At 39.5% G+C, this 138,489-nt stretch overlaps 6 protein-coding genes, 1 long non-coding RNA gene and 11 other non-coding genes across 19 annotated transcripts in view; 15 read left to right on the top strand and 3 right to left on the bottom strand.

The window, feature by feature from the left end:
• Nucleotides 1-3,566, bottom strand: part of LOC106926299 (uncharacterized) — a 6,589-nt gene extending 3,023 nt beyond the window's left edge. Inside the window, exon 1 of the long non-coding RNA XR_015765198.1 lies at nt 3,536-3,566. This is a non-coding gene — a long non-coding RNA (uncharacterized LOC106926299). The remainder of the gene's footprint in view (nt 1-3,535) is intronic.
• Nucleotides 3,567-4,633: 1,067 nt separating this feature from the next.
• On the bottom strand, nt 4,634-13,130 carry igsf5a (immunoglobulin superfamily, member 5a). Its single transcript, XM_088012304.1, has 6 exons — nt 12,213-13,130; nt 10,303-10,617; nt 8,908-9,198; nt 6,743-6,862; nt 6,561-6,585; nt 4,634-6,468 (listed from the first exon to the last, which is right to left on the bottom strand). The coding sequence occupies exons 1-6, from the start codon at nt 12,271-12,273 to the stop codon at nt 6,312-6,314; spliced, it is 969 nt and encodes a 322-aa protein (XP_087868430.1). The 5' UTR covers nt 12,274-13,130; the 3' UTR covers nt 4,634-6,311.
• A 6,120-nt stretch (nt 13,131-19,250) lies between these two features.
• Nucleotides 19,251-23,251, top strand: hmgn1b (high mobility group nucleosome binding domain 1b). Its single transcript, XM_015001127.2, has 6 exons — nt 19,251-19,465; nt 21,628-21,651; nt 21,826-21,855; nt 21,945-21,986; nt 22,072-22,179; nt 22,259-23,251. The coding sequence occupies exons 1-6, from the start codon at nt 19,448-19,450 to the stop codon at nt 22,304-22,306; spliced, it is 270 nt and encodes an 89-aa protein (XP_014856613.1). The 5' UTR covers nt 19,251-19,447; the 3' UTR covers nt 22,307-23,251.
• A 780-nt stretch (nt 23,252-24,031) lies between these two features.
• LOC106926292 (glucose-6-phosphate exchanger SLC37A4-like) lies at nt 24,032-33,837 on the bottom strand. Its single transcript, XM_015001116.2, has 9 exons — nt 33,433-33,837; nt 32,168-32,400; nt 27,981-28,227; nt 27,213-27,365; nt 27,047-27,132; nt 26,856-26,969; nt 26,712-26,777; nt 26,435-26,573; nt 24,032-26,349 (listed from the first exon to the last, which is right to left on the bottom strand). The coding sequence occupies exons 1-9, from the start codon at nt 33,578-33,580 to the stop codon at nt 26,183-26,185; spliced, it is 1,353 nt and encodes a 450-aa protein (XP_014856602.1). The 5' UTR covers nt 33,581-33,837; the 3' UTR covers nt 24,032-26,182.
• Nucleotides 33,838-35,821: 1,984 nt separating this feature from the next.
• On the top strand, nt 35,822-37,292 carry LOC106926295 (uncharacterized). The gene is made up of 4 exons (XM_015001126.2): nt 35,822-36,375; nt 36,471-36,877; nt 36,973-37,046; nt 37,128-37,292. Exons 1-4 carry the CDS (start codon nt 36,287-36,289, stop codon nt 37,227-37,229), a joined length of 672 nt encoding a protein of 223 aa, XP_014856612.2. The 5' UTR covers nt 35,822-36,286; the 3' UTR covers nt 37,230-37,292.
• An 11,497-nt stretch (nt 37,293-48,789) lies between these two features.
• On the top strand, nt 48,790-67,474 carry b3gat1b (beta-1,3-glucuronyltransferase 1 (glucuronosyltransferase P) b). Of its 2 annotated transcripts, XM_015001117.2 has the most exons (7): nt 48,790-49,103; nt 55,883-56,056; nt 57,116-57,257; nt 62,884-63,386; nt 63,528-63,824; nt 64,446-64,551; nt 66,354-67,474. In XM_015001117.2, the coding sequence occupies exons 3-6, from the start codon at nt 57,146-57,148 to the stop codon at nt 64,530-64,532; spliced, it is 999 nt and encodes a 332-aa protein (XP_014856603.1). In that variant the 5' UTR covers nt 48,790-49,103; nt 55,883-56,056; nt 57,116-57,145; the 3' UTR covers nt 64,533-64,551; nt 66,354-67,474. The 2 variants fall into 2 exon arrangements, with proteins under 2 accessions (XP_014856603.1, XP_014856604.1); XM_015001118.2 differs by lacking the exons at nt 48,790-49,103; nt 55,883-56,056 and having other exon boundaries at nt 56,538-57,257.
• trnar-ucg (transfer RNA arginine (anticodon UCG)) lies at nt 58,118-58,190 on the top strand. Its single transcript has one exon. It is a non-coding gene; the product is annotated as a tRNA-Arg (tRNA).
• trnar-ucg (transfer RNA arginine (anticodon UCG)) lies at nt 59,269-59,341 on the top strand. Its single transcript has one exon. It is a non-coding gene; the product is annotated as a tRNA-Arg (tRNA).
• On the top strand, nt 59,444-59,516 carry trnar-ucg (transfer RNA arginine (anticodon UCG)). Its single transcript has one exon. It is a non-coding gene; the product is annotated as a tRNA-Arg (tRNA).
• Nucleotides 59,634-59,706, top strand: trnar-ucg (transfer RNA arginine (anticodon UCG)). The gene has a single exon. It is a non-coding gene; the product is annotated as a tRNA-Arg (tRNA).
• trnar-ucg (transfer RNA arginine (anticodon UCG)) lies at nt 60,549-60,621 on the top strand. The gene has a single exon. It is a non-coding gene; the product is annotated as a tRNA-Arg (tRNA).
• On the top strand, nt 60,724-60,796 carry trnar-ucg (transfer RNA arginine (anticodon UCG)). The gene has a single exon. It is a non-coding gene; the product is annotated as a tRNA-Arg (tRNA).
• Nucleotides 60,899-60,971, top strand: trnar-ucg (transfer RNA arginine (anticodon UCG)). The gene has a single exon. It is a non-coding gene; the product is annotated as a tRNA-Arg (tRNA).
• Nucleotides 61,078-61,150, top strand: trnar-ucg (transfer RNA arginine (anticodon UCG)). Its single transcript has one exon. It is a non-coding gene; the product is annotated as a tRNA-Arg (tRNA).
• Nucleotides 61,253-61,325, top strand: trnar-ucg (transfer RNA arginine (anticodon UCG)). Its single transcript has one exon. It is a non-coding gene; the product is annotated as a tRNA-Arg (tRNA).
• Nucleotides 61,607-61,679, top strand: trnar-ucg (transfer RNA arginine (anticodon UCG)). The gene has a single exon. It is a non-coding gene; the product is annotated as a tRNA-Arg (tRNA).
• Nucleotides 61,786-61,858, top strand: trnar-ucg (transfer RNA arginine (anticodon UCG)). Its single transcript has one exon. It is a non-coding gene; the product is annotated as a tRNA-Arg (tRNA).
• A 5,339-nt stretch (nt 67,475-72,813) lies between the features above and the next one.
• Nucleotides 72,814-82,050, top strand: LOC106926291 (beta-galactosidase-1-like protein 2). Its single transcript, XM_088012303.1, has 19 exons — nt 72,814-72,974; nt 73,666-73,863; nt 73,947-74,015; nt 74,416-74,511; nt 75,162-75,270; nt 75,354-75,446; nt 75,976-76,057; nt 76,125-76,189; nt 76,278-76,362; nt 77,323-77,460; nt 77,631-77,711; nt 78,466-78,578; nt 78,661-78,807; nt 80,248-80,319; nt 80,414-80,492; nt 80,597-80,684; nt 80,766-80,877; nt 81,051-81,167; nt 81,848-82,050. The coding sequence occupies exons 1-19, from the start codon at nt 72,883-72,885 to the stop codon at nt 81,932-81,934; spliced, it is 1,923 nt and encodes a 640-aa protein (XP_087868429.1). The 5' UTR covers nt 72,814-72,882; the 3' UTR covers nt 81,935-82,050.
• The last annotated feature ends 56,439 nt before the right edge of the window (nt 82,051-138,489 follow it).

The following is a 138,489-nucleotide window of genomic DNA, read 5'->3' as shown; positions in this document are numbered from 1 at the left end:
CGTCACCATGGAATTACGTTCAATCCCCCCCAGAAAAATCCCAATGTAACATTTTGATGGCTTTGGTATGAATTTATCCATATGGTTCTTTGCGAGAGCTCAAAATTCAATCCCGTTTTGGCAGTATGTACGGCATGATACGTTCCATCTTAATCTGTTTTGATGATGTACACTGAGCGACAGTTGTCTGTCTGTCCAAAGCCCTGCAGAATCCAAGATTACCTAAAGAACAGGTTTCAGCAGCAGCAAAGCCTGCTGACGGTTTGGATGGATTACGGATCGAACTAGATTAATCTATTTATCTTTTAAAGGAGGTCGGGGGTCACTCAGTAAATCACTATGAACTGTTCACAAAGCTGCATTCCAAATGTAAACAAAAGCAATATTTTCGATTTCCTGGTTTTTCACGTTCAGTCACATTTTAATCTCTTTAAGATGTTTTGACTTAGATTGAGGCAATATAAAGAAATCAATGCGTGGACAGTGTTTGCTACTAACCGCGCAGTTTTGTTTTCTACTTTGCTCAGCATCTTTTAACACTCTAATATCATTAAACAAGAAAAAAAAGGAGGTCGTTCCTCTTTGGATGATGGAGCTAACGGCTTTGCCAAGTGGTCACCATGGCCCCCCCACCTCATCCAACTCTTAGTGTAATTAAAGTAAAGGCTTTGCTAACACAGCAGGACATCTCAAGAACCACTCCACTCCAGAACTGGATGTTTTCATTAAAAATGTTCGCAGGAATCTTTTCTCTCATTGCATTCTTTGACCAATTTTAAAGGTCTGAAAGAGAATTTGGTCACTTAATTGTCCAGATGAGCTCTATGTTAAAAAATAAAATAAAAAAACACCTTAATGATGTCACGCGTGTTGGTGGATCGTCTAATAGCAGCTAGCACTTAACTCCAATTAACCTGCGGTGGAATTACTGCGGCATTGCCAGAAAATTACATCTCCGTTTCTGGTTGAAAACTTTTTGCCTGGTGAACGTTCTCATGTGCGGAAATTTGATAGCAAATTATGCCAGCCGCACTAATGAGGAAAGTAAATAATACATCAGTTTTATTGCAGCCTCAGTGTTAATTTGGCAGTGTGTGAAATCTCGACAGCCGCTGAGATTTACAGCGTCGCACACGACCAAATTAAAAAGATGGAGGAGGGGGAAAAGATGGATGGTAGACATTAAGTGTCTAACAAGCCATGCAAGGAGTTTCTGGTGCAATGTAGAAGTTTTTGTGATCTGGCCGTTATTCGACATGGAGTTGAAGCAAAGGGTTGTTTTGTATTTACAGCATAATAGACATGGCAGCACAACAGCAGCAATACGAGCACACTGAACTTACTTCACCTCTCATTACATTTCCAGCCCTTTTTTGCAGCAGTGTTGGACAACTTTGTGATTTTAGTTTAACAACATTGTAAAAAAAAAAAAAATAAGCATGAATTAATTCTATAAAATCTGTAAGAGTAGGTGTTTTAAGCAGCAGACTGGTAAGTGTTTTTGTATAAAACTACACTATTCCACCAGTTTGGATGACAATAGGGTGTTGACGTTTGGTGTGGTAGTTCATGACATGGTTATTGTTTTTGAGTATCATCAGAGTATTCCAGGTACAGTGAACAGGAACGGTCTGAACACACAGCTCTGTGGAGCTCCAGCATCGACGGTGTGAACTGGGGAGGCTGAGCTGTCAGTTTCCTGTTTGCCAAAGGAAATCGTGTGACTCAAATCAGTCAGGTGGGAATGATGAAGCGATGCAGCTTCTGGTTCATTGGGATAAATTAAAGGCCGAACTGCACTACCTTGTTTTTAATATTGGGCTTTTGCTGCTTTTGGAGTGACCAGGTTTTCTTTTTTTTTCTCTTGGATGTTTCATTTTAAGGCTTTTGTGTTTTTATTTAAGTTGTTGCTCGATTTGAAGGTTCATTCATGGAACCTTGGAGGTCAAAAATGTCTATGATATTGCTGCTGGTATTTCACAGCTGCTAGCAGGAGAGGAAGAACATTTTCAATGCAGCTGCCAAAAATGTTGGAAAATTAATTTATGTTGAAAAGTCTATGTTTGTAAAAACCCAGCATGGTTTCTGACTCTACCCTACATGTGGGCTGTTATTTAAAAAAAAAAAAAACAAGAAGATGTGCATTTCTGGTTGAAATGACAGAACACAGCGCCCCCTACAGGCAACAAACTAAGCTATTTTAAAAAAATGTTTAACTTCTAAGTAGGAATACTTAACCAGAAAAGAAACAAACTGAAGACTTGATCCTATTGTTTTTCTTTACGTTTAACATACATTTCTCTTTGACTTGCACACAGAAGACTAATTATTTAAAATTGAACCACTCAGCTACATTTGGCATCCAAAACCAGGTGGTTCAACTTTCATACACTGAGTCTGAGATGACTCGGAAGCGGCTTCTCACACTATTTCAGACCAGAGGAAACGACGGCAGCCATGTTGAATTTCTGTTTCATTGCGTCTCTGCTTTCACGGAGACGAAAACTAGCCTGGCCAGGTCACGTTTCCACCATTTGTGAGAGTCCCAATGACCATAACGTTCTTTAAAATCCAAACTGACTCGCCGTTAAAGACGTAGATTAGGAAACTCATCCATTCTCCCATCATGCATCATACTGCTGTCCACGATTTGACCATTCAAAGTTTCCTGACTTTTATTTGAACGTCACTCTGTAAGAATTGCACAGAAGAGTAAAGAATAAAACCTCCATTGGATGTTGTGTCACATTGTATAGAAAGCTAAACACCAGACTACAAGCTGCTCCAAGGAGCAGCTGGGACGTTGGAGGAAAAAGATAAAATATGTATCCTCATGCTCTCAGTCAGCGGTGATCCTCAGGGTGAGCAATTCGTGATAAGGTCTTATTGGAGGCTGTGCTCACAAATGCACACTGACAGAATGAGTGTTTTTTTTTTTCTTTGTTTCTTCCTCCGGCTTCGCAGTTACTCTGAATAATTCAGTAACTGAACAGTGTGTGTAAGGAGTCTCCTCTCACTCCGCTCTATCTCAGACCCTCCCAAGTCAACGTGCAAAGTTTGATTTTTGGACCCCGATAAATGATGCATGAGCGCGGAGGTCGGAGCCGTCTCCGCTTCATCACAGCGGATCCGGCTTGAAATGTCACGCAGAAACACGTTCAGAACTTTATCACAATGTTCTGGGAAGGAGTTGTTTGACGTCGATTTGTCCTTCCGATCTGCAGCCACTCGCATGATAATCTTGTGAGCAAATTTTATTCTGATTATAAAACCAGAAGCACATTGAGTATATGGCTGGATTTTAACTTCTGCTTTCCAACAGCATAAATTTGACATCATTTTAAAGGAAAAGTTCAGTCGGCTCACTGTGTAAACTTACAACCACGCAAATGAGATTTATCACTTATAAAGTACAAAATGTCAACACCTGAGAGTGTAGTAGTTCAGCTGACTGCACAAAAGTCAAAGAAAAGCTCATATTCATGAATCTAATTTATAAAATGAGAAGCTTTGCAGCTCAGTGAAAGGCTCTTACCTCACTCATGGCTGAGCTGCGTCTCTCAGTGAGGATTCCAGCTGTGTGCGATGCTGTAGATTCCCTCTGTGCTTCCATCTGTGTGCAGTGGATGCTTTTATAGTCTGCAGAGCCCCCTGCAGCCCACGATCCAATGAGCAGAGCTCCTCTGTCTGAGGAGCAGCCGTCTGTCCAATCAATCTGCTGCATGTTTGGCTTGTTTTGCAGATTCTGACGTGGCGACAGTGGAAGCTGACAGATAAAAGTAAAAAAAAAAAAACTTCTGGTAGCCAAGAACCTGTGGTGAGATAAAAGGAAAAGATATCAGGAGCCCCTCACTTTAATGTTTTTGCTTTGCATTAGAAATGGAAAAATAAAGACTGACATGTATATTTAACATTAATCTGTTTTTAAAATGTATAATTTTATCAGATTCGTATAAAATGTGCTTATGCAAACGTTGTTTTTGAACCATTAAGACATTCATACATTTGGATCTACAAGAAATTCAATGGTTACTTACAGGGAAATGGCTGTAGGAGGCAGTGCATCACCAATTATCTTCCTGTATGAAACACACACTGAGAACAGAACATGTAGTTTGTTTGTTTGTTTTTTTCTATCAGAGTGATTATCTAAGAGAACATAAAAGGGAATAACTTCACTTCAACAATCCTGAACGATTCCTTCTTGTTATGCTACTAACATAATTATCAAAGTGGACAAAGATTCGAGTTTCTTTTAACAAGTCCAAATTTCAATACTGCGATTTTTTTTTTTTTTTTACAACTCATGCAACCACATATCTACAGACTGTCATCTCACCAAAACCAACCAGGCATTTAAAGTTACACAAAGAATGGTCACAGAATACAAAACACAAACTAAACAGGACCTTTTTGTATAAAAACCAATTTGTCTCATTTAAGCGAGTCAGCCTGGGAGAAGACAAAACTGGTACTGATATCATTTCCAGTTTTGAGACATAAAGACAGCAGGCGATCAGATTTACGTTGCGTTTCTCAGACTGGTAGGGTTTTTACTGAAGGATGCTAAACCTCCAGCACCCGCACTGTAAACAACTGCTCCGTCTTCAAATAACTTCAGGAGTCATGAAAGTTTACATTTAAAAAAAGTAAAAATTTTATATTATTTAAAATTTCTTTACAACTTTCAACAAAGTGTTATAGTGCACTTATCAAAGGCCTCTTTCAAGATATTCAAGGACACAAAACATAAATATAAAAACTAAGGCATAAAATTGGCAATTACAGAAAAATAAAATGTCAACAATACAAAGTCAAACAATGCAGGTAATTTTCATTGTTACCGTTTTTCCAAGCAACACATAAGATATGGCGCTATGTCCGTATAGAGTAGAAAATGTGTTTCCTTGTTAACAAGACATTTAAATTGTTAAACTGCAACAAATATCTAACAGAATATTCTTATTTAAGGAGATTTCTGCAACAATTTTCTAAATGAAAGTGAGATTTGTTAATATTTTTTGCTGGCATGTAAAAACATAAAACACTGAGGATGAAACCATTTTATAAGGAAACAGTTGCAGACACTGATAACAGAAGAAACCAGAAAACATTCTGTGTTGACAACAAAAATAACATATCCATGAAAATATAGTCAGTCGGAAATTTTCCCACAGTTAGAGAGACAACTGGTGTTCTTTAGGAAATTGTTTGGATTTTTCACACACACATGCACACACACACACACACACACACACACACGTTTGTGTTGCTATCTTTGTGGGGACTTTCCATTGACTTCCATTCATTTCTACAGCCTAAACCTTACCTTTACCTAACCCTAACCATCACATACCTAACCCTAACCCTAACCAAAACTCAATTCATACCTTAGCCCTAACTCTGACCCCTGACCCAAAAACAGGGTTTCCCCTTGTGGGGACCAGGTTCCGGTCCCCACAAGGAGCAATTGGTCCCCACAACGTAGTATATGTCAGGAAAATCGTCCCCACAAGGTATTACAAACAAACGCGCACACACACACACACACGCATGCACACGCACACACACACACACACAGACACAGACACTTTTTGTTTCAGCTGATGTTAGCACAACTACACAACTCAAACCGAAAATGTTTTTATCTTTGGGTTACAGTGGTATATTAAACGTCTACACGTTCATAAGAGACTGTTAGGTTTTGTTGCCGTTTCTTCAGCTAAAAGTAGCTAAAACGGTCTAAGCCAGTGTTTCTCCACCCTGGTCCTCAGCGCCCCCCTGCTCTGCATGTTTTAGATGTGCCTCTATTCCAGAACAGATGATTCAAATGATTGCATGACTATCAAGTACTGCAGACGCCTGTTAATACAATTCAGGTGTATGGTAGAAGGGAAACACCTAAAACATGCAGGACAGGGGGGGCGGTGAGGACCAGGGTTGAGAAACACTGGTCTAAGCAGCTGGAAGTCTTCCACCACTCTGAGGATTTCTTCAGCATTGTGTGTTTTTATAGCCTTTTATAGCACAATCAACTATGTATGTTGCCTGCAGTTGTCATAAAAATGCAGCATGTTTCAAATATGACTTAAAGGAAATTTGACTTCGTAATTGAATGCCTTGAAATTGGTCCTCTGTCTCCTTAAAAACTTCTGCTCATTCTGACACTCCGCTTTCAGGAAGTCATCACAAATTTGCTCCTTTATTAACATTTTAACAATTTTTTTTTTTTATCAGCGTTGCAGATGATCTCTCCAGACTTTGGACAAAGCCTGCCAAATGTCTGTAGAGCTCTCCGTCTCTGTGTGTCGTCACACGAAGGTCATATGTCTGTGTTTTGGGAAGCCGGACTCGGTCCAGTCGTCTGTGTCGTTCCTCTGGTTCTCCGGCTCGTAGTATTCGTTTGCCTGTCCCCTCACCTGTTCGGCTGTGCTGATGACACTTAGCCGACTGTGTGTTCTCACTCTCCTGTCAAGACAAAAACGTCTGACCATGAATCTCTGCAGCCCTGGGACGCTTTCACTCCCGAAACTGTACAGCAAACACACGTGGTCATTTACCTCATTTCATCTTGGTAATTTTGTTCTAGAAAGGAGCATAAAACAAACACGTTACTGGATTTGTTAAAGACAGAAGAGAACATTTTTTTACGTTTATTTTCTGAGAATGTGTTTTGGGATTACACTGATGTGCCATGCAGAGTGATAGGATAGGAGTTGGGCTAAGAAGGAATGTCTCTTACTTTTTTCTTTCCTGTGTTTGTAGCAGATGACGATTCCAAGGATGAGAAAAACCAACAAACCACAACTTCCAAACGACACGACTACGGCTATCAGCACTGTCCAGTCTGGAGGTTTGGGAACTGTTGCAGGAGGGGGAAAATATCAAAAGGTTAATGTCCCACAAAAGGTTTTGTTTTTCAACAACAAAAGCAGTACAGCTCTGTTCTTACATCTAGTTAAATTCTCTAATGTAATTTGACTCCAGCTGGTTAAAAAGTTCTTCTTTTTTTTTACGTTAAAGTTATTCCTGTGTTATCCCTTTATAACATTTAGTTTATTCTGAATGTATGGTTGGTTGAACATGTAACAAGAAGCCATCTACTGTTTACATTTTTCAAAGACACCCAGGCTCAAATGAAGCCAGATTTTTTTTCATGAAGTAAATTTTTTTCGAAACCTCAGTTGAAATTAAATGTGTGACAGGAATCACGTGAACTCATCAGATGACACGGGGACAGAATATTAAACCAGCACCGGGGACGGCAGTCGTCCGCTCTTTGCCCTCTGCGTTTGCTCATCAGCTGCACAACAAACACGACACATCCAAATCAAGACCGGAGGAGGAAGCCGGGGTTCTTCCCATCAAATCTGTGCTTCTCTTTTGAAATCATAATACTTTCTTAATGTGGATAAAAGTTACCCCAAAATCTGTGCCAAGAACTTTTTATTTTTTTACATTCTGTGGCTGAAGAACGACTCCAGCCTTCCTCTCTCGTGTCTGTGTCATCATCTCGTGATCAAGCTATTTCTGTGTCTGGCTCACCTGAAACCTGACTCTGGAAATGTAATTGCCACAGATTATATGTTGAGTGGATCCATTATTGAGTTACAGCTGGTGCTGTTGTGTTTGTGTTCAGCCCAGCTGGGTTTTACACAGCTCACTCACAGGCTTCCTTACAGTCGCTATCTAATTTACAGACGTTTTGAATGTGGAGAAAGATACGCACTATAAATGTTTCTCTTCAAAACCTCATAGCTTGATTAATAAAACTAAAACCCATGGAAACCTGTTAGTATCATTCCTACTGAGAAATTATATGTGCTAGCAACTTTTTAGTACTTCTATATTACTTCGTGGTTCCAGCTATTGTTCTCGTTTAGTACCTTTAGAAGCTCTCCCCTCTTGCTCGTGTTTGCGTGTGTGTCTGTGTGTGTGTGTGTGTGTGTGTGTATATCTTACTCTACACACAGTAAAAATAATTGAAAGATGTTTTTTGTAAATCTGCTTCCATCTAGGGTAAACAGGCTTTTGTGCTTGGTCTGTTGTTTGTTATTGACATGTCTCCAAACCCTGTAAAGCGTCTGGATTTTATACTGCGGTATTATGTTATAAATATGCCAATAAACTTTAAGCGTTAGCCACTTCTTAGAATTATTTGCTGTTTTTTTTTTCACTGAAAGGGACATTTGAAAGGACAAAGCCAAACCAACTCCTGGGATTAATAAAAAGAAATAATTGTCTAATTTAATTCTAAAGCTTTTTTTCTTGCTTTCACAGAAAGTTTACTGCAGCACTGATGTCGTTTTAATATGAATCCTCTTCTGCCCTCTGAGCAAAGAGCTTCTTCTCAATAGCTGCGTTTCCATTACAAATGTGAGCAAAACTTTGTCACTATTCCACTGATGTCCAAAAAAAAATCCAACTTGATGTGTTGTGAGGGAATGCAATTGTTCACGCAAATGAGGATTATGCCACATCATGATCCTCAAACTACTTCCTGTCTTCTTCTTCTTTGTGGTTTGCGCCAGTGGAGACAGCCGGTTGTTGATCATGTGACTCATGATACGAAAAAAGTGTTTCCTATTGCAGTTTTGTGAAATAAACCAATTTCGATACAGCCAAAAAACCCATCTCATCCACGTACCAAAACCTTTTTATCAGAAAACGAGATTTTTTTTTCTTTAAACCGCTGTGTTTCCAATAAGCAAATCTATTTTCAAATTGTGAAATTGCTCAATTATATGGTCAATGGAAACACGGGTATTGCCTACAGGAGATATATATCAAATTTTAGACGAGCTGCAGCTCACAGACTTAAGACACCCACAGCAAAAAACAATGAAGTCCCATTCAGTTCAAAACTAATTCCCAGCTGATGGCTGCCAGCAGTTGTTCAGAACCTACCAATCTCGATGTAGACGGAGCTGGACCGTGGAGCGGTGAGCGCTGAGAGAGAAGCCAAACACTCCACTCTCGCGTTCCTGCTGGCCGTGAGCCGGACAGTGCTGGTGGAGTTGAAGGAATCCCCACCAGGTGTGCTGGTGGTGTTGTAGAGGCTGCTGTTCACAGCCTGACCGTTTTGGGTCCAGCTGACGGTCGGAGCCGGGAACCAAGCAGTCGTTACGCACTCCAACTCCACCTCCCCGCCCTGCGCCACCGTCACGTTCCCGCCCGGGATGCTGACTGTTCCACTCTCTGATAAAAAGAAAGCAAATACGGTTTTAGATTGAAGAACTCAAGCACATTTGCTAGGAATTGAATACTGGATTTATTTGATGCATTTATTTTAGCGTAAGGTAAAAAAAAACAAAAAAAAAAACGGGATGTGAGCTGAGGCAATTTGCTTCAGTCCAGCTTTAAACGGTAAACTTTTGGGTGCTTGGTGTCAAATAAGGTTTACAATTTGCCAATCATACAATGAAATGTTTGCAGATTTCTTTAACAAATGAATTATTCTACACATACCACAGATGAGTCAGCAACTGACACATATCTTACTGATCCCTTCCAAATTGTTTTTGGAAAATATCTTCCAACTGTTCAATTAATTTATAGATCAATTCTTTTTTTACAAAGCTTTTTCTAAAAGAAATGTATTCATCCTCACATTTATCTGTTCACTTAGATCAAATGTGTCAAACTCAAGGCTTGGGAGCCAAATCCAGATGTTAAAAGAACCTTCAAAGAATAGTCGTGTGCTTAAATAGTTTTTGATCAAACAAATCAAAGTAGTTTTTATATGGCAATGTGAAAAGGAGTTTAACTTTATTTAATTATAAGAGTGCACAGTATTTTAAGTTCAACAGGGTTTTGTTTGTTTTTTTAGGATATTCGTGGTCTTGATGTTGCCCAAAATGAAAATGAGTTTGACACCCCAGACTTAGATTATTGCACATAAGTTATAATAACTTATAGCTTGATATCTAAACTTCCTTGTGCTTCTTAAAAACATTCATGGCAAGGCAAGGCTGTCGCATGTTCAGGATTATTGGATGGTTTCTTTAAAAAAAATTAAAAAAAAAAAATTAATAATAATAATAATAATAATAATAATAATAATAATAGTCCTAAATAAACCAGCACTATCACTCTACTAGTTTGTCTTTTGTGTTTTACTCTGGATTTAACTATTTTTGGTACTTTTGATGAGTTTGCGTAAGAAGCGCCTCAGACATGGAACATTGCTCATTACTGACCTCTAGAGTATACCACAGGAACTACAAGGCGTCTGCAGCTTCATTTGTCATTTCTAAATTCAAGACTGTAAAAACATAGAGAAAAATAATGTAGCGACCTCACCTTGTACATAAAGCTGGGCTGTCACTGGTTGATGACCTTGTACATTACACACAACTTCCCCAGCATCAGCGCGGGAGACATTATGGATGGTAAACTCCAAACAATTTCTGTTGGTGTTGACGCAGAATCTAGCAGAAAATCTGTCCAACGAGGGGATTATGCTATTTGTTGAGTTGACAATTGTGAGGACTTGAATGCCTCCGACACCCCAGTTTGTGACCTCCCAGTCTCCCTGAATGGTGGCGATAAACTGGACGTCAGAATCTCGCAGCACCGTTGAGTTCAGAGGCTCCAGTTGGACCTTCTGCGACGCCACTGGGTTCAAGACAAAGAAATCATACAACAACCTGGATGCTGAATTTTATCTTAATGTAAATGCAGCTGCTGATGTAAATTCCACATTTGTCAGCTGGATAGTAAATATCATTTTTCAGCAAAATGTATTCTGTTACATTTAGCTCTAGTCAATGAAAAAAAACCACTTATTTTTTTATTTTAATAAATTCATGCTGCAATATTGTTACTTTCCTAAAGTAATGGCCTAGGAGATTTTTTGGCAAAAGTGATTTTTGCAAAAAAAATAAAAATAAAATAAAAATAAAAATAAAATCAATAAATCACCACCTCTATGTTGCCAAGAGATGATTTTGGCAACAACAACAACAACAAAAAATTAAATAAAAATTGGGCAAAAGATGATTTAGGCCACTATTTTAAGAAGGTGACAATACACCAGATTGCCTAGAAGGTAAATTTTTCCTGACTTAAAAGCAGCTACACTTTTGTGAAAGTGTCTAGAGAGTAGCAGAAGTAACAATTTTTGTACTAATTTGTCTAGAAATTATTGACATGTTGAATTTATTTAGGTTATAGTGTATGCTTAAGAGGAATGTTACTGACATTTGTGTGGCGACGATAGTTAAATTATTTTATGTTTTGAGTCATTACTGTAAATGTTAGGTCAGAGAAAGGAAACAGGAAACAGACGGCAGCAAACCAAGGAATGCTGCTTTGTTTACACTGTGCTTGAAGAAAGTTGGTGTTTGCTATGTGAATTTAGCAAATAAAGTTGCTTTGTTAGCATTTGAATGGACTGAAAGTCAAACACAAAGTAATTCTGGAAACCATGTGTCCAGCATTGATGTCAAGTTGAGAAATATTTTCCTATTTATAGGAGAATTTTATTGCAGTTCATTAAAAATAACTTGTAAAAGTAATAGTTGACTGGAAATTATGTATTGAGGGATCAAGTTCCCCCCACCCACCCATTTGCTGGGAATAAAAAAATATTTTCAGAATTTCAGCCATTACTTTTGCTGAAATATTTTGATGGGTATTTTTCTTTAAGAAACAGCTAGGTGTTTTCACCAGTCCTCTCAATTAAGATGGACAAAAAAAAAAGAAATTTCAAATGTCAACAAAACATTTCAAACATATTAAAAAAAGTGATACAAAAGCTAAAACTGGTTCCAGGATTAGATATCGCATTGTTAGCTTTAGGCTTTGTTAGACTTAAGAGTTTAGATCCAAAATAAATTTTATTCCAAAGCAAACGGTGGAAAACAGAATTTTGGTGCACAAGTCTGTTAAAGTAACACACAATCAAGGGTTTTTCTGTAAAATGTTAAAGACAAAAATAGACTCATGTTTTACAGTACAGTGTTTCTCTGCATAATGGGGAACAACAATATTTTAATTTGACTACAGAGGAGTTTTTAGGGTCACATATCCATTTTCTGCATTGACTGTCAGAAAATATCAGCACATCATATTCTGGCAACAAGGTTATATCCCTCATTCTGTCTCTATCTGTTCTGTCTTGGTTTTTTAATATAAAGTCAAGATCTCTAAAAGACAAATTCAACCACACAATTTATACATTTGTAAATACATATGAATAAAACACTAACCTCTGCATTGTAGTAAACAAATGGACATGAGGCCAAAGCTTATTTTCCAGGAAGCAGTCATTGTAGTGTTGTCACTCTAGAGAATAAACGCAATAAAATCAGTGTAATGACCGAAACATAGATAAATCTGAACCATATACTGTAATATAAAATAATGAAATACAATGTAACACCAAAAATCATTTGATAAAATCATGCATTAATAGAAATGATGTCAAACTACAGGTGACACACATCAAGTTGTCCCCTGCACTTGGTTGGGAAAACAACTCATAGGAAAAGATGCACACGGGAAAAAGATTAAATAAAATCCATACAGAGAGGATTTCATAATTTTCCTTTTCCAAAGGATTGATCTCACGTTTCATTTCAAATGAAAACAACACAAAGTCTGTAACATCCAGCTGCCGTCTTACAACACCGTACCATCAAAATATTCTTACGTCCTAAACTGAAGTCAGTTTAACTGCAACATTTCTGTTTATTTTATCTATGTATTAATCATTTTTAAGTCTCAGAGTGAAAAAAAAAAAAAAACGTACCAAAAGTTATATTTTTCCACAACTCAAATGTGATCGACTGACTTACTGCGTGACGGTTCCTGCCGTGGACGGCGCTGCTGATCAGACCTGCATTTCCTGGACTAACAGGTGGGACTCAAACTGACACAGGAAACAAAGTCCAACTTTGGTTTCTGAAAGCCAGCCCTTATCTCTCCACACACGTCACTCAGTCATAAAGCCTCCGATGTTTCACCTGAAGACACACCTGACGGGTGAAGTTGAGGTGTGACAAAAGACAAGAAATTAAGTGTTACATCTGAGGTTAAGCTCAGGTTTGACATTATTATTAAGCTGCTTACCAACATGAGGATCCCGGTTTCGCCTTATTTTTCTTTTTAGCAAATGGATGTGGAATATGTAGAATAATCTTGCTAACATGGAATAAAAAGACAATTAAAAAGCAGAGACCAGGATGGTTTCTCATCTAAAAGGGCTTGAAAACAGCTTCCCTATTTACCCTCACAGTGTGGATCAGTCTGAAACTTTTATTGCCCTGACGGCTACAAATACGCAGGGTTCAGTTCAGAAATCTAGATAACACATCCAATAATAATACTCCTTTATTCATTAAATTACTTCAAAATATATATTTTAGAAGAGATTATTGCAATTAAATACAGCAACATGTGAAGACTTCTTCAAATCCTAGGTTGAAAAGAGATTATGTTCTTTGTCCAAATGCCAAAAGTTCACTCATACATCAGATTTGTCATTTATTTATGTATTTTTATTTATGTATTTGTGAATGGGGGCATAGGCGAGAGGGTAAAATAGCATTATCAAAGAATAGAGAGGAGACAGAAAGTTGATTTCCAAAACTGCCAGAATGAGCTCCTTCCGCGATGCATAACCTCTGAACACTGATAAAACTAACCACTAGAGGTCAGTGTAGGATAACTGAAGCGTCACAAAGGACCTTAAATTTGAAAGGGCTTCCATTTTGAGCTGTTCTGGCTTGACACATTTTATATGTTGACATAAAACATTCATTGTCATTATTATCCATACACATACTGAAACGTTAATTTATGATGCATTGAAAACAGAGATGTAGCAACCTTTCTTATAATAATAATGTCTAATGAACAGGCTGAGATGTTCAAAACTAAATATTAATGTATTTCTCTGCATTTTATGTGCCGAAAAGCTAAAGAAACTTTTCACAAATAACTGTTTTACAGTACAGTGTGTGCCAGATTTACTGCGACACAACCTATTTAAAGTATAAATAAATCACTTGGATATTTGCGGTCATCATTTTTCCCCAGCTTTGTTGAGGAACCTCTACTTTTCTAGTTGTGATCCTACATTTCAGGGGACTTGCATGTTTTCTTATGCAAATTCGAGCTAAAATATTTGAAGTTATGAGTACAAAGGTGACGCATACACAACGTCTAATAAATCTCTCTGGTTTTCCTGCTGGCGACTTGGGAACACAGTTAGGTTGGGGGAGATGTCATTCCATCTCCATATGGAACAATGAAAATTAGACATTTGCATGGAATCAAAAATGTATTATCAACATGGTAACCGTATCTTGTTTAAAGCCAAAACTAATTTCTTACCAGGACACATTCAAACGCTTTTCTTAAACAAAGGGAAGACTTTATAATTTAAGAATGAATTTAAAAAATTTAAATACGTGGGGTGAAGCTGTGGACTGGCTAAGCATGGAAAACATAAAACAGTTTAAATAATCATTTAAGAAGTTATCACTCTATATAAATATGAGAAACAATCACAGATATTACTGCTATTATCAATGTTATTGTTACCATTTAATGAATTATTACAGCATTATGGCATATTGATTTAGAAAGAATCTTACATGTTAAAAACGACTGATGCTTGCTCACACTGGAATTCAAATGAATGCATTGTAGCAGTTATAGAAATATAGAAAATACTAATTATTATTAATATAACCAAATTAACATGAATAGTAATTTAGTGGATGTTGCTATAAATGAGTGTAAAAATAAATTCTACCCACTCCTTTTGAACCTGTAAATCCATTTTGCTTGCTTTTGTTGTAAGTTTATTTTGTGTGTGTGTGTGTGTGTGTGTGTGCCTGTGTGTATTTTTGTTTATCCTCTTATTAGACTATGTCCAATAAAGTCAAACTCAAATATACCAACAGATTTTTTTCTAGCTAGAGAAAATGATTTTTGTAAAAATGAACTGAAACTAGAGTTAGTGACTAGTGAAAGTCATCCCTAGGCCTGCTCAATGTTCAGCTTCCAGGATCCCTGGGCGCCATTTTATGAGTGTTGCTGTATGGCACATAGTGGAATGTCTCCAGACACAGCTTGTATTGTATAGGCAGAAGCTGTCAGACACCCATGAGAAACAGGAAGAAGATAATGGGGGCGGGGGGAGGGTCAGGGCTCAGATCCCGCCGCACAAGGCCAGCAGTGGAAGCAATATGGAGGCCCCCTCTCCGTCACCAGAGCCTCTGTCAGGGATCATCAGTCATAATGCATGCCACGCGCTCTCGGGGTGCTTCACTTAACCATGCCCTTTGTCTCACTGTACCAAGCACAACTGCAGAATAGCTCCGTTTAATTGCCCCCCCGCCCCCCCCCCTTTCTCCCAGAGAAGACGACGTAACTTTAACAGCGGATACGTCGCCAACAATAAAACTACGCAAAGTCTGGAGCGCGCATCAATCGCTATTGTTGGATTTGCTTTTGTTATGTCAGCTGCCGCCTCATTAATGGTTAAAGCCGACTAAGGTTTATTGTTACTGAGCTTGTTAGGCCTTGTTGCCTTCAAGGGGCGAGCCTCCGCCCTCTCTCACATGTAAATGACTGTTAAGGGAAGGTCAGATGCACACCTCTGCTCACGCCTTTTAAAAGCTGAAAGAACAAATTCTCACCTTTGTAAAATAATGGTCCGAGTCTTTTTTTTTTTTTTTAATCCAATTCATCTTTAGGCAAAAAATAAAAAAGGTGGCGATTTTTCTTTCCCTAAAAAATTGACGTAGGCCGTTATTTTACAAAGGTGACGAAATGTAACCAATTTGTTGTCCTGCGAAGGGTTAGATTTTCTAAGGTCCTTGTTTTATTTTTAATTTTACAGTAACCGAACTCATTTTGTCAGCTTTTTGAGGGTAAATATTTAACTCATCTTCTGTTTTTTTTTTTTTTAGTTTTGTTTTGTTTGGTTTTTTTTAAATCAAAAAATGTAAAGGCAGTCGCACGAACGTACCGTTCAGATTCTAAGTGCGGGCAACAATATCCTTCCTCTCTCATGGACGGGTACATTATAGCTTCACCTGCTGCTCCATATGGGACAGCTGCCATTCGCTGCATGGGAGAAATCCACTTAGTAACCGGGGAGAGACTAAGCTTTTCCTTACATCCATTCACTCATCTCCTGTCTGCACAACTCAAATGGCTTTATAGGTGGAAGCAAACAGAAATGCCTGTTGTTTTTTGGGTTTTTTTGCACAGAATGCAGCGCAGTCACCATGTTCCCTCTCATTAACACAAAACTTAAACCACTAGAGGAAGATATATGAACAAATTGCCCTCTGTCAAAGAGGCTTTAGATGAGGTCACCTTTACCTTCATCCCGTCACCTCCCTTGGGGATTATGCCAACGCCTGCGTTCTGGTTATTGCACAGGCCTGGGAACTCCACTTATTGTTTCTTCTAATCCAACAGACCTATCATACGAGTTTGAAATGAAAGCTAGTGTCGTTAGGTTAGCTTTTACCCTGGCTTATTAATTATTTTTTCAGGTCAGATTGGAAAGCGTTCAAATTAATAATCTACACACTGAAGGTCTGCAGACTTCTGCAAGAGGGAGGAGGAGAGGTAAGTGAGATCTCTGGGCAGGAGCCGTTATGGAAAGAGTCCATAGTGAACACAATCGCATTGTAACCTGTTACACAATCATTGCCGTTTTTTCCTCCCTCTGGTGTCTATGCAGAGGAATTCCCACAGACAGATGTAACTCAATCCAATAGGCTATTAATAGGACGATTTTACAAGTTTCTTCACAGTTCATCTACAATATGGGTGTTTTTGTTGAACTTTCATGACACATTAGTGCTTTATTTTTCTTCTTTTTTTTATCTATCAGATAAGCATTGACCGATAGCATGATGTGAAATTACACAAAAGTTCACAACTGAATTTAGAATCCAGAAACTTTATTTTTTCTCTTTGACTTTGCTTACAAAATTATTTTTTGTTGTGGCAACAAAAGCGCAAATTGTGTTAACTTCTTCTTTGTCGTTGCTATCATGCTAGGAGATGAACTTGAGTTAAGTCTTTTGAAACCCTTTGAAAGGTTTCATTCCAGTGTTGCCCTCTGTTTACAGTAGCTTTGTCCATCTTCCCCACAGGATGATGCTGCCACCACCATTGTTCATCATGCGGCTCGTTCAGTGTGGGTTTTACAAACTTCTTCCAATTTTGTAACAGTACATCAATAAACTTCTGTATTTTGTTAGATTTAATCTGATAGAGCAAAAAGCAGTATGTGATGCTTGAGTTTTTAAATATTATGCAAACTATTTACAGCTCTCTCCCAAGACTCTCCAACTCAGCTCAGCTCAGCCAGCAGCAATTAGCAAACAGCGTATCTGCTGAACTCAGTAAGCGAGGTACTTCTGAGTTCAACGCTGGTAAAAACTTTACACGTGTTAATAGAGTCGCACTGTTGTGATGACTTCCTGAAGGCGGCAATTCAGAAAGAGCAGGAGTTTTTAAAGAGACAGAGGCTCATTTTTAAGGTGTTAAATTAGAATATATATATATATTTTTTTTTTTTTTTTTTTTTTTTTTTGACAGATTTGTAGAGAGCACAATTAATCAGAACAAATTCTCTCACCTGAGCTGTGGACATCTGCTACTCTTCCAGAGTTACCATAGATCTCTTGGCTGCTTCCCTGATAAATGTTCTCCTCGCTGGGCCTCTCTGCTGCAGCCATGCCTTGACTGGTTCTGCCACACTCTTAAATTTGGACGCCTGCACAGGGGCCTGGATTTATATTGAGATTAAGTCAAACACAGGTGGAATCTATTCATTAATAATTATGTGACTATTGAAGACAGTTTTGTACTGATTTTAGTGGAAACAAGATAATAATGTGAACAACAAACTTCCACAAAACTGCAAAAATGATGAAACGCTGAGTTCCTTTGAATCACTGCTAAAAACCCACCTGTTTGGAGTTGCTTTTTAACCATAAAATGGAACATTCACCAACATATTTGATGTGTATTGATAATTTTGACAATGGCACGCCACAAAATGTAATGTTTGTTAATGGTGTCACATTTGGCAACTGTATGATGTATTTTTTTATGTTTTTATTATGTAAAGCACTATGATCTGCCTTGCTGCTAAAATGTGTTGTACAAATAATCTTGAAATAAACTTCTGTTGATAATTTCTCTCAAGCTAAGAGAGCTTCTGCAAAGTCGGAAGGAACCGATTGTAAAAGAAAAAAAAAAATCAGCCATAATGTGCACACAACAGGTTGGTATGAGAAGTATGAGGAGGTTCAAATAGTCAAAAGTATCTAAACTGGACCGGTTTGCTTTTTCCTGACTACAAAATGCTCCTCAAAACTTTTTTATGCAATGAAAGACGCTTTATTCACCATTTATACCTTCAGGTGCATAAATGTGCAATGATCTTTCCGGATGAGCCAAAATATATCTTTATGCAAACATTAATTCTGGGTGCTTCTGTGTTTTTAAACATTAGGAGTGCATAACATAATTAATCCACCAGCTACACATTTTGAAAACGTAATATAAAATGCATTGCATTTGATTTTTTTCTAGGCCATGGGAATGTAAAAGTCAACAATCAGGATGCTGTTGTTTCACTCGTAGAAAGTGAGAGAATGTCATGGAACGTGTTAAAAGCATAACGTACTTGTTTCCAATGAAGTCATGTTTGGACACTGTACACACCCTTGCAGTAAGCGACTCCAAGAACACATGACAAGCAGGTTGCACAAGAACACGCACACACACACGCACACACACACACACACACACACACACTAGGAACTGTACCAACATGCATCGTGTCGCCATTTTCCCAAGCTAAACTGCTTTGCCCAAGATTCTCGACCAAGGGAGTACACACCCCTCTCTGAGTTTTCTAAACAGACACATGCCAATAAATGTGTTCAAAGTCCGCTACTGCATGAGGAAGAACGGCTTTGTTGTCACAGATATTCCTGGAATATGTCTCTAGACGTGTTACAAGGGGAAGCGAATATTTTTTCGACGCGGCTGAATGGAGCTTTAATAATTTTGCCTTGTTATGGCAGACGGCTGCACAGAGACACATAGCATGTCTGTTGACTGGCATGTGACGTATCCACACAGGTAAGAGCACAGATTTAAAATCGTGCAGTTCCCCACCTTGTCGTCCAATCAGCACGCGGAAGGGGCGGGGTTTGACGCCGTCAATCACGCAGGAAGCGAAAGGGTTTGAATAGGGAGGGAGGGGAAGAATCCAATCCGGTTTGAGCTAGTTTTTCCTTCCAATGGAACAGTAAAGTCTCGCTGCGCTGTATTAGACTGTATTGGCACAGCTTTATCCAGAATATACCACTGTATTTTCTGTTTAATTTACTTTAATTCGGCTATTTTTCCCCTTTTTTTTAGTTAAAAAAAAAACTCCCCACACAAACCAACAATGCCTAAAAGGAGCAAAGTGAGTAGACTGATATCTTTCATCCATTTAGTAATAAGGTTTTATTATAACACACTGTTGCAATTGTGAATTCAGCTGGTTTCGTGTTAGGTTCAGAGCTGTTAAAATACTGTTGCAAATGCGTGTTTGGTGCACGGAGCGAACGCGCTTGTAAAGCTGTAGTTTCGTTTGTGTGTAGTGGTTGCTTCTGTTGCATGGCTTGTTGTTCCTACGTGCAGTGATTATCTTCATGCGAAGTGATTCCCACTCCGCCTGCCTATCTTTCTCTCGATTTACAACATAATGTGCTTATGCCACAACAGAATGTACCGATTCAGAGCTGTAGTAGCGCAGCTTTAAGCCTTCTTGTTGTGTCAGAAAGAGCTGGGTCGGGCTACTGTATTGCTGGACAGCGTTTCTGCAGAGAAAGTTGGCGGCATATTGATTGTTTTCTCTGGGGGTCGACACGCTAGAAGCCAAAGTTTAATGGAGGGAAAACGACAGAATGATTAAAAGTGGAAATATTGCATGTATCTGATTGGATTAGCGTGATAACCGTTGGGGGTTATTTTGAGCGAACTTTTTTATACAACTAAAAGCTTTAATTCGACTTTAATTCGAAAATAAAAACATTGTTGGTTTGCCCGTTTGAATGTTATCGTGTGGCTGCCCTCATTTCTCTGCGAAAACTAACGTGTAGTCGGCATTCGTCGTGTTAACGGAGTGCTTCCCTGTGTTCAGGACGGCTCAGGCCACTCGGAGGTTATGCAATGGCGAGCCTCCGTCATCGTAGCGCTGCTCCTGTTGCTGGGGGTTCTAGCATATTCTGCTAGCAGCAGACCGACAGAGTCACTGAGCATCTCTGACTCTTTTCAAACTCCTGGCGGGAACACTCTCGCCGCCGCTCAGTTCAGCCACAGTCCCATTTATTACCAGAGAAAAGATGGAGGCGGAGTCCTCCCTCTCCCTCCTTGCCGGTCTTGTGAGAAGGCAAGCAGGAGCTGGAGGAGCGCCACCGTGCGACGAAAAAAGTCAACTTCAAACTCTTCCACACTTCAATGTTTCTCCCTTCGCACTTTTCATGGGCTACCTTTATGCTGCGTTTGATTGGCGTCGGAATATGAAAATGACGTCATGTCCAAAGCGAGCGCGTGCTAGCCGCTTGCCGGAAAACCAGTGAAGTTTGTGCTTTGTAATGGTGATACTCGTTAGCAGTATGAAAAAAACATCGATTTCTTTTTGTTGTTCGAGTTTAGACACCAAGGAGAGCTGTTCTCAGCAATACATATCGAGCAGCATTATGCGCAGTAAATGCTGATGGTTTATGCCAAAAGCTTTCACTACTTTTTTTTTTTTTTTTTTTTTTACATCCGCGGGAGTCATACTGGAACTAAACTCGTTGCTGAACCTTTAACTTCAATAAGCCATACTGTATTTTCTACTTGAAACTCGAAAATCCGACTACATAGAACGCACCATTATTTCTACTGAAGTAGTTTCTCAAAGAGCTTTTTAGATTTACAAATCAGTCCAATATGCACTAATCACACTTTTACAAGCTGATGTCGATTTTGGTTTACCTGCTGCAATTTTGTCGTGTTTGATTTGATTCAGTGATGAAATACAACACATTTTGGACATTAAATTTTGGCCACCATCACCTATCAGTGATAGTAATCTGATAGGTTTACTATCCGTTTTAAATCCATCTGAAAATGAAGGGGTCACAAGATTATCCCCATTTGCACACCATCCTGCCTTTATCTAATTGTCAACTCAAAGCAAAGTGCATAAAAGCTAATTGTGCTTGTTAATGAGTTTACACACCTGCAGGAAGGGATTAGATTTTTTTAATCATCAATTTGGGATGATCACAAAGCGATTGAAGGGTTATTATATTCAAAAATACTTTATTAATCCCAAAGGAAAACAAGATCTTAATTTAAGTGATTCACACCCAGCAGTCCTCTTTAGATTATTCTATTTTTTTTTTTTTATCTGCATGCCTTGGTGATCATTTTAAAGCACATTTGTTAGAAGAGTGTCATACAGGGCTGAAAGGAGATGTCCTCATCTTTAATAAAGAATTAATGTGAATATTCTAAATATTCACATCTTCTACACAGCCACTGAAAATAAATGTGACTAAAAGTTTTTATTCTTTTCTCTCTCTTCCTTCACAGGCAGCATCAGGAGGCGAGTCAGCGGTAAGAATAAATCCTGACGGCACAATTTGATGTAGGACATAAAATGTTGGGGGGGAGAAAATTACTGAAACAGTTTGTCCACCCACCCAGTAGGGGTCAGTAGCAGCCCAGTTTGTCGTGTCATTTGTCCTGCAAGAATCTTAAAAGTAATCAAACTGTGTGTTCTGTCCACAGCCCAAGAGGAGATCTCTTAGGTTGAAAGATGTAAGTTCAGAAAAATCCATCATCTCTCTCTTAAAATGTTTATGGCTGACAGTGCTTCAGTTAATTGTTTTTTACATTTCTTTTCACAGAAACCCGCACCTGCAAAGGCAGAGGCCAAACCCAAGCCAAAGGTAGATTTGAATTTTTTCCTTTTACTTATATGGGCAGGTGCCATTATTTCAGAATGGCTGATTTGCTTGATACTTTCTTTTGTAGAAGGGACCTGCTAAGGCCAAGAAAGCCAACGAGGTGGAAAAGGCCAAGCCTGAGGAAAAAGCACCAGAGGCCCCAGCTGAAAACGGTGAAGCCAAAGCTGAGGAAGAGGTGAGGGTTTTAACTTTATCGACAAAACCCATCTCCTCTCGTCTGGGACGTTTCTAATCTGCATATTCTGTGTTTCCAGGCTCCCGCTACGAACGCAGCCGATCAAAAAGATGAGGCAGCTGAATAACATCACTCCGGCTCTGTCTTACACCAGTGCTCCCTGTACCTCTTTTCTTGTACAATTCAGGGGAATATTTTTATCAACTATTTTCTAAATACAGGTTTTTTAGTAGTTTGATTGTAGAGAACACTTTTTTTTAAAACAAAACAAAGAACACCAATTTGGACACAGGGAAAAGAAGAAAGAAAAAAAAACTCATCAAGCCCAACAATTTTGCATCAGCGTAAATTTGCGGTCGTCGTTACTGTCGGAGGATTTTATTTCAGTTTTAAATGTGAAGGAGGGGAGGGTGCGGGGTGGGTCCGCGCGTCAAACATGGAAGCTTGACGATTGGCGGGGGTCGGGGGGGCAACAACTGGAAGAGCTTACCTGTGTGGAGTACATTCCATGAGCTTTATAAGGGACGGCTTGTAGTGTGTGCTGGGGTGGGGGTGGATGTCACCGTACAACTCATCGTTTTCTTGTTTATATTGAAAAACAGTGTTTTAGAATGTTTGTAAGTTTTTTTCCTATTTGGTTATTCTTGTATTCATGCAGTTTTCTTAACCAATCTAATCAATAAATCCTAATATTCCTAGTTCTGCAGCTCTCCCATTTGAAACTGTGCATCGCATGTGTTGTGTCCGTCGTGTGATAGCATCGCAATAAATTTGTATAGCTGCTGTGAAAAGACTTCTCGATCCGCAGTGTGTAACGGTACGGTGTAAGGACAGCGAAAAAGGAACTTGTTCTTAGCCATGCTAACGTAGGATTTACACTGACAAAACTACCGAGGCTGGCTTCTCTAAAGCCAACAGACAAACTGTACTTTCACACCAACAGTAGCCATATTTCTGTGGTTTTAGGTGTCTGTATCAAAATCCACATGTGCAGTTTTGTTTTTTTTATTATTTGTCTAGAGTTGTACTTGTGTGATAATTGTTAAACCAATAAAACTCAGTTGGTAGCTGTTATGCTGTTTCATTCCACACAGTTGATGCAAAAACTGCAGCAGTGAAAAAGACTGACGATATAAACCTCATCTCCTTTAAAAAACGAATTTTGAATTCAGCCGTAGCATTTAAGAGTTACTTATCAAAGAGAAAACATTTTAGTTCTCTGGTGAAATATGTGGAGCCCAAATTCTACACTTTTATTTTTGTGTGTTTTCTTTGTAACTAGGAACTTTTGATATAATTTCTTATTGTTTGGATGCATTTACTAAAGAACATTATCACTTATATCCGTAAGAAAACCATAGGTTGATGGTGAAATTGTCACATTGACTATAATTAAGGGTTGGAGTGGTGCTTTTGCAAGTTGTGCACCAAGAAAATCACGTGAGGTCCATTTCAGGACCATGGACAGCTCCACAGTAGCTTGCAGCTTAAATAACTGCTTCTCTTTTTGATGAATTGTTGCTTTCCGTGGTACCACTAACTACATAAGGATTCAGCCTGAGTAAACAAATGATGTTTATCCTTTTCCATCTTCCACTTTAATATTCTGAGCGTATATAAATCTAAATCTGCATTTCCACACTCCATCTGTTCTCTATACTCACTTATCCTTGCAAGTTCACAGGAAGGCTAGCATCTTATTTTCTCATACTTAATGAAACCTGGAAGACACACATTGATTTTTCCAGATTATGTACAAAACCCTGAAAATAAAAGACAACAGTTTTATGTTTATGAGGAAAAATGAAAAACAAATCTTTAAAAATACAGATGAATAAAAGAAGACTTGACATTTTGACTTAAAAAAATATGTATTTATCTCAAGTTTATTGTACAATCACAGAAAGGCTGTAAGAGTCTATGTAAAACTTAAATTTTGAGATGAGTAGACCACCACACAGAGTGACACCTGTTCAGTAATAAAAAAACTGAAATGATGAAGTTTTCTGGGGTCAATTTAGTTTTTCTGAGCCAACATGCTTTGTTTCACAAAATAGGGATATTTAAGTATCATCCAACAAGAAAAACTAAATTAAATCAAACGTTTTCTATGTATCTGTTGAATATTGAAGTTGGTGTTGATGAAGTGAATGATGAGACAGACTGTTGAAAACACATTATGTAGTATAAACAGTTCCAATCACAAGGTCAGAAATAAACCAACCATGGACATGAATGCTCTGTTCAGTTTGGGCTTTTAAGTACTTATTTAAAGTTTTTCCCTAAGGTAGATGATTATACAACTTAATTTATTTATTTTTTATTTTGCGCTTTGTCGATGCATTGACATTTATTACAGATTTTCTCTCTGAAAATTAAACAGCATTGATGTTTAGCAAGGTTCTCTTTAAACATGCTTTTGGTAGCGGTCAACACAGTTCTGGTTGTGATTGCGTTTTTGACGCAGGATTTGGTGCAGCTCACTAAAATTGGTTGGCTTCATGACAAAACCCAGCCTTTATATATAATTCATACACTTTTCTCTTGAGGTAGGGGCTTTGGGAAAGCCGTTCAAGAACGTCACATTTTGCTTTGCTTTAATTATTCGAGCCCTAATTATTCCAAAAAAAGCTTTGATGAATCATTGTTCATGTTTCACATACCTGGTTCAAGGGGTTCAAAGTTCCCTCCGAAGGGGCCGGTGCCAGTTTCAGACACTTTGTTAGGCCAACATCCCCAAGAGACCCACTAATGACCTACTTTATTCACTCAGCAGTTTTGAAGGAGAGACATAAATATCTCTTTGTAAATGTTGTACGACACGAACCTCCCCAAACACTAGAGTTTTACATTCCTGGTAGAGCTGTGGGAAGAACTTGGAGGTTAAATAATTTTTATCCACTTTAGGGCTAACAGAAATTAACAATTATCTTAGTAATCAATTATTCTGATGAGTAATCAAATTTTAAAAAAGGCACCTTCTGTAGATTTTTCATTTAACCACTTAAGCCTTTGTTATACAACACTAGAAACACATTAAAAGATCCAAATAAATAATTCAGTTCCTTTTTTAAATAAGAAAATAAACATCTTATTGGCTAAAAAGGAATAACAGAATTTCTTTACTAAATCTAAACCTGGTGAAGCTAAATCTAAAAGCTGAAGAGTTTTGGCTAAGACATTTTTATATAATTATAAATAGTACAGTTTTGGCTTAATTACTGCTTTAATTATTTAGTTATTTGACCGATTACTTAGTCAACGATTATTTCAATAATCGATTGATCGTGACTAATGTGATGAATCCATTTATTGTTTCAGGCCTAATCCACTTATTGCATTGCATCCCTACTGCTGACAGTAAAACAGACACACAGAATGACACTACCACCACCGTGCTTCACAGGTGGCTCAGTGTTCTTTAGGTTTGGGAAGCTACAAATTTCAGTCAAGCGAGAACGGGTCGGTTTTGGACCAGGCACCCTGGTCTTCCTGGTGTTCGTAAATCTCATTGCAGTTGAATATTATTCATTAATTTCACCAAATAAATCAGTGAAAGCCCCATATTAATATGACATTCATCTCCACAATGGATCTAAACATTCGACTGAAACTTTCAATGGTGCATAGCCACATTCTTTAGGTAATTAATGCCGTGAACAGCACAAATGATTCATCTTGAGAAAGAAAACAACACATCAGTACAGACAATCAAGCTAGAGTGGCTTCCTTTAGAAAGCATCATACGTCCGGAGATCTGTCCAGAAGCTTGTGAACAAAAGTGATCGACTCCATGCTGGTGCTAGTGAAGATTAAATCTGTCTAAGTGACCATTTCATTACAAATATAAAGTGATTAAATTGCAGCCCCCTTGAGTATCTACAGATTTATAATGGAAAGATCTTCAGATTAATTTGTGTTTGGCATTAGTTTGTACAATAAAGCTCCTATTAAATCACTGTGCTGTACTGTGTGAATAGTTCGACCCCTAAAAAAATATGCACTAGTCCAGTTTCTCTGCGATTCGTCCCATTTTGGTGCGCATATTGCGCACAAGGAAGAACGCAATGGTGGTGATGCCCATTATGACTTCAGCTACCCAGAAGGCCGTGTCCCAGCTGTGCTGCTTGGCGACAGTGCTGAAGGGAAGCCCTGCCATGAAAGCCCCCACTGCGGCAAATACAAAGACACTCCAGTTACATGAAAGAGTTTCGTTACTATACGTCACTTCTGGTCACGTGACCCAGCAGCTTACCGTTTGCCATCAGTGCAACGACGGCGTGAGACGTTCCACAGAAATTGGAAGGAGCACTTTCGCTTGCTATCACTCCGTACAAGGCGATTGGTCCATACGAAGAAAACCCAAACATGGCACCCAGGAAGAGAATCCAAATCTGTCAGTGAAACCAACATGAAGAACTCATCAGTCCACTGATGTGCCAAGTAAGCCTGATGCAATTAATCACAAATTAAAATGAGAATTGCATAGTAAAGTTAATCATAAACACAAGGTAAAACATTTCATAATGTACCTCTTTCTCTGAGACTCCAAGCAGAACAGACACCGGATGGATGGCCTGGACCCACAAAGGAGCTTCCTGAACAAAAGGATTGTTTCAAGCTGACTTGTGTTGATTCTACATATTTTAAATTATGTCGTCACGCGTTCGACTTACCTTTGGTACTTCAGGTGTGATGGTCACTCTGAACAGATACATGGACACATACATGCCAGCCATCATGAGAATGAGCAGGCCATGACGGGGGTTGCCATGAGTGCTCAAGCCTTTCTGAGGAAACACAACGGGAAGACATTTCAACAAGAGTAGCACTGAAACCGCAAGCCCCGTTGCTTAGTGGTACTTACGCGGGCAACGGCTCTGTCCGAGATGAAACCTGCCGAGAGGCTGCCGACGAACCCCCCGACCTCCAGCGCACTCATGTAGGTGCTGCCTGTTGGCGACAGAGCCTCGGTCAGCACCAGTTAGCTTAAACCAACAATCAAAGATGAGGAGAGAAATGGGAATGCGCACCCATGAGAGCCGTTTGGCCTTTCTCCTGCATGAGGAACAGCTGCCCCCAGTCAGTGGCTGCCGTCTTCACCCCAAAAACAACCAGGTAGCCCAGAGAGAGGACCCACAGGAAGGGAGAGAGGAGAAATTCGCTGAGGGTGCTCTCGATGTTGCCTGCAGAGCATATAACCAAGAGGTAAGCTCACGGTAAAACATCTTAGTTACGCCTTCTGGACGTCTCCATCTATAATCTGTGGAACTGTATTATAAGAGTAACACAAGCTGTGTTTCCATTAACCAGAGAAATGCACAACTGAAATTACGAAAATACATTCACTTAATGGAAACGAGGCAATTTCAAAAAACACGTTTTTCAATAAAACGTTTTTGCGCCAGGATGAGGTGGTTTTTCAACCTTATCGAAATAGATGTATATCATAAAACTGCAATGGAAACAATTTTTTCGCATTACACGGCTACAGTCGAATGCTACTTCTGGCAAAAACCATGAGGAAGATGACAGGAAGTAGCAGGAGGATCATGGTTTGTTTTTTTCTTTTGGACAATAAGCAGCGTTGCTCAGGGGATGAGCACTGGAGCCAGTGGTGGATTATAAATATACCTCATTTAACTCTTTACATCCGTCGCTGCCATGATTTTTAATGACTCAACAAATGGAACAGCTTATTTGTGTGTGATGTTAATTTCTTATGTAAGGGAAACACCAGAATATCGACAAAAGATTTGAGCGCATTTGTAAAGGAAAAACAGCTTACGTGTTTTGCTTACCTCCTTTCACACCCTTCTTAGCTGCAGCTTCGATGCTGGGAAGGCCCACGTCCTTCGGCTCGTTCTTTACGAATACCAGACAAACCAATGAGAAGGCAGCACAGAACACGCCAGACATGGCCAGAATCGTCCTCCAGTCGTAATACTGCAGGAGCACCGTGACCATGAGCGGACCCAGACTCCCAGCCAGGTTCATGCTGCAGGACAGCACAGACCACCATGTTCCAAACTGGGATGGCTCATACCACTGGCGGGGAGGAGACGCAGAGAGATGTTAAAATTTCTTCAGATCTGACCTAGAATATTTATTTTTGAAGCAAACGTTGAAGTTAGGCGAAAAAATACTGAAGTTTAATACATTATATCAGAAGTGGAGGAGGTTTGTCTGCAGAAATGCAGCGCTCCCGGTCATAAAACAAACAAAAAAAAAATAAAAAGAATGAAACCCTGGCTGGTTTTAGTGCCATCAGTCATGCTTGTGTATGTGCTGCTAGTTAATGGAGGAGAAATGACTCAGTACAACAAGAAAACTATTTATCTAGCGTCAGAGGAGACCATGCTAGCTAGCTTAAGTAATTAGGGCAGCTGTAGGGTGTGAGCAGCATGTACACAAGGGTGATTGGCAGCACTAAGACCTTCCTCCTGGCTCTGATTGGTTGTTTATGGCTGAGCGGTATATTTCTGCAGATGACAGTAGAAACACGGGAGAAGGCAGAGGAGCTCGATTTTTTTCACAGATCATCTGCTTCTTACTACATGAGACATGTCATGGTGTAGCGACATGATGTACCCATTTGTGTATTTCACAAATAGGTAAAAAACATATTTTTCTAAAAACGTTATGTACTGCACCTTTAAAGGGACAGAATTATGTATGTATTTTTGGAGCTTTGCATAAGAAATTCCCTATAAAGGAGACAGTAAACATGAGGAAGCAGGTGCTCTGTCTGCTTATTTGAGACCAAAATATTATTTTTAAGCTGCATACATAATAGTTTCTATGGAGGAAAACTAACTAAACATCACCCTGAAACCACCAGCTTCACAGTGAGACCTGGTGACAGCAGCACCAGGCTTTACTGTGGGATGTTTTCTTCAGTGGGGACAGGACAACTGGCCAGAAATTTGTGGCGCTGAATACAGGACAATCCTGGAAGAAAATCTGTTAGAATCAGTAAAGATTAAAGACAGGGGTGGAGGTTCACCATTCAGCAGGTGAACAACCAGAGCCAGAGCTAAAATAGCTTAGATCAAACCCTATTCATGTATTAGAATGGCCTAGTTAAAGTCCAGATTCTAATCCAACTGAGAATATGTGTAAAATTGCTGTTCAAAGATGTTCTTTATTCTAACTGACTCAGCATGAGCTGCTTCTGAATGAAGAATTGGCAAAATATTTCAACCTCTAAAGCCGCTGTAAATATAGTGAAACGTGTCCCCATGAAGTATTGTCAAACATAATCTGCTGCTTAGATTAGATTTCCAACATAACCTGCCAAAAGTGTAAACCATGGAAAAGAACTGAACCTTTTTCCTGGTACTGAAAACACAGGATTGAGCCTGAAATTACCTCACTAAGTCACTAATCTCATTCCATACAACTGACCTTTGAAATGCGGGTTCAGGTGCCAGTTCCTGCAGGCTGCTACAGTGAAGCCATGTCCTTATGAATATGGACATTATCCTGGCACCGACTTGCTAAGAAAATCAGAGCAGCTGTTGCTAAAAGATGCTACCTGGCTAAAATCATCCTTCCTTGAACAGATTGGCTGTTTAAAAGTTGTTTTCTTTCATTTTGTTGCTCTAAGAGAAAAAGCAGGATGAAATAAGAGCCACATGCCCCCAGGCAGTAACTCAGTTAAAAGGCAGCTACGAAAGCCCCTTGCACAGCACACCCAGTAAAGCAGTAACCTGAGAAACTGCTGGGAATACGCCTAAGGTAGCCACAGACTTAGTTAACACCATGTTGATCCATAGCTTCGACTTCAGTTTAGCTGTCCTGCACAGTTAGAACTGCTAAATATATTTGCACACAAAACTGGGGGAAGAAGTCTTTTAGCAAATTTGCTCGTCTTTTCTGTAGATCTACTTAGAGTTATCTATAAATACACACTGTCCTGTAATCTGACCCCCCCACCACCACCACCATACGCTGAACACATGCCAACAAATTGGGTTTGTTTTTTTTGCTGCTTCAGTCATTCGAATCCACGAGTCATTTCTAACAATATGATCCATTTGTTTTCTTCAACAGACAAACACCTGGAAATGTCTAATTAATATTCAGACCTACCGAGAGTTAAAAATATGCATGGAAGAAATCCGACAGCTATTTATAGATGAGACCTTAGCAGATTATTAGGTAATCCTTTAATTTCTCAAACTGCTGCCGGCTTTCCTGCTTTCGTCCTGGACAATCAACACTTCATACAGGAGGCTAAGATCAGCTCACACCAAACACAGCTGCCCCGCTCCTAAATGTCAGCACTGCTTCGTGCCTACAGGCCGCAGCCTCTCCAAATATAATCCACAATTAACATGTGGGTGTATGTACAGCTGAGACTTCAAACGTATTTTTCTCAGCAGGTGGCGTCTCCGGACAGACAACAGGCGTCATGAACAGCCTGCGAGCTCCAAAATATTGGACTTGTCAAGTTTCAAATTCAAATTCAAAAATACGTAATTGAGCCCAGAGGGAAATTAAATGTTGCTGTAACTCATAGTAGTTCAAAATCCTTCAAAGAGTGGTTGTAGATGATGATGGCTGCGGACAGGGAAGATCTCCTGTAGCGATCTGTTCTTCGGCGTCCCTTAAGAAGCCTCTGACTGAAGACACTCTGTTTTTCTAATTCAGTCTCATGAAGTAGACGGTGAGGGTTTTCAACAATTCTCTTCATTTCTTTGTTTACATTAATGTTCAATGTGAAGATGAATAGATTTTTTTTTTTTACAAAAAAGCTCCAAAAGAAACAGAAAGGAGACACCAGCAGTTTGAAGCTACTCAACCCGACAGGAAACTGGGAGCAGCTGATTAGTTCAATTACATTCAGGAAGACTTATAAATCCCAGAGGGAAATTAAACAAACCACCAATTAGGATCTCAAAACCTCACCGTTACAGGAAAACCACTGTCTGCCGTGATTGGTGGTACTAACTAACCTTAACATTCATGACAGTCTTTGCTGATGGGGGGAAACTATATCGTAGTCAAGAGCAAGGAGGGGAGAGAAAGTTGTGAGCAGCATTTACACGGCCATGATTGACGGTGCCAAGACCCTCCTCCTGGCTTTTATTGGTTGTTTCTTGTTAGAAGCACTGGGAGAAGGAAGAGGAGAACTAATTTTTTCACAGATTGTCTGTCTCATACCATACTGTCATAGTGACAGTTTCAACATGTATGTAAAAATATATTTTTATCAAAGTTACATACTGCAGCTTTAAGCTCATTTTCTATTGAGATGCTACACTTAAACATGATGTTTGTGTTCAAATTGGAGACACTTGATACAGAGGAGGTAACCAAGGGTGCTACGACTTATTTGGGTAGGAATAATATTTCCCCATAGGGCCAGGTTGTTTTTTGATAGTTATTTTCCTTAATGAATTAAATCATCATTTAAAGCTGAATTTTGTATTTAATCTGCTTGTGTTTATCATTAAATTAGCTTAATGATCTGAAACATTTAAACATGATTTTAAAATGAGAGAAAAAAATTTGGCACTTTATATCTCTAACCTTTACACATTTATTTTATGTGACGTATCTAAATACTTGCTGTTGATGGTTGAGATAATGGTGGAATTTCAGTGCATTATATATACAGAAGAAAAGAATGGCGACACTGATCCAGGCTGATCAAGAAAAAAAAAGGTCAAATTCCAGTCTCAAGTTGACAGATTACTGCATTTCTATTTCTACCCACTGGTGTTCATTGCAGAAAAATTTGAAGAGATCCTTACAAATCAAAACATGTTCATACGAGTCAATGTTGTGCCAACAAAGCTACTCCCAAATCAGACCAAATCCTCTTGCTTCTTAAGCTGATTAATAGTTTTTTCCTCTGTCAGCGTACTTTTAGCATTTCCTTCATTTACATTGTCTAAATGTGAGGCAATAACGCCAACACAAGTCCAGCTAACGGCTCTCAGACCAGTGATTTATGATCCAACAGGCAGGATAATATTACCTTCCGAAGCACCTTCCCACATGGGGGCCACCCACAGCCCTGTCCCAGGCCGTTGATGAACCAGAGCAGGGAGAACATGGACACAGTTGAAGACCAAGAGAAGGCCACGTTGATGCCTCCGACCAAGAAGAGGCCGATGGAGAAAAGCCAGCGGGCGCTGATCTGGTCCGACAGCACGCCGCTGATGAACTTACTGATGGCGTAGGCCATGGTTTGACTGCTGGTGATCAGACCTGCAGAGGAAAAATGGAATGGTCCCCGATGAAGCAACAAACTGGTTCTTCAAGGAACATATTTAATTAGCTATGTTGACTTCTTAACAGTTGAGGATGAACAAATCTCTAGATTATTTCTAACAATTGAGACGTTTAGACCACCATCACCACTTTAGTCGTTCACTGGTTAACAAGAATTTAACTGAATGTCATGAAACTTTATGCAACCTTCATTCATAATTGTAGGAAAACCTGAAAGTGCAAAATTATAAGTGAGAATTACAATTAATTGTAATTAATCCATTCTGACTATTCAGTCATTCTTGCTGATCTTTATGATCATGGAGTGTTAAATTTAATGAGTATCTCTTGTACAAATAAAAATATAATTAAAAAGACAGCTACATTGTCTAGCCTACTCAACATTGATCTAAACAGTCCTTTGTTAGACTATTTGGATGATCAGATCAGAGAGCAACTTACTAAAAATTAAAGAAGTGCCAATTCAATAATTATTTATTTATCCCAAAGGAAAATTAAATGTCGTCCTAACTCATGTCATCCAAGTATCTTCAAATAGTTGTTGTGCATGGTGATGCTGTGGGCAAGAAGGATCTTCAGTAGCAGTCAGTCTTGCAACAAATCTGAAGAGGCCTCTGTCTAAAGACTGTGAAACATTAAAATATTTTCAATAAAAAAATGAAAAAATAAGATTTTTCCTATTTATTTTGTGCACATAAAATAACACTTCCTACTATTTTTTCCCATAAACACATAAAGTAACAACGACTTCTTATTGTTTAGCAAAGCTCAGAGACTGCATAGTCAGACATATGCTTAGATGCATAAATGGGTATAATTTCTTTATTTTCTGTATAAGGCACTTTTTTTTAACTTTTGTATGTTAAGTTACTTAAAAAAAATAAAAGAACAATCAGAATCGGAAATTAAGAAAGTCTCATCAGTCCAATGTAAAGTGTAGCAGGAAACTGTAGCAATAGCCACATAAAAGTAGTAATAGTTGCCAGCTTAAAAGTAATCGGTCCTTACCCAAGTCGTCTTTGTCCAGTTCTATCTCCTCCATCACAGACGGCATAACAAAAGAGAATGTCTTCCTGTTAAAGAAATACAGTGAGTAGCCAGTGAACATGCACAGGAAGATGACCACACGGTAGTAACCGTAGCCTGTGGCCGCCATGATTACAGTCAACTGATCAAAATGTAACGTATTAGCAGCCTTTTTCTCGCCCTGTATTTGGGTCCTCTGGCCTTTAAATCATAGCCAGCAAAAGACAAAGTAGCAAGCTGTAGCATCCGCCAGGCGGTTGAGGTGGAGGGTTTTCCATAAGCAGAACTCCTTGCAGCCTTGAACCTCTGTTCGTCTGAGAGTGTTGCTTGTGTGCGAGAAGGAAGGACAGAGGAGGGAAACCTCACACCAGCCTGGAAATGAGAACATACCAAACATGACTGAAGCGAGAAGCAGCCACACTGAGCCGTGGTTCAGTGCACCAGACAGAAGTATATCCACAGCTGTGATTAAATTAAGAATATTTAAACATGTTTGCTAAAACATGAAATGTTGAGAGTAATAAAACATGTAGAGTGTAAATTATTATGAAAGAAAATTATCCATGTTTATTGTTATGGTATGATAAAACAGTCCCTTTTTATGTGTACATATGAAAAGATTTGTTTTTAATGTGTCTGTGTGAAGATATTAAGAAAGGTGTATAAATTAGTTTGTTTCCAAATGTATTGGACTGAGTGGAGCAAAAAGTTAGAACCGGGCTTTTAAAATTTTGAGTTGTGAAATTGAACCTTGGTGAAGTAGTCGTTTTGTATTTGTGAAAGACTGAAATTATCTACAATTACAAAACTCCTATAGGAATTTTTTCTGCAACTCCAACTTCTCGGCTACACGGCTACACGTCTGCACCAAAAACACCTTCCCGGTTTCTGAATAAAAAAGAAGCTGAAGCTGACAATTGGGAAGGTCAGGTAAAATATCGGAACTGTTCCTTTAAGTTACAGAGGTTATCACAGTAAGCCTGGAGATATCACAGCGTATTAATGGACATTAACTTTAAAACTTGTCTTCAAAGGACCAGCGTTAGTAAAAGAAACGCTTAAACCTTCAAGAGCCTCAAAAGGCGAAAATGTGGAATTTCCAACCGGTGAATATTTAGTGGGCTACTGCGCTCGTGAGGGAAACAACTACATCGGTTTGTTTTAGCAGCTCTCTGTATCTCTAGGCCTCAATATTTAGCACACAAAACCCGACCCAGCTCGGTAGATATGGACGCCCGCTTGTTATCAGAGAGCAGCTGCCCTCTGTAAGATGCCGACAGACACACCGCTCTGGCCTTACCTTCATTCACGTCTCTGGTTCGTCCCATACACGTTACAAGGACGAAGCGCGCTCACAAATCAGCAGCTCAGCTAGTGCGTCCACGAGCGTAGGCACGTAGCAAACACACCAATGCACGAGCACGAATGCCCCATTGCTGAGATACGTCAGCGCGTCCGCCATATTGAATGTGGCTTTGGAGTTTTCTTTTTTTTATATCTTATGTGCTTCGTTATACTCATGTTTATTATTTTTATTTTAGCTCTTACTGTAGTAAACAATGACCTCCTCACATTAATTTACTGTAGTTAAACAATACATCCTTACAGAATATAGCAAAAAATAGTCGTATTATTTAGGTTCAATATAAAACTAAAGTCCCTGAGTGCTATTCGGACAAAAACGGTATATTGACAAAGAAACACTTTTTTTTTTTTATCAAGTTGCTTCTTTCCAAATGTGAGTGGAGAGATGTATTTCTATTATCTTAATGTGAGCTCGCACACACGTGGGAAACCGTAGAAACACTAGTCCTCTCACTTAAAACATAAAAACATAAAATGCTAACTGTACTGCGTTATGTGAGTAACGAAACTTTTATTAATTATTCAGGATTTGCAACATCTTCATTACTCCAGCGCCATCATGTGGCGGATTTCACCACATCAAAATAATAATAATAATAATAATAATAATAATAATAATAATAATAATAATAATAATAATAATAATAATAATAATAATAATAAACGATCCCTTCACTCTGCCTCCTCAAAAATACTTTCTGTCGCGTTTGTGTACATGTGACTGTCGAATCTTGCGTAAAATCTGACTTCGACGTGACTCGTCTGAGAACTTAACGCAACAGGTTTCTCTGTTCAGTCGACGTTCCAGACAGAAGGAATAACGTCTTTGGAGAAGTTGGACAAGATTAGATTTAGCAATCTGCCCTTGTTAAAACCGTTGAATACTTTTAGAGTAGTGATTATTACCATTTTTATTTTCACAAGAAGAGATTTTCTCTGCAGCTTCTTACTAGATTGAAACAAAGTAAGTATAATGTGAGCTATGTGGACTTCTTGCAGGGTGTAATTCAGGTTTAGAACACGATGTGTGCAGAAAAAGCTGTATATTTAAAATATGAAATGGAGAAAAAACGTTAGTAAAAGTTAGTACAAAAAGGCTTTTCTGTTATCACAGTAAATGTTTCATTCAACTAAATGCTTTTAGGTTTTTTTGTACGATGATGAATAATATAAACATTGTAAGAAATTGCAGATTTGTTTTAATTTAAAACAGAATATACATGCTTTAACCTAATGAATATGAAAGTGATATTTTTGGCTTTTATTTATTTTTAACTGTTTCTTTTTTTTTGTAAATTTATATTAAAAGGTGTGCTAAGTTTCTGTACAAGTTTTCTGATCAGTTTTTGTTTTACAGTTTCTTGGTGAAACTCCTTTTGACTAACTTGTGGCCTATTGTATAGAATAGAAACGTGCTGTGCGTCAGCAAATCACTCACCGTCTCTTTGTGTCTCCCTTTCCATTTACAGTCATGTTGAGAAGAAGCGCTCGACTACAATCTTCGGGTTACTACAACTCGGAGGGAGTGCCGACCGTCTCCTACAAGGAGCATTCTTATAGGTAAGCTGGACGAGCAATATGTCCACCTTTATGCATATTTTTAACTCAATAATCCCAATGTAACTATTTTCACTTGTTTTATTTGACCCATGCAGAGTCTTCAGGAAGAAAAGGAGTTCTAGATGTTCCAACTTCGGCACATACTCTATACCAGACCACATCCCTTGCATGAACATGGGCTGGGACATGGAGAACGACTCCGACGCAGAAACCATCCCATACATAGACATAGACAGGGACTCAGATGCAGAAACCATCCCATACGTAGACATGGACATGGACTCAGATGCAGAAACCATCCCATACGTAGAATCGGCCACAGAGTCATACGCAGAACCCGTCCCACGCACAGGCTTCACCATGAACACTGAAGCAGGGATGATAAGAGAAGAAAATGCCCACTTGGAAAACAGAAGGAGGACCGCCGCTCGTAGACGGTCCCCCAGAAATAAGCGCAGGGAGAACATTTTCTTGTTTGTCGTCACATGCCTCCTAATTTTTGGTACTTCCTCATTAAACAAAAATTGTAGATTCTGTGTTTTGAAGTAAACGTCATTGACCTGGCTGTCTTCTGCTTTGTCTCTGCTCATTCATCAGCTCTGGCTTACCCGATTTATGCTATGGAGTTCACACCTGAAGAGTCTCCTGCTTCCTCTATTGCAGCAGACATGGTATGTTGTCAACATTACATCTTTTTATTCTCACTATACAAACATAAGTCAAATCATGTCTAAGTCTCCTCTCATTCACAGGCCTCCAGTGGATACTGCAAAGGGATAATAATGGATCCATTTGAATTGATAAAGGCTCTGATAGGCTTAACCACAGCAGATGACTACTGTGTCCCTCCATAAAATCACTGAACTCACACCTCAGTTTTCTCTGGAGTTTATGATTTCTCACTAACTGTGTTTCTGTGCTTTTGGCCCAACCAAAACCAGATCCACTGGTTTTGGTTGGGCCTTAAGAGTTATGGAGGTAAGTATGGAGGTAAGTACATCTACACGAGTTCAATCAAGCTGAAAACATTCATTCAAACTTGTTGTGTGGAATATGTAGTTTAACAAAAAATACCAGCAGAATCATTAGATTTTCACTGTAAAATTAATTTTGGAGGGCATAAAAGCGTAAATCTTTACAATCTTAAATATTCATTAATAGTTCAATTGGAATAAGTTAGCATCTTAATTTTAGTAAATAAATTTTTAGTGTTAATTTGAGAAAGAAAGGCCTGCACAGTGGAACAGCAAGAAGGTCTTTCTGCATGGAGTTTCCATGTTCCCACTGTGCATGCGTGGGTTCTCTCCAGGTGCTCTGGCTTCCTCCCACGGTGCAAAAACATGACTGGTAGTTCAATTGGAATAAGTTAGCTTCTTTATTTTAGTAAATACATTTTTAGTGTTAATTTGAGAAAGAAAGGGCTGCACAGTGGAACAGCAAGAAGGTCTTTCTGCACGGAGTTTCCATGTTCCCACTGTGCATGCGTGGGTTCTCTCCAGGTGCTCTGGCTTCCTCCCACAGTGCAAAAACATGACTGGTAGTTCAATTGGAATAAGTTAGCTTCTTTATTTTAGTAAATACATTTTTAGTGTTAATTTGAGAAAGAAAGGGCTGCACAGTGGAACAGCAAGAAGGTCTTTCTGCACGGAGTTTCCATGTTCCCACTGTGCATGCGTGGGTTCTCTCCAGGTGCTCTGGCTTCCTCCCACGGTGCAAAAACATGACTGGTAGTTCAACTGCTAACTCTAAATTGTCCTCAGTTGTGAGTGGCTGTGAACGTACACAGTTCACAATCACACAAACTAATGCTTTATTTGTATATGACTAGATTCATATAAAACTAATCAAATAAATGGATGTAAACTGTTACAACAGTTTTATTGATTCAAATAACAGTTCATAAGTGTAAATCTGTCTTGACTGGTGGTATTTTCAGTTTCGTGGAGCTCCACGACACAAGTGGGGAAGTTTTCAGTCAGATTCAGATCCTCTGTAGGGGTAAAAGGGTGTTTAGAGTATTAGCTTAGCTTTGTGACTAGCAGCAAACCAATGGACTGCAGGATGCTTCGTCATCCTCAAGGTAACTGAATGGGTTTTCTCCAGGTGCTCTGGTTTCCCCACCCCAAAAAAATCAAATGATATTTTAAAACAATAGGTTTCGCAAACCTATTGTTTTAAAGGAACAGGAAAGGAAAGACATACATTTAATACAGGTTTGCTAAATTATACCTGTAATTTCAGGACTAATAGCTAAGGTGCTAAGCTAGACTAAATTTCCCACTTAATGCTAATTAAAACAAAACATTAGCATTACATATGTATTTGTTTGTCGCAGGTACAATGTCTCCTCTCTTTGTTTTCTTCTCTCATCATGTGTGTTCAACAACACTACACCGCCATTAACTCTATGTGTTCTCTTCTTAGCTCCAGAAGCCCCGGCTTGGACCTCCACTCCCCAGCCGGTCGAGGCAGATGGCCGCCCATCCTGAGCCTGGTTCTGCTCGAGGTTTCTTCCTGTTAAAAGGGAGTTTTTCCTCCCCACTGTCGCCCAGCGCTTGCTCACGATGGGGGATTGCGCCACAAAATGACTGCAATCAGCTGGTTTCTTTAGATAAATAAATTGAATCACTTCGAACTGCGTTGTCTGAGTTTTATTTTTCTTAGTTGGGTTACAAGTCTTGAAATTGACTTGATCTCAAAACACAAATTTAAAGACTATTGTCGAGTTAGTAAAATCACAAAAGGCTCGGGACTTGACTTGGACTTTCACACTGGCTGTTTTGGTTTTAAGGTTGGTTTTTTTTCATCAAAACAATGACTTGGCCACACCTATGTTAATAGCAAATAAAAAAAAATCAAGAGTTGCTTGATTTAATCAGATTGTTTAAGCTTTTGGTGATACATTTTGTAACAAGCTTGGTGAACATTTTATAAGACTGGAACAATCAATAGTATCAAACAAATATAATTTATGAAAAGATAGACTAATTTAATCAGGAATCTATGTGTACACTTGTAAAACCTACTATATGCATCTCGGGATTTCTTTTAACAGTTATGTGTTGCAGTCTTCCAGCCAACAGATGGCGCTGAAGGATTATGTTTATTAAAATGGAGATTTCAGATTACAGTTACATATCGTCCAGATTTGTATTCTGGTTGTTTCTTCTTTTTATTTTAGATTAGCTTGGGAGTTTAGGGCATTTCCACAATGCTCTGGTAAATAAATAAATACACAAATAAATAAATAAATGCTTCAGTTACTTTTACTTTAGATGGGTTGTTTTGGTACAAATAATTGTGCCAGAGAGGTCTATTATGTTTTGTGAATATCTTCAATGCTCCAAATATTAATTGATATGAACTGATGGAAATCAAACTGCAGAACATTAATTTATGTATTTTCTAGCTCATGGTTTTCTATACTTTGCATTATTATGTTTTTTTTCTTTGTAAAGTATTGTGAAGTGTGAATCGAGACAACAAAGGAAGGCCCTCCCATAATATATTTTTTATTTTATTTTAAAGATTTGATGGGATTCTAGCTGATAACTATGTACATCTCTCGTGTGAAATTAAATATGCTTCACTGTATTAACGTGAATTCTGGTACAGAAGTAAACAGTTATAAACCTGAAATTATCTTCGATTCTTTGCTCTATTGGCTGAATATTTAGATTTTGTTTTCATTTCACATCATTGTTTTTCATCAGAAAGACTAAAGCTCCAAACTCCTCATCAGGATAAGAGAGGAGGGAAGTAATCCATCAGCTGCTATTATGCACATCCAAATGAGCTTCAGAATGGGTACAAAAAAAATAATCACCTCATCTTGTTCACTCGACTCTTTCCACAAGCAATCCCAGTTTCACAGCAGGAGGCGGCTTGGCTGCTGGTCGAGGATAAGCTCCACATTTCAGTTCATGCATCCGACTCAGTCACTGCTGCTTGACGTTGAGCATGGCCATTGCAAATCTCCGTCCTTCTGTTTTACTTCTCTTTGGGATTTTGGCAGAGGGTTGCTTCCAGTCACAACCCCAACCCTGTGCTCTGAAGTATCAGTGAACAATACAATCTGGATTTCAGGCGAAAAACAAATGATTAAAATGTCAATTTAAAGAAATAAAAGTGCAAATACGCACGAATAATTCATAAGTTCTACATTACAACCAGCAGAACTGTTGTTCTCGAAAGCATTTCCTCGACTTTCTGACATAAAGCTACAGGGCAGGGACTTAAAAATGGAGAGAGTGCAGCTCAGAGCTGCAAAGACGCATAATGAAGGAAAGGATGAAATGTAATAAAAATGTAAATGTTTCTCAGCTGCTTACAGGAAGACATTCTGCATTTGCAGAATGTCCCATGGGATTGTGCTGACTTTGTATTGCTCAGTACCCGCAGCAGGACTTGTCTTGGTGTTAGACACTAATGTGTTGAGAGCAAGATAGAGAAAATAACTGGCTGGAAACCAGCTGTATTCATATGACTGAAGGCACACAAGTCCAAGAATAAATTTATTTTGAAAAATAAAAATAAAAATCTAAGAGATAATAAACAGGAATAAATTTTTAAAAATCAGTGTGTCTCTGTAACCTGCAGGTGGAAAAAAAAACTCCTCTGCATGCAGGTACACTACATTTTCTTGTCATACCTGCACAATAAAATTCAAAATAATCTCTTATGCAAACGTCAGCAACCAAAATCTCCTCTGTGGTGAAGCATTTAAGCTGCAGCCATCCCCCAGTACGATTATACGATGCACCGAAGGGGCCCGTCAAGAACCAAATCATTGTGCACACACAGAAATGAAATTGTCACATAATTACCGTGTGGAGTCGGAGCAAGTGCCCGTAGCACTGATCAAACCAGGCGGCTGGTTTAAATGTCAGGGAACAGCCTGACCTGTCACGCTGAGCTGCGTGGATTTGCACAGAAAAGAAACCATCAGGGAGTTTGCTGTGTCGACAGGAACATGTGAGGATGAACGTCACATGAACTCCAGCCCTCATCTAACCGTCAAATTAAATTGGAAGCACTTTGAGGAGCATCAAACTTACTCAAGTCCTGGATGTTTGAGTCCAAAGTCATGAGACAAACAATCATGCCAGCTATAAATGCAATAGAAAGTCAGTTTTTGAGCTTTGGCTCAAATCCATTGCATCTTTTTTAGAGTGTGGAAGAAAACCAAGCTAGCTTAAAGCTGATATTTGAAATTTGAACATGTACATTTGACTGGGAAAATACAAGGGTTTTTTATGGTTATTGTCATTTCATACACAATATATCAGCCAAGACAGATCTTCTGGTTTAATCCAATATGAATTCCTTGTAAAACAGGATATGTCATATTTTCACTGCATCCTGATTGGACAGCTCTTATAGACTTAATCCATGGCATGATTTAAACACATCTTAGAGCTGTACAATGTAACAAAACACAGTCGCCATAGCAATATCATAGTCATAGTCATAGTCGATATTTATAGGATTTTCTTTTAACAACTGAAGTTAACATAATTACTTGCTTGTGCTATTAAATTGCACTACGTGCCTGGAGAACACATAATACCCTCTAATGCTCATGTTGGACGGTAACTGCAGAGGGGATCATAACGGTAGAATCATGTAAATTGTTGAGTCAAATGATGCAACTGAAGAGAAAATAACAGTGCATGCTGTGAGGCTCGGCTCCATCAGCAGTTTCCAGGAAGCCGCCAGCAATAGAGCGGCGGCATGATGATGATGATGATGCAAAGCAATGGACGACAAACATGTTTCCAGCAGAACGCCGCATGCAGCAGGAGGAAAAATGTCAGGTTGATTTCTGGACCTGCTCTCGTCTTCAATAGCTGAGTCACTCAGGGGGAGCAGCAGGTGGCCGTGACAAAAATAACTTGTTTCTCAACAGCTCATTTAAAAGCAGACGTTCCCTCATATTGGCAGAAATCCTCCGAGACATCTCTTTCAGGAATTACAATATCCAACATGCACTTCTTTTCCAATTGAATTTGGTCTATCTTCAGTTCATAGTCAGTAAATATTAATGTAACCTAAGTGGAACATGCTGACCGGCCCTATCTGGTGCGTGCGAAGGATGGTAGCTGCCTGTGCTGTCGTAACATAATGACTGCTCCTCCGTTTTGTTCTTTTTTATCAGCTACCATAGCGTGGTTATGAACTGCTGGCGGCCACAGCAACGCAACGTGTTCTTTTGTGTCCACCAGAGCAGATACTCTAATTACATCTCCCAGAGTTATGGCTCTAAATGAGCAATCCAAGGGTGTGTGAGGTAACAATTCCAACAGAGACGAAAAAATAAATATATCTATAGCATGTTTTAAAAAACTCACCACATCAACAACATATTATGGTGACCTTTCTAGTCTTAATGAACTTAATGGGAGGTTGTTGGGGTTTTTTTTGTGATGGACCAACATAAATTGATATATAATTGTAAATTGAAATGAAGATGAGACGTGTTTTCCGATATTAAATGCTGTAAAACAATCCAGAAAGTGTAGTGTTCAGATGCATTCAGTTCCACTTCTGCCTCCTGTATGACACAATGGCCTTTAGATGTCAGCAATTATTAAACAGAGTTCAACCGAGTATAATAATGTCAGTGTAAGTCCAGCTGTTTCTTTGATAGGGACTGGTCAAGCTTAATGGATACAACTTAATACCAAACAATCCTGGATGAAAACCTATCAGAGGCCACAGAAGACTTTGGACTGGAGTTAAAGGTTTAACTTCGACATGCAGACTCTCCATTTAAGCTGACTGATCTTAAGCAATTTGGCCCAGGAGAATGGGTATTGATGTTGTTCTCTGCTAGACATGCTGTTGTAATTGTGCTTTTCAGACTTTAATCTGTAGAAAATGTTGAACACTGTCTGACTTTATCCCTTTGCCTCGCTATTTGCTCTTCTGGTGTTAGTCTGTCACAACACAATCTGAGTAAAACCACTTGGCGTTGGTGACTGATAGGTTTAAGGGACATGAAAACTTGTGCTGTAGGTATTCATTCACCGCTTCACCGCAGCAGCACAACTACTGCTTTTGGGATCAAACCATTTCCTTTTGCTTCTTTGTTGTGAGCAAACATGTCGCACTATGCAGCAGTCAGAGAGGAAGGGCTGAAAGACTGTGGGAGAGCTCCGGAGGAATAACTAAGGAGTGACTCTCAGGTAATTACTACCGTTATATATCCAGTCTTCTCCCAAGAGAAAAGTCTTCTTCCTTCAGTTGGCATTATTAAGAACTTGGCTGATTGTCTACATTGAACAAACAGCCACAGATGAGTGACAAAGGAAAAAGGAAGATGTTTACGCCTGCATCCGTACTCCACAGAGTAAACGGTGAACATAACTATTTCGACTTTTACCACAAAACCCATTAACTAGAAAAGTTCTAGAAAAAGAAGGAGATTCAACATATAAGTCTAAATACTTGCTAGAGAATGTAAGTCTGTGTGATTTACTTTGGGCCTCTCTTCAATGGTAGCCAAAGTATATGTTTAGTTACATAACTGCTTCTTCTGATAGCTTCACCTTTTATTACTGAACATGATTCATTTTTCTTCTCTTCTTCTGACTCTAATGTTGCTGCATGTAGACCAAATCACAAGCAAACTGTACCTTTCCATCTGGCTGCTTAACGTTGAGCTGCTGAAGAGCTAGTTGTGGGGTTAGCAAGTGGTCTAAGTTATTAAATGGAATCACAAATGTACTGCAGAAATATTTCAATAGTATAAATAAGCTATTAGTGGAGCTTTGGTGAGCGATATGTGTTAGAAGTCCCAAAACGTCTGCCCTTTCTTAGTGTACTCACCTGTTTAGTAAGCACAGAGTGAAAATATGAGCTTATGAAAGCTGTTTTTGTGGGCATCTGTTGATGAGGAGGACATACTCTGTGTTTAGTGAGATTTGTGTTTATGAGCCCAGAGCTGATGCCACAGGTAGTGACAGTAAGCTTAGAAGCCCATGATAAAGGCTCCTTATCCGAAGCCTGTCATTTAGCAAAGTCCACAAGAACAGACTCCATCCAGCGTTGGCATGTAAATGATAGACACCGAAGTGCCTAAAGATCATCAAGATGGACATCTGAGCAGCAGCTAACTTTGCTAATAGAAATCGTAGTTTGGGTTTTATTCATTGAAACCTCAAATTTGAAAAGCCGTCAAAGAAAATCAATTTCACATCAACTTGCTCGAGTGAAAGAAGTATCAGCATTGAATCCAATCATGCAGAAAATCTGTGGGAATCTGCAGCTATCATCATCGGAAAGAGCTGCAGCTTCTTAAAGAGACAGAGACCAATTTCAAGGCGTCAAATTGGAAAAAAAATATTTTAAGTCATGTTTGATATGTACAGTTTATTTTAGAACAAATGAAGGTAACATATGATTGTGCTATAAAATGTAACTATGTGCCTGCAAAATGAACAGAGACCCATCCAGAAATAAAAATAAATAAAAACATCTAATATCAGCTGTTTATTTCATTGATAAGCAGGTAAAAATAAAATCAAATATTTGCAGCCAACAAGTGCTTTCAACCTTGTGAATTTTTTTTCTTTGAAGTGATGTTTTTTTTTTCTTTTTATGACCAAACACTTATTTTCATACAGACCAAATGATATAACTCCAAAAAACTAATTTTGTTTTAGTAGGTTTGCAACCTATACCCCACTAAAACCCGCTTCTGATTGCATAACAACTACTCTACTCACTGAGCCACAGTCTCTTCCAAGTGAAAAAAACACACACACAAAAAAAAACAAAAAGAGCAAGCTGTCTCTGAACAGAAGGAAGCGAAGCGCAAGCAACAGAGAAATCCAGTGACCTAAAATACCGAGTAAAGGAATGACCGAAAACAATAACCAGAACACAGAGCTCAGACAAACTGTGAACTTAACATCTGCACCTTGAACCTGAACCTGCTGTCATTCTGCTGTTCACTTTGCAGCACAAAGAGCAGAGAATTGTCCCTGGAATATTAATTAAGCTTGGGAAGGGATTTGTTTGGCAGTTTGGGAAAGCCTCTCTTCCCGACGCTTTGAGCCGGCCGAATTAACACACTTTGTGAGTTGCCCATTGAGACGCACACGGACAAAATGCCCGGCCATTCAGCTTCGGCTTAGGCGTTTTTTTGTTTCTGTCCGACTTCCCTTTCCTCGCTCTTTCTTCCTCTGCCTTTTACCATCATAGCTTCAGCTTGTGCAAGCTGTTGGCTGGTAACAGAGGTAGCAACAAGGATAATAGGTGGGCAGTAGTTTTCTTCATGCCTTATTTTTACCGAACTAGAAATAACTCGATGCGTGCCGAGCACCCAGTTACCTCATAAGCCCAGTTTTGAACCTGTCTGTATTTAGTTTTTCTCTCCTTCACATGTCGACGGCTTCATCACTTTCGTTGTTCACTGCTAAATTTCATGCTCTTAGATTTCAGACAGACTTTCTGCTGTTAAAAGGGATCACAGTGCGGGGCTGTGCCCTAAATACTGCCTTCACCCGTCTGGGGAGCAGCTTAGACGGGATGTGGAGGTTGTCAAAGTGCTCACAGGATCCCCAGGCGCTTTGGCCTACTTTGCACCTCACAGAGCGACCCAAACAGAAAACGCATCAGAGACATCAAGAATTACTTGCATATAAAAAGAGAGCAAGACGACAATGTTTTTGCCATTAGTCGCTTCCGCAAGCAGAAACTTTAAACCACTGCTGGAAGTCAGACTTTCTTGTGTTTGTTCGTAGTAGACTGTTTGTTCATTATGAAAAAAGCCGTCATATATGAGAACAACATTCCATAATGTACATTGTGTTGATAAAAAAAAACACACGTTTGTGTCAGAAAGCACAGATTTAAACTTAAAGACAGCGTCACTTTATGCAGTCTGAAAGAATTTCCTCCGTAGTTTCAGTTGTTATATTGCAAAATAAATATGAAAATGCAAACAAAGCAAACTATTTTTGCTTATTGTATAGACAAAACCGAGAAAAAGAGAGGTGATGACATGTTTACGTATTTGCACGCCACTGTACGACGGAAAAAAGATACATTTTCTTCTTCACTTTTTTCATGAAAACAGAGACTCTGTTGTTCTACAAGAATCCTAATTTCCAGCTTGAACATGAGTTAATTAGAACCTGTGAGAAAAACAAAACTTTGACATAAACTATGACGGATAATTAATCCTAAACTAATATATTTTTCACACATAATGAAATGAATGCTCATCTTAAGGACAATGTTAGCAGGATGGGACAAAAGTTTCCCAAAGCTAGTTGAGTCTGGGAGGCCCAACATGTCAGACATCATAAATATGTGTACACTGGGGTTAAGTTGGTAAACAATTTTATAAGACAATATAAGAAGAGTTTTAAAACACCTTATGTCCACTCTTGGATTGTAGTTTTTCCAAGTATACAAAATTTTTATTGTAATCCTGTTCATATTTTATATCAATGTTTCTTTTCAGTGGGAGGGTTGCCATTTTCTCAGCTGAACATCTTCCATGTATCCTGGCTAAGTGTTAGCTGAAGCTGATGCCTGTGTCAGTCTGACTGGTTAAGGATGGGTAACTCCCTGGCGTAACTTCAAAACAACGTGGAGAAAAATTTCAAAAGAGAAATTATTGTGCAACAGAAGTTGAGCGTTTCAACAAAAGGTTGGTTCAGTGTCTTATCCGAGGACAGGGCCCCACTGTAATCCCACAGTCGAAAGACACAAAATGTCCTGGATACACAGACAGAGACAGTGCTTTGAAAGCCAATGGCTGACGTAAAAGAGGCATGTTCTGAAGGCTGACGACATGTTACAAGCTGGCTGATGAGATCCCATCATCGTAGAGAATAAACGGTCTAAAGGAACATTTTCATTTGTAATACCACGGGGGAAAAAAAAACACTTGACCTAATTATGCCGTGCTGTTCATGGACAGGGCCGCGTCCATGAACTGCTGTTGTTTGTTGCCTTGCAGTGAAAAGGTCGTGGGCTTGAACCCCAGCGATGTTTCTGAATGGACTCCTCACTGGGCATGCTTGTTTCCCCCTGTGACTGATTAAGTCAAGCAATACAATCGGACCTAATCTACTTTTAAACAAGCCACTTTTGAAATGCTGCACTCTTTAAAAAGTAATTATCAGAAAATGTCAACACAGTTTTGTTTTTTGTTTTTTTTTTCTAAGCATGTTTTCAAAGGGCCAACATCTCTCATGACCTCAGTAGGGATAAGCGTGTTGGATAAAGGATGGATGTTTTTGATGGTGAAAGCAAAAGCAAACGAACAGGCAGAGCCGAGTTGGCTGAGACCAAAATGGGAGTTTCCTGAGGAAGCAAAATATAAGTTTGGGTTTGGCTCCATTAGGTTGGTTTGTTTTTATTTTCATTTATTTGGCTACAAAGACCAAGTGTCCCCAATTTATGGGTTTCAAATAGGCATTACATGTGATTTCTGGGTTTCACTTGAGCTTTAGATGTAAATAATAAAGATAAAGTATTGTCATGAGAAGTTTTTGAGCTGCACTTGAGTTTTGCCTGGGAATCACATGTAATCTGGGGGTTCCACATGATCACCTGGTAGTTGGGATTACATGTAAACTGTGGGTTTTACATAGGTTACATTCTCAAAATTCCCATGGGTATCAATTGATTATATTGTAACGTGGATCAAATTCATTTTTTAAATTTCATCACGTGTGATCCCTTGGATCACATAATTAAAATGTGATTTTTGCACATGTGAAACGCATGTGCATTTTGGCGGTGAGAAAACAGTCTAAATGTCAATCTATGACATTTAGACTTTTATCGCTTCCTTTTAAGAAGCAAAAGTTCAGATCATGACAAGTTACAGCCGTGTAAGACACATGCTAATGTTAATCAGCAGCTTTCACTGTGAAAAACACATTTTTAAATTGTTTGCAAGCGCTTAGACGTCACACGATGCAGAGCCAAAATCTATTATCCTGTAAAGGTTAAGTCAAGTCGGTGGATCGTCTTCAGAGGCTTAGCATTTCCTCTAAATGTCACACTTCTCTAAAAGACGAAATGAGGCAGTTAATGACTAAGAAACAGTGATCTTTCACTGTACAAATCTAAATGTGTCCCCGGTGTTTTCGGTGTTTATCACTGGTACTTTATTCAACATGCACCTACTTTTCAAAACAGAGGCTTCTGTCTATGCTCCGGTGTTCCTCTGATTGTTAGTATGTCTCCTCCTCACTCTGTCAGTTTGAAAACACACATGTACGTCTTCATGTAGTGTGTGTGTCTCTCTCTCTCTCTGTTACACAAGCACTTTCGCTGGATTCACACAGACTGGCATTCATAACAGCAGCAAGCCAAAAGGAAGCAGATGATTGGCTTTGAGGGGAGCTGCTGGCAACAATTAACAAGAGGGGAAGAAGAGAGTGAAGAGGAGCGATGGGAGGAGGGTAAAACGGAGGGAGGGAGAGAGTGACTGTGATGCCAAACGAGCTGTCCTCTCTAACGTCTCAGTCTGAGAGCGCCGGAGCACAGAGCACTGCGTTCCCACCACCTTTTCAGTCATCCGTTCATTCAGGGATGCAGCGTCTGTGGTGAGCGGCACCAACTGCAGCTATACGTGTGTGAAGTGACCCCTAATAAGATCCTCCGTGTGGCAGAGACAGCAGAAGTAGTAGAAGAAGAAGAAGAAGAAGAACAAGGGAGGGGGGGATGTGATTGCTCAGCTGTTTCAGTCTGCAATTAAGGTCGGTAACCGTTATTTTGTCTTTAACTCTTAAAGGGCAGGTGTGCTTTCCACCTGTTTTCATGTGTTTTGTTTAATATCAGAAAGAGTTTGATTAAAATGGAAAAACCTTTGAACTTATAAAATCACGACAAGAGCAGAGGAGACGAAGATTAAAATATGTACGAAGTAGAGATCTTGCTTTCTTTCCTATTAAGTAAAATGGCTGTGATGAGGCTCTGTCTCAATGCAGATCTTCATATTGACTCTGCTTAGTGGATGGGAAATCTCAGTATTTTAATTTTACTTTGACTTTCTTTTATTTATTTATTTAAATTTTTTTTTGCTGCCAGTTTATCAAGTGAAAACTCTTCGTATCTCAAACTACCGACACAAATTAGGGTTCAGCTGAAGTGGGGCATCGTTTAAAGTCTTAAAGAGATCAGCCTGGCAAACAAACCCTTACAGTGGTGAACGCAGAACCAATGAAGTCTAAGCAAATCGTTACACTTTAAAAAAAAAACTCTGAAAAATGTATAGTGAAAACTTGTATATTACCAACTGTTATAGACCATAAAAACATTATACTACTATAGAAAATACATTGAATTACCCATAACTCAAAACACAATAATTTCACGCGATTTTTACAGTTATGAAATTTATAAAACAGAAATTTAATGTAAAAAATCTTCCATAGAAAACCACTTTAATATTGCTAGCAATTAGTTACCCTAAAATGAACTGTGTTAATTGACTGAAGTTACAGATTTTTCTGATGTTTACATTTAAATCTGTGGCGTAAAATCGTAAACCAGACTGCAAAAATCATTTTGACAGAGACAAGAATATTGGTATGATATGATGGTCTAATATAATTTTCCTACATGTTCCATAGAAGTAGACAAGAAGAAAGAAACAGTTCGTATAGAACTGTTCAGTATTGAGCAAAAAATATGCTGGATTCACTAATCACAAACACTATATCTCCCAACGTTTGAAATTTCTTGGCTTTTGGAAAAACACAAACAGGAAATGTTCACAGATTCGTACTTTAATGATAATTTAAAAAAAACTATAGGTTTATTTATCCATTCTTTAAAATGTGTTCATCAAATCCCATTAAGTTGTTCCCAGTTTCCACAAACTTTAATGAATTGTATTGAGATTATGTGGCAGAAAAATAGAAATGTTTTACAAAATCTTTTTTACAAAAAAAAGAAAATATACTCATCCCCCTTTAGTTTGATATCCATAAAAAGACCTTGCTCTGCCAGTTGAAGTCAGAAGTCAAACTAAAAAGTAACAAGTTGAACATCAATGTATGAAAATTCACAGCCAGTCTAGCTTGAGCTATTCTGCATTGATGTCCAACTTGTTAGTCTCTAGATGTGTACAATTGGTGGAAGACTTGGAGCTGCTGTGGCAGCGAAATAGGTAAAAACTAAACCACATCATTCTTTTTAACCAATAAATAATAAAAAGTCACCATTTTAACCTGAGATCTAGGAGAAAGCTCTGTACTCAGCTACAGCTTTGTTTCATGGGTCTTTGGGTATCTCTTCCATTTTTCTCTCTGCATTAGTTTGTGTCTAATCTATATGAGAAGCTTCAGCTGAATTAACATTAGCTCAGATGAGTAAGTCATGACCCTTTGAACTACTAATGGTGGTTTTTCTGTGTTTCATATCTGTGTGCCCTGCTGCCTGTTTGATGTACAGTATGAAAAGTGCCTTTAAATCAGATTGCTTGTGGGAGATTTGGAACCCTGTAAAGCTGGTTGAGGTTCTGACGCTGGAAGCAGAGGGGGAACGCTTCATAAGCAGCTCAATAGACAGAGCGGATCCCAGCCAAAGCAACATCATAAGAGGCAGGATGCTGACTCTTCCTACAGTGCTCTACAATGTTTTCTTCTCATGTTTATGAGGAGAAAGAAATGTATACTAGGGGGGCACCGATTTATCGGCCAGCCGATTTATCGGTGCCGATTTCCTTAATTTTGGGAGACTGGTGATCGGCCAATTTTTACACGTGAATCAGATCTTACCCACTGATGTTATCAACCTCGGCAAAGGTCTAAAAATCAACCACTGTGCTTTTCTTTTAACCTGTGAGAGAGGTTTGACTGACAAACCGGCCGATCAGGTCATGTCTGCACATTTAGAGTTAACACTAGTCACCCCATTGTTGCCAATTCAGCAACTTTCTTGATATATTGAGCAACATTTCAGACAAAAAAAATGGTATCGGCCAAAATCAGAATCAGCAAGTTAGATCGGCGGTCAGCCAGAAAACAGCAATCGGTGCAGCCCTAATGTATAGCAAGGCACCTCCAGTACCATAAGAATTTATCCCCACATAATACTATGAATTTAATGTCAAAATCAAAACATCAGACCCCAGCTAGAAGACATTTGAGAATAGACTCATCTGTGTGTCAGGGCATCTCAAAACTTTGGGAATGCCAATGAACCACAGTGAGAATCATTATCCACAAATGGAGAGAACATGGAACGAGTCACAAAAGAACACAAGACAACATCTAAAGTGCTGCAATCAACACTTACCTCAGTTAATGTCAGTGATTCAGCAACAAAGAAAAAGACTGGGGAACATGGCCTTCACGGGCGAATTTCAAGGCAAAAGCTAAAACTAAACTAGTTTAAGTTAATAATTCAATAGACTAACCACTCTAAGAAGTCCTGATGTTTTTCACACTGATATAAAAACAATGATAGTCATTTTTCATGACAATGCTGTCTGACGTTTATGCCAATTGTACAAAAATTTCAGATGAACTTTGACAGCAATGTTCAGTTTGTGCTTCTGGCACACACTTTCAAAAGAACAAATTGTGTAAGCAGTCCTCAAATGTAAGTCATTTTTCTCAAACCAAGAGCGACCACGTTTGTCACTTTATGTGCAGTATAGTCATTATGAGTTTCCTGAGCTCTCCACAGCTTATGTTTTAACAATCTCTAGACTGCTTGAAAATACCTTGTGGATTTTTACTGCAACTGCAGCATCTGGTTAAAATAATTACCTCCTATGGCATATTGGTGTAAAAACTCTAATTAGTTCTTTATCTGACTTCGGATCAGAAGATTGAGGGTTCAAGTCCCTTTGTGGTTGCTACCACGAAGGGACTTGCCAAATTCAATAATGTCAGTGAAGTAGGAGATACCTTTGTCTAATTTGTAAACTAAGAAGATGTGATCCTTCATTAACACATGATGTCTGACTTTATTCATGCAAGAATAGACACCTCAGGAAGCAGATTTTCAGGTGTGAAAGACTTTCATATTATGAAACATGAGGGATTTCGACTGTCACTTTGGGTTAAACTGTTTTAATAAATGAAATCATCGTCGGTGTATTTACTCAGGCTTTTTTTTTGTCTGATATTGAAATTTGCTTGAGTGTATGATCTGAAACACTCAAAAAGAGGTAGAAATTAGCACCCACCTAAAAGTAAAAGTATGAAGTGGCGTGTAAATCGGAACAACGCACCCGCTACAGTGGCGAGTTGACAATTTGAACAGAAAAAAAAGCTGCATTCAGTTTTAACTTCTGTCTGGAAGCAACAAAAAAATATATTTAAATATAATTTTATCGACCGCGACAGCCCATTGGTTGCTTTTATTGACGGACATTGGGCTTACCCAATGAAATCCCTCAATTCTCCTTGGCCCGCCCCTCCCCTCTGAGGTTATAAATAGCGCCATTTCAGCGGATACGAGGCGGGACGGGTTAGAAAAACTACAACAAATGCTAAAAAGCGCATAAGCCCATTCAGAAAAATGTGTCAAACTAACCGATATGTCAATTATTACACAAACTTTACCTGCTGGAGAAGACTCAGTATCGGAGAAGGAGGGAGAATTCAGGGGACTCATTTTTGTCGGAGGAGGATGATGAGAGAGAGACCAGGGAGGAAGTTTTCAGGTTAGCTGAAAATGTTCACGAAGAAAGAGCGTTTCATGCAGACAGGGAGGAGGGCAGATGTCTGTGTGTGTGTGTGTGTGTGTGTGTGTGTGTGTGCGTGTGTGTGTGTGTGTGTGTGTGTGTGTGTGTGTGAGAGAGAGAGAGTCCAGGAGGGGGAAGCCACACTAAGCTAGCAGGCACTCAGAAAAACACAGAAATAATGTGAATAATTATGAATTTCAATAGAAAACGTCATAAGTAAGGGAAAACAAACAGAACAGTCAGAAAACAGCTATTGATACCGTTTAAAAATATTTTATAAATGACAAGATACATCTTTAATAAATGCTATCAGGGGGAGCTGTAGCCAAAATATTTGAATGTTCAATATAGGAAATGATTGCAAGAGTGCTGCAGTTGTGTAGTTAAAGTTTGCTGTTAGTAATTACTTAAAGTGAACATATAGCACTACATCTCTGTTAAGGTGTCCATGCTTTATGTTAAATTAATCTGTATGCATACATATGTATGGTAAACTTACTGTTAGTAAATCGGTTTTCATAGAGCAAAGAATAAATCATATATTTTACATAATTTTCTTGTACTGGTGGGGTTTGTAGTCAAAAGAAAAAAATCAGTGGCTGGTGAAATGTCTGAGTGGCTAGCCTATGTTCTGTGGCTATGTGGTTTACTCACTACGGCGGGAGGAAGGGGCCATTTCTGTGTTCTCAAAAGCTCTCCCATTGCCAGTTCTCATGGCAGTAAAGCTCTGTGCACAGATTTATATTTACTGTAGCACCCAATATATAGGGAAGTAACAGTATTTTCCAGCAGCTTCACAGAAACTAATATAATTTTTCAACACGTATCTACTGAGAGCCAATGTACAGCTGTGGTCACATTTATGGGGAGCCCTGAATTATGAATTGAGACTTTAAATGTTTTCTGAAACAAATTCAAATAAACAACCATTAAGAAGAACATCTTATGTTTAAAAAAACCCTAAATCCTAGCTCTTTCTCCAGCAATCCACTACTTTATAAGTTTATTATTATTATTTAGAGTCCACAAGAGCTATTTTTGCCTGGATGCTGACAATGTGAGGAGACTCAGCAGGGGTTCTCTCAGAACTGCTGTTTTCTGACGTCAGCTTGGGATATAAGAGCCTTCGGACCAAAGGGAACAGAAATAGAAATGCCAGCAGATTTATTCTCTTGCTTAACTAAAATGAGCCTTTCTAAAGGAGCTTGTACTACTTGGAACTTATTGCTCTACTTTTAAAGTTTCACATTCATCCCCAGAGTCCAACAAGACCAGTAAACAAGTCATAATGTATGCAAGTTGAGTGAGATTTTATAATCAGGGATGGGAAACTCGCAGTAGTGTTAAATAATGAAATCTGCTCTCGCTCTGTGGTTCTGATTTAGTCAATGTTATGCATACACATGCCTCTTGACACGCACTCCGATGGTGCCGTGATGTGGCTCTGATTGTCTGAAGATGGAGGATGAAAATGCTGCACAGTTCTTTCAATCGGTTAAATTGCTCAAGTTGCATCAACATTAACCGTTAAGTTCAAAACATTTAATTTTAAATGTTTATAATAGCATTGACAAAGTCACATGGACTCATTTAGCAAGTCTGAACAAATATTTGGCTTGTTAGCTCAAAATAAAATTCAAACTTTTTAACTAATTTCTAACTTAAGTCAGCTCTGTAATGTTTTTTTTTACTGTATGATTTTTTTTCTTAGAACTCTAAAATTTCCATTCCTTTTTTATAAATTATGTTTGAGTCTGCATGAGAAAGCTTTATGGACATTGTTTTATTCAAGTCAGGAAAATGTCCAATTATGCATGGATGGATGGATGGATGGATGGATGGATGGATGGATGGATGATGGATGGATGGATGGATGGATGGATGGATGGATGGATGGATGGATGGATGGATGGATGGATGCCTTTGAGGCACAATAAAACACCACTTGAAATCATGAGATGCTAGTCCTTATATTGACTTGTTTTTTTCTCACTAAGTTAATTACAGTTATATCTATGTGTAAAATCTACTTTTTTTTTAGCTCTACATTGTGTAATGTTATTCCCTCGGTAGCTATAGAAACATGATGTAAATGTTTTATAAGTAATGCGCACTTTCTAAACTGTCCTCCTATGACTTCTTTTTCTCCTGTCAGGCAGTCTGATGGTTTGACAGTTCAACTTGAAGGTTTGATGCAGCAGGGTTGTTTTTTTTGTTTGTTTGTTTTTTTACACATTACCAAATGTTTAGTGGGATTCTCAGCAGCGGAATAAGATCCTTAATACTTTTACCTCTCATTGTAAACATCCACAATATGTGGAGCAGCAGAACTTCATATTTACAGGACCTTGCATTTTAGCCAAAACGGTCATATGATGATTATGTATGGATTAGACTGTGTGCAGACGATAGCTCTCCAGGTTAAACTGGATAATCAGTTGAATTTAATTTCATCACTGCCCTGGTTTTAAATACATACACATAAAAATTGACAACATCTGCACAAGCCTTAGAACACTGTTTTTAATTAATTAAAACCGATCAGTGTGGAATCCTTTGGGTGAGCTATGAACCCGGGTAAGCCCAGTCAGTCAATGCTGAGCGATCAGATAAAATTCTTTCTTTACTTTCAAACCCATTTTTATCCTGAAAGAAAAAAAACAAAACATTTGTGTTGCTGTAACATTTTTTATGTGATTTATTCTATTGTTCCGATTTCTGTGGCCATGTCTGCCCCTTCCACCTAACCCCATGCCAGCTTTGACAATGCCTGCCTTTGTTTCTGCAGTGAGAAGCAGCATTCTTTCATTGGGATGACCTCCTCTGTTTCTACAGTGGCCGGCACCGAGGACGCGACCCTGGACCCGATGGCTGAATAGCCCCCACTGGAAGTCTCCAAAGAGGAATTGAGAGATTGCTCTGTTTATGTGTTTACTACTGTATGGCACAACACTGTAGTCGAAAATGTCCTCGCACCCTGAAGGGATTAGCCTCAGTGGATCCTCGTTCGTAAGTATCCGTCTTTTATGTCTACCTGTTTTAATTGTGATATTCATTGATATCGGTATGTGTTGCGTATCTCAAGTTAGCAAAGCACATAAAAATTGGAGCATTGTAAGGCTCAAAATATTTTCAATATTGTCACTCAACTAACTGGTATCTGGAACTTTGCGTTATTTCTTTGTCAAGTTAATTGTTGCTTTGACATCAACTTCTAGGTTAGTCTCTGGATTTCTGTTCAGTTACAGTTTATGAAAAACAGGTTTTGGGATTTATCTGACTGTCATCTAGGTGTGCTGTTAAACAACAAAAGGATGTTCTTTCCCATTGTCTCCGTTCCAATCAGCCTGCTTTCACTTGAGATAAAACAGAAAGCTCGGAGCTCCGTCTGACCTAGATTTCTGCTTTGCTTCTTCAAAAAAATCGCTCCTTCCCTGTAGTTTATTCCTTGTAGCTAAAAGATGTTGGTGGCCTTCAGAATTTGATTCACAATGTTGCCCTTTAAAGTGACCCCATCACACTCCTAGAACTATGAAGGAAGTACTTCACATTACAGCATATTCATCTGGATTCATAAAGAATGAATAATGTTAAGTCATATCATCAATGTAATGTAACAGGTAATTATTGGGAGTAACGAAATGAAAGGTAATCCACACATTTACAGTCTATGATTGTAACTGCAAAAAAAACCAGACCAAAACATCAGGTTATAGTACAGACTGTTTAAAGGTTTTAAATCTTTATTGTTGTGTCCCCAGAAGATAATTGTCTTGGTGTCTTCATTTAGTATGAATCCAGATTAGTAGGTCCCAGAGGTTGAAGGTAATGGCTTCCCTGAGAGAACAAAAGAACAAAGTGGACTTTAACCTTCTCCAGTTAAAATTATAGTTTAGTTGCCTGTGACTTTTTAAGAACTCCTGCCAAAAATCTAGAAATTTCTGATGAGTTTCTAACAGTATCTCTTCAGAAAGAAAACAAGCCAAATTTGGCTTAGTAAATAAACAGAGAACAACAGTAAAATAAGTAAAAAAATACATATATGTATATACTTCTTATTCCTTGCAGACCATGAGATGAATCAGGGTGACCCTGGAGATGCCGAAGAGACGAGACATTGTTGCCATTGTACTGATTGTGTTGCCTTGGATGCTGCTCATCAGTGTTTGGCACCAAAGCAACATCACATCTGTCCTAACTGCCCAAAAAGGTAAAAAAAAAAAAAAACAACAACAACAAAAAAACAAAATGGGTTGGGAAGAAATGTTTGCATTTTCTAATCTTTCAGGATGCTGACTCATCTGTGTCAGATATAATATCAGATGAAAAGTAAAACATATTGGGTAATTTTGAAAATATGATATATAAAGATACAAACAGTAAGAATTTTGAGGCCAATTTAAAAAATTTGGTTTTCTACAACTCCAACATTCCTCCATCCATTAATTCATTATCCTACAACACGCTTATCCCTTGTGGGATAGCGAATGGTGCTGGTCCCCATCTCCAGCAGTCAAAGGAAAAGAGGTGGAATATAACCGGGAAAAGTTGCCAGTCCATTGCAGGACAAACATAGACAGAGAGGACACAGGACCTGTAACAGTGCAACTAATTCAGCCACTCTGCAGTCACAACCCTGATCGGCTGATACCAGCTTTTGCAGATTCTAATTTATCTTTGATAAAAAGAATTGAAACACATACTTTTTTTTTTTACAGAATTCACATCAGGAGTGGTGGACAGATATTTATATTAGCACCAGAGATTATGTCAAAACCCTATGTGTGTGAGAGGAGTTAGTGGAAAAAGTTTCACTGTAATAAGATCTTCTTATTACAGAAGATCTTTGAAGATAGAGGGTTTACTGCAATAAGTAATTCTTATTGCAATAAGTAATTCTTATTGCAGTAAAAGGTTTAGTTTGCTGTAAATAAAACAGTAATTTGTTTTTAGGATTGGATTGTGAAGTTAGTAAGCTTAAGCTTAAGTAACTGTTACACTGTGGTTGAAATGTTTGGATTACTGCTCAGAATTTGAACATTCCAATCACCACATTTGTTTAGAAAACAGGACCATGTGGCCTAATGGACAAGGCGTCTGACTTCGGATCAGAAGATTGAAGGTTCAAGTCCCTTCATGGTTACTTTCAAAAGACTAACACCACTATCGGATGGGACATGTCCACGTACTTCCGTGCCTGTTTCAATGTTGTTAGGAGTTGTCATTGTAATAACTCAGAAAAACAGACTCAACATATTTCATGTGAGCTTTCATTAATACACTCTCTCTTCCAGTGTTCATGAAAGATTAGCCAACTCATGTACCTCTTCTCTCACTTGTATCTCAAAAATATCCACACTTCTATGCTTAAGCTGCTGTCAGTACCTCTCCAAGGATCCCTGACTTTGCTGCAGTGTCTTAAATGTTTGGAATACTGCTCAGTACTTGAACATTCCACATGGTCCTGTTCAGAAAACAGGACCATGTGACCTAATGGACAAGGCATCTGACTTCAGATCAGAAGATTGAGGGTGCAAGTCCCTTCATGGTTGCTTTTAATAGACCAATGATTCCTGACTTTGTCACAGTGTGTCTTAAATATTTGGATTACTGGTCAGCACTTGAACATTCCAATCACCACATTTGTTTAGAAAACAGCACCATATGGCCTAATGTACAAGGCGTCTGCCTTCGGATCAGAAATTGAGTTTTTGAGTCCCTTCATGGTTGCTTTTAATAGAACAAGGATTCTTGACTTTGTCACAATGCATCTTAAATGTTTGCAATGTTTAAGTTAATGGCAGTACCTCAAAGGATTCTTGAGTTGGTCACCGTATGGCTTAAATGTTTGTAAAACTTCTCAGGACTTGGTCGTTCCAATCACTACAACCATGTGGCCTAGTGGACAAGGTGTCTGAGTTTGGATCAAAAGACTGATGGTTACACTCACTTCATGGTTGCTTTTAAAAAAACTAACCAAGAAAAAGAAGCTCAGCACATTTCATGTGAGCTTAGATCAATACCCTCTCTCTTCCAGTGTTGATGAAAAACTAGTGAACTTGGAAATCCCTTTTCTGACTTGTATCTCAAAAATATCCACACCTCAATGCTTAAACTTGTGTCAGTACCTCTCCAAGTATCACTGATTTTGCCGCATTGTCTTGTTTGGAATACTGCTCAGGACTTGAACATTCCAATCACCACATTTGTTTGGAAAACAGGACCATGTGGCCTAATGGACAAGGCGTCTGACTTCGGATCAGAAGATTGAGGGTTCAAGTCCCTTCGTGGTTGCTTTTAAGAGATCATGGATTCCTGACTTTGTCGCATTCTATCTCGTTTGCAATACTGCTCAGAATTTGAACATTCCAATCACCACATTTGTTTAGAAATCAAGACCATGTGGCCTAATGGACAAGGCGTCTGACTTCGGATCAGAAGATTGAGGGTTCAAGTCCCTTCATGGTTGCTTTTAATAGACCAATGATTCCTGACTTTGTCACAGTGACAAAGTCAGGAATCATTAATGTTTGGATTACTGCTCAGCAATTGAACATTCCAATCAACACATTTGTTTGGAAAACAGGACCATGTGGCCTAATGGACAAGGCGTCTGACTTCGGATCAGAAGATTGAGGGTTCAAGTCCCTTCATGGTTGCTTTTAATAGACCAATGATTCCTGACTTTGTCACAGTGACAAAGTCAGGAATCATTAATGTTTGGATTACTGCTCAGCAATTGAACATTCCAATCAACACATTTGTTTGGAAAACAGGACCATGTGGCCTAATGGACAAGGCGTCTGAGTTTGGCTCAGAAGATTGAGGGTGAGTCTCACTTCATGGTTGCTTTTAAAATATTAACCCTAGTATTTGTTGCGGTATATATATCATCTATATCATGTTTGGATTACTGCTCAGCAATTGAACATTCCAATCACCACATTTTCTTGGAAAACAGGACCATGTGGCCTAATGGACAAGGCGTCTGACTTCAGATCAGAAGATTGAGGGTTCGAGTCCCTTCGTGGTTGCTTTTAGGAGATCAAGGATTCCTGACTTTGTTGCATTCTATCTCAAATGTTTGCAATACTGCTCAGAATTTATTTGAACATTCCAATCACCACATTTGTTTAGAAATCAGGACCATCAGGACCATCAGGACAAGGCGTCTGACTTCGGATCAGAAGATTGAGGGTTCAAGTCCCTTCGTGGTTGCTTTTAAGAGATCAAGTATTCCTGACTTTGTCGCATTCTCTCAAATGTTTGCAATACTGCTCAGAATTTGAACATTCCAATCACCACATTTGTGTAGAAAACAGGACCATGTGGCCTAATGGACAAGGTGTCTGACTTCGGATCAGAAGATTGAGGGTTCAAGTCCTTTCATGGTTGCTTTTAAGAGATCAAGGATTCCTGACTTTGTTGTATTCTATCTCAAATGTTTGCAATACTGCTCAGAATTTGAACATTCCAATCACCACATTTGTTTAGAAATCAGGACCATGTGGCCTAATGGACAAGGCATCTGACTTCGGATCAGAAGACTGAGGGTTCGAGTCCCTTCGTGGTTGCTTTTAAGAGATCAAGGATTCCTGACTTTGTCGCATTCTATCTTGTTTGCAATACTGCTCAGAATTTGAACATTCCAATCATCACATTTGTTTAGAAATCAGGACCATGTGGCCTAATGGACAAGGCGTCTGACTTCGGATCAGAAGATTGAGGGTTCGAGTCCCTTCGTGGTTGCTTTTAAGAGATCAAGGATTCCTGACTTTGTCGCATTCTATCTTGTTTGCAATACTGCTCAGAATTTGAACATTCCAATCATCACATTTGTTTAGAAATCAGGACCATGTGGCCTAATGGACAAGGCGTCTGACTTCGGATCAGAAGATTGAGGGTTCGAGTCCCTTCGTGGTTGCTTTTAAGAGATCAAGGATTCCTGACTTTGTTGCATTCTATCTCAAATGTTTGCAATACTGCTCAGAATTTGAACATTCCAATCACCACATTTGTTTAGAAATCAGGATCATGTGGCCTAATGGACAAGGCGTCTGACTTCGGATCAGAAGATTGAGGGTTCGAGTCCCTTCGTGGTTGCTTTTAAGAGATCAAGGATTCCTGACTTTGTCGCATTCTATCTTGTTTGCAATACTGCTCAGAATTTGAACATTCCAATCATCACATTTGTTTAGAAATCAGGACCATGTGGCCTAATGGACAAGGCGTCTGACTTCGGATCAGAAGATTGAGGGTTCGAGTCCCTTCGTGGTTGCTTTTAAGAGATCAAGGATTCCTGACTTTGTTGCATTCTATCTCAAATGTTTGCAATACTGCTCAGAATTTGAACATTCCAATCACCACATTTGTTTAGAAATCAGGACCATGTGGCCTAATGGACAAGGCGTCTGACTTCAGATCAGAAGACTGAGGGTTCGAGTCCCTTCGTGGTTGCTTTTAAGAGATCAAGGATTCCTGACTTTGTCGCATTCTATTTTGTTTGCAATACTGCTCAGAATTTGAACATTCCAATCACCACATTTGTTTAGAAATCAGGACCATGTGGCCTAATGGACAAGGCGTCTGACTTCGGATCAGAAGACTGAGGGTTCGAGTCCCTTTGTGGTTGCTTTTAAGAGATCAAGGATTCCTGACTTTGTTGCATTCTATCTCAAATGTTTGCAATACTGCTCAGAATTTGAACATTCCAATCACCACATTTGTTTAGAAATCAGGACCATGTGGCCTAATGGACAAGGCGTCTGACTTCGGATCAGAAGACTGAGGGTTCGAGTCCCTTCGTGGTTGCTTTTAAGAGATCAAGGATTCCTGACTTTGTCGCATTCTATCTCATGTTTGCAATACTGCTCAGAATTTGAACATTCCAATCACCACATTTGTTTAGAAATCAGGACCATGTGGCCTAATGGACAAGGCATCTGACTTCAGATCAGAAGATTGAGGGTTCAAGTCCCTTCAAGGTTGCTTTTAATAGACCAATGATTCCTGACTTTGTCACAGTGTAATCCTGTTCATATTTCAGTGCTGTTTGGCAAGTAGGAGTTTCTGTTGCATTAACCAAGTTATAAACACTAAATAAATTACATGTAAATCTTACTCATGTTTACTATAAATATTCTCATTGTTGAGTAAATAATTCTGGTGCAACTGTATTGCAATGGCAATAACCAAGAAAAAGAAACTCAACAAATTTCATGTGAGCTTTCATCAATACCCTGTCTCTTCCAGTGTTCATGAAAGACTAGCCAACTCGCAAATCTCTTTTCTGACTTATATCGAATAAATATCCACACCTCCATGCTTAAGTTGGTGCCAGTACCTCTCCATGTATCCCTGACTTTGCCACAGTCTCTTAAATATTTGGAATACAAGGAATTTAAAATGTAAGGAATCTTAAAAATATCCACACCTCCATATTTAAGCTACTGGCAGTACCTCAAAGGATTCTTGAGTTGGTCACAGTATGGCTTAAATGTTTATAAAACTGCTCAGGACTTGGCCATTCCAATCACCACAACCATGTGGCCTAATGGACAAGGTGTCTGAGTTTGGATCAGAAAACTGAGGGTTAGACTCACTTCATGGTTGCTTTTAAAATACTAACCCCAGTAATGGATGGGGTATCTATATGTAATTCTGTCCATATTTCAGTGCTGTTCAGCAAGTAGGACTTTCTGTTGCATTAACCAAGTTATGAACACTAAATAAATTACATGTAAATCTTACTCATGTTTACTGTAAGTATTCTCATTGTTGAGTAAATAAACTCTGGTGTCAGAAATTACAGTTTATTTTATTTTTTTCCTCTGTAGCTGACACAATTGGTGGCCGCTCAGACTCTCGGGCCTTAAAGGAATCCTCCTCACTGCAGAGCCGTGACATTGTGCATGTGGTGCGCACTGAGTACATTTACAGCCGGCCTCCGCCTTGGTCCCAAAGTCTTCCTACTCTCCACATCATCACTCCCACTTACAGCCGCCCGGTGCAGAAAGCTGAACTGACCCGCCTGGCCAACACTCTTCTCCATGTGTCTAATTTGCACTGGATTGTCGTGGAAGACTCCCAGAGGAGGACCACTCTGGTTAGCCATTTCCTTCAGGAAAAGGGTCTTAACTACACCCACCTCAACATTTTGACACCATTGACTTATAAATCTAGAGGAGACGGGAGGAACCCCAGAGTACCGCGGGGCACCTTGCAGAGGAACCTGGCCCTGCGGTGGCTACGAGAGACCTTCCCCTTAAACTACACCCAGCCTGGAGTTGTTTACTTTGCAGACGATGACAACACATACAGTCTACAGCTGTTTGAAGAGGTGAGGGGATATGTTTTAAAAGTAAAAGTCTTCTCTTTTTGCTCCCTTGTCATCCATTAACATCTTCGTCCTTGAAGCGAAACAGGAGCATTTCTGTCAACTCCAATGAGTAATTTGTATGTCTGTGCTTTCATCTAACAGATGAGGTCGACTAAAAAGGTATCTGTGTGGCCTGTGGCATTTGTGGGTGGCCTACGATACGAGTCACCCAAAATAAATGCCCTAGGCAAGGTGTATGGCTGGAAAACAGTATTTGACCCACACAGGCCTTTCGCTATAGACATGGCTGGGTTTGCAGTAAACTTGGGCCTCATTCTGTCCAAACCTCAGGCTTATTTCAAGCTTCGAGGAGTGAAGGGAGGATATCAGGAGAGCAGCTTACTGAAGGAACTGGTCACTCTGAGTGAGTTGGAGCCTAAAGCCTCAAACTGCACTGAGGTAAGAGAAGTTCTCTCAATAACCTTAATATATTTCTACAACTTGAACTTTTACAAATTTGGCAACATTGCAACTACAAACTACAGTGTAGTTTACTGGGACTTCTTTTGACTGACAAAGCTGCTCTTCACACATATTCATTATCTTACCTCACTGAATATGAGCTGTTTTTCAAAGAACATTTTCAGTGTCGAGATGTGCAAAGGTGGATACTCCCCAAGAAACTGCAGGTTCTTCAAAGTGATGACAACAGTGAGAAGAAGGAAAGGACAGGATGGGGGAGAGCAGGAATACAAATGTACCCTACTCTTCAGATTTTTATTTGCATACAAGACAAAGATTGAGAATCCTCCGTAATGTAGTTCTACATCAGTGTAATGCATTACTTTGTGATTGTCCATCACAAAATATCAATAAAATATGGTAAAGTTTCAAAATGTGAAACTGGGTGATTCAGAAGTCAGATTTGACTGAATCATTAACCCGATGCCACTTCTGGATATTTAATGCACTTCCTCTAAACCAGTGGTCTCAAACTGCAGTCCTCAAGGGCCTGTGTTCTTAGTATTTCATCATTTCGACTGACTTTCTGCTCATCCATGCCTGTCTTCTTACCCACAGGTATTAGTGTGGCACACACGGACGGAGAAGCCTGTACTAGTAAATGAGGGCAAGAAAGGATTTACTGACTCTAATGTAGAGATATGACATTCTTCATCCGACACAGGTAATAGCTGAGCTTTAGAAAGATAAATTAATGCAAATTTGCACTGTGATTAGTTTTGCGAAACGGCCTGAGGGGGAAGAGAGTAGTTCTTACAGGACATGGATGTAATCATCAACATCTCTGTTCTATAAAGACTTGAGAGAAGAAAATACTATTAATGACCTAATTTCTGACAACATAGAGATGATTCATCAATAACAAGCACTTTAACTTGTATTCCTTCATGGTAAAATTATTTTTACACTTTGATGTAAAAATTTGGATGGCCGCATTTTTTTTTAAATGTTGGTTTCTGTTTTTTTTGTTTTTGTTTTTTTAATCCAGAAGATCTGGATTCGGATGGCATGCTGTTTGCTCTCATTTGGGATTCACATGTTGTTATTTTATCCCTTCTGTTTTACTTAAACTTTTCCATATCAAGTATATTTATGAATTATGGAGAAAAGCAGTTGAAAAAAATGCTCCATCTTTGCATATTTAATTAGATTTTGTTTTCATTAAAATTTGTATTTGATTTTATTTCTGTTTACTGGGGCTTTGATCCCAGTTTAATCCAATGAAACAGACAGATTATCACGCTTGAGCAAACAAAGTACCTCCCAGCGACCTCCTGCTGTCAGATATTTACTGGAATCACATACGCAAGAGGCTAGAATATAAAATATGTATCTATTTTCACCCAAGGGGATGCTAAATATTTACATGGGTGGTTCAAATTTAGTCCCATGGCAGCTGAGTATGAGTCTGTCAGTGTTGACTGTAGCATGTTTGTTGAGGATATATTACAGATGTTTTTTTATCAGGCCTTTTGAATAGCATGATAAGCCATTTCTATGACCTGAGACCAGATCATGGATCTGGTCTCAGGTCAGCAGCCCACAGTGTCACCATCTCTCTTTAAAGAAACAAATATCCAAAAATGTGTTTTATTCAAACAATAACTATTGGATAATGACAGCAGATGTTGGTGTTTGTAAGGGGTACTGATCACTTCATCTTATTATTATTTTGTGCAATCACCAAGGATGTTTTCTACCAACTATGTGACATTTTGAGCAAACTGTGGGGACAATCTTTATCTGCTTTGGGGCTTTTTGTTCTTACTTTGCAGACAATTTAATACCCCCTGCTTTAGGGCACCAAAACCAATGATAACCAGTGATTTAAAGTTTCTGTAATCTTATGAAGGAGTAGGGAAATATGGTTGTATAATTTCACTAAATGACATCTGGAAGGGGCTTCCCAGATCTGCTTAGTTTGATCAGAGGTATTAATCTGTTATATTTCATTATGATGAACTCGTCCAAATAAGGAAATGAACCAGAAACAATGGAAAGTGTACCATGAGATATATTTTAAAAATAAAATACAGTTAAATAAAAATAGGTTAAATGTAAACATTTTGATTACTTATCTGCTTATCTGCATGCTTAACAAGAGACATACACTGACCAGCAGTGGTTGAGTAAAAGGTTGCAGTATGGTTGTTTACAGGTATAAAACTGAAGACGGAGGAGGGCAAAATGTAATGTGAGTAAAGAGGAAGGGTAAAAATTGGCAAAGAAGCAAATAGACCTCAAGATGTTATTTGAAGATTGACATCATAATGTTGGATTAATTAAATCAGCCGTTAACAGAAAAATCAAGATGATAATGAAATCGTAAATAACGTTTACTGATACAGAGACAGAACATTTGCGTAGATGACATAGGTAGACCCCCAATGCTCTCCCACTGTATCTTTACCTCCTGTCCTTGTTTCTTTTCCTCGGTCTTAATTAGGTGTATACCTGTTGTTTCAGGAAAGGAAGCTTCGCTGGGATCTGTCTGGGCTCAAACCACCCTCAGAGCTCCGGTGGCCAAAAACATAACCATAGCTGCACTTAAGCTCTGCTGCATAAATGGAGGCACCGAGCCATGTGCATGTACTGAACTCAACATATCAAAGCACAACTGCACAGGAACTTTGTGGCCTGTTCTGCTGGGCAGAACTGAGTCGACAGAGGAAGGAGTTGCCAAATGGAACCGGCACAGTAGGAGCTGAAACAAAGGAGGTTACCGGACTTAAACTCCAGAAAGAGATGAACCAGCGTGTAATAAAGAAGCCTCTCAGCACAGACGCCACCAGCCAAGCATCCAATCAGCACTTAATAGGGCTCTTTTGTTCTGAGGTCAGTGGGCTGTCGGGCACAGGGCTGCACATGAAAAAAGTCCTTGTTTGAAGTAACACAGCATTGACTGGCAGATAGCACTGAGCTCCCCCCAGCTCCCACCCTGTATTAGTACTGTACAACACTAGCCTATTTAGATAGCACCCTAAACCCCTCACTAATTGGGAGTTGTATTTCTGCTCAGCACACATTCACTTAACCAGCTGACACACACACACATCCACACGCACGTGCACCGATTTATTATCGCCAAACACAAACAACCTTTCACATTCGTGTATTATCAGCACTTCCTGTTGTGCTGCAAGGACTGCTGAGCTGTTCTCCTATTAAAGAGATGATTCTGTTTCGTTAACAATCTCTGCACTTTGCAGGTTCGCTATTTGCTAATTTAAACGACAATTTCTTTGTAAATTCTGTTTGCTGATTATTTATTATGAACATGTGGGAAAACTGTGGAATATAGAGCCATGACACCAAGTAGCAGAAGTGAAAACTCTTATTAAATGTTTTGATTCTTCCCAGCATGGCTTGCAAGTTGTGATTTCATACACCACCAACCTGCGGCACAACCTCTTTAGCATGTCAACACTGTCTGGTTCTGGCTTTGAAGAGTTTGCGCAGTTCTCAGCGTGCCCTGTAGGAGGCACCATTGCAGTTCACATGGACATAAATGTATGATGTTTTAGTGATGTCTGGGTAACGTGAGAAAGCCATTTACTTCTGTCCCATAAAGCTAGTTTTTTGGTTTACAGACGTGTTTGTATTTATTTAATTCTCTTGTCGTTTCACTCATGCAGCAAAAAGCCAATCTGTCAACCTAAACCTGGGTTTTTCTTGGGGGCTTTTCCAAGGCGCCTGATAAAGAAAAGGCTTTCTTTAAACACATTTTAAGCACAGCTGTAAGTTAAATGCAGGTTATTGGGTTCAATAAAGCACACAAATCTGACAATAAAACTAGGTTCCATATCTAGATTTGGATATTGTAAAACCCCGCAATGGGATGCCATTGAATAAAATGTCCCCCACCAGACCTGAGAGAGCAAAAATGAAAAGTGACTCATCAAGTAGCCTCTGACAATGGGAGTAATTTCATTGCAGGTAAAGCAAAGAATCTGCAGGCATTGCTGCTGGTCACCTTTATATTTTTTGTCAAGGTCTTTTCCTTGGTGAGCTCGTCCACAGTTTTCAACCAGGAAGCTCAAAGTCCGCTCTTCCAAACATTGTCACCTTACTGTAGCAACCCTGTGATGGAGGTCTCATGCAGAGTGTAGCCATGTGACTGGCCTTTGGCATTGTTTGCAGGTAGGTTCTCCATGTTTATTGGCTTTAAAGATTTTAAAGGCTGCGAAGGAAAAGTAACTCAATAATATGACTGGGAAGCTAACTTCTACCCAGTTATAGTCATTTACCTATCACTGTAATAAAACTCGCACCCTCAGTGAAGCTGAAGCCATCCCATAATGACAGGTGCTGGAACATAATGGCAGGTTCGTAGGGCTCCTTGTAATGCAAAGTCGGCATGTCTGGAAGGCTGTCTCCTCTTGCTGCACAAACGTGAATAAACTAATCAGGCAACAACATCTTTCAGTAACAGCACTTTCCAAAAGTTATTATAGCCCTTGAACATTTTGTCACATTAGAAACACAAAACCCAACATATTTCATTGGGATTTTATGTGACAGACCAACACAAAGCTGTACATAACAGTGAAGTGGAAGGAAGAAGATGAAGGCTTTTAAAAATATTTTACAAATACAAAAAGTTTTAAAATGTGTTGCTCTGATAAGCTTGAATAAAATCCATTGGAACCAGTTGCCTTTCAAGGTTGCCAAATTCCTTAACAGAGTCCATCTCTGTCTAATTAAATCTCATTATATATGCAGATGCTTTGTGAAGGCCTTTGACATTTGTTAGTGAACGTTAAATAACAAACAGCACCATGAAGACCAAAGAAGACAGAAGTCATGGGGGAAGGTGTGGACATGTTTAAAGCTGAGGTAGGTCTAAAACTATTTCCTGAACTCTATAAGCATCACACAAAACTCTGAGGTTCATGGAGGGAGTTGAGCTCTTGGTAGGATCCCAAATAAAACCATCCTACCAGATCAAAGCATCTTCATGAGTTACAATGATCTGGTAAAAGTGCAAAACTGAGATAAAACTTGAAAATCAATATTCATGGAAGCTTTCGGTCCATCTTCATGGTACCTGAGGTATTTAGCAAACAAAATGCAGAATCATGTCAGTCTCCAGATTAGGGCTGCAACTAAAGATTCATTTAGTAATCTACTGATTAATCAGATAAAAAAAAGAAGTGGCACATTCTACAGAATTTTCATTTATGCCTTTTTATTCAATATTAGATACTCTTTAAAAAAATACAAATAAACACATAATTCAATTCATTTAAAAAAAACGAAGAAAATAAACATTTCATTGCCTAAAATTAAATTCTGTAGCAGGAGAAGCTAAAGTATCCCACTTGAGGAGTTTCGGCTAAAACATTTAGAAACAAAAGTTTTATTATTATTTAAAATGCATCCATCCATTTTCTTTACACCCTTGTCCCTTAGTGGGGTTGGGAGGGTTGCTGGTGCCTATCTGGTGCTATTGTTCTGGGCAAGAGGTATGGTCACCCTGGACAGGTTGCCAGTCTGTCACAGGGCAACACAGAGACAAACAACCATGCACACTCACACCTAGGAGCAATTTGGAGAGGCCAATTAACCTAACAGTCATGTTTTTGGACTGTGGGAGGAAGCATGCATGCCACCCATGCATGCACAGGGAGAACATGCAGAAAGACCAGGGCTGGGAATTGAACCCAGAACCTTCTTGCTGCAAGGCAACAGCTCTACCAACTGTGTCACTGTTCAGCCTATTTAAAATGCAAAATGTATATTTATCTGAGAATGTTTGTTTTACCTTTGTTGAGTCTATATACTCCAGTTAACGATTAACTGATGACTAAATTAGTTGATAATTTCAAACAATCGATTAGTCACAATTAATCTGATTAATTGTTTCAGCCCAAATCTGTTAGAGACATAGCCTACAAGGTTTGTTTATCATTTTCACACGCTTATTATTTTCCTTTCATTTCACAATTATTCTTCATTTTATGCTGTTATATTACATAGGATACAATAAAATGTACTGAAGTTGTGGTTATTCTCTGACTAAATGTAAACAAATTCAAGGGGTGTGAATAAATTTGCATGCCACAATACCTGTACTTCGTACTGGAGGTTCAGATGGTACTTTACAGAATATTCCCCAGTTTCAGATAACGGAGCGTCATAAAATGAAACGCATGTAATTGTTCTCTACCGCCATCTGCTGGCTAATGCAACAGAAACACTCTGTGCTCCATATTTTAGACAGCAGAACTTCGTCATTTCAGCCACATCTGTGCACATTTGCATAAACAAAACATATATATATGTTTTGTTTTTGTTTATGCCAGGGCTCACTCAACATAGCTCTGAAGAAGGACCAGAATCTGCTCCGTTCATGAAGCATTGTTCTATCCCCATTGAAGATTTTCCTCAATGTGGACACCATGCCTGGAACAAAATTATATTTTCCACAAACTCTTTAGAACTAAATGTAGATGTTTTAGGCTTAAATGTAGATTTAATTCAAAAAGTTACTCCAAAAACAACACATATATCACAACCTAGAGGGAAATAACAAATAAAGCAACTTAAAACATAAGTAAGCTATTGTGTGATTGGAATATTACGTTTTTTTTAGTACATAATAAACATTTTTAATTTGAATGTTTGTTTTTTTTGTATATATAGGGTCCACATGAAGCAAATCACCTCTGCCACAATTATTTACATCTCCGTTGCCCACACTTTGTACAGTCCCCTTTTGCCATTAGTTTATTTCATAAACATGGAGGATACAGAAATATTGATCTTGTTTGGAATGAGGCAGTACCTTTTGACATGATCCACTATTGCTGATGTGACACACAAAGGCAATTTGACCATTAAAAGACACATCCCTCCAGCTCCTTTCTTTCATTTTGTTTATTTTACTACTTGTGTTTTGGTTTTTTATGTTGTGTGGCACTCACATTTACCTGTAAATTTATTCCTGGTGCAATACTAATTTACTCCACAAGATGGCAGTAGTGGCGCATAACAGACACTGACTTCCAAACTGTACGCAGGAGAAGCTCAGTGGAAGCCTAAGCTGAATAAGCTAGCGTCGCAGCAAAGCCGTTACCGAAGAAGCTAATTTTTGTTTAAAACAGGTAGGATAAGTGCACAAGTAATAGATATGTACCATTATTAGAAATGTTTGTAAATTTATAACAGTATTTTATTGACGCCGATTCTATGTTGTTGACTAATAAACGGCGGCTAGCCTAAATCCAATTACCGTTATTTGTATCCCCATTAGCCATTGCCGTGACAATGGCGACTCTGTGCGGTTCAGGGTTAGTTTAAATGATATCGACCGTTAGCTTCTAGGCAGTTTTACGGTCGTTTTCTACGGAAGCGTATTGCTATCACGGAGGAAAATGTTCGAATAATAACCACATTATAAGGGGATAATTGCTGTACAAATGTGCTATTTATTGTATACCCGTGACGCTTGAGTTATACAGACGCGATAATATATTGTACTAACATGATACGTTCAGAGTTAGGTAGTAACTAGTTGCATTTACTCAATTACATTTACGGTACCTTTTCAGAAAAAAAAAATTAGGAGTATTTTTGCTACACTGTACTTTTTACTTGAGTAATTTCATTATGAAGCGTCACCTACTCTTACTTGAGTTAAATCTCTGGATTTTCTACCCACTGACTGAAAAACAAGCATGTTTTAACCAAAAATTCACCAGACAAAGACACACCTGCACTTTTTGTTAAAGTTTCATACGTTTTAAATCAAAGGGAACAGATGTGGAAATTTTCTTTTGTCTGATTTAATTTTGTGTTACTTATATGAATTATTGTCATTTCAGTCCTTAAAATACCAAAATTTCCATTTAACTTTATATTTTGACCCGTCTGATTATGTATTTTTAAAATATTAAGTGGGTGATAATCTGATCAGTTACTCAGTACTTGAGTAGGCCTTTTACCAAATACTTTGTTACTGTTGCTTAAGTAAGTTCTTGTATGGCTACGTTTTACTTTAACTTGAGCAAAATATGCTGAAGTAGTGCTACTCTTGTTTGAATAAAATTTTTGGGTACTCTACCTACCTCCGCTTATGGTATATAAACATGATAAGTATATTGCATAAACATGACAATTATATTGTGTAGGCATGAAACTTATACAGAGTACTTCACATCTACGTGGGGGGTGATACGAAACAGCTTCACTCTGAGACCTGGTGTCAAAAAGAGCCAGTGTGAGACACTGCGTTCACAAGTATTGTGTAAATGAGCTGCTGGATACCAACAAAAATGTTATGGTTTAACCGAAGAGCTGCTCTGCGTCAGCTGGGCCTTAGCCCAAGCATAGGCCCAGTTTACACAGAGGCTCATTCAGCAGTTTAGTATGGTAGCTTCATGTTCCAGTTTATTTTATCAGAGGTCCCAGAATACAAATGGAATACTCATTATTAAACACTGCATTTTGTTTGTTTGTTTTAAAGGCAAATGAAACTTGTTTTTCATCATGCAAACTACTTCTCTGTGTAACGCTGGCGAAAACTTTGTTAATGGCTGAATGGAGGAGGGTTGTGATGGAAGGCGGAGCGTCGGAAAGAGCAGGGCCTTCTTAGAAAGACAGAGGCCCAATTGAAATTGCAAGTCTCTTAAGTCATGTGTGACATATACAGCATTTTTATAAGAATTGAAGACAACAGAGTTACTAGATTGTGCTTTAAAACAGCAGCATGTGCCTGGGAAATACGTAATTCTGCCCACTTAAAGATGTAATCCACACATCAAAAATACAGAGAAGATAGTACTTAGGGATGATGTACAGTAAAGCAACATGTAACTAATGAACACAGGGTAGTCCAGCCTTGTTACTAAGGTGAGCTCCTTGCCTTGTGAGCCACTCCCACGAGGCGGTGCGTGTTTCAGGCAAGCTCTGTGAGTTGATCTGCACACAGATGCTGCCGTCAGCTCAGTACTACTGCTTCCTGTTTTAGAGCAGGGGAACCAACAGCCTACCCATGGGTGTCCTGAGGACAAGAAATAAACAGAAACGGATACAAGCATTCATTTGCTTGTGCGTAGTTTGCTTCATCCTCTACAAGTATCTGGGGTAAGTGTTGTCTGTTTTTCATGTGTCAGTTGATTCTGATTGGAAAAAATATTGTCCAATCACCTTTTTTTTTTTTTTAATCCCACATTCTTTGTAAGGTAATAAAAGGTTTTATGCACTTACTTTGTCTCTTCCCATAAAATGTGTTATTACTGATGAACGCAATTTTTATGAATTAGAAAAAGATACGTACAAAAGTCCCACCCCTTCACATGTGGTATCATTGAAAAGCCCTAAATGTCCTCTCCAGATACCAAAATGAATTAATTCAGTAGAATGCAGAGGGTGGGAGATATTCAAGTTTAGAAATGTCCTCTACAGATGACAAAAATGAACTACTGGTAGTCAGGAGGATTAAGCTATTTTTGTCTCTCCGGTACTTGGAGATTTGTGTAATTTTCCCAAAAAAATGTAGCTTAATATCTATCTGATACTGATATGTTTAATATTATTACACAAAGGATTTAGTAAAGAAATTATTTAACAAACCTGTCATGAGCTAAATAAATTTGTCCACATGAGTGTGTCAAAGTGTGTTTTGACTTCGCAAAAATGTGTTTCTGCTCCTTTGTTTTATACTTTTTTGCCTACTCAAGGCATCTGCAAATTCCTGCAGAGCACATCATGTGGTCAGTTCAAGAACAATAGCCCGTATGCCCCGTAACCTGATTGTGACTGGAACTATGCGCAGATTCTTTCAAAGTGAGCCACAAATGGACTTGAAGACGATCAGGAAGATGGGCCTGAACACCAACTCGTCCCAGTTCACCCTGGAGGAGAAGCCCTTCTGCATCCTCGGGGGATCCGTTCACTATTTCCGTGTGCCCAGGCCGTACTGGAGAGACCGGCTGATGAAGATGGTGGCCTGTGGCATCAACACCCTAACTACGTAGGGAGATAACTTGCACTGTGTTTGTTTTATGTCACAAACCCATTGCTATCACCTGAATGGTAATTAACGCATCCTGACAGATATGTTCCATGGAGTCTGCACCAGCCGGAGAAGGACGTGTTCAACTTCCACACGCAGTTGGATTTAGAGTAAGGAGAACGTTGGTTTGCTTGTCTTAACTGTAGAACCTGTTGGATTAATTAGAGACCATAGTTGTTGCTGGCTAAACTATTTGGAGAGGTCCAAAACAAGATTCCTGCATCACTTTCCTTAGCTTTCCTAACAATATTACCTGTTTTGAAACCTGGTTAGAAATATTCGCCTTCTGCTCCCATCATGCAACCTGTGGGCTCAAGCAATAAAGGGAAGGGGAAAGGGAGTCCCACCTGACAACTGCCTAATCTCCACAACAGCAGCAACTTATTAAAGCAATCATCCACACAAGGGGATACGACACTACTGTTAGCTACTGTTGTTGCCAGGCACTTTTCACAGCCCTTTGTATCAGATTTTTAGATCTTTTTAGCATGGTCTTTCTCTTCTTCGCAGAGCATACATATCTCTGGCAGCTGAGCTGGGGTTGTGGGTTATTTTATGTCCTGGTCCCTATATTTCTGCCGACATGGACCTGGGAGGACTGCCAAGGTAACACTCACATTGTTTACATATGACCTCCTAAGACCACGAAGAAAGACATCCTCAGTTTTTTTGAAAGTTTGCTTCAGTATGTCAGACTTACCGAATTGTTTTCTTCTTTTTGAAGCAGTAATAAAATCTGAAGTTGCGTTCACAGTTTCCCATCTTGTCATGCATGTTTGTGTTTCAAGGAAACGTGCCGTAAGTGGGTCTAAATTTGACGAAACGAGGAGCAGTTTGTGTGATTTGATAAATCCTTAAAATGCGTGTGTTGCTTTTGACTTGCCTCTGTTCTGTAGTGTTTGTGTAGTGGGATGAATGGGTTAGATTGAGTCAGGATAGGATATGTTAGTTTTGATGTGATGTCACGTTTACATTTTTGAGGATGAAAGATCAATGTTCATAGATTGCACACAATTCTTAGCTAAAAGTAATCAGAAAATAGGTTAGGCTGTCGTTAACTGGAGCCTCTCTACACATGGTGAGGTGCGTAGTACACAGGGGAAGTCTCAGAGTTCAGACGATCGTGTCACAGAGTTCATTGCTGTCTTTAAGTGTCTGAAGATTAGGAAGGTGATGGTGCAATATTATGTAAAACTGTCTTCATAAAATACTGAAAGAGAAGGCAGATAAGTAGCAGTTGGAATTTTTTTATGCAGCTGGCTCCTCAGAGATGAGAATATGAGACTAAGGACCATGCACCCTGGCTTCATTCAGGCTGTCAACACCTATTTTGACAAACTTATACCAAAAGTGGTTCCATTTCAGGTCAGTTTTAAATTGGAAATGAGTGTATTGTAAGTAGCTCTACTTTGTTGCCATAGCCTAAAATACTTGTTTGTGAATTCCAGTTCAACAAAGGGGGTCCTATTATTGCGGTGCAGATTGAAAATGAATATGGATCCTTTGCAAAGGACCAAAGGTACATGTTATTCATTAAAGAGGTAAGGTTATTATCTTTTATTAAGACTATTTCTGTCATGTGTAGTGGTTGGTGGTGGTGAGGAGAGACACAGAGACCCAGGTTGTAGAAGAAAATGATGGATTTAATGAAGAGTGTAGCTCAAAAACAGTCCAGATCTCAGGCAGCACAGCAGAGCGGAAACACAGAGGATCAGCACCGGTAGCAACTGAATTAAACAAAGACTCACGCGACGAGCTAATGCCGACACAGGACTTAACAGTTCAACTGTGCCGGCAGACAAACTATCGTAGACAAGGACCCGACAAGAGACAAAGACAACAAGTTTAAATACACAGGGAGGGTAATCAGGTAATTAGACACACCTGGGATGCAATCAACAGGGAAGACGCAGAGACAACAGAGACTCACAGGACAGAGACTAAACACAGAAAACCCTTAAAAATAAATACACAGAAACACAGATCATGACAATTTCCCCAAACTACAGGCAGGTATTTTGCCATCAACAGACCATTCTGACGTGTTTTATCTCTTTTTTTTGTTGAAAGGCTTTACAGTCCAGAGGAATCAGTGAGGTCTTTCTCACATCAGATAACATCAACTCATTTAAGTCGGGGGGTGTGGATGGAGGTACGTCAGTGTGCACACGTATACGGACAGAAATACAAAGTTTAACGTGTTATCTGTTGTCTCAAAGCTCTCCGGGCAATAAAGCTACGGAAATTGAATCAGAGAATCGTCCAGGAGCTGAGCTCTGTCAAGGTCTTTAATATTTATTTTCACACCAGCTCTCTGATTTTTATTGGATGTGTTAGCTGACACTTCAGATCCTTCTTGTACTGGTTTTCAGCCCAACAAGCCTTCCTTGGTGATGGAATACTGGACTGGCGGGTATGATACATGGGGGGACCTTCACCATGTGCTAGCTCCAGAAGGTAATTCATGCCCACTATGCCAGCACCGTCCTTTTCATTAAATTGTATCCTCTCTGCTGATGTTATGCTGTTTAGCGGTTTTGTTTTGTACGTGCATTGTCCAGTGTTAGATTTTACGTGTCTTAAATCTTTGTTATTCTCTGGAATCTCATTCTTAAAACCCAAAGTCTTCTACACTAAACTACAGCAACACTTGAATCCTGAATTTTAACTAATTTATAGAAATTTGTTTTTATAAAGTATCCACACTAAGGGTGTGAGTACTTTGACACTGTGACAAGATATTCATACAACCAGCACTGTACCATTTTAGATTTATAATAATACTTTTTTTTCCCAACATGTTACTTCTTACTTTAAGTAGTATTAATGTCTTAGATAGGCAAAGTCCTGACTTGAATCTGTTAAAGAATTTATGAGGGAAACAACGACAAGGTAGATGTGAAGAAGGCCTTCAATCTTCCTTATCGGACCTCAAACTTGGAGCTCATATCTAAAGATAAATCACCAAAACACCAGCGAAACAAGAAAAATAAAAACCTACTCAGCAATTATAAGAAGGATTTGATTACTGTGATGCTTCTCACTGATTGCTGAGATGAGTAGAAACTACTCAGCATGCCTTTTTAATAACGGGTAATAAAATCAAAAGTGATGTTTTCTTGAATGAATGAGTGTTTGGTGAGTATCAGGAACACAACCTGGTTAATTTAAATCCAAATCTGACAGAGGTATGAATACTTTTGGACTGAACTGGATTTGTCAAAGTGAGAAGGCAGATGTTAAAACAAGGAGTCATACTACTTTAGCACCTGATATTAGGTCATTATTTAAAACCTTCCTTAAAGAGTTTTAAATATGTAAAAATGCTTCATACCGCAAAGGTAACTAATGAAAGGTTGATCTTTATGCTACTATTGCTAGTTCTGATGAGTTTGTGAAAATATAATTTTGTTCCAGACATGGTGTCCACAGTGAGGAATATTCTGAGAAGAGGCATGTCTGTCAATCTGTACATGTTCCATGGAGGATCCAGTTTTGGCTTCATGAACGGAGCAGATCCTGATCCTTCCTACAGAGCTTTGATCTCCAGCTATGGTGAGTGAGCTCTGGCATAAACAAAACAGCCGTGTTGTTCATGTAAATGTGCACAGATATGGTTGGAATGATGAAGCTCTGCTGTCTAAAGTATGGAGCATAGTGTTTCTGTTGTTTTAGCCAGCAGATGGCGGTAGAGAACACTGACTGTATTTTCTGATGCGTTTCAGATTATGACGCTCCGTTATCTGAAGCAGGGGGATACACTGCAAAGTACCACCTTCTAAGGGATTTATTTTCTCAATTCAACCGTAAGTTAACCTTCAGCATGAAGTACAGGTATTGTCCCATGCAAAATTATTCACACTCCTTGAACTTGTTTATATTTTGTCAGAGAACAACTACAACCTCAGTACATTTTATTGGTATTTTATGTAATATAATAGCATAAAGTGTAGAATAATTGTGAAATGAAAGGAAAATAATAAGCATGTGAAAATGATAAATATAAACCATCTTTTACTATTCTAGTGGCAAACCTTGTAGGCTATGTCTCTAATAGCTCACAGCATCTAGAGTTGGGCTGAAACAATTATTCAGATTAATCGTGATTAATAGATTATTGAAATAATTATCAACTAATTTAGTAATTGATTAATTGTTATCTGGGGTATACAGACTAAGAAAATACCATTTGGTGAAGAAACAACCATTTCAGAACATTTGCATTTATAAAGATATTTAATTACACACAGAAGACTCTGTTTACTAATTTGGCAACCTTTACAGGCAGGTGGTTTCACTGGATTTTATTCAGAGTTATCAGAACAACAGAGTCACATTTTAAAATTTCGCATTGTAGAATATTTTTGAAAAGCCTTCATCCTTTTCCTTCCACTTCACTATTATGGACCAGTTAGTGTTGGTCTGTCACATAAAATCCCAAAGAAATACATTGGGGTTTGTGGTTCCAATGTGACAAAATATTGAAGGGTTATGATAGCTTTTGCAAGGTGCTGTTACTGAAAGACATTGTTGTCTGATTTGTTTTTCATGTTTGTGCAGCAAAAGGACACAACCTCCCAGACATACCGAAGTTGCGTCACAGTGATTCCTACGAAACTGCCATCATGTTCCAGCATCTGTCATTATGGGATGCTTTAAGCTTCGCTGAGGGTGTGAGTTTTACATACAGTGATAAGTCTAACGGAGTAGAAGTTAGTTTCCCAGTCAGATTATTGTTTTATAACTCCTCTGCAGCCTTTCACGTCATCCAAGCCAGTAAACATGGAGAACCTACCTGCAAACAATGGCAACGGCCAGTCATATGGCTACACTCTGTATGAGACCACCATCACTAGAGGAGGGATGCTACAGTCAGGTGACAATGTTCGGGATCGTGCCATGGTGAGTCATCGTTACTGCCCACAAAGCTGTGAGTAAAGACTCTGTTGAGGTTGGGTTACTTTTTACTTCTTAGTAGAATTATGGTTCATGCACTGAAAAACAGCTGGGTGAAAAATGGCAGCGCATCTGCATGCATGGTGAGTCGAAGACTTTTGGGCAATGGTGGTGTGACAAGAACTGCAAAGAAAAAATCCCCTTCAAGAACAACACACAAGGACGGAGAGCAGAAGATTGGTACAAAGTTAATATGAGTCGCCACGAGGACTGCGCGATGCTAATCGTGAGACGTTCTGATGAGATTTATTTGTTCTTATCCAAGGGAGTGAGTTTCCTCACAGCTCTGCCAAAGAACACTGCCATTAATAAAACATCCGCAAGTTTTTTCTCCAGTCAGAGTCACCAACTGATTTGTGTTTTCTAACAGAAAAAAGCATTTTAGACCCAGTGGCATAGAAACATCAGATCTTTACTGAAGTAGGTTGGTTGGTTGTTCTCTAAACTCATAAATTAAGGAGTGACACTTGATGTCTGGAATTTAGCTTGACAAAATCAGCTAGCTTTCCATGTCACTGGTTGTTGTTTGCTGAATATATATTTTTGGTTTTATTTATTTGTTTTACAATATGTTGAGTGTTACTTCAGTTAGTGCTCTGGGTTAGCTAGGCCGTTGTGTAACCCTGCTCCCCTGAAGGCAGCTTACACTTCCTGCTATAGCTTCCTTTGCTCCGTCTACACAATTTTGCTCAATTCTCATCTCCCTTCAGTGCTCTGTCAGGGATTTCCACCCATTGAGCTCAATTTCTTCTACTGAATTTCAACCAGGCCAATCGGCAAACAAAAAGGGGAGTTACGAATGATGGCATCAATTTTGTGTGCTGTTTTCAAGTTGTAGTCTTCCTCTACATGGTTGTAGTTTGGCAATGACAGCAGAGGAAATGAATGAAGCCATTCAGTCCGTGTTGGGCACTCTTCCAAATATTGGGTCATTAAAGTCTGAGCCAGAGAAATGTATGAGACATTTTGTCCCTGGAAAGATAAAATCCAGTGGCCCTACTCCCCACAGGATTGTTTAAAGATCCTGCAGTGGCTTCCTTTGCGATCGAGCTAGCGCATTACATATGTCACGGCCAAACGTTAGCAGTTGGGTAAAATCAGACCCGATCATTTCAAACGTCAAGAGAGTCCACGCCTCCAGCAAGCAATCTTTTCACAATAGCTGAGGGTTCAGATCCTCTAGATGAAGCAAAGCGTAGAACAAGTGGCTGTTTTTACCAGGCTCGCGCTGGGTAGTTCCTTCGTCGTTTTGGTTTGAGTAAACTTTTGAAGTTTTATACATTGCATGAATGCCACATAAACTGTGGCACAGAACCACTTTTCTTGTAGGGAACCAGAACATGGGTATTTCATAAGTAAATTGAAAAATCCCATTTTGTCCTGCAGGTGTTTGTAGACAGAAAATATATTGGTCTTTTGAAGCGTCAGATCCTTGAGCTGGCTGTTCCTGATGGTAAGGTATGAACAATAAAGGTCCCTTTTTTATTGGCTGCGATGGAACCCAAAGTTGTGTCTGATTGGGTGTATACATTGAAGTGTTTCATCCCCACAGGAAGAGCGGACTTTGAGCTTCCTGGTTGAAAACTGTGGACGAGCTCACCAAGGAAAAGACCTTGACAAACAACGTAAAGGTGACCAGCAGCAATGGCTGCAGATTCTTTGCTTTACATGCAATGAAATTACTCCCATTGTCAGAGGTTAGCTGATGAGTCACTTTTCATTTTTGCTTTCTCAGGTCTGGTGGGGGACATTTTATTCAACGGCATCCCATTGCGGGGTTTTACAATATACAGCCTGGATATGAAACTCAACTTTATTGAAAGGTTAGTGTGCTTTATTGAACCCAACAACCTGCATTCAACTTCCACCTGGTTTAAAAATGTGTTTGAAGGAATCTTTTTCAGTCTTAATCAGGCACCTTGGCAAAATCTCCCAGAAAGCCCCAGCTTTCCTGGATTTTTCATGGGAAGGGTGTTTGTGTACAGCTATCCGAGTGACACGTTTGTGAAGCTGCCAGTAAGTGAAATAAGACTTTAGTTTTTTTTTGTGTGTGTGTTTTAACACTGAAAAACTAAAAGCAGAATAGCAGAGGTTTCTTTAGTGTTTTGTTTGTGTGAATGATGCTGCAAAGCCAACTTATGCTCACTGATTTGTCTGTGTTGTTCTGTTTGCTAATGCAAATGTTTTAGGGCTGGGGAAAAGGTGTTGTGTTCATAAACAGTCTGAATCTCGGTCGCTATTGGTCACTGGGTCCACAGCAGTCCCTCTACCTCCCTGGGCCTTTTCTCCACAGTGGAATGAACCAGGTAAAGCTGCTCACAGACAGTCCTTTATTCAATCAGTCAATCAGGTTGTAAAAAGTGATGTCATTTATTTTAAAACATGCTTTGAAAAGGTTGATGTTATAGTTAGGTGTAATAAAGTTACAGCAGCTATTCCTTCTTTTGTGAGTGTAACAGTATAATGTTTAGGACTGCAACTTATGACTATTTTAGTTATCGATTAATCTATAATTACTATATACCCTTAAGTAATATTCAATATGCCTAAACAGCCCAACAATTCACTATACGCTGGTTATTCAATTCAATTCAAATATACCTTATTGATCCCAAAGGGAAATTAAATGTTGTTCAAGATTCTTCATAGAGTTGTTGCAGAGGTTGATGGCTGTGGGCAGGAAATATCTCCTGTAGCAGTCTGCATTACAACGAATTTGAAGAAGCCTCTGACTCAAGACACTGTTTTTATATTTTATGTTATATATGCCAGTCACATGAAGAGGATTGTCCCTGATTTTCTTGATTTTATGTAAAGTCCCTCTTTACACTGTCATTTCCAGGGGTTCTCCAGCAGTGCCCTACTCTAGTTAATCATTATTCTATCAGTCCTTGTGTGAATTTGTTTGTTTTGGACATAGAATCATCAAACATAAATCAGAGCAGATGTTTATATGTGTAATTCTTCCCTTTGTTTAATTAATTAGATCATTGTATTTGAGGAGAAGGAGGGAGACTCCAATGTCCAATTTGAGGATTCACCTGATCTGGGCATGGAAGCAGAAATCGAGTGAACATCTGGGTGTGAAAATGATCCTCATCTTCATGTATAACATGTTTATTTTCCTGTTTTTACAAAATGTTTTTTACTGTGATTGTATTTGAATAAACGGTCTGTTTACGGTCTACAGTTATGTTGTACAATCATAAATTTTAAGTATTTTATAGTACACGTTAAGCCCAGCTTTCCAGTTTTTAACCTACAAATTTGAAAAGTACATTTTTATTCAACCCTTGAATTTCCATGAATAGACCTAATGAGTAAATTTATGTGTAATATCAGTATAAATTCAGCTATTCTGAGATGTTCTCAAAGTTTTTTAGCGAACATCGGATAGCAAACACCATAATGAACACAAAGGAACGCAGCACACAGATCAGGGAGAGAGTGTGAAGTTTAAGACAGACTCTCCGATCTGTGGGACCCATGGAAATAAAAAAAAGTTAACAGGAGTATTGCTAAAAACACAAACCTACCAATATGCAGGGTGTCTGCTTGAACATCCTTAAAAAGGCTTAAGTTCTCTGATCTATGGAACCCACTGAAATAAAAAACAGGAGTATTGCTAAAAACACATGCTTAAAAAGTATTAACTTCTAAAATTAAGGCCGTGAAATGTCTTAATTGCATTTTTCCCTAAATTAAGTTAGCCTTAAAGCATAGGTTTTTAATGTTGTCGTGGCTGGACTATTTAATATTATACTGCTTATGCACAGGCATCTATACTATGTTCTTTTGGCTACTGGTAACTATGAAATTACTTCACACTTATATAGTGCTTTTCTGGACAAAGATGCACATTCACACTGCAGGTGGCAAGCTACAGGACTGTAGCCAAAGATGCTCTGGGGTAGCCTGACAGAAGTGAGGCTGCCACACACTGGCGCCATCGACCACTATGATCAGGCAAGGTGAGTGAAGTGTCTGGCTCAGGGACACAAAAACAGACAAAATATGGAATAGTTCAAGGTGTATGAATACTTTTTCAAGCCACCGTATTAAGTTTGTGCTTCATGAGTGAAAAGGTAGCAGAATTAAATGAATACAAACACATGTGTAAAACAAAACCTTGCTTTATGGGACAGAATAAGTTGCTTGTTCCTGAAACCCAGACATCACTAAAACAGTTGTGTCCACGTGAAATGCAATGGTGCCCCCTGCAGGTCACACTGTGAACTGCGCAAACACTTCACACGTGACCTGTTCAGCAGAAGAGGCTTCAAAGTTAAAGTAAAGACACTGAAAACGCCTCATCTACCTCAACACAGGTAAAGTTTCCACTGAATGCAAGTAAATGTGACTACGATTAAGGGAAAATTGTACAGCAGGGCTTTAACTCCAGTTCAGGAGGGTCGGTGTCCTCCAACCTTTAGATGTGTCTTCTTTAACGCACCTGAGTCAAATCATGAGGTCAGAGGTCATTAGTACCACTCTGGAGAACTTGACTGTCCTAAGCAGCCATTTAATTCAGGTGTGTTGGACCAGGACGTATCTAAATGTTGCAGGACACCCGACATCAATGCCTGGATCTGAGGATCCTGTTAGAGGATCAGTGTCTTCCTGCAGCAGCTCCATCGGATCAGAAGGTAGATGAGTTCTGAAGGATCCTGATCGTCCAGAAAGTGAAATGACACCAGACCCGATCCATCAGTCAGCCGTTTCGTCCTGTGTAGAGATAAATATAAAATGTTATTGATGCACATAGAAATTCAATAAACTAGAATTGAAAGGTAATTTATTTCACTTAATTATATTCACTTAGTGAATAAAGTAAAAGGCAAATCAAAAGATCTCACAAACTATATATACAAATCAGTGATTCTTGAGAATAGGGACAAAACAGGTCCTATGGATAAAGCACAAAATTTGAATAAAATATACACAAAATATATTTTTTTCAAATATCTGACTAAACTAACCTGGGTCATGTGAGCACAACAATGTATATTTTCCAGGTATTTGCTGAATATTTTTTTATTTTAAACATTGTAGTTGGTGGATGATGCGAGAAGGACCTCGCTGCAGCAAACAGAAAGGGGCGGGGACGGACAATTGTCAGTCTCTTACCTTATTTGGAAATGGGGCCATTGCAATCCGCAAGTGAAGGGGGCGCTAGTTCCTATACTTCTGTTTTTATTTTCTTTTGAAATCTGTGATATATTTTCACCTTTAGGAAGGAGTTTCACTCTCAGAATGTATTTGAACTTCTCTCTTTTATTTACTTCACGGCAGCTCACAGTTTTTAGCAAATTCTGAAGCTTTCGGTGTACTTCTAAATCTGCTCCTTAGTCGCATCTTTTCGGGCCTGCTACTGCCTCTAGTGACTTGGGGGTGGTAACACAACCAATATAATTACATTACTAAATCAGAATACCACAAAGTGGTATTCTTAAGTTAAAGGAACCCTTCAACTTGGGATGGTAGAGGACGCAAGTCACTCAACTTGGGAGAGGACGCTGGCGCTGAATGTTCGCTGCTTCTCCGCGAAAAACAAGCCGCTCTGTCGTGGCCAGCTGCCGTCATCTCTTACTGGATTTTCTCCTGTGCTATTCTTCAAGTTATGCTGTGCATCACTCTGCTTCCTGAATATCTGTCTTGGAGCCGTGGGTCTGCTATTAGCGGTTAGCTCTATGCTAGCTTCTCCCGGCTTGGCTGGCTCGTCGATGTTGACCTATTCCGCTTCCCAGCTGATTGGACTTAACTGCTCCATCCCACCTTGTGTTTCCATCTTAAAATCACTGGGTCTTCTGGTCACAAAGAGAGGGAAGGTCATCCACACAGAAGGGGTCTCACACCCAGAAGGAACAACAGCAGACATAGAGCACAGTTACAAGTACCTGGGAATACCACAAGCAAATGGCAACCTTGGTGAGGTTACAAGGAAAGGAGCCACAGCCAAATGCCTCCAACGAATAAGGCAAGTCCTGAGAAGCCAGCTCAATGGCAAGAACAAGATCCGTGCAATAAACAGCTACGCCTTACCAGCAATCAGAGACCCTGCAGGAATAACTAGCTGGCCAAAGGAGGAGATAAAGACCACGGATGTTAAGACACTCAGAAACTACAAACCATGCATGGAGGGTTCCACCCCAAATCCAGCACTCTGACTAAACACGAGTCACAAGGAAGGTAAATAAGGCAGGTGATTCCTTGAGTTTTCTAAATTGAGGGAACCAAACCTTTTTGGAATCCTAAAGACCTTTAATGGAAATAAAGGCCCCTCTTAGAGGATTAAGAGGCAGAGCGATTCTGTGAAGACGTTTGCAGTCTAAAGAGGAAATCCCACCCAATTCAAGAAGAATGGGTCTAACAAGTTGGTTAGCACTAAAAAAAGTGCTAAAAATCTTTTAAACCTGTGAAATATCCCTTTAATGATTGCTTTTAGTGACAGTTTAAACAACCAATAACTGGCACGGTCTGATTTCACATCAGCCAATCAGGTTGATTGTCCCGCCCCTTTAACTACAGCGCTGAGATTTAGCTCAGATTGCGTCTAACTCTCGTGAGAGCTGAGAGCTGACGGTTGTTCCGGAGAGACAGCAGGCGCAAATCGTGACACAGCACCTACTAATGGAACTTCCGGTGGCAGGTTTCATTATGCGCCACAAGTGCCGCTGTTTTCGGGGCTAGCTGCCAGTGTTGTCACTGACTTCGTCTGATTTCGGCACCTCATACTAGCACTTCCGCTGACACCTGCCATTATGCGCCACTAGAGCCACTGTTTTCGGGACTAGCGGTCAGTGTTATCACTGACTTCGTCTGATTTCGGCTGACCTCGGCACCTCGTACTGGCACTTCCTCTGACACCTGCCATTAGTGCCACTGTTTTCGGGACTAGCGGTCAGTGTTGTCACTGACTTCGTCTGATTTCGGCACCTCATACTAGCACTTCCGCTGACACCTGCCATTATGCGCCACTAGAGCCACTGTTTTCGGGACTAGCGGTCAGTGTTATCAGTGACTTCGTCTGATTTCGGCTGACTTCGGCACCTCGTACTGGCACTTCCTCTGACACCTACCATTAGTGCCACTGTTTTCGTGGCTCACGGTCAGTGTTGTCAACTGTTGAGAAAATAAATTTAAACTAAGCTAGTTTTAAAACCTAACATGTCTTGATTCAAATGGCCTAATTGTGGTTTTGAAATCAGTAACGTATTCTGGCCTATTGACCTTTAATTTACCTGTAGTTACAGCAGATGGTTTGCTAGGATCGTTTGAACTGCCTTTTGTCTGTGTGGAAAAACAATACAGTAGAAGTTGTAGCTTTTCACACTCATCTGTGAAAGGCCAAACACGGCAGGGGTTTCTGGCTTGAGAGAGGGTCAGAGATAGCTCCTGGTTGGATGAGCAAAGATACGCCTTATTTGAATAAATTAAAGATAAGAATACGCCTTTTACTATAAAACTTTCTAGACAGAAGTAACAAATTAGATTGGCTCTTGCAACTCTCCAAAGATGTCTTTGCTTTTCTTTCTTTCTTTCTTCTTTCCATTTATGTCAGGTAAATGAATGTATGTCTCCATTGTTCTGCAGTTTCTGTTTTAATTTTATGCATTGTCTTATATTGGATTAAACTCTGTAATTCTGTGACGTCAACATGCATTGTTGTTTTCCTTGTGGCCACACGTGGCTTGCGGAGAGGACCTGGGATCCAAGAGGAAGAGAGAGCCAGACTTTTTTCAAAGTTAACCAATTTAGATATTCTTCCTTAACACTGACTTCGGCTGACTTCGGCACCTCGTACTGGCACTTCCTCTGACACCTACCATTAGTGCCACTGTTTTCGGGACTAGCGGTCAGTGTTGTCACTGCCTTCGGCTGACTTCAGCTGACTTCGGCACCTCGTACTTGCACTTCCTCTGACACCTACCATTAGTGCCACTGTTTTTGTGGCTCACGGTCAGTGTTGTCACTGACTTCGGCTGACTTCGGCACCTCGTACTTGCACTTCCTCTGACACCTACCATTAGTGCCACTGTTTTTGTGGCTCACGGTCAGTGTTGTCACTGACTTCGGCTGACTTCGGCACCTCGTACTTGCACTTCCTCTGACACCTACCATTAGTGCCACTGTTTTTGTGGCTCACGGTCAGTGTTGTCACTGACTTCGGCTGACTTCGGCACCTCGTACTTGCACTTTCTCTGACACCTACCATTAGTGCCACTGTTTTCAGGGATACCGGTCAGTGTTGTCGCTGACTTCGGCACCTCGTACTGTGTTAAGGAAGAATTTCTAAAATAGTTAACTTTGGTAAAAGTTTGGCTCTCTCTCTTCCTTTAGATCCCAGGTCCTCTCGGCGGGCCACGTGTAGCCACAAGGAAAACAACAATGCGTGTTGACGTCACAGAATTACAGAATTTAATCCAATAAGAAACAACTTATGAATTAACAACAAAACTGCAGAACAACAGAAAGATACATTCATTACCTGAGACAAAAAGATAAAAAAGAAAAGGCAAAGACGCGTCTTTGGAGAGAGCTGGTGCAAAAAAGGCAAAATAGTGGCAGCTATCTGACTCATTACTCCTGGGCACGAGCTTTTATAATGTAGGTGTGTCTTTCCTTTTTAATATATTCAATTAAGGCGTACCTCCACTTGACCAACTGGAAGCTACCTTGGACACTCAGAAAAACTTAGAACTTCCCCTAATGTACTGCTGTGAACAAAGGCCATTTGCTCTTTTGTTTAACAAACGAAGAGGAGAGCCTCATCCTGAACTCCTGCAGTTTTAAAACCATCTAAATAAAGGATATACTGAGAATAGGATTTCACAGATATGTGTGAAAGCCGGAGTCTCTCCCGCTATCTCTCCCTACATAAATTCTCAGGAACAAACTTAAATTTTGTAATTAATTTAAGGAAAGTTTATGTTAACAAACTCAGTTTTGCTCTTCTGCACTCAGCATCCCAAAAGATTGAGTCCTGCCTTAAACCAAAAATAACACATAAAATCAACAGAACAAAATGAGGTACAATTCCTTTTTTCTAACCTATGAAACATAATATTCAATCCTAAGTATACAAGTAAACACAATCATTTTCCAAGACCCCATTTAGCATAAATCCTGAGTAATTTTCTAATACTAAACAAAACATTTTCATTTAATTCTAACAGTCAGAAATAATACAGTTTTCAAATCCATTCATCATCGTCTAAATTAATTCTAAAACTAAGTAATGCAATTTCCATCAGAGAATGCTATCTATAACTAAGAAAAATATCTTGTAAATAAATGTTAGTGGTTCAAAATCTTCACACAACCCAGATGTTCACAGAAGAATTCTGATCTCCTGTGAACTTGGCAAGTTCCTGTTTCCCAAGGTAATGTAAATGATACTGGCCTCTACTTTCCTGCATATGTTAATCTATGGCCTCCTGTCCTATGTGTTACAACCACAGGGGTCCAGGGAGAAGCTCTACAGATCACCCCATTTTCCTTGGTAGTTTTGAATACTTACCCAGCCATAGTTTGATTTTAAATCACTAACAGAAACCTGTTCAAAGTTTAAAAATTTGTTCAAAAAGATTAATCTGTATTAAACACTAAAAATAATCATTTTTCTCAACAACTGGCACTTCCTCTGACATCTACTATTAGTGCCAATGTTTTTGTGGCTCGTGGTCAGTGTTGTCGCTGACTTCGGCTGACTTCGGCACCTCGTACTGACACTTCCTCTGACACCTGCCACAAGTGCCACTGTTTTCGGGGATACCGGTCAGTGTTGTCACTGACTTCGGCTGACTTCGGCACCTTCCAAGGGTTGCCGCGACCTCATACTGGCACCTCCCACGCATCACGGACCGCTCTCGCCTATTTTCGCTGACGAGATTTAGGGCGGCCATTTTAGAGCGGTCGACCGCTCCACTCAGCGTTATATGTTTGACAGGCACAATGACGTATTTGAGCATTGAATCTTTCATAACACGCTGTTTTGTTACTGGAAACTATATTTATAAACAATTGTATTTTTAAAGTTTTTTAAAAATTGTATTATACATAGTTAAGCAAATTTAAATTTGCTTTGTTGGGAAAACTATAGAATAGGAATAGAATATTCTTTGGTGACAGCTTCTGTGTCAGATTTAATATGAATGAATTTATAATTAATGAAAACAACGGTGGATCTGGGACAACGTATTGCATTTACTGTTAAGTGTTGTGTTCCCTCAAAAAAGCAAATATGCCCTGGTCTATTTTTTATACAGTCTCAAATTTCAGTTTCCAATAAAGAGCCTCAGTGAAAACATGTGGCCAGCTGCCATAAGGTGTCACTTGTGCCACGGGCTTCTGGGTAAGGTGCCTCTTGTGCCACAAGTAAGGTGGCCATGGGTGCCACGGGCTGCTAACCTCATTCTCTATCTGTTTCAGACAGAATGTAGCATATGAATAACTTTAGTTCAAACAAATAGAAATAAAATATATCTTAATTAAAACATAATTCTCATACATATTTAAATAAACAGCCGTTGTTCAGACTTAACAAAGAAAGACAACTCCTGCACTGTCAGATGGGACCTCTTCTGCAACAGCTGATAATAGCTACCACTAGGTACCACTGCAACTGACACTAGGTGGCCATGGTATGTCAGTGCTGACAAGCTCCAGTCAGTTCCGGATTATAATTATTTTCATACAATGACCTTAATATAATGCTATTGATTATTAAACCGGGTAAGTTCACTAATATTGACTTATTAGTTAATATTAGTGACAGTGGCAACATGAGATATTGCCAACTCCAGAGTGACATTATGTTCAGCATCAAGGGCGTAGGTTCGGTCTAAGTTTTGGTGGGGACCTTGACCCCCCCCCCGGCAGCACAGTGAAATGCCCAAGAGCACCGAACATTTTTGAGAAGGGGGGGGAAACCACATTGGCTTAATAACCCCTCCCCCCAACCATAACCATATCATACATCTTGTGTATACAACCAGATACAGTCATACTCAGCAGATCAGTTCAAGAACACTTTACTTTTTCCTTTACAAAATTCAGCAAACGTTACAAGTAAGATCAAAAGAAATATCCTCTGGATGCAGCAAACACAATTGCAGATAAGAAGAAATCAATAATAAAATAAAAAAGAAAAAATATTACATAATTAACAGACCTATTCTACCTCACATTCAGTGCTGACCTTACTAAACACCGGACTTTACAACAAATGCGTTGCGTGATAGATATCTAACTTATGGGTCCACTCACTGTACTTACAGCCGACGTAGCGAAATAACTTCTAATGTCTGTCCTTTTCTTTTTTGGTGGCGACATGGTCTCGGAGACTCAGGAGACGCGTGTGCCCAGCTAGCCGCCGCCTTTTGCAGCTAATCAAAGAACGTCCGACGATTCAACTGACCCCCCCCCCCCCCCCCCCCCGACAGCACCGTTCCGACTCGGTCTCGGAGGCTCATAATAAATGTCAAACTAAGAAGCTTCCGTTCCGCGCACCGCCTGTTGCTGCTAATCAAAGATCGTAGATCCACGTTCTTTGAGCCAATATGGCAAAAATTGGTCGGGACTTTTTCATATCCCGTGAATATTGGTCGGGACATGTCCCTACCGTCCCTACCCAAACCTACGCCCATGTTCAGCATGGTTCCATGACAGTTAACAGGATGTCACAAGTGGCTGCCTGGTCTATTAAGCAATAGACCAGGCAGCCACTTTAACTTTCAGTGTTTTTTTTAAGATAATGCAATTTTTTTAACATGTTATCATAATTTTCCAAAAATGCCTGTTAACCAGTTTTAAAGAGTTATTACTTGTTATTATTTAATCAATTTAATCTCTGCTATTTTCATAATTTGTCAAGTTCATTACAGATTTGTGTGGCATAAATGAAGGTTGCTTCTCCGTGTTTGTTTCTGGTTCTGTTCATTGTCTTCAAAGTTTTCTTATTCAAAGATGAGAGAATGACTAAAATCTGAGCTACAAATGCATTTCAACAGCATTTTCAAGGCAGCAGGAGGACTTTCACTTTCAAATTAAACCACCTTCAAATTTTTTACACTAATATTGAATATTGATAAGTTAAAACACAAAGTATGTACACCTCAAAAACTTTTACAATGTGTGAATCCTAAGCAGCATTAAGAACAAGATTGTTACATATTTTTGGAAATAAAAATTACTTTGGGTTATACCTAAGATGCAAATGCTTTTTTTCAAAGAAAATTGTGCTGTTTACATATTATTTTATTTGGCAGTTTGTCACAAAGTATATGCATAGTAATTGATTTGTCAATATTTATTAGCCATTGTATTTAAATACTTTAAACAGCAATAACATATCATTTAAATTTTCAATAGCCAAGAACTAAAATATTTGTGTATTATAAAATCCCTCTCTGAAATCATTTGAAGTCTTCTGTAAAATTCATGTTTAGTCAACGTGTGAATTTACTACATCAGGATCACATAACATATTATTCCTTCATGAGAAATTATATTTCATTAGATTTAAATTTTTTTCCCCCCAAACTTTATGAATTTCTACAATATACGTTTTACACAACTACTACGTATTTCCATCTTGGCCAAAGCCCTATCTGGCAACCCAATGGGGTTCAACAAATTCCACTGTACTAGTGACACTTAGTGGTAGATTCAATTACTTTGGCCATCTTCCTTCAATTAAATTAAGTCAAAAATATTCAAGGTGTTAAACGGATAATTAACCAATACAATTACCATTGAAATAAAAAATTATAAACAGGCAATATAAGTAACATGTTTTCCATGACACCTAATGGCAGCTCCAGTGGAAGCCAGACTCAGCTGTTACAAAGGTGCGGAAACCAATGGCATCCCTGATACCTGCTGTGTATTTGATTAATTCAAAGACGAAAGGAGTTGGCTGGATTATTCAGATGAACTTTAGTGAATAAATAGGATGAACGAATCATACATGATATACAAAACGTGTAGGAATTCAGCTAACATAAGTCTTTCTGTGAAAAAAAAACTTATAAAATTCTTTCTTCTTTGTCTGTCTTCAAATTCTTCTACTAGTTATAAAGCATCATGAGATATGTAGTCCATTTTCCGAAGCCAGTGGCAACACTGACCACTAGCCCCGAAAACAGTGGCACTAATGGCAGGTGTCAGAGGAAGTGTCAGTATGAGGTGCCGAGGTCAGCCGAAGTCAGTGGCAACACTGACCACTAGCCCCGAAAACAGTGGCACTAATGGCAGGTGTCAGAGGAAGTGTCAGTATGAGGTGCCGAGGTCAGCCGAAGTCAGTGACAACACTGACCGCTAGCCCCGAAAACAGTGGCACTAATGGCAGGTGTCAGCGGAAGTGTCAGTATGAGGTGCCGAGGCTCTCAGCCGTTGGCCCAGTAAATTCGCTAAAAATTGGTTAAAATACATAATTGTTCCAATTTAATAAAAAATAAAATTGAATTGTAAACTTTATATCATTATTGTTGTATATGTTGTATTTGTCCTATGTAAATTTACTTATTTTTCTATTAGTACATGTTTTAATAGTTAACGTTGTTAATGTCATGGTGCTGTAATGTGCTCTTATTACTTAGGAACTTTCTCTTCTCTGTTGGTCAGATATAATGCGGGTTTCTAATCCACATTTTGGACAATGTGGATCCACAAATGTTTATATTAAATTCTACTTTTTTTACATACATTGTGTGCTCTCCTCTGTTGCTCACACCTAGGCTCCCCCGAATTTAGAATCTCCTGATTAGGCCCAACTTCCTTATACTTTTGTAGTGTTGGTATTAGTAAGGTAAATTAACTTAACTTGCCACCTACTATTAAAAGTATCTAACGTAATCTTTCTTATTTGCTACATATGGGCAGCAATGTTCTTTCTTCCCCGAGATGGAGGAATTTTCAGTTTCCTGGCGCAAACAAAAGTTCGAAGAGTTCTTACAGTCAAAAGTGTAGAATTGTGTTTTGCAGACTTTTAAAGAACAAATGGATATAAAAAGGATATTTTTTAATATTCCCGAAGTTCCTGATCCTTTGGAGAAGGTATAGACAATAGCGGCAACTGTTGGCAACAAATGTAACGCTTAGGCTGCTGATCGAAAGCGGGACTTTAAAAGATTTAGATCAGCTCAGCGTAGAGGAAATCGCTCGCGTCAACGAAATCAGAGACAGGGTGATAGAAGGCATCACAATCCCAAAGAAATTTGCTGTGTTACGACCCGGCTCGTTGAGCCGTAACAAAAACATAAAACCAAACAAACAGAACAGCAAACGAGCAGGACGCCCCGTGTGGCCGACTGCACCTCAGAAGCTGGTGGTGAGCGGGGAAGTCCTGCAAAAGAAAAGAAAGGTCAAACAAAACAAAACCCAAACAAAGACAGGGTGGGCAGGCAGGTCAGGGAAGAGCCACCTCTGGAGAGCAGAGATGGGTGGAGAAGACGACTCAGCTCCAAGCCAACTTCAACTCCTCTCCCCTGTCCTCACGCACTGGAGCAGGCTGCTTATATAGTGAGGACGTGCTGGCCCTGGCTAATCCTGATCCTGCCTTCCGCTCCGTCTTGGGACAAAACACAATTAATAAATGACGGATCCCTCCACGTAGAGTGGAGGGGGACGTCACAGCTGCAACATCAAAAAAGCAGAAACGTATGGGCAGGAATGTTCTTGTTGAGCTGAAAAATACACACAGTAGCTCAGAATAGTTCTGACTCATTTCTCATGGCGATAAGAAGATTTGTCTCTCGTCGTGGTAAACCAGCTGAGATATTCTGCGACCAAGGAACTAATTTTCGCGGAGGAGAAAGAGAGCTGCAGGAATCCTTTAATGCACTACACCCCAATTAGCAGAACATCTAATCACATTTCGATTTAATCCTCCCAATGCTCCCCACTTTGGAGGATCCTGGGAGCGAGAAATCAGATCCGTAAAAGCAGCTCTGAAATCTACAGTAGGCTCGCAGGTTGTACAGGAGGAAATCCTGCGAATAGTGCTGATCGAGATTGAGGGAATGCTCAACTCGAAACCTTTGGGGTACGTATCATCAGATCTGGCCGACCCAGACCCCATTACCCCAAATTTGTTGCTGATGGGGCGGCTAGACCCTTCCCTACCCCAAGTGTTATATCACGACTCAGAGCTCATTGGACAGCGACATTGGAGGACCTGTCAAGTGTTATCAGATCGCTTCTGGACACAATTCATACGTCATTACCTGCCCACACTACAGACCCGTTCGAAATGGCAAAGGGACATTTTTTCTATTCAGTGATTATAATGGATCCACAACTCCCCAGAGCCTCATGGCCTATTGGAGAGATGAGCAGAGTATTCCCAGGAGGTGATGGCCTGACCTGCAGAGGTCAAGGTGAAAGACTGGATGTACATACGGCCAGTGAGCCGCCTTATCCGTCTACCTATTTAAGTAGCTTTAACATTTTCTGTTAGACTTAATCTTAAATAAGCGAAGGCTATGCTAAGCTAATTTATATGCTAGTAAGGTAACACATATGTTTGGTTGCTTTCTTTTACTTTGTTTAACTGTAATAGCAATGCAACATGATTGTAATTTGTTGTAAATGAGTATATACAATTCATGGTGGATTGTAATTTTTATTTATTCATTTTTTGTAGAACCACACATCACAAACGCCGATTAAAGAACGAAACCGTCATAATCCTTCACTATTGTCTCGGGGTCATCTGGGTATCTAATCGGTACGCACTCTGCGATCATCATTCTCATCCCGAACCCAGACGTGCCAACAGCACTGTAACAGTATCGCTTAGGCTGCTGATCGAAAGCGGGACTTTAAAAGATTTAGATCAGCTCAGCGTAGAGGAAATCGCTCGCGTCAACGAAATCAGAGACAGGGTGTTAGAAGGCATCACAATCCCAAAGAAATTTGCTGCAACATCAAAAAAGCAGAAACGTATGGGCAGGATGTTAGGTCACTGACCTCTAGGGTCTCTCTTTCTGAGAGAGCTCTGTGTCTCTTTTTTTTCCAGTTCCCCCTGGCTGCTACAGGTGAAGACTATTGGAGCTTGTCAGCCACCCTATGAAAGCAGCAAGCTTACTGGGTGATAGAAGGCTTCACAAAACCAAAGAAATTTGCTGCAACATCAAAAAAGCAGAAACGTATGGGCAGGAATGTTCTTGTTGAGCTGAAAAATACACACAGTAGCAGCTCAGAACTAGAACATTTTACAAAAAAGGATGAAAATCTCATTGCCAAGACGATCGAGGAGCAGAAGTCCACCTGGATTAAATTCAACAATCGCTGCTGAGCCTTTACGTACAGTAAGGCAAGGATTGAGAACACTGCATGGCGAATCAGTGACAGTCAAAGTCTCCTCTGCCAGTCAACCATCCAAAACGTTTACTACAGGTGAAGAGTATTGGAGCTTGTCAGCCACCCTATAAAAGAAACAAGCTTACTGGGCAGGAATGTTCTTGTTGAGCTGAAAAATACACACAGTAGCAGCTCAGAACTAGAACATTTTACAAAAAAGGATGAAAATCTCATTGCCATGACGATCGAGGAGCAGAAGTCCACCTGGATTAAATTCAACAATCGCTGCTGGCCTTACGGGCGACACCACCAGGGAGCTCAGTGTCGACTTAAAGTACAATGCAACACATGCAAAGGAAAACATCTACAAGCCCTGCATGAAGTGAATATCAGAGCTGCTCTGCCTACAGCACCAATGGAACATGTCAGCTAACTGGGCAGTAAATCATCTACTGATGTGCTCTATCTGGACGGTCGTTCAGGCTGCAACCAAGTGCTTCTGAAGATAAGTTTTGCTGCGGAATGGGAAACACTCCCTGGAGACGTTTGCCATATTGGATGATGGTTCGGAGAGGACAATTCTTCTCCCATAGGCCATTCAGAAGCTTCAGCTACAGGGGACCGCAGAGTCTTACTTTACGTACAGTAAGGCAAGGACTGAGAACACTGCATGGCGAATCAGTGACAGTCAAAGTCTCCTCTGCCAGTCAACCATCCAAAACGTTTACCATTGAGAGAGCCTTCACAGCAGATGATCTAGATTTGGTTCAACATTCCTACCCAGTGAAAGCACTGCAGCAGAAGTATAGATATTTGAGGAAGCTTCCTTTGCAGTCATTTTCAAATGCTCAGCCGCTCATTTTGATTGGATCAGACTGTCCCCACCTGGTCACCCCCATCCAACCAGAGACCAGAACCTCAACGAGCTACTGTTGCCAGGCCCAAACCTGGGGGCCTCTCTTCTTGGTGTGCTATTCCTTCAGAGAACACTCCATTGCAATTAGTAGCGACATCAAGGGAATGTTCCACCAGGTGAGACTGCTGCCGGAAGATCAACCACTGCTACGTTTTATATGGCGGTGGATGTGTTATTCTGACACTCTACAGTATAAGTCCAGGCCCTTGAACAGTAATCCTCCTACTATGAGGAACATCTGTCGGGTTCTGGCAAGTCAATACGACCCCCTAGGCTTCCTCGTCCCCTTCACGACAAGGGCCAAAGTACTAGTCCAGCGGTTATGGGACAAAAAGCGCAAGTGGGATGATCCACTGTTACTGAGTGATCTGCTTTCTGCATGGAGAGAATGGGAAGAGGAGCTGCAACATCTGGACAATGTCAGTTTGCAGCGTTGCTATGTAAGCTCCGAGCTGGAAAGGTGGAAGTTGCCTTCCTGACCGCACGTTCCAGAGTGGCTCCTAAACGCCAGTTGTCCATGCCAATGAAAAAGGCCTTTAAAGATTATGAGAACAGCCTTCTCAGAAAGCTGTGTACGGCAGAAGTTGCAGGATATGTCATTGCATTAACTGTCGTAGTTATTGTAGTGTGGCGACACTAGATGGAAACTCAGATTTGGTGAACTTTTAGTTTTAATAGGTTGTTCAACAACGCCACCCTGGGAATTTCACCCAGAGAATATTTCTTTTGGTTTAAGGCACACAGGTTCAGTTATGCATGAATTTAAAACATCTGAGACAGTTTCAAATTTATGGAAAAAACATTTATTAAATTATTTTTAAAAATGCTCTTTTAAAACCAGTTTCTTTTTAAAAATAGGACACAAAGGAAAACAAAGAAAATCAAAGAAAGTGCAGTAGCTGAGGTTACCGGCCGGAGGGGGCGCTATAGGGATGGCATCCACCAAACACAGCAAACCAAAAAAAAACCTTTAACACACCAGACGCAGTGAGACAACCCAAACTCAAGAATCACAGCACGCAGAATTGGAAGAGACTGTCACCACACCAACACCGCCACCAGACCTCAGCAACTGCAAAACAACAAAAGAAAAACAGTTAACCAATATAACAATCTCAAGCCTAATAAAAGAAAAACAATATCAGCCCGACTAAATAAAGAACAAAAAGGGCCGTAAACAAAATAAGTAAAGAAATAGAAATTAACAATACAAGTTAAAACATCAGGACCAGGCGTGGCCCTCTTGTCACGCCACAGCAGGAGGTGAAATGGGCGCGCCGATGCCACACCCCAAACACCGCTGCGATGAAGGCGGATAATGCCGCCGCAGTTCAACTTTAAAACGAATGTGTAGAAGTCCGGGAAACGAACGCAGACAGACAGAGATCCGGGAGACGAACTCAGACCAAGCCGAGCAGAGTGGAACAAAACAAAGCAGAGCAGAACAGAGCAGCAATAGTCCAACTGTGGGGGAGCTATGAAAAATTAATTAGTCACCATTTTAAATAAAACTAACAAACTGAAGCTTAGATTAGCATTAATTTCTTACCTGCCGATCCAAACACACACACACACACTCGCAGAAGGAGGAAGAGAAGGAATGCAGCGCAGTGGCGTTTTACCTACAATCACACTTCAATTTAGATTTTCTGACCAAGATCAGCTGAAGTGCAGGGAGAGAACACCTACCACCCAGATTTCCTGTAGAAAGGTGGCCTAAAGGGGCCTAAAGGTGGCCTAAAGGGGCCACCTTTAGGCCACCTCAGTTACAAAGACGTTAAGGAGGCTGCAGTTCACATCATTGGCCTTGACACTCCTGCACCTACTGACCAGCTTATTGCACATTTTTCAGATTGGAGAAGACTTAAAAGAGCAGCTGCAGTTGTTGGCAACAAATGTAACGCTTAGGCTGCTGATCGAAAGCGGGACTTTAAAAGATTTAGATCAGCTCAGCGTAGAGGAAATCGCTTGCATCAACAAAATCAGGCCAATTTTGTGTATTTTTTGTTTTTGGTCACTAGATGGGGCTGTCTGCTCCAATATATAAATCAAGAGTTGATAGGTAGCTGTCAGGTGGACACACTGGTGGTGACTTGTCACTCCGAAACGCTGAGGAGGAGCTGATGGAGCGGGCCAAAGGAGAAGCAAGTGAAATAGCAAACAAACGAAGGCGGTAGGATTTGATTTTGGCGGATTGCATAAACTGTACATTGACTGTAGCAACATGGCTTCTACATCAGGAGGGAATAGTGGAAATGAATGATGTCAAGATCAGCCTGGCTGCTACAGGTGAAGAGTATTGGAGCTCGTCAGCCACCCTATAAAAGCAGCAAGCTGACAGGGTGATAGAAGGCATCACAAAACCAAAGAAATTTGCTGCAACATCAAAAAAGCAGAAACGTATGTGCAGGAAGGTTTTTGTTGAGCTGAAAAATACACGCAGTAGCTCAGAACTACAACATTTCTTTACAAAAAAGGATGAAAATCTCATTGCCAAGATGATCGAGCTGTTGCGAAAAGAAATGAAAAAGACCTTTAACACTCTTACGACTTTCCATAAAATATTTCCGTTACGTAATTTCAATGCGGAGCTAAGCATTGCATCCTCGGAGTAGCAGTGCGAGAGAGACAGGAGACGACGGAGGACAATTTGAAAGATGAACATGTCTAAACGAAAATCAACAAGAGTAATCAAGAGTCGCAGAAGGGACCATAACGAGGGATTTATTACTGAGGCAGAACCAGGGTATGTAAAACGTTTGTACAAGCTAACGTTTTTATCATGAATGCTGCACAACGCTAGCTAAACGCTAGCTTCATCTTCATTCCTGCATAATTTGTGCAATAAATATTTATTATGCTGAAAATAGGAAATTATTTGCTTTCAAATTTTATTTTCATCTCTTTTTTATAATCCTGCTATAAATTTACATTTGTAATGAGTGGGTTTTTTGTGATTTTACTTTTACTTTAGGCCATTCTCTGAACCAGAGGATGAACTTACCCCTGGTCACAGGCAGGGTCGCAGCCACATTCGCAGTCACCAAGGAAGAGGAGATGTTGTCCGCAGCAGGTCACCATGTCGTTCCTCAGCAGCTGCGTGGAAAACCACGCTTGACCCTGACATCACTCCCCCCCTACTGAAGTTCAAGCCCCAAAAGCTCCTGGAGTTAAGCCAGCTCTTAATTCCCAAATCTCAACTCCAGGTGAAATGTTCTCCCGCTTTTTTGAGGAAGAAGTTTTGAAACTTCTGTGCAACAATTCAAACAAGTATGCAGTGAGAAATCATCACTATAGAGATGAAGAAATACTTGGGTTTGTTGCTGTACATGCCATTGCTGGAGCTCCCAAAGGTTTCAGATTTTTGGAGGAAAAATACAATTTTCTACCCTCCACTGTCATGTCCAGGAACAGATTTATGGTTATTTCTTCAAATCTTCATATCAGCGATCCAGCAGAGGATGCACTGAATGATCAGAGGAAGGGGACAGGAGAACATGACCGTCTCCACCGAGTACGACCTCTCCTTGAGATCATGAGGAACCGGTGCATGGCTTTTTACCATCCAAAGCAGCATCTGTCAGTTGACGAAAGAATGGTGGCCACAAAAGCCAGGATTGGTGTGAAGCAATACATGAAAGCCAAGCCTACTAAGTGGGGGTTGAAGTTCTTCGTGCTGGCTGATGTGAATGGCTACACTGTTGACTTCTCTCTTTACCAGAGGAAGTCAACAGCAGCGTCAGGGAACGTGCCCTCCTATGATGTGGTGATGTCACTAGTAAATAAAGATTACCTCGGGTCAGGTTATATTATTTACTGTGACAACTTCTACACAAGCCCTGTCCTCTTCCGCTATCTGGGTCAGCAGGGATTTGGGGCTTGTGGCACTTACCGGCAAGGGAGGGTCTGTGTTCCTACGGCCACAGAAAATGCCCTGCACAGAAGGTCACCGAGGGGTTCCATTCGATGGATCACGACCTTCTCTTTGTAAAGTGGATGGATACAAGAGAAGTTTCCATCTGTACAAATGTCCATGCAGTTTACAAAGGGGAGACAGTGCTCCGCTGGCAGAAGACAGAGGATGGGAAACACCAGAAGCTGCCTGCCCCCAGACCAACAGCTGTGGTAGAATAAATACATGGGAGGGGTCGACACTTCCGACCAAATGCTGGGAACAAACTCCACCAAACGATTAACCATGAGGTGGCCAGTAACTGTTTTCCAGCACTTTCTGGACATTGCTGTCACCAACAGCTTCATCCTCCACAAGGAGCTGTGTGTAAGTAGGCACCAAAAGCCGAAAACACGACAGCAATTTCAGGAGGAGGTTGCTGCATCTCTTCTCGGAGTTCCACTTCAGAGCATGTCTGAACATCACCCCTCTGAAAACCACTTCCCTGTTGCCACGAGCCAAAAGCAGGCCCAGAGAGCCAGCATGGGGCTGTGTACGGGGAAGTTGCAGGATATGTCATTTCATTAACTACCATAGTTATTGTCGGATTGATAATAATGCTGTAACACTGGTTAGTTTTAGTTCAACTAACTAATAAGTTAGCCAAAATAAGTTACCATCCTAACTAATAAGTTAGTTGAAGTCAAACAGTTTGAGGAAACTGATTGATTTAAACAGTTAAAGTTCATTTTCAGTCAAATATTTTCATTGTTTATAATTTAAAATGTCTCTCACCACGTGAAATTCCAGAGTAGAAGTATGTCCAGCCCCTCGCCAGTCACCTTGAGCCATGTGTCGAGGTGAGACTCATTAACATTCACCTCTTAATGTTAATATATTTATTAACGCTACTGTCAGCCAGTGGTTCTCCACCGCTCCCAGCCCAGGTGCTTGAAGGGAGAAACAGCAGCCACAAATCATGACACCACACCTACCGTGGCACTTCCGGTGGCATGTGTCACGGCTGCCAATGTTTTCGGGGCTAGCCGTCAGTGTTGTCACTGACTTCGGCATTTCATACGGGCACTTCTGCTGACACCTGTCATTATTGGTCACAAGTGTCACTGTTTTCGGGGCTAGCTCTCAGTGTTGCCACAGACTTCGGTTGACTTCGGCACAGCTCGTCTTAAAACCCATCTATTTTACTTGGCTTTCAACTCCAGCGGGATCTAGTTTTAAATTGTGTTTGTTTTAAATTGTAAGAGTTTTTATTTTTTATTATTATGTTGTGTTTTAATGTACAGCACTTTGTATCAGCTGTGGTTGTTTTAAAGTGCTTTATAAATAAAGTTGGTATGGTATATGAATAACTTTAGTTCAAACAATAGAAATAAAATATATCTTAATTAAAACATAATTCTCATACATATTTAAATATACAGCCGGTGTTCCGACTTAACAGAAAAAGACAACTCCTGCACTGAATGCATGTCAGATGGGACCTCTTCTGCGACAGCTGATAATAGCTACCACTAGGTACCACTACAACTGACACTAGGTGGCCATGGTATGTCAGTGCTGACAAGCTCCTGTCAGTTCCGGGCCCATTATACAGTTACCTTAATATAATGCTATTATTAAACCGGTGTTAAGGAAGAAATTTCTAAAATAGTTAACTTTGGAAAAAAGTTGGCTCTCTCACTTCCTTTAGATCCCAGGTCCTCTCGGCGGGCCACGTGTAGGCACAAGGAAAACAACAATGCGTGTTGACATCACAGAATTACAGAGTTTAATCCAATATAAGACAATGCATAAACTTAGAAGTAAGACCATGCACAAACTTACACCAGAAACTGCAGAACAACGGAGACATACATTCATTTACCTGACATAAATGGAAAGAAGGAAAGAAAGAAAAGCAAAGACGTGCAAAGACATCTTTGGAGAATTGCAAGAGCAAATCTAATTTGTTACTTTTGAGTAGAAAGTTTTACTTGTATTTAATTTATTCAAATAAGGCGTATCTTTGCTCCTCCAACCAGGAGCTATCTCTGACCCTCTATCTGAAGCCTAAACCCCTGCTGTGTTTACGACCTTTCACAGATGAGTGTGAAAAGGTAGAACTTCCACTGTATTGTTTTCTCACAGACAAAAGGCAGTTCAAACGATCCTAGCAAACCATCTGCTGTAACTACAAGTAAATTAAAGGTCAAAAAGCCAGAATACATTACTAATTTCAAAACCAGAATTAGGCCATTTGAATCAAGACATGTTAAGTTTTAAAACTAGCTTATTTTAAATTTATTTTCTCAACACCGGGTAAGTTCAAACCGGGTAATATTGACTTATTAGTTAATATTGGTGACAGTGGCAACATGAGATATTGACAATTCCAGAGTGACATTATGGTCAGCATGGTTCCATGACAGTTCACAGGATGTCATAAGTTCCCAAGAAAGTAATAGACCAGGCAGCCACTATAACTTTCAGAGTTTTTTTTTATTTTTAAGATAATGCAAAGTTTTTGGAAAACATGTTATCATAATTTTCCAAAAATGCCTGTTAACCAGTTTTAAAGAGTTATTACTTGTAATTGTTACTCTACAACAAAGTAAAAAATTAGATTTGCTCTTGCAATTCTCCAAAGACGTCTTTGCGCGTCTTTGCTTTTCTTTCTTTCCTTTTTATTCTTTCCATTTATGTCAGGTAAATGAATGTATGCCTCTATTTTTCTGTTGTAATTTTATGTGTTATCCTCTTTTGGATTAAACTCTGCAATTCTGTGACTTTAACATGCATTGCTGTTTTCTTCTGAGTGACTACACGTGGTCGTCGCGAGAGGACCCGGAATCATAAAGGAAGAGAGAGAGCCAAACTTTTTCCAAAATTAACTAATTCAGAGAATTCTTCCTTAACAACGCAAATGCTTTTTTAAATGAAAATTGTGCCGTTTATATATTATTTTAATTGGCAGATATGTTTCAACATTTTAAAAAGTTTATGTCACAAAGTATATGCATAGTAATTGATTTGTCTATTTATTAGCCATAGTATGTAAATACTTTAAATAGCAATAACATATAATTTAAGTTTTCAACAGCCAAGAACTAAAATATTTGTGTATTATAAAATCCCTCTCTGAAATCAAAAATTATAAATAGGCATTATAAGTAAGACGTTTTCCAAAAACTGTCATTGCCATCCCCCAAAACATCGACACCAGTCGTGACAGCTCTGAAACATCCTGAACACCTAACAGCAGCTCTAGTGGAAGCCAGACTCAGCTGTTACAAAGGTGCCAAAACCAATGGCATCCCTTATACCTGTTGTATATTCAAAGACGAAAGGAGTCGGCTTGATTATTCAGATGAACTTTAGTGAATAAATAGGATGAACGAATCATACATAATGATATACGAAAAGTGTAGGAATTCAGCTCACATAAGTCTTTCTGCAAAAAAACCCTACAAAATTCTTTCTTCTTCATCTGTCTTCAAGTTCTTCTTCTACTAGTTATAAAGCATCATGAGATATCACGATGCACGTGATATCTCAGTTTCCCGTGTTTAAAATTTAACATATAAAAACTGTTAATGTTAAATTACGGGGGAAAACAACTGTTAAATTACAAAAAAAATTCTGATGGTAATTTCGTAAAAAATACAGAAAATGTACTGGCATAAAATTACCAGGACATTTTTTTTTTTGTTTTTGTTTTTTTTACGGGATTTGTTTTTTACTGTGACAAAGAATTTCAATTTTGGGTTAGCAAAATATTGGTAAATTTGACATAAAAAAACTGTTGAATTATGGAAAATATTTTGATGGAAATTCTGGGGGGAAAAAAAATACAGAAAATGTCCTGGTAACTTTCTGCCAGGATATTTTCTTTCTTTTTTGTTTTTTACAGAATTTCCATCAGAAGTTTCCTGTAATTTAACACAAACAGAACAAAAATCATTCATCCTCTCTGTACACCATTGTCCCTTAGAGGGGTCAGGAGGGCTGCTGGTGCCTCTCCAGCTAGCGAGAGGCGGGGTCACCCTGGACAGATCGTCAGTCTGTCGCAGGGCAACACAGAGACACACAGGACACACAACCATGTACACACACACTCACTCCTAGGGTGAATTTGGAGAGGCCAATTAACCTAACAGTCATGTTTTTGGACTGTGGGAGGAAGCCGGAGTACCCAGAGAGAACCCACGGATGCACAGGGAGAACATGCAAACTCCTTGCAGCAAGACCCCAGCCGGGGTCTTGCTGCAAGGCAACAGTACTTCCTACTGCGTCACTGTGCAGCCTGCTTCTTTTAACACTGAAACTAAAAACTGAAATTACAATATGACTTTTAGTACAAAACAGCCCAAGTGTTTCTCAAGAACCCAACTCCTCAAGCAAACCCTCTCTGAAGAATCTTCTGGTTTTCTTCATCCACTGCCCGTGAGTCTGTCCGCCTTCCACCGCAAGTCAAAACCATCTGTCAGCTCTCGGCTCCCTCCCCAGAACCAACCCAACCCCAGCTTACTGGATAGATGGATTCTTCTCCACCTATCCAGTAAGCTACTCAGTCAGTCATCAAATTCTCACTAAGTCGTACATATCACCTCTGCTTTCTTCTCTCCCTTGCATCCCGGCAGCAAGAACCCCACTTAATGTCATTTTTGACATTTGTAAAATAAATCAGCTTTATCTGATTTCCAAGTTTTCCTGGTGTGTTTCTGTATGTGGGTCAGGCATCCAGCCTCCAACATGAGGCTGGATCGAGGTGAGGCTGGACAAACAACCATATACACACACACACACACACACACACACACCTACAGAGAATTTGGAGAGGCCAATTAACCTAACAGTCATGTTTTTGGACTGTGGGAGGAAGCCAGCGTACCCGGAGAGAACCCAGACATGCACAGGGTGAATATGCAAACTCCTTGCAGCAAGACCCCAACCGGGGCCATTAGTGCCCCCGTTAGTGCCATTAGTGTCTTGCTGCAAGGTCTTGTTGCCCAGCCGGGGTCTTGCTGCAAGGCAACAGTACTACCTACTGCGCCATAGTGCAGCCCACTTCTTTTAACATTGAAAGTAAAAAATGAAATTACAATCTGACTTTTAGTACAAAACAGCAAAATACTTGTGGCTAATCGATAGCCAACGAAGCCCAAGGTGAAGCTGGATGGAGGTGAGGATAATAATGCTATAACACTAGCCAGTGTTACAGCATTATTATCAGTCCTACAATAACTACGAGAGTTAATGAAAATACAAAGCCTGCCACGTTTGCATTACACAGCTTTCTGACAGGGCTGTTCTCATATTCTTTAAAGGCCTTTTTCATTTCCTCTCGCAACAGCTCGATCATCTTGCCAATGAGATTTTCATCCTTTTTTGTTAAAAAATGCTCTAGTTCTGAGCTACTGTGTGTTTTTTTCAGCTCATTAAGAACATTCCTGGCCATACGTTTCTGCTTTTTGGGAGTTGCAGAAAATTTCTTCGGTATGTTGATCCCTTCTATCACACTGTCTGTGATTTTGTTGATTAAAGCGATTTCCTCTTTGCTGAGCTGATCAAAATCTTTTAAAGTCCCGCTTTCGATCATCATCCTAAGCGTTACATTTAGTGCCAAAGGCTTCCGCTGTTGTCTTTCACGTACCTTCTCCGTAGGATCAGGAACTTCGGGAATATTAAAAAATATCCAAGGCAGTTCAAAAGATCCGAAAACAGTGGCACTAATGGCAGGTGTCAGCGGAAGTGCCAGTATGAGGTGCCGAGGTCAGCCGAAGTCAGTGACAACACTGACCGCTAGCCCCGAAAACAGTGGCACTAATGGCAGGTGTCAGAGGAAGTGTCAGTATGAGGTGCCGAGGTCAGCCGAAGTCAGTGACAACACTGACCGCTAGCCCCGAAAACAGTGACACTAATGGCAGGTGTCATCGGAAGTGTCAGTATGAGGTGCCGAGGTCAGCCGAAGTCAGTGACAACACTGACCGCTAGCCCCGAAAACAGTGGCACTAATGGCAGGTGTCAGAGGAAGTGCCAGTATGAGGTGCCGAGGCTCTCAGCCGTTGGTCCAGTAAATTCGCTAAAAATTGGTTAAAATACTTAATTGTTCCAATTTAATAAAAAATAAAATTGAATTGTAAACTTTATATCATTATTATTGTATATGTTCTATTTGTCCTATGTAAATTTACTTATTTTTCTATTAGTACATGTTTTAATAGTTCAACGTTGTTAATGTCATGGTGCTGTAATGTGCTCTTATTACTTGGGAACTTTCTGCTCTCTGTTGGTCAGATCTAATGCGGGTTTCTAATCCACATTTTGAATGTAGATTTAGTGTTATAGAGGTGAGGATAATAATGCTGTTATTATCAGTCCTACAATAACTACGAGAGTTAATGAAAATACAAAGCCTGCCACGTTTGCATTACACAGCTTTCTGACAGGGCTGTTCTCATATTTTTTAAAGGTCTTTTTCATTTCCTCTCGCAACAGCTCGATCATCTTGCCAATGAGATTTTCATCCTTTTTTGTTAAAAAATGCTCTAGTTCTGAGCTACTGTGTGTTTTTTTCAGCTCATTAAGAACATTCCTGGCCATACGTTTCTGCTTTTTGGGAGTTGCAGAAAATTTCTTCGGTATGTTGATCCCTTCTATCACACTGTCTGTGATTTTGTTGATTAAAGCGATTTCCTCTTTGCTGAGCTGATCAAAATCTTTTAAAGTCCCGCTTTTGGTCATCATCCTAAGCGTTACATTTAGTGCCAACAGCTTCCGCTGTTGTCTTTCATGTACCTTCTCCGTAGGATCAGGAACTTCGGGAATATTAAAAAATATCCAAGGCAGTTCAAAAGATCCGAAAACAGTGGCACTAATGGCAGGTGTCAGCGGAAGTGCCAGTATGAGGTGCCGAGGTCAGCCGAAGTCAGTGACAACACTGACCGCTAGCCCCGAAAACAGTGGCACTAATGGCAGGTGTCAGAGGAAGTGTCAGTATGAGGTGCCGAGGTCAGCCGAAGTCAGTGACAACACTGACCGCTAGCCCCGAAAACAGTGACACTAATGGCAGGTGTCATCGGAAGTGTCAGTATGAGGTGCCGAGGTCAGCCGAAGTCAGTGACAACACTGACCGCTAGCCCCGAAAACAGTGGCACTAATGGCAGGTGTCAGAGGAAGTGCCAGTATGAGGTGCCGAGGCTCTCAGCCGTTGGTCCAGTAAATTCGCTAAAAATTGGTTAAAATACTTAATTGTTCCAATTTAATAAAAAATAAAATTGAATTGTAAACTTTATATCATTATTATTGTATATGTTCTATTTGTCCTATGTAAATTTACTTATTTTTCTATTAGTACATGTTTTAATAGTTCAACGTTGTTAATGTCATGGTGCTGTAATGTGCTCTTATTACTTGGGAACTTTCTGCTCTCTGTTGGTCAGATCTAATGCGGGTTTCTAATCCACATTTTGAATGTAGATTTAGTGTTATAGAGGTGAGGATAATAATGCTGTTATTATCAGTCCTACAATAACTACGAGAGTTAATGAAAATACAAAGCCTGCCACGTTTGCATTACACAGCTTTCTGACAGGGCTGTTCTCATATTTTTTAAAGGTCTTTTTCATTTCCTCTCGCAACAGCTCGATCATCTTGCCAATGAGATTTTCATCCTTTTTTGTTAAAAAATGCTCTAGTTCTGAGCTACTGTGTGTTTTTTTCAGCTCATTAAGAACATTCCTGGCCATACGTTTCTGCTTTTTGGGAGTTGCAGAAAATTTCTTCGGTATGTTGATTCCTTCTATCACACTGTCTGTGATTTTGTTGATTAAAGCGATTTCCTCTTTGCTGAGCTGATCAAAATCTTTTAAAGTCCCGCTTTCGATCATCATCCTAAGCGTTACATTTAGTGCCAACAGCTTCCGCTGTTGTCTTTCACGTACCTTCTCCGTAGGATCAGGAACTTCGGGAATATTAAAAAATATCCAAGGCAGTTCAAAAGATCCGAAAACAGTGGCACTAATGGCAGGTGTCAGCGGAAGTATCAGTATGAGGTGCCGAGGTCAGCCGAAGTCAGTGACAACACTGACCGCTAGCCCCGAAAACAGTGGCACTAATGGCAGGTGTCAGCGGAAGTGCCAGTATGAGGTGCCTAGGCTCTCAGCCGTTGGCCCAGTAAATTCGCTAAAAATTGGTTAAAATACTTAATTGTTCCAATTTAATAAAAAATAAAATTGAATTGTAAACTTTATATCATTATTATTGTATATGTTCTATTTGTCCTATGTAAATTTACTTATTTTTCTATTAGTACATGTTTTAATAGTTCAACGTTGTTAATGTCATGGTGCTGTAATGTGCTCTTATTACTTGGGAACTTTCTGCTCTCTGTTGGTCAGATCTAATGCGGGTTTCTAATCCACATTTTGAATGTAGATTTAGTGTTATAGAGGTGAGGATAATAATGCTGTTATTATCAGTCCTACAATAACTACGAGAGTTAATGAAAATACAAAGCCTGCCACGTTTGCATTACACAGCTTTCTGACAGGGCTGTTCTCATATTTTTTAAAGGTCTTTTTCATTTCCTCTCGCAACAGCTCGATCATCTTGCCAATGAGATTTTCATCCTTTTTTGTTAAAAAATGCTCTAGTTCTGAGCTACTGTGTGTTTTTTTCAGCTCATTAAGAACATTCCTGGCCATACGTTTCTGCTTTTTGGGAGTTGCAGAAAATTTCTTCGGTATGTTGATTCCTTCTATCACACTGTCTGTGATTTTGTTGATTAAAGCGATTTCCTCTTTGCTGAGCTGATCAAAATCTTTTAAAGTCCCGCTTTCGATCATCATCCTAAGCGTTACATTTAGTGCCAAAGGCTTCCGCTGTTGTCTTTCACGTACCTTCTCCGTAGGATCAGGAACTTCGGGAATATTAAAAAATATCCAAGGCAGTTCAAAAGATCCGAAAAAAGTGGCACTAATGGCAGGTGTCAGCGGAAGTGCCAGTATGAGGTGCCGAGGTCAGCCGAAGTCAGTGACAACACTGACCGCTAGCCCCGAAAACAGTGACACTAATGGCAGGTGTCAGCGGAAGTGTCAGTATGAGGTGCCGAGGTCAGCCGAAGTCAGTGACAACACTGACCGCTAGCCCCGAAAACAGTGGCACTAATGGCAGGTGTCAGCGGAAGTGTCAGTATGAGGTGCCGAGGTCAGCCGAAGTCAGTGACAACACTGACCGCTAGCCCCGAAAACAGTGGCACTAATGGCAGGTGTCAGAGGAAGTGCCAGTATGAGGTGCCGAGGCTCTCAGCCGTTGGTCCAGTAAATTCGCTAAAAATTGGTTAAAATACTTAATTGTTCCAATTTAATAAAAAATAAAATTGAATTGTAAACTTTATATCATTATTATTGTATATGTTCTATTTGTCCTATGTAAATTTACTTATTTTTCTATTAGTACATGTTTTAATAGTTCAACGTTGTTAATGTCATGGTGCTGTAATGTGCTCTTATTACTTGGGAACTTTCTGCTCTCTGTTGGTCAGATCTAATGCGGGTTTCTAATCCACATTTTGAATGTAGATTTAGTGTTATAGAGGTGAGGATAATAATGCTGTTATTATCAGTCCTACAATAACTACGAGAGTTAATGAAAATACAAAGCCTGCCACGTTTGCATTACACAGCTTTCTGACAGGGCTGTTCTCATATTTTTTAAAGGTCTTTTTCATTTCCTCTCGCAACAGCTCGATCATCTTGCCAATGAGATTTTCATCCTTTTTTGTTAAAAAATGCTCTAGTTCTGAGCTACTGTGTGTTTTTTTCAGCTCATTAAGAACATTCCTGGCCATACGTTTCTGCTTTTTGGGAGTTGCAGAAAATTTCTTCGGTATGTTGATTCCTTCTATCACACTGTCTGTGATTTTGTTGATTAAAGCGATTTCCTCTTTGCTGAGCTGATCAAAATCTTTTAAAGTCCCGCGTTCGGTCATCATCCTAAGCGTTACATTTAGTGCCAAAGGCTTCCGCTGTTGTCTTTCACGTACCTTCTCCGTAGGATCAGGAACTTCGGGAATATTAAAAAATATCCAAGGCAGTTCAAAAGATCCGAAAACAGTGGCACTAATGGCAGGTGTCAGCGGAAGTATCAGTATGAGGTGCCGAGGTCAGCCGAAGTCAGTGACAACACTGACCGCTAGCCCCGAAAACAGTGGCACTAATGGCAGGTGTCAGAGGAAGTGCCAGTATGAGGTGCCTAGGCTCTCAGCCGTTGGCCCAGTAAATTCGCTAAAAATTGGTTAAAATACTTAATTGTTCCAATTTAATAAAAAATAAAATTGAATTGTAAACTTTATATCATTATTATTGTATATGTTCTATTTGTCCTATGTAAATTTACTTATTTTTCTATTAGTACATGTTCTAATAGTTCAACGTTGTTAATGTCATGGTGCTGTAATGTGCTCTTATTACTTGGGAACTTTCTGCTCTCTGTTGGTCAGATCTAATGCGGGTTTCTAATCCACATTTTGAATGTAGATTTAGTGTTATAGAGGTGAGGATAATAATGCTGTTATTATCAGTCCTACAATAACTACGAGAGTTAATGAAAATACAAAGCCTGCCACGTTTGCATTACACAGCTTTCTGACAGGGCTGTTCTCATATTTTTTAAAGGTCTTTTTCATTTCCTCTCGCAACAGCTCGATCATCTTGCCAATGAGATTTTCATCCTTTTTTGTTAAAAAATGCTCTAGTTCTGAGCTACTGTGTGTTTTTTTCAGCTCATTAAGAACATTCCTGGCCATACGTTTCTGCTTTTTGGGAGTTGCAGAAAATTTCTTCGGTATGTTGATTCCTTCTATCACACTGTCTGTGATTTTGTTGATTAAAGCGATTTCCTCTTTGCTGAGCTGATCAAAATCTTTTAAAGTCCCGCTTTCGATCATCATCCTAAGCGTTACATTTAGTGCCAAAGGCTTCCGCTGTTGTCTTTCACGTACCTTCTCCGTAGGATCAGGAACTTCGGGAATATTAAAAAATATCCAAGGCAGTTCAAAAGATCCGAAAAAAGTGGCACTAATGGCAGGTGTCAGCGGAAGTGCCAGTATGAGGTGCCGAGGTCAGCCGAAGTCAGTGACAACACTGACCGCTAGCCCCGAAAACAGTGACACTAATGGCAGGTGTCAGCGGAAGTGTCAGTATGAGGTGCCGAGGTCAGCCGAAGTCAGTGACAACACTGACCGCTAGCCCCGAAAACAGTGGCACTAATGGCAGGTGTCAGCGGAAGTGTCAGTATGAGGTGCCGAGGTCAGCCGAAGTCAGTGACAACACTGACCGCTAGCCCCGAAAACAGTGGCACTAATGGCAGGTGTCAGAGGAAGTGCCAGTATGAGGTGCCGAGGCTCTCAGCCGTTGGTCCAGTAAATTCGCTAAAAATTGGTTAAAATACTTAATTGTTCCAATTTAATAAAAAATAAAATTGAATTGTAAACTTTATATCATTATTATTGTATATGTTCTATTTGTCCTATGTAAATTTACTTATTTTTCTATTAGTACATGTTTTAATAGTTCAACGTTGTTAATGTCATGGTGCTGTAATGTGCTCTTATTACTTGGGAACTTTCTGCTCTCTGTTGGTCAGATCTAATGCGGGTTTCTAATCCACATTTTGAATGTAGATTTAGTGTTATAGAGGTGAGGATAATAATGCTGTTATTATCAGTCCTACAATAACTACGAGAGTTAATGAAAATACAAAGCCTGCCACGTTTGCATTACACAGCTTTCTGACAGGGCTGTTCTCATATTTTTTAAAGGTCTTTTTCATTTCCTCTCGCAACAGCTCGATCATCTTGCCAATGAGATTTTCATCCTTTTTTGTTAAAAAATGCTCTAGTTCTGAGCTACTGTGTGTTTTTTTCAGCTCATTAAGAACATTCCTGGCCATACGTTTCTGCTTTTTGGGAGTTGCAGAAAATTTCTTCGGTATGTTGATCCCTTCTATCACACTGTCTGTGATTTTGTTGATTAAAGCGATTTCCTCTTTGCTGAGCTGATCAAAATCTTTTAAAGTCCCGCTTTTGGTCATCATCCTAAGCGTTACATTTAGTGCCAAAGGCTTCCGCTGTTGTCTTTCACGTACCTTCTCCGTAGGATCAGGAACTTCGGGAATATTAAAAAATATCCAAGGCAGTTCAAAAGATCCGAAAACAGTGGCACTAATGGCAGGTGTCAGCGGAAGTATCAGTATGAGGTGCCGAGGTCAGCCGAAGTCAGTGACAACACTGACCGCTAGCCCCGAAAACAGTGGCACTAATGGCAGGTGTCAGAGGAAGTGCCAGTATGAGGTGCCTAGGCTCTCAGCCGTTGGCCCAGTAAATTCGCTAAAAATTGGTTAAAATACTTAATTGTTCCAATTTAATAAAAAATAAAATTGAATTGTAAACTTTATATCATTATTATTGTATATGTTCTATTTGTCCTATGTAAATTTACTTATTTTTCTATTAGTACATGTTGTAGCGTCCCGGTTGAAAAGATGGTCTCTTTAACTGATGGTTCACGTTTCTTTATTTTAACAGCCTTTACACATGAACACACCGTAAGAGCTATAAACATACAAATAAAACACCATTAGTAATTCTTAGTGGTTCTAACCTTTTTCCTTAACCTAGAAGACTTACTTCATGTAATAACATTCCATTTACAATACATGTATTTAATTAACTAACATTTATATTACAAATTAACTAAAATGTATTCTAACTGTTTCAACTGTTCGACAGTTAATCAAATATTAACACCATTTCATATTGAAACAAACATCACGTTCAACAAATACAATACTCTCGTCAAAACACCCACCTTGTTCCCTCATCAACCAAGCGCTAGTTAATTGATTGCCTGGACCCTAGTTGAACTATTTCTTAGTTATCTCCACTCAACTGTGACTCGTATGCTCGCTCTCTGCACTATCTCCAAAACAGCCAACAGACAGTTACCGCTAGAAGCCCGGGTATATCGCCTAGCAACCTTAACCTCTCCAAAACCCTCTTTAAATCAAAACATCAAACGACAAAACAAACAAAAAATCAATTACATACATGCATCAACAAAGTTATTTACACATGTTTTAATAGTTCAACATTGTTAATGTCATGGTGCTGTAATGTGCTCTTATTACTTAGGAACTTTCTGTTCTCTGTTGGTCAGATCTAATGCGGGTTTCTAATCCACATTTTGAATGTAGATTTAGTGTTATAGATGTACTGTGGCACTTTTAGATTGAAATTTAAAATGTTGTTTAAGCTTTATTTATATTAGCATCCTGAATTTTAAGATGCTTTACTTTGACTTTCTTCCAGGTCAGGTTTTTTTTTCCTTATGGTGCACTTTTGGAGCATTGTGCCCAGAGACATCAAGATCACCCTTACAAGAACTTGGATGGCGAGCCCCAGCCCAGAGGACCGAGTGAACCGGTAGATGGTGACCCGACTGGTCACCAGTCGTGAAACGTTGAAAAAATATTTAACAAACACATTGGAAAGACTAAGCAAACTAGAGCAAACTAGGAAAGAACATTTGACAGACATCAAAAAGACTGGTTTATTTCTTTTATTCAATTGTTTGTTTTTAAATGTGCAATTTTTGTTTATTTGTACAATGTGGATCCACAAATGTTTATATTAAATTCTACTTTTTTTTACATACATTGTGTGCTCTCCTCTGTTGCTCACACCTAGGCTCCCCCGAATTTAGAATCTCCTGATTAGGCCCAACTTCCTTATACTTTTGTAGTGTTGGTATTAGTAAGGTAAATTAACTTAACTTGCCACCTACTATTAAAAGTATCTAACGTAATATTTCTTGTTTGCTACATATGGGCAGCAAAAATTCCTCCAATTCCGAGTTGGAGGAATTTTCAGTTTCCTGGCGCAAACAAAAGTTCGAAGAGTTCTTACAGTTAAAAGTGTAGAATTGTGTTTTGCAGACTTTTAAAGAACAAATGGATATACAAAGGATATTTTTTAATATTCCCGAAGTTCCTGATCCTTTGGAGAAGGTATAGACAATAGCGGCAGCTGTTGGCAACAAATGTAACGCTTAGGCTGCTGATCGAAAGCGGGACTTTAAAAGATTTCGATCAGCTCAGCGTAGAGGAAATCGCTCGCATCAACGAAATCAGAGACAGGGTGATGGAAGGCATCACAATCCCAAAGAAATTTGCTGCAACATCAAAAAAGCAGAAACGTGTGGGCAGGATGTTAGGTCACTGACCTCTAGGGTTTCTCTTTCTGAGAGAGCTCTGTGTCTCTTTTTTTTCCAGTTCCCCCTGGCTGCTACAGGTGAAGAGTATTGGAGCTTGTCAGCCACCCTATAAAAGAAGCAAGCTTACTGGGTGATAGAAGGCATCACAAAACCAAAGAAATTTGCTGCAACATCAAAAAAGCAAAAACGTATGGGCAGGAATGTTCTTGTTGAGCTGAAAAATACACACAGTAGCAGCTCAGAACTAGAACATTTTACAAAAAAGGATGAAAATCTCATTGCCATGACGATCGAGGAGCAGAAGTCCACCTGGATTAAATTCAACAATCGCTGCTGGCCTTACGGGCGACACCACCAGGGAGCTCAGTGTCGACTTAAAGTACAATGCAACACATGCAAAGGAAAACATCTACAAGCCCTGCATGAAGTGAATATCAGAGCTGCTCTGCCTACAGCACCAATGGAACATGTCAGCTAACTGGGCAGTAAATCATCTACTGATGTGCTCTATCTGGACGGTCGTTCAGGCTGCAACCAAGTGCTTCTGAAGATAAGTTTTGCTGCGGAATGGGAAACACTACCTGGAGACGTTTGCCATATTGGATGATGGTTCGGAGAGGACAATTCTTCTCCCAGAGGCCATTCAGAAGCTTCAGCTACAGGGGACCGCAGAGTCTTACTTTACGTACAGTAAGGCAAGGACTGAGAACACTGCATGGCGAATCAGTGACAGTCAAAGTCTCCTCTGCCAGTCAACCATCCAAAACGTTTACCATCGAGAGAGCCTTCACAGCAGATGATCTAGGTTTGGCTCCACATTCCTACCCAGTGAAAGCACTGCAGCAGAAGTATAGATATTTGAGGAAGCTTCCTTTGCAGTCATTTTCAAATGCTCAGCCGCTCATTTTGATTGGATCAGACTGTCCCCACCTAGTCACCCCCATCCAACCAGAGACCAGAACCTCAACGAGCTACTGTTGCCAGGCCCAAACCTGGGGGCCTCTCTTCTTGGTGTGCTGTTACGCTTCAGAGAACACTCCATTGCAATTAGTAGCGATATCAAGGGAATGTTCCACCAGGTGAGACTGCTGCCAGAAGATCAACCACTGCTATGTTTTATATGGCGGTGGATGTGCTATTCTGACACTCTACAGTATAAGTCTAGGCCCTTGAACAGTAATTCTACTATGAGGAACATCTGTCGGGTTCTGGCAAGTCAATACGACCCCCTAGGCTTCCTCGTCCCCTTCACGACAAGGGCCAAAGAACTAGTCCAGCGGTTATGGGACAAAAAGCGCGAGTGGGATGATCCACTTCCCTGTTGCCACAAGCCTAAAGCAGGAAAAGGCCCAGAGAGCCAGCAGTTTACAGAAACATGAACGTGTGAAGAAAACAAGCCAGCTCTATAAGCTTGATCTGATTCTTGAAGGTGGTGTACTAAGAGTTGGTGGAAGGCTAATAAGCAAATGAGCTATGCCTGCTGAAGCGAAATATCCAGTCATATTGGCTAAAGACCTTCACATCTCTGAAATCCTACTGCGCCACATACATCATCGGATAGGCCATGGTGGACGAAATCATATGCTTGCTGAACTGTGTCAAAGGTATTGGATCCCTGGTGCCAGTGTTGCAATTAGGAAGATCCTATCTAAATGCATAACTTGTCGACGACTCCATGCTGCACCAGGAAGTCAAAGGATGGCAGATCTTCCACAGGAACGAGTGTATCCAGACAAACCCCCATTTACTTGTGTGGGTGTGGATTGTTTTGGAGCCTTTGAAATAAAACATGGCAGGAGCCTGTTAAAACGATACAGTCATCTTTACCTGCATGGCAATAAGAGCAGTTCACCTGGAGATGTTGTCATCACTGGATACTGATTCCTTCATCAATGGTCTCCGAAGATTTATTGCCAGACGTGGTCACGTGTTGGAGGTACGTTGAGATAATGGAACCAACTTTGTGGGAGCTGAACGAGAGTTAAGAGAAGAAATTGAAAGATGGAATCAAACTCTAATCAGCAACACTCTTCTTCAGAAAGGAATAAAATGGTCTTTCAATCCCCCTACTGGTTCACACCATGGAGGTGCATGGGAAAGCCTTATTAAATCTGTTCGAAAAGTGTTGAATTCTGTTCTGAGAACACAGAGTCTTGATGAAGAAAGTCTTCACACAGTTTTCTGCGAAGTTGAGGCTATCATCAATAATCGACCTATAACCAAAGCTTCTACTGATGCACACGACCTGGAAGCACTAACTCCAAATCATCTTCTTCTGTTAAAGACCATGCTTTCATTGCCACCAGGAGTGTTTTCCAAGAGTGATGTCTACGCTCGGCGAAGATGGAGACAAGTGCAATATATGGCGGATCTCTTCTGGAAGCGTTGGTTAGAGGAATACTTACCTCAACTACAAGAGCGTCAGAACTGGCAAAGAACAAGACGGAACTTTCTTCCAGGAGATGTCGTCCTCATCGTGGATGACTCTGCTCCACGCAACTCTTGGTTAATGGGTAGAGTTGTGAACATTGTTCCTGATAAAGGAGGACTGGTCCGGTCAGTTCGTATCAAGATAAAGACAAACTACCTGGAAAGACCCATTACCAAGTTGTGTCTGCTTCAGGAGGCGGAGACACCATGAACATTTTAACAACTCTTTTTCTCTGCTTTCTCATTACCAGTGACTTCCTTTTCTCTAGATGATAGCTTATTCTAAAGGATAGATTTATATAAATTAATACTGAGCAATTTATGATTGTTTGTTTCTTAAGATTGTCTCTTACATGTTAATATTTCAGATAATTATTTCTGTAATAATTAGGGGCCGGAATGTAAGAACCATATGAATGAAATGAATGATTGAGGTGACAGGAGCGCATGCCTTTGACACTTGGGTGGTGGGTGTGTCGAGGTGGGCGTGGCTGTCACTAAAGGTATGAATGGGAGCCATACTGGCGTGCTGGCTCATTATGTTTGAGGAAGCAGGTGCGCTGGGGTGGTCATAATTTCTGTTGACCTTGTTTAATGCCGTTTATTGTGACACTATTGAATGGTTTGGCCTGGTCAGTCAGTGTAATCTGTACGATCTGAAGTAAGACAATCAAAGTGGAATAAATAGATAATTGCAACAACAAGAAGCGGCCTGGAGTTTTTGAAGCACGCGTTGGACGGTTTACAATTCCCCGAGTTATCCCAGTGCGGCCCTCATACATCTTTAGCTTTGCCGCACATCTACACTGGTTAGTTTTAGTTCAACTAACTAATAAGTTAGCCGAAATAAGTTACCATCCTAACTAATAAGTTAGTTGAAGTCAAACAGTTTGAGGAAACTGATTGATTTAAACAGTTAAAGTTCATTTTCAGTCAAATATTTTCATTGTTTATAATTTAAAATGTCTCTCACCACGTGAAATTCCAGAGTAGAAGTATGTCCAGCCCCTCGCCAGTCACCTTGAGCCATGTGTCGAGGTGAGACTCATTAACATTCACCTCTTAATGTTAATATATTTATTAACGCTACTGTCAGCCAGTGGTTCTCCACCGCTCCCAGCCCAGGTGCTTGAAGGGAGAAACAGCAGCCACAAATCATGACACCACACCTACCGTGGCACTTCCGGTGGCATGTGTCACGGCTGCCAATGTTTTCGGGGCTAGCCGTCAGTGTTGTCACTGACTTCGGCATTTCATACGGGCACTTCTGCTGACACCTGTCATTATTGGTCACAAGTGTCACTGTTTTCGGGGCTAGCTCTCAGTGTTTCCACAGACTTCGGTTGACTTCGGCACAGCTCGTCTTAAAACCCATCTATTTTACTTGGCTTTCAACTCCAGCGGGATCTAGTTTTAAATTGTGTTTGTTTTAAATTGTAAGAGTTTTTATTTTTTATTGTTATGTTGTGTTTTAATGTACAGCACTTTGTATCAGCTGTGGTTGTTTTAAAGTGCTTTATAAATAAAGTTGGTATGGTATATGAATAACTTTAGTTCAAACAAATAGAAATAAAATATATCTTAATTAAAACATAATTCTCATACATATTTAAATATACAGCCGGTGTTCCGACTTAACAGAAAAAGACAACTCCTGCACTGAATGCATGTCAGATGGGACCTCTTCTGCGACAGCTGATAATAGCTACCACTAGGTACCACTACAACTGACACTAGGTGGCCATGGTATGTCAGTGCTGACAAGCTCCTGTCAGTTCCGGATTATAATTATTTTTATACAGTTACCTTAATATAATGCTATTATTAAACCGGGTAAGTTCAAACCGGGTAATATTGACTTATTAGTTAATATTGGTGACAGTGGCAACATGAGATATTGACAATTCCAGAGTGACATTATGGTCAGCATGGTTCCATGACAGTTCACAGGATGTCATAAGTTCCCAAGAAAGTAATAGACCAGGCAGCCACTATAACTTTCAGAGTTTTTTTTTATTTTTAAGATAATGCAAAGTTTTTGGAAAACATGTTATCATAATTTTCCAAAAATGCCTGTTAACCAGTTTTAAAGAGTTATTACTTGTAATTGTTACTCTACAACAAAGTAAAAAATTAGATTTGCTCTTGCAATTCTCCAAAGACGTCTTTGCGCGTCTTTGCTTTTCTTTCTTTCCTTTTTATTCTTTCCATTTATGTCAGGTAAATGAATGTATGGCTCTATTTTTCTGTTGTAATTTTATGTGTTATCCTCTTTTGGATTAAACTCTGCAATTCTGTGACTTTAACATGCATTGCTGTTTTCTTCTGAGTGACTACACGTGGTCGTCGCGAGAGGACCCGGGATCATAAAGGAAGAGAGAGAGCCAAACTTTTTCCAAAATTAACTAATTCAGAGAATTCTTCCTTAACAACGCAAATGCTTTTTTAAATGAAAATTGTGCCGTTTATATATTATTTTAATTGGCAGATATGTTTCAACATTTTAAAAAGTTTATGTCACAAAGTATATGCATAGTAATTGATTTGTCTATTTATTAGCCATAGTATGTAAATACTTTAAATAGCAATAACATATAATTTAAGTTTTCAACAGCCAAGAACTAAAATATTTGTGTATTATAAAATCCCTCTCTGAAATCAAAAATTATAAATAGGCATTATAAGTAAGACGTTTTCCAAAAACTGTCATTGCCATCCCCCAAAACATCGACACCAGTCGTGACAGCTCTGAAACATCCTGAACACCTAACAGCAGCTCTAGTGGAAGCCAGACTCAGCTGTTACAAAGGTGCCAAAACCAATGGCATCCCTTATACCTGTTGTATATTCAAAGACGAAAGGAGTCGGCTGGATTATTCAGATGAACTTTAGTGAATAAATAGGATGAACGAATCATACATAATGATATACGAAAAGTGTAGGAATTCAGCTCACATAAGTCTTTCTGCAAAAAAACCCTACAAAATTCTTTCTTCTTCATCTGTCTTCAAGTTCTTCTTCTACTAGTTATAAAGCATCATGAGATATCACGATGCACGTGATATCTCAGTTTCCCGTGTTTAAAATTTAACATATAAAAACTGTTAATGTTAAATTACGGGGGAAAACAACTGTTAAATTACAAAAAAAATTCTGATGGTAATTTCGTAAAAAATACAGAAAATGTACTGGCATAAAATTACCAGGACATTTTTTTTGTTTTGTTTTTTTTACGGGATTTGTTTTTTACTGTGACAAAGAATTTCAATTTTGGGTTAGCAAAATATTGGTAAATTTGACATAAAAAAAACTGTTGAATTATGGAAAATATTTTGATGGAAATTCTGGGGGGAAAAAAAATACAGAAAATGTCCTGGTAACTTTCTGCCAGGATATTTTCTTTCTTTTTTTTTTTACAGAATTTCCATCAGAAGTTTCCTGTAATTTAACACAAACAGAACAAAAATCATTCATCCTCTCTGTACACCATTGTCCCTTAGAGGGGTCAGGAGGGCTGCTGGTTCCTCTCCAGCTAGCGAGAGGCGGGGTCACCCTGGACAGATCGTCAGTCTGTCGCAGGGCAACACAGAGACACACAGGACACACAACCATGTACACACACACTCACTCCTAGGGTGAATTTGGAGAGGCCAATTAACCTAACAGTCATGTTTTTGGACTGTGGGAGGAAGCCGGAATACCCGGAGAGAACCCACGGATGCACAGGGAGAACATGCAAACTCCTTGCAGCAAGACCCCAGCCGGGGTCTTGCTGCAAGGCAACAGTACTTCCTACTGCGTCACTGTGCAGCCTGCTTCTTTTAACACTGAAACTAAAAACTGAAATTACAATATGACTTTTAGTACAAAACAGCCCAAGTGTTTCTCAAGAACCCAACTCCTCAAGCAAACCCTCTCTGAAGAATCTTCTGGTTTTCTTCATCCACTGCCCGTGAGTCTGTCCGCCTTCCACCGCAAGTCAAAACCATCTGTCAGCTCTCGGCTCCCTCCCCAGAACCAACCCAACCCCAGCTTACTGGATAGATGGATTCTTCTCCACCTATCCAGTAAGCTACTCAGTCAGTCATCAAATTCTCACTAAGTCGTACATATCACCTCTGCTTTCTTCTCTCCCTTGCATCCCGGCAGCAAGAACCCCACTTAATGTCATTTTTGACATTTGTAAAATAAATCAGCTTTATCTGATTTCCAAGTTTTCCTGGTGTGTTTCTGTATGTGGGTCAGGCATCCAGCCTCCAACATGAGGCTGGATCGAGGTGAGGCTGGACAAACAACCATGTACACACACACACACACACACACACACACCTACAGAGAATTTGGAGAGGCCAATTAACCTAACAGTCATGTTTTTGGACTGTGGGAGGAAGCCAGCGTACCCGGAGAGAACCCAGACATGCACAGGGTGAATATGCAAACTCCTTGCAGCAAGACCCCAACCGGGGCCATTAGTGCCCCCGTTAGTGCCATTAGTGTCTTGCTGCAAGGTCTTGTTGCCCAGCCGGGGTCTTGCTGCAAGGCAACAGTACTACCTACTGCGCCATAGTGCAGCCTACTTCTTTTAACATTGAAAGTAAAAAATGAAATTACAATCTGACTTTTAGTACAAAACAGCAAAATACTTGTGGCTAATCGATAGCCAACGAAGCCCAAGGTGAAGCTGGATGGAGGTGAGGATAATAATGCTATAACACTAGCCAGTGTTACAGCATTATTATCAGTCCTACAATAACTACGAGAGTTAATGAAAATACAAAGCCTGCCACGTTTGCATTACACAGCTTTCTGACAGGGCTGTTCTCATATTCTTTAAAGGCCTTTTTCATTTCCTCTCGCAACAGCTCGATCATCTTGCCAATGAGATTTTCATCCTTTTTTGTTAAAAAATGCTCTAGTTCTGAGCTACTGTGTGTTTTTTTCAGCTCATTAAGAACATTCCTGGCCATACGTTTCTGCTTTTTGGGAGTTGCAGAAAATTTCTTCGGTATGTTGATCCCTTCTATCACACTGTCTGTGATTTTGTTGATTAAAGCGATTTCCTCTTTGCTGAGCTGATCAAAATCTTTTAAAGTCCCGCTTTTGGTCATCATCCTAAGCGTTACATTTAGTGCCAACAGCTTCCGCTGTTGTCTTTCACGTACCTTCTCCGTAGGATCAGGAACTTCGGGAATATTAAAAAATATCCAAGGCAGTTCAAAAGATCCGAAAACAGTGGCACTAATGGCAGGTGTCAGCGGAAGTGTCAGTATGAGGTGCCGAGGTCAGCCGAAGTCAGTGACAACACTGACCGCTAGCCCCGAAAACAGTGACACTAATGGCAGGTGTCAGCGGAAGTGTCAGTATGAGGTGCCGAGGTCAGCCGAAGTCAGTGACAACACTGACCGCTAGCCCCGAAAACAGTGGCACTAATGGCAGGTGTCAGCGGAAGTGTCAGTATGAGGTGCCGAGGCTCTCAGCCGTTGGCCCAGTAAATTCGCTAAAAATTGGTTAAAATACTTAATTGTTCCAATTTAATAAAAAATAAAATTGAATTGTAAACTTTATATCATTATTATTGTATATGTTCTATTTGTCCTATGTAAATTTACTTATTTTTCTATTAGTACATGTTTTAATAGTTCAACGTTGTTAATGTCATGGTGCTGTAATGTGCTCTTATTACTTGGGAACTTTCTGCTCTCTGTTGGTCAGATCTAATGCGGGTTTCTAATCCACATTTTGAATGTAGATTTAGTGTTATAGAGGTGAGGATAATAATGCTGTTATTATCAGTCCTACAATAACTACGAGAGTTAATGAAAATACAAAGCCTGCCACGTTTGCATTACACAGCTTTCTGACAGGGCTGTTCTCATATTCTTTAAAGGCCTTTTTCATTTCCTCTCGCAACAGCTCGATCATCTTGCCAATGAGATTTTCATCCTTTTTTGTTAAAAAATGCTCTAGTTCTGAGCTACTGTGTGTTTTTTTCAGCTCATTAAGAACATTCCTGGCCATACGTTTCTGCTTTTTGGGAGTTGCAGAAAATTTCTTCGGTATGTTGATCCCTTCTATCACACTGTCTGTGATTTTGTTGATTAAAGCGATTTCCTCTTTGCTGAGCTGATCAAAATCTTTTAAAGTCCCACTTTCGATCATCATCCTAAGCGTTACATTTAGTGCCAAAGGCTTCCGCTGTTGTCTTTCACGTACCTTCTCCGTAGGATCAGGAACTTCGGGAATATTAAAAAATATCCAAGGCAGTTCAAAAGATCCGAAAACAGTGGCACTAATGGCAGGTGTCAGCGGAAGTATCAGTATGAGGTGCCGAGGTCAGCCGAAGTCAGTGACAACACTGACCGCTAGCCCCGAAAACAGTGACACTAATGGCAGGTGTCAGCGGAAGTGCCAGTATGAGGTGCCGAGCCGTTGGCCCAGTAAATTCGCTAAAAATTGGTTAAAATACTTAATTGTTCCAATTTAATAAAAAATAAAATTGAATTGTAAACTTTATATCATTATTATTGTATATGTTCTATTTGTCCTATGTAAATTTACTTATTTTTCTATTAGTACATGTTTTAATAGTTCAACGTTGTTAATGTCATGGTGCTGTAATGTGCTCTTATCTGTTGGTCAGATCTAATGCGGGTTTCTAATCCACATTTTGAATGTAGATTTAGTGTTATAGAGGTGAGGATAATAATGCTGTAACACTAGCCAGTGTTACAGCATTATTATCAGTCCTACAATAACTACGAGAGTTAATGAAAATACAAAGCCTGCCACGTTTGCATTACACAGCTTTCTGACAGGGCTGTTCTCATATTCTTTAAAGGCCTTTTTCATTTCCTCTCGCAACAGCTCGATCATCTTGCCAATGAGATTTTCATCCTTTTTTGTTAAAAAATGCTCTAGTTCTGAGCTACTGTGTGTTTTTTTCAGCTCATTAAGAACATTCCTGGCCATACGTTTCTGCTTTTTGGGAGTTGCAGAAAATTTCTTCGGTATGTTGATCCCTTCTATCACACTGTCTGTGATTTTGTTGATTAAAGCGATTTCCTCTTTGCTGAGCTGATCAAAATCTTTTAAAGTCCCGCTTTTGGTCATCATCCTAAGCGTTACATTTAGTGCCAACAGCTTCCGCTGTTGTCTTTCACGTACCTTCTCCGTAGGATCAGGAACTTCGGGAATATTAAAAAATATCCAAGGCAGTTCAAAAGATCCGAAAACAGTGGCACTAATGGCAGGTGTCAGCGGAAGTGTCAGTATGAGGTGCCGAGGTCAGCCGAAGTCAGTGACAACACTGACCGCTAGCCCCGAAAACAGTGGCACTAATGGCAGGTGTCAGCGGAAGTGTCAGTATGAGGTGCCGAGGCTCTCAGCCGTTGGCCCAGTAAATTCGCTAAAAATGGGTTAAAATACTTAATTGTTCCAATTTAATAAAAAATAAAATTGAATTGTAAACTTTATATCATTATTATTGTATATGTTCTATTTGTCCTATGTAAATTTACTTATTTTTCTATTAGTACATGTTTTAATAGTTCAACGTTGTTAATGTCATGGTGCTGTAATGTGCTCTTATTACTTGGGAACTTTCTGCTCTCTGTTGGTCAGATCTAATGCGGGTTTCTAATCCACATTTTGAATGTAGATTTAGTGTTATAGAGGTGAGGATAATAATGCTGTTATTATCAGTCCTACAATAACTACGAGAGTTAATGAAAATACAAAGCCTGCCACGTTTGCATTACACAGCTTTCTGACAGGGCTGTTCTCATATTCTTTAAAGGTCTTTTTCATTTCCTCTCGCAACAGCTCGATCATCTTGCCAATGAGATTTTCATCCTTTTTTGTTAAAAAATGCTCTAGTTCTGAGCTACTGTGTGTTTTTTTCAGCTCATTAAGAACATTCCTGGCCATACGTTTCTGCTTTTTGGGAGTTGCAGAAAATTTCTTCGGTATGTTGATCCCTTCTATCACACTGTCTGTGATTTTGTTGATTAAAGCGATTTCCTCTTTGCTGAGCTGATCAAAATCTTTTAAAGTCCCGCTTTTGGTCATCATCCTAAGCGTTACATTTAGTGCCAAAGGCTTCCGCTGTTGTCTTTCACGTACCTTCTCCGTAGGATCAGGAACTTCGGGAATATTAAAAAATATCCAAGGCAGTTCAAAAGATCCGAAAACAGTGGCACTAATGGCAGGTGTCAGCGGAAGTATCAGTATGAGGTGCCGAGGTCAGCCGAAGTCAGTGACAACACTGACCGCTAGCCCCGAAAACAGTGGCACTAATGGCAGGTGTCAGAGGAAGTGCCAGTATGAGGTGCCGAGGCTCTCAGCCGTTGGCCCAGTAAATTCGCTAAAAATTGGTTAAAATACTTAATTGTTCCAATTTAATAAAAAATAAAATTGAATTGTAAACTTTATATCATTATTATTGTATATGTTCTATTTCTCCTATGTAAATTTACTTATTTTTCTATTAGTACATGTTTTAATAGTTCAACGTTGTTAATGTCATGGTGCTGTAATGTGCTCTTATTACTTGGGAACTTTCTGCTCTCTGTTGGTCAGATCTAATGCGGGTTTCTAATCCACATTTTGAATGTAGATTTAGTGTTATAGAGGTGAGGATAATAATGCTGTTATTATCAGTCCTACAATAACTACGAGAGTTAATGAAAATACAAAGCCTGCCACGTTTGCATTACACAGCTTTCTGACAGGGCTGTTCTCATATTCTTTAAAGGCCTTTTTCATTTCCTCTCGCAACAGCTCGATCATCTTGCCAATGAGATTTTCATCCTTTTTTGTTAAAAAATGCTCTAGTTCTGAGCTACTGTGTGTTTTTTTCAGCTCATTAAGAACATTCCTGGCCATACGTTTCTGCTTTTTGGGAGTTGCAGAAAATTTCTTCGGTATGTTGATCCCTTCTATCACACTGTCTGTGATTTTGTTGATTAAAGCGATTTCCTCTTTGCTGAGCTGATCAAAATCTTTTAAAGTCCCACTTTCGATCATCATCCTAAGCGTTACATTTAGTGCCAAAGGCTTCCGCTGTTGTCTTTCACGTACCTTCTCCGTAGGATCAGGAACTTCGGGAATATTAAAAAATATCCAAGGCAGTTCAAAAGATCCGAAAACAGTGGCACTAATGGCAGGTGTCAGCGGAAGTATCAGTATGAGGTGCCGAGGTCAGCCGAAGTCAGTGACAACACTGACCGCTAGCCCCGAAAACAGTGACACTAATGGCAGGTGTCAGCGGAAGTGCCAGTATGAGGTGCCGAGCCGTTGGCCCAGTAAATTCGCTAAAAATTGGTTAAAATACTTAATTGTTCCAATTTAATAAAAAATAAAATTGAATTGTAAACTTTATATCATTATTATTGTATATGTTCTATTTGTCCTATGTAAATTTACTTATTTTTCTATTAGTACATGTTTTAATAGTTCAACGTTGTTAATGTCATGGTGCTGTAATGTGCTCTTATTACTTGGGAACTTTCTGCTCTCTGTTGGTCAGATCTAATGCGGGTTTCTAATCCACATTTTGAATGTAGATTTAGTGTTATAGAGGTGAGGATAATAATGCTGTTATTATCAGTCCTACAATAACTACGAGAGTTAATGAAAATACAAAGCCTGCCACGTTTGCATTACACAGCTTTCTGACAGGGCTGTTCTCATATTCTTTAAAGGTCTTTTTCATTTCCTCTCGCAACAGCTCGATCATCTTGCCAATGAGATTTTCATCCTTTTTTGTTAAAAAATGCTCTAGTTCTGAGCTACTGTGTGTTTTTTTCAGCTCATTAAGAACATTCCTGGCCATACGTTTCTGCTTTTTGGGAGTTGCAGAAAATTTCTTCGGTATGTTGATCCCTTCTATCACACTGTCTGTGATTTTGTTGATTAAAGCGATTTCCTCTTTGCTGAGCTGATCAAAATCTTTTAAAGTCCCGCTTTTGGTCATCATCCTAAGCGTTACATTTAGTGCCAACAGCTTCCGCTGTTGTCTTTCACGTACCTTCTCCGTAGGATCAGGAACTTCGGGAATATTAAAAAATATCCAAGGCAGTTCAAAAGATCCGAAAACAGTGGCACTAATGGCAGGTGTCAGCGGAAGTGTCAGTATGAGGTGCCGAGGTCAGCCGAAGTCAGTGACAACACTGACCGCTAGCCCCGAAAACAGTGGCACTAATGGCAGGTGTCAGCGGAAGTGTCAGTATGAGGTGCCGAGGCTCTCAGCCGTTGGCCCAGTAAATTCGCTAAAAATGGGTTAAAATACTTAATTGTTCCAATTTAATAAAAAATAAAATTGAATTGTAAACTTTATATCATTATTATTGTATATGTTCTATTTGTCCTATGTAAATTTACTTATTTTTCTATTAGTACATGTTTTAATAGTTCAACGTTGTTAATGTCATGGTGCTGTAATGTGCTCTTATTACTTGGGAACTTTCTGCTCTCTGTTGGTCAGATCTAATGCGGGTTTCTAATCCACATTTTGAATGTAGATTTAGTGTTATAGAGGTGAGGATAATAATGCTGTTATTATCAGTCCTACAATAACTACGAGAGTTAATGAAAATACAAAGCCTGCCACGTTTGCATTACACAGCTTTCTGACAGGGCTGTTCTCATATTCTTTAAAGGTCTTTTTCATTTCCTCTCGCAACAGCTCGATCATCTTGCCAATGAGATTTTCATCCTTTTTTGTTAAAAAATGCTCTAGTTCTGAGCTACTGTGTGTTTTTTTCAGCTCATTAAGAACATTCCTGGCCATACGTTTCTGCTTTTTGGGAGTTGCAGAAAATTTCTTCGGTATGTTGATCCCTTCTATCACACTGTCTGTGATTTTGTTGATTAAAGCGATTTCCTCTTTGCTGAGCTGATCAAAATCTTTTAAAGTCCCGCTTTTGGTCATCATCCTAAGCGTTACATTTAGTGCCAAAGGCTTCCGCTGTTGTCTTTCACGTACCTTCTCCGTAGGATCAGGAACTTCGGGAATATTAAAAAATATCCAAGGCAGTTCAAAAGATCCGAAAACAGTGGCACTAATGGCAGGTGTCAGCGGAAGTATCAGTATGAGGTGCCGAGGTCAGCCGAAGTCAGTGACAACACTGACCGCTAGCCCCGAAAACAGTGGCACTAATGGCAGGTGTCAGAGGAAGTGTCAGTATGAGGTGCCGAGGCTCTCAGCCGTTGGCCCAGTAAATTCGCTAAAAATTGGTTAAAATACTTAATTGTTCCAATTTAATAAAAAATAAAATTGAATTGTAAACTTTATATCATTATTATTGTATATGTTCTATTTCTCCTATGTAAATTTACTTATTTTACTATTAGTACATGTTTTAATAGTTCAACGTTGTTAATGTCATGGTGCTGTAATGTGCTCTTATTACTTGGGAACTTTCTGCTCTCTGTTGGTCAGATCTAATGCGGGTTTCTAATCCACATTTTGAATGTAGATTTAGTGTTATAGAGGTGAGGATAATAATGCTGTTATTATCAGTCCTACAATAACTACGAGAGTTAATGAAAATACAAAGCCTGCCACGTTTGCATTACACAGCTTTCTGACAGGGCTGTTCTCATATTCTTTAAAGGCCTTTTTCATTTCCTCTCGCAACAGCTCGATCATCTTGCCAATGAGATTTTCATCCTTTTTTGTTAAAAAATGCTCTAGTTCTGAGCTACTGTGTGTTTTTTTCAGCTCATTAAGAACATTCCTGGCCATACGTTTCTGCTTTTTGGGAGTTGCAGAAAATTTCTTCGGTATGTTGATCCCTTCTATCACACTGTCTGTGATTTTGTTGATTAAAGCGATTTCCTCTTTGCTGAGCTGATCAAAATCTTTTAAAGTCCCGCTTTCGATCATCATCCTAAGCGTTACATTTAGTGCCAAAGGCTTCCGCTGTTGTCTTTCACGTACCTTCTCCGTAGGATCAGGAACTTCGGGAATATTAAAAAATATCCAAGGCAGTTCAAAAGATCCGAAAACAGTGGCACTAATGGCAGGTGTCAGCGGAAGTATCAGTATGAGGTGCCGAGGTCAGCCGAAGTCAGTGACAACACTGACCGCTAGCCCCGAAAACAGTGACACTAATGGCAGGTGTCAGCGGAAGTGCCAGTATGAGGTGCCGAGCCGTTGGCCCAGTAAATTCGCTAAAAATTGGTTAAAATACTTAATTGTTCCAATTTAATAAAAAATAAAATTGAATTGTAAACTTTATATCATTATTATTGTATATGTTCTATTTGTCCTATGTAAATTTACTTATTTTTCTATTAGTACATGTTTTAATAGTTCAACGTTGTTAATGTCATGGTGCTGTAATGTGCTCTTATTACTTGGGAACTTTCTGCTCTCTGTTGGTCAGATCTAATGCGGGTTTCTAATCCACATTTTGAATGTAGATTTAGTGTTATAGAGGTGAGGATAATAATGCTGTTATTATCAGTCCTACAATAACTACGAGAGTTAATGAAAATACAAAGCCTGCCACGTTTGCATTACACAGCTTTCTGACAGGGCTGTTCTCATATTCTTTAAAGGTCTTTTTCATTTCCTCTCGCAACAGCTCGATCATCTTGCCAATGAGATTTTCATCCTTTTTTGTTAAAAAATGCTCTAGTTCTGAGCTACTGTGTGTTTTTTTCAGCTCATTAAGAACATTCCTGGCCATACGTTTCTGCTTTTTGGGAGTTGCAGAAAATTTCTTCGGTATGTTGATCCCTTCTATCACACTGTCTGTGATTTTGTTGATTAAAGCGATTTCCTCTTTGCTGAGCTGATCAAAATCTTTTAAAGTCCCGCGTTCGGTCATCATCCTAAGCGTTACATTTAGTGCCAAAGGCTTCCGCTGTTGTCTTTCACGTACCTTCTCCGTAGGATCAGGAACTTCGGGAATATTAAAAAATATCCAAGGCAGTTCAAAAGATCCGAAAACAGTGGCACTAATGGCAGGTGTCAGCGGAAGTATCAGTATGAGGTGCCGAGGTCAGCCGAAGTCAGTGACAACACTGACCGCTAGCCCCGAAAACAGTGACACTAATGGCAGGTGTCAGCGGAAGTGCCAGTATGAGGTGCCGAGCCGTTGGCCCAGTAAATTCGCTAAAAATTGGTTAAAATACTTAATTGTTCCAATTTAATAAAAAATAAAATTGAATTGTAAACTTTATATCATTATTATTGTATATGTTCTATTTGTCCTATGTAAATTTACTTATTTTTCTATTAGTACATGTTTTAATAGTTCAACGTTGTTAATGTCATGGTGCTGTAATGTGCTCTTATCTGTTGGTCAGATCTAATGCGGGTTTCTAATCCACATTTTGAATGTAGATTTAGTGTTATAGAGGTGAGGATAATAATGCTGTAACACTAGCCAGTGTTACAGCATTATTATCAGTCCTACAATAACTACGAGAGTTAATGAAAATACAAAGCCTGCCACGTTTGCATTACACAGCTTTCTGACAGGGCTGTTCTCATATTCTTTAAAGGCCTTTTTCATTTCCTCTCGCAACAGCTCGATCATCTTGCCAATGAGATTTTCATCCTTTTTTGTTAAAAAATGCTCTAGTTCTGAGCTACTGTGTGTTTTTTTCAGCTCATTAAGAACATTCCTGGCCATACGTTTCTGCTTTTTGGGAGTTGCAGAAAATTTCTTCGGTATGTTGATCCCTTCTATCACACTGTCTGTGATTTTGTTGATTAAAGCGATTTCCTCTTTGCTGAGCTGATCAAAATCTTTTAAAGTCCCGCTTTTGGTCATCATCCTAAGCGTTACATTTAGTGCCAAAGGCTTCCGCTGTTGTCTTTCACGTACCTTCTCCGTAGGATCAGGAACTTCGGGAATATTAAAAAATATCCAAGGCAGTTCAAAAGATCCGAAAACAGTGGCACTAATGGCAGGTGTCAGCGGAAGTATCAGTATGAGGTGCCGAGGTCAGCCGAAGTCAGTGACAACACTGACCGCTAGCCCCGAAAACAGTGACACTAATGGCAGGTGTCAGCGGAAGTGCCAGTATGAGGTGCCGAGCCGTTGGCCCAGTAAATTCGCTAAAAATTGGTTAAAATACTTAATTGTTCCAATTTAATAAAAAATAAAATTGAATTGTAAACTTTATATCATTATTATTGTATATGTTCTATTTGTCCTATGTAAATTTACTTATTTTTCTATTAGTACATGTTTTAATAGTTCAACGTTGTTAATGTCATGGTGCTGTAATGTGCTCTTATTACTTGGGAACTTTCTGCTCTCTGTTGGTCAGATCTAATGCGGGTTTCTAATCCACATTTTGAATGTAGATTTAGTGTTATAGAGGTGAGGATAATAATGCTGTTATTATCAGTCCTACAATAACTACGAGAGTTAATGAAAATACAAAGCCTGCCACGTTTGCATTACACAGCTTTCTGACAGGGCTGTTCTCATATTCTTTAAAGGCCTTTTTCATTTCCTCTCGCAACAGCTCGATCATCTTGCCAATGAGATTTTCATCCTTTTTTGTTAAAAAATGCTCTAGTTCTGAGCTACTGTGTGTTTTTTTCAGCTCATTAAGAACATTCCTGGCCATACGTTTCTGCTTTTTGGGAGTTGCAGAAAATTTCTTCGGTATGTTGATCCCTTCTATCACACTGTCTGTGATTTTGTTGATTAAAGCGATTTCCTCTTTGCTGAGCTGATCAAAATCTTTTAAAGTCCCACTTTCGATCATCATCCTAAGCGTTACATTTAGTGCCAAAGGCTTCCGCTGTTGTCTTTCACGTACCTTCTCCGTAGGATCAGGAACTTCGGGAATATTAAAAAATATCCAAGGCAGTTCAAAAGATCCGAAAACAGTGGCACTAATGGCAGGTGTCAGCGGAAGTATCAGTATGAGGTGCCGAGGTCAGCCGAAGTCAGTGACAACACTGACCGCTAGCCCCGAAAACAGTGACACTAATGGCAGGTGTCAGCGGAAGTGCCAGTATGAGGTGCCGAGCCGTTGGCCCAGTAAATTCGCTAAAAATTGGTTAAAATACTTAATTGTTCCAATTTAATAAAAAATAAAATTGAATTGTAAACTTTATATCATTATTATTGTATATGTTCTATTTGTCCTATGTAAATTTACTTATTTTTCTATTAGTACATGTTTTAATAGTTCAACGTTGTTAATGTCATGGTGCTGTAATGTGCTCTTATTACTTGGGAACTTTCTGCTCTCTGTTGGTCAGATCTAATGCGGGTTTCTAATCCACATTTTGAATGTAGATTTAGTGTTATAGAGGTGAGGATAATAATGCTGTTATTATCAGTCCTACAATAACTACGAGAGTTAATGAAAATACAAAGCCTGCCACGTTTGCATTACACAGCTTTCTGACAGGGCTGTTCTCATATTCTTTAAAGGTCTTTTTCATTTCCTCTCGCAACAGCTCGATCATCTTGCCAATGAGATTTTCATCCTTTTTTGTTAAAAAATGCTCTAGTTCTGAGCTACTGTGTGTTTTTTTCAGCTCATTAAGAACATTCCTGGCCATACGTTTCTGCTTTTTGGGAGTTGCAGAAAATTTCTTCGGTATGTTGATCCCTTCTATCACACTGTCTGTGATTTTGTTGATTAAAGCGATTTCCTCTTTGCTGAGCTGATCAAAATCTTTTAAAGTCCCGCGTTCGGTCATCATCCTAAGCGTTACATTTAGTGCCAAAGGCTTCCGCTGTTGTCTTTCACGTACCTTCTCCGTAGGATCAGGAACTTCGGGAATATTAAAAAATATCCAAGGTAGTTCAAAAGATCCGAAAACAGTGGCACTAATGGCAGGTGTCAGCGGAAGTGTCAGTATGAGGTGCCGAGGTCAGCCGAAGTCAGTGACAACACTGACCGCTAGCCCCGAAAACAGTGACACTAATGGCAGGTGTCAGCGGAAGTATCAGTATGAGGTGCCGAGGTCAGTGACAACACTGACCGCTAGCCCCGAAAACAGTGGCACTAATGGCAGGTGTCAGAGGAAGTGTCAGTATGAGGTGCCGAGGCTCTCAGCCGTTGGCCCAGTAAATTCGCTAAAAATTGGTTAAAATACTTAATTGTTCCAATTTAATAAAAAATAAAATTGAATTGTAAACTTTATATCATTATTATTGTATATGTTCTATTTGTCCTATGTAAATTTACTTATTTTTCTATTAGTACATGTTTTAATAGTTCAACGTTGTTAATGTCATGGTGCTGTAATGTGCTCTTATTACTTGGGAACTTTCTGCTCTCTGTTGGTCAGATCTAATGCGGGTTTCTAATCCACATTTTGAATGTAGATTTAGTGTTATAGAGGTGAGGATAATAATGCTGTTATTATCAGTCCTACAATAACTACGAGAGTTAATGAAAATACAAAGCCTGCCACGTTTGCATTACACAGCTTTCTGACAGGGCTGTTCTCATATTCTTTAAAGGCCTTTTTCATTTCCTCTCGCAACAGCTCGATCATCTTGCCAATGAGATTTTCATCCTTTTTTGTTAAAAAATGCTCTAGTTCTGAGCTACTGTGTGTTTTTTTCAGCTCATTAAGAACATTCCTGGCCATACGTTTCTGCTTTTTGGGAGTTGCAGAAAATTTCTTCGGTATGTTGATCCCTTCTATCACACTGTCTGTGATTTTGTTGATTAAAGCGATTTCCTCTTTGCTGAGCTGATCAAAATCTTTTAAAGTCCCGCTTTCGATCATCATCCTAAGCGTTACATTTAGTGCCAAAGGCTTCCGCTGTTGTCTTTCACGTACCTTCTCCGTAGGATCAGGAACTTCGGGAATATTAAAAAATATCCAAGGCAGTTCAAAAGATCCGAAAACAGTGACACTAATGGCAGGTGTCAGCGGAAGTGTCAGTATGAGGTGCCGAGGTCAGCCGAAGTCAGTGACAACACTGACCGCTAGCCCCGAAAACAGTGGCACTAATGGCAGGTGTCAGAGGAAGTGCCAGTATGAGGTGCCGAGGCTCTCAGCCGTTGGTCCAGTAAATTCGCTAAAAATTGGTTAAAATACTTAATTGTTCCAATTTAATAAAAAATAAAATTGAATTGTAAACTTTATATCATTATTATTGTTTATGTTCTATTTGTCCTATGTAAATTTACTTATTTTTCTATTAGTACATGTTTTAATAGTTCAACGTTGTTAATGTCATGGTGCTGTAATGTGCTCTTATTACTTGGGAACTTTCTGCTCTCTGTTGGTCAGATCTAATGCGGGTTTCTAATCCACATTTTGAATGTAGATTTAGTGTTATAGAGATGAGGATAATAATGCTGTTATTATCAGTCCTACAATAACTACGAGAGTTAATGAAAATACAAAGCCTGCCACGTTTGCATTACACAGCTTTCTGACAGGGCTGTTCTCATATTCTTTAAAGGCCTTTTTCATTTCCTCTCGCAACAGCTCGATCATCTTGCCAATGAGATTTTCATCCTTTGTTGTTAAAAAATGCTCTAGTTCTGAGCTACTGTCTGTATTTTTCAGCTCATTAAGAACATTCCTGGCCATACGTTTCTGCTTTTTGGGAGTTGCAGAAAATTTCTTCGGTATGTTGATCCCTTCTATCACACTGTCTGTGATTTTGTTGATTAAAGCGATTTCCTCTTTGCTGAGCTGATCAAAATCTTTTAAAGTCCCGCTTTTGGTCATCATCCTAAGCGTTACATTTAGTGCCAACAGCTTCCGCTGTTGTCTTTCATGTACCTTCTCCGTAGGATCAGGAACTTCGGGAATATTAAAAAATATCCAAGGCAGTTCAAAAGATCCGAAAACAGTGACACTAATGGCAGGTGTCAGCGGAAGTACCAGTATGAGGTGCCGAGGTCAGCCGAAGTCAGTGACAACACTGACCGCTAGCCCCGAAAACAGTGACACTAATGGCAGGTGTCAGAGGAAGTGCCAGTATGAGGTGCCGAGGCTCTCAGCCGTTGGCCCAGTAAATTCGCTAAAAATTGGTTAAAATACTTAATTGTTCCAATTTAATAAAAAATAAAATTGAATTGTAAACTTTATATCATTATTATTGTATATGTTCTATTTGTCCTATGTAAATTTACTTATTTTTCTATTAGTACATGTTTTAATAGTTCAACGTTGTTAATGTCATGGTGCTGTAATGTGCTCTTATTACTTGGGAACTTTCTGCTCTCTGTTGGTCAGATCTAATGCGGGTTTCTAATCCACATTTTGAATGTAGATTTAGTGTTATAGAGATGAGGATAATAATGCCGTTATTATCAGTCCTACAATAACTACGAGAGTTAATGAAAATACAAAGCCTGCCACGTTTGCATTACACAGCTTTCTGACAGGGCTGTTCTCATATTCTTTAAAGGCCTTTTTCATTTCCTCTCGCAACAGCTCGATCATCTTGCCAATGAGATTTTCATCCTTTTTTGTTAAAAAATGCTCTAGTTCTGAGCTACTGTGTGTTTTTTTCAGCTCATTAAGAACATTCCTGGCCATACGTTTCTGCTTTTTGGGAGTTGCAGAAAATTTCTTCGGTATGTTGATCCCTTCTATCACACTGTCTGTGATTTTGTTGATTAAAGCGATTTCCTCTTTGCTGAGCTGATCAAAATCTTTTAAAGTCCCGCTTTCGATCATCATCCTAAGCGTTACATTTAGTGCCAAAGGCTTCCGCTGTTGTCTTTCACGTACCTTCTCCGTAGGATCAGGAACTTCGGGAATATTAAAAAATATCCAAGGCAGTTCAAAAGATCCGAAAACAGTGACACTAATGGCAGGTGTCAGCGGAAGTACCAGTATGAGGTGCCGAGGTCAGCCGAAGTCAGTGACAACACTGACCGCTAGCCCCGAAAACAGTGACACTAATGGCAGGTGTCAGCGGAAGTACCAGTATGAGGTGCCGAGGTCAGCCGAAGTCAGTGACAACACTGACCGCTAGCCCCGAAAACAGTGACACTAATGGCAGGTGTCAGAGGAAGTGCCAGTATGAGGTGCCGAGGCTCTCAGCCGTTGGCCCAGTAAATTCGCTAAAAATTGGTTAAAATACTTAATTGTTCCAATTTAATAAAAAATAAAATTGAATTGTAAACTTTATATCATTATTATTGTATATGTTCTATTTGTCCTATGTAAATTTACTTATTTTTCTATTAGTACATGTTTTAATAGTTCAACGTTGTTAATGTCATGGTGCTGTAATGTGCTCTTATTACTTGGGAACTTTCTGCTCTCTGTTGGTCAGATCTAATGCGGGTTTCTAATCCACATTTTGAATGTAGATTTAGTGTTATAGAGATGAGGATAATAATGCCGTTATTATCAGTCCTACAATAACTACGAGAGTTAATGAAAATACAAAGCCTGCCACGTTTGCATTACACAGCTTTCTGACAGGGCTGTTCTCATATTCTTTAAAGGCCTTTTTCATTTCCTCTCGCAACAGCTCGATCATCTTGCCAATGAGATTTTCATCCTTTTTTGTTAAAAAATGCTCTAGTTCTGAGCTACTGTGTGTTTTTTTCAGCTCATTAAGAACATTCCTGGCCATACGTTTCTGCTTTTTGGGAGTTGCAGAAAATTTCTTCGGTATGTTGATCCCTTCTATCACACTGTCTGTGATTTTGTTGATTAAAGCGATTTCCTCTTTGCTGAGCTGATCAAAATCTTTTAAAGTCCCGCTTTCGATCATCATCCTAAGCGTTACATTTAGTGCCAAAGGCTTCCGCTGTTGTCTTTCACGTACCTTCTCCGTAGGATCAGGAACTTCGGGAATATTAAAAAATATCCAAGGCAGTTCAAAAGATCCGAAAACAGTGACACTAATGGCAGGTGTCAGCGGAAGTACCAGTATGAGGTGCCGAGGTCAGCCGAAGTCAGTGACAACACTGACCGCTAGCCCCGAAAACAGTGACACTAATGGCAGGTGTCAGCGGAAGTACCAGTATGAGGTGCCGAGGTCAGCCGAAGTCAGTGACAACACTGACCGCTAGCCCCGAAAACAGTGACACTAATGGCAGGTGTCAGAGGAAGTGCCAGTATGAGGTGCCGAGGCTCTCAGCCGTTGGCCCAGTAAATTCGCTAAAAATTGGTTAAAATACTTAATTGTTCCAATTTAATAAAAAATAAAATTGAATTGTAAACTTTATATCATTATTATTGTATATGTTCTATTTGTCCTATGTAAATTTACTTATTTTTCTATTAGTACATGTTTTAATAGTTCAACGTTGTTAATGTCATGGTGCTGTAATGTGCTCTTATTACTTGGGAACTTTCTGCTCTCTGTTGGTGAGATCTAATGCGGGTTTCTAATCCACATTTTGAATGTAGATTTAGTGTTATAGAGATGAGGATAATAATGCCGTTATTATCAGTCCTACAATAACTACGAGAGTTAATGAAAATACAAAGCCTGCCACGTTTGCATTACACAGCTTTCTGACAGGGCTGTTCTCATATTCTTTAAAGGCCTTTTTCATTTCCTCTCGCAACAGCTCGATCATCTTGCCAATGAGATTTTCATCCTTTGTTGTTAAAAAATGCTCTAGTTCTGAGCTACTGTCTGTATTTTTCAGCTCATTAAGAACATTCCTGGCCATACGTTTCTGCTTTTTGGGAGTTGCAGAAAATTTCTTCGGTATGTTGATCCCTTCTATCACACTGTCTGTGATTTTGTTGATTAAAGCGATTTCCTCTTTGCTGAGCTGATCAAAATCTTTTAAAGTCCCGCTTTTGGTCATCATCCTAAGCGTTACATTTAGTGCCAAAGGCTTCCGCTGTTGTCTTTCACGTACCTTCTCCGTAGGATCAGGAACTTCGGGAATATTAAAAAATATCCAAGGCAGTTCAAAAGATCCGAAAACAGTGACACTAATGGCAGGTGTCAGCGGAAGTGTCAGTATGAGGTGCCGAGGTCAGCCGAAGTCAGTGACAACACTGACCGCTAGCCCCGAAAACAGTGGCACTAATGGCAGGTGTCAGAGGAAGTGCCAGTATGAGGTGCCGAGGCTCTCAGCCGTTGGTCCAGTAAATTCGCTAAAAATTGGTTAAAATACTTAATTGTTCCAATTTAATAAAAAATAAAATTGAATTGTAAACTTTATATCATTATTATTGTTTATGTTCTATTTGTCCTATGTAAATTTACTTATTTTTCTATTAGTACATGTTTTAATAGTTCAACGTTGTTAATGTCATGGTGCTGTAATGTGCTCTTATTACTTGGGAACTTTCTGCTCTCTGTTGGTCAGATCTAATGCGGGTTTCTAATCCACATTTTGAATGTAGATTTAGTGTTATAGAGATGAGGATAATAATGCTGTTATTATCAGTCCTACAATAACTACGAGAGTTAATGAAAATACAAAGCCTGCCACGTTTGCATTACACAGCTTTCTGACAGGGCTGTTCTCATATTCTTTAAAGGCCTTTTTCATTTCCTCTCGCAACAGCTCGATCATCTTGCCAATGAGATTTTCATCCTTTGTTGTTAAAAAATGCTCTAGTTCTGAGCTACTGTCTGTATTTTTCAGCTCATTAAGAACATTCCTGGCCATACGTTTCTGCTTTTTGGGAGTTGCAGAAAATTTCTTCGGTATGTTGATCCCTTCTATCACACTGTCTGTGATTTTGTTGATTAAAGCGATTTCCTCTTTGCTGAGCTGATCAAAATCTTTTAAAGTCCCGCTTTTGGTCATCATCCTAAGCGTTACATTTAGTGCCAACAGCTTCCGCTGTTGTCTTTCATGTACCTTCTCCGTAGGATCAGGAACTTCGGGAATATTAAAAAATATCCAAGGCAGTTCAAAAG

This window comes from Poecilia mexicana, unplaced genomic scaffold, assembly GCF_051168715.1.
Source record: "Poecilia mexicana isolate PSO_F unplaced genomic scaffold, ASM5116871v1 scaffold_14, whole genome shotgun sequence".
NCBI lineage: Eukaryota > Metazoa > Chordata > Actinopteri > Cyprinodontiformes > Poeciliidae > Poecilia > Poecilia mexicana.
This window is presented reverse-complemented; position numbering and strand designations above follow the sequence as displayed.

Bases quoted from the DNA above. Each gene is read 5' to 3' on its own strand.
- igsf5a (XM_088012304.1), bottom strand. From the start codon at position 12,273: ATGACTGCTTCCTGGAAAATAAGCTTTGGCCTCATGTCCATTTGTTTA. The intron at 9,199-10,302 runs GTGAGGTCGCTA...TCTTTTTATCAG, and splicing joins AGCCCAGCTTTATGTACAAG to AGAGTGGAACAGTCAGCATC. The intron at 6,863-8,907 runs GTAGGTTCTGAA...CTCCTGCAACAG, and splicing joins CTCCGTCTACATCGAGATTG to TTCCCAAACCTCCAGACTGG.
- hmgn1b (XM_015001127.2), top strand. The intron at 21,856-21,944 runs GTAAGTTCAGAA...TTCTTTTCACAG, and splicing joins GATCTCTTAGGTTGAAAGAT to AAACCCGCACCTGCAAAGGC. The intron at 22,180-22,258 runs GTGAGGGTTTTA...CTGTGTTTCCAG, and splicing joins AAGCCAAAGCTGAGGAAGAG to GCTCCCGCTACGAACGCAGC.
- LOC106926292 (XM_015001116.2), bottom strand. From the start codon at position 33,580: ATGGCGGCCACAGGCTACGGTTACTACCGTGTGGTCATCTTCCTGTGC. The intron at 32,401-33,432 runs GTAAGGACCGAT...TTTCCTCTGCAG, and splicing joins ACTGGACAAAGACGACTTGG to GTCTGATCACCAGCAGTCAA. The intron at 26,778-26,855 runs GTAAGTCGAACG...CCTTTTGTTCAG, and splicing joins TCACACCTGAAGTACCAAAG to GAAGCTCCTTTGTGGGTCCA.
- LOC106926295 (XM_015001126.2), top strand. From the start codon at position 36,287: ATGTTGAGAAGAAGCGCTCGACTACAATCTTCGGGTTACTACAACTCG. The intron at 36,376-36,470 runs GTAAGCTGGACG...TGACCCATGCAG, and splicing joins TACAAGGAGCATTCTTATAG to AGTCTTCAGGAAGAAAAGGA. The intron at 37,047-37,127 runs GTATGTTGTCAA...TCTCATTCACAG, and splicing joins CCTCTATTGCAGCAGACATG to GCCTCCAGTGGATACTGCAA.
- b3gat1b (XM_015001117.2), top strand. From the start codon at position 57,146: ATGCCGAAGAGACGAGACATTGTTGCCATTGTACTGATTGTGTTGCCT. The intron at 57,258-62,883 runs GTAAAAAAAAAA...TTTCCTCTGTAG, and splicing joins TGTCCTAACTGCCCAAAAAG to CTGACACAATTGGTGGCCGC. The intron at 63,825-64,445 runs GTAAGAGAAGTT...TCTTACCCACAG, and splicing joins AAGCCTCAAACTGCACTGAG to GTATTAGTGTGGCACACACG.
- LOC106926291 (XM_088012303.1), top strand. From the start codon at position 72,883: ATGGGTGTCCTGAGGACAAGAAATAAACAGAAACGGATACAAGCATTC. The intron at 76,363-77,322 runs GTAATTCATGCC...ATTTTGTTCCAG, and splicing joins CCATGTGCTAGCTCCAGAAG to ACATGGTGTCCACAGTGAGG. The intron at 81,168-81,847 runs GTAAAGCTGCTC...TTAATTAATTAG, and splicing joins TCCACAGTGGAATGAACCAG to ATCATTGTATTTGAGGAGAA.